The 124,309-nt window shown below is 40.5% G+C and overlaps 3 protein-coding genes and 2 long non-coding RNA genes across 12 annotated transcripts; 4 read left to right on the top strand and 1 right to left on the bottom strand.

The window, feature by feature from the left end:
- The first annotated feature begins 5,693 nt into the window (after positions 1–5,693).
- LOC107313524 (transmembrane protease serine 11E-like) lies at positions 5,694–44,403 on the top strand. 2 transcript variants are annotated; one of them, XM_085545205.1, is made up of 11 exons: positions 5,694–6,001; positions 6,555–6,748; positions 13,624–13,745; positions 14,462–14,580; positions 24,635–24,702; positions 27,027–27,190; positions 35,302–35,340; positions 38,321–38,516; positions 39,188–39,447; positions 40,145–40,287; positions 41,630–44,403. In XM_085545205.1, the coding sequence occupies exons 1-11, from the start codon at positions 5,948–5,950 to the stop codon at positions 41,789–41,791; spliced, it is 1,521 nt and encodes a 506-aa protein (XP_085401331.1). In that variant the 5' UTR covers positions 5,694–5,947; the 3' UTR covers positions 41,792–44,403. The 2 variants fall into 2 exon arrangements, with proteins under 2 accessions (XP_085401331.1, XP_085401330.1); XM_085545204.1 differs by lacking the exons at positions 5,694–6,001; positions 6,555–6,748; positions 13,624–13,745; positions 14,462–14,580 and adding an exon at positions 21,911–21,982.
- A 3,627-nt stretch (positions 44,404–48,030) lies between these two features.
- Positions 48,031–75,748, top strand: UBA6 (ubiquitin like modifier activating enzyme 6). 6 transcript variants are annotated; one of them, XR_014945376.1, is made up of 34 exons: positions 48,031–48,115; positions 48,404–48,525; positions 49,896–49,963; positions 50,817–50,911; positions 51,825–51,853; positions 52,662–52,756; positions 53,054–53,165; positions 54,172–54,252; positions 54,835–54,957; positions 56,009–56,132; positions 57,350–57,453; positions 58,204–58,266; positions 59,240–59,316; positions 59,968–60,034; positions 60,347–60,490; positions 61,017–61,084; positions 61,346–61,424; positions 62,844–62,924; positions 63,294–63,371; positions 64,599–64,780; positions 65,427–65,532; positions 66,197–66,286; positions 66,392–66,472; positions 67,038–67,166; positions 68,013–68,064; positions 68,145–68,224; positions 68,735–68,804; positions 69,636–69,707; positions 70,676–70,793; positions 71,223–71,416; positions 72,361–72,488; positions 73,207–73,294; positions 73,640–73,734; positions 74,815–75,748. XR_014945376.1 is itself a non-coding variant. In XM_015861767.3 (34 exons), the coding sequence occupies exons 3-34, from the start codon at positions 49,923–49,925 to the stop codon at positions 74,948–74,950; spliced, it is 3,066 nt and encodes a 1,021-aa protein (XP_015717253.1). In that variant the 5' UTR covers positions 48,031–48,115; positions 48,404–48,525; positions 49,896–49,922; the 3' UTR covers positions 74,951–75,748. The 6 variants fall into 6 exon arrangements, 4 of the variants coding, with proteins under 4 accessions (XP_015717253.1, XP_085401327.1, XP_085401328.1 ...); XM_015861767.3 differs by having other exon boundaries at positions 68,161–68,224; XR_014945377.1 differs by lacking the exon at positions 67,038–67,166.
- Positions 75,033–84,613, bottom strand: STAP1 (signal transducing adaptor family member 1). 2 transcript variants are annotated; one of them, XM_015861768.3, is made up of 8 exons: positions 84,138–84,594; positions 82,034–82,105; positions 81,432–81,545; positions 80,694–80,750; positions 79,344–79,516; positions 78,603–78,731; positions 77,866–77,935; positions 75,033–76,954 (listed from the first exon to the last, which is right to left on the bottom strand). In XM_015861768.3, the coding sequence occupies exons 1-8, from the start codon at positions 84,258–84,260 to the stop codon at positions 76,820–76,822; spliced, it is 873 nt and encodes a 290-aa protein (XP_015717254.1). In that variant the 5' UTR covers positions 84,261–84,594; the 3' UTR covers positions 75,033–76,819. The 2 variants fall into 2 exon arrangements, with proteins under 2 accessions (XP_015717254.1, XP_032300155.1); XM_032444264.2 differs by lacking the exon at positions 82,034–82,105 and having other exon boundaries at positions 84,138–84,613.
- Positions 84,614–85,013: 400 nt separating this feature from the next.
- Positions 85,014–94,943, top strand: LOC146761079 (uncharacterized). Its single transcript, XR_014945378.1, has 5 exons — positions 85,014–85,613; positions 88,563–88,641; positions 90,243–90,592; positions 94,001–94,073; positions 94,775–94,943. It is a non-coding gene; the product is annotated as an uncharacterized LOC146761079 (long non-coding RNA).
- Positions 94,944–97,129: 2,186 nt separating this feature from the next.
- LOC146761078 (uncharacterized) lies at positions 97,130–105,088 on the top strand. The gene is made up of 2 exons (XR_014945375.1): positions 97,130–97,248; positions 104,843–105,088. It is a non-coding gene; the product is annotated as an uncharacterized LOC146761078 (long non-coding RNA).
- Positions 105,089–124,309: the final 19,221 nt, after the last annotated feature.

Here is a 124,309-nt window from a genome sequence, read left to right as displayed (position 1 = left end):
GTTAGAAAAGTTAGGCAAATATTGCAAATGGCTGCTAATCTGCTTTACTTTAAAATTTGCTTTTTAATTGAATGCATTCTTAAATGACGCTTCTTAGAAGAATGCTGTTTGCAAGCCTGTTTGTTGCTAGTGGTTTTTACTCAGATGCAAATTAGCAGTTTCCCTAAAGACAGAGAAGAGACTTTTGTGAAACTTTTAAATAAAAGTGATGAGTTTATTTTCTGTAAGGTTGGACAGGTCAAGAAATACATGGATTCTCTGATTTACTTGATTACTGGAAAAGGGAAGGAATTTAATAGGTGTATCTGAAAGATTGTGCTATGCTACTTCAAGGTTATTCTCTCAGCTCTTGTGATTTTAACCTTCTGGTTCTGGGCCGTTGAGTCCTTGAGGAAGGACGTGCCATCAGCTTGGCGTATCCAGAGCTCTTTTAATCACTAATGGTTCTTTGTAAGACAAAAGCAATCAGCTGTCTGCGATTGTCACACATCTCTGACCTTCCCTAGACTCTTAGGGAAGTCTGCAACCTTTGTGTGACCCAGACAGTCTGGCAGTCCATGCCAGATGACCTGCATACCAAAGGTACCTGGTACTGAGATCATCCTTGCCCAGTGGACAGACCATCGCCCATATGACTGGTACTAGGAAACCATCCGTCCTGCACTAGATGGATGATAGAGCATATGAAATATTTTTTTTCACCACTGTAACAGGAGACGTTATAGACGCTCCATCTTTGAAGATATTGATAACCCAGTTGGACATAATCCTGAGCAACAGGATCTGGCTTGATATGAGGGGGCTTGGGCTAGCCCGTCTATAGTACTGTCTCAGACAAGCTGACTGCACCTGATGGTTTCAGTGACAGGTAAGTGCTCTAGCAAACAACCTGTGGACAACTGACACCTGGCCACCTTCACACTGATGACCGGTACTTTCCTTGGATGCAGTACCCAGTGCTGTTGTCTGCAGCTTATCTGGTGCTATCACCACTAATACAGTAACCAATGAAAGTAGTAGAGCATGGAGAGGAAAACAAGCTATCCTGTACCAAGTAGGTAGAGAGAGGGTTACTCAGGTGTGAGCTCTCACTTAAAGGCACCAAACCTACAGTACTCAGAACTGGGATCCTAATTTTGCTACTAAGCAGTCCTGCTTGAAAGCATGCTGAGCTTTTCTTCATAGTTCAGCCTTTGAAGTCTGACTGGAAAGACAGCCATAGTTGAAAAAGGCATAAGATAGAGGTGTTGGGCTTGATGCTCATTATGTCTGGCATAGTACAAGAAGCCTCAAAGACCATTATAACATATGATACATCGAGTGGCTGTTCACAAGAACCATACTTCAATTCTTGCATGCAGAGGCAAAGTAAATTGGGACAGAAAATAACTGTGACAGAAGTTTCAAAAAGGCAAATTGCAGCTTGGCTTTCAGGAGGCAAGTTAACTGCTAAGAACTAATATGAAATCAAATCATCATATCACATCACAGAATGGCCTGGGTTGAATAGGACCACAATGATCATCTAGTTTCAACTCCCCTGCCTCTGGCAGGGTCACCAACCAACAGACCAGGCTGCCCAGAGCCACATCCAGCCTGGCCTTGAATGCCTCCAGGGATGGGGCATCCACAACCTCCTTGGGCAACCTGTTCCAGTACATTACCACTCTCTGTGCAAAAAATTTCCTCCTAATATCTAACCTAAATCTCCCCTGTCTTAGTTTAAACCCATTTCCCCTTGTCCTATCAGTATCAGCCTACGTAAACAGCCAATTCCCCCTCCTGGTTTATACACTTCCTTTAAGTACTAGAAGGCCACGATGAAGTCTCCCCAGACCTGGCCTTCAAATCCAAGCTAACCATTTTCTAGAAACATAGAGCCATAAGGAAGTCTTGCTTGGGGCATTTTGTCCCCTGCAGAGAAGACATAAAGTAGAATGATTCAGCTGGAAGGGACCTTCAAATATCTTCTAGTCCAACTGCCTGGTCACTTCAGGGTTAACCAAAAGTTAAAGAATGTTACTGAGGGCATCATCCAAATGCCTGTTCAGTACTGACAGGCTTGGGTTATCAGGCTGTGTCAGTGGTCCCAGTAAGTCTTTCTGCTGTGTGAAATGATACTGTTCATTTAATTTGTGCAGTACCTGTAAGGTAATAGTGAATTTATTTTCATCTTAATGTACTTCATTTCTTTTTAGGCCCTATCCAACCATATAAAGGCCTCATATTTCTTTGGAGATGCTCTGCATCTCAACTATGAGCAGAGGATTTGTGCAGTGACTAGACATTAGCCCGATTGCTAGGTAACCCTGGGAACAAAATGTGGGCTGGCCTGTTTCGCTGTACCAAGTAGCAGCTCTGGCTGAGCAGCTGCAGAAGACAGGTACGTATGTGTTACCATTTTGTCCTGAATGGGGTGACAGGCTATGAATTCTTTCTTAATGATACTGGAAGTGGGGGACTTCTGTTGTCTAAGGGCGTTGCCGGTATTCTGGGCTGGCCTTTCTGGCTGCAACGTAGACGGGTGTAGCAGTTTCTGTTATAAGGGCATGGAAAGAGGGACTGTTTGGAAACCAACCAGGGCAGGATCTAGCATACCTGAGAGCTTGAGGCCATTGCTATAACATCTTAGAGCTTCTGCACACTTAGTATCTCAAAGCTGTATGGGCACGTAATAAAATTTGGCCTCAAGTGACTTTTCATGGCTCAAGATAAAGCACCTGGCTTATCTCCCAGCCCTGACATTTGCTCTAGAGAATCATTTCATCCCTCTAATGGAAATTACATGTTTGTTTTTCTACTTATCAGTTATTAAAAGCCATAGCTGGGAATTTCAGATGCCAACAAAAGGATGGGACAGTAAGTTGTTTTTATTTGTCAAAACAGGAGAGGAATACAGCATGTCTCTAGCTAGTTAAGACATCAAGTTAAGACATAAGTTAAGAAGTAAGAAGAAATTTTGAAAGCCAAATGCAAGATGCCTTTATATATTCAGGAGGAGAGGGACCTGAAGCTACACCTGAGCTGTTAAGGTGAGCTGATGGAAGATGAGTCAACATCTCCTAGGGAAGAATTTTAGTGGAGCAGGTCTATTTGTTCTTACCAGGTACTTACAAAATAATGTAGTAATTTAGGTTGGAAGAGACATTCAAAGGTAATCGTCCAACCCTCTGCTCAAAGCAGATCTAATAAGTTCACGTTGATCAGTACCGTGTGCTTTAACAGTGTTTCTGTAGTTCTGTTAAATATTGCTGGCAGGAATATTCACTTCTCACTTTGAAAATAATGCCTGACACAGTCTGTGATGTAAAATTCATGGCCCGGGCTGAATAACTGGTAGACAATTATGTAAAATATCTTTGCTTATGAATTCCAAAGATGTTATTGCTTTGGGACTGGCCAATGGCCTTCTCTCAAGGCGTTTTCCATCTCAACAGTCATGCAGCCTATGTGAGTATGCAAACATAAACCAAGGCAGCTTATTATTAGCATTCTTAGGCAAGCAGACTGTCTGACTGGCTGGGCTGACTTTGCAGGGTTAAATGGAAGGTATTGTTATTACATCTTTTTGCACTTTCATTCACCAAATCCTGTGCGCCCACGTTGTCTCATTCCCACCCTATACTTTGATAGCTAGTTTCTCTACTACTTCCCTAATATCAACCAAAAAACTACTGCTTGTGTTTGCTGAATAACTCCCTAATACCAAGCACTTTGTAATTTGCTAATTTATTATGAAGAAATTTATTCCTTAATGATTGTATTTTCTTGGCCTGTGTAATGTTATTCTCTTGGGACAAGTATGTGTAAACAGCTTCTGTATCTTCTGACATAGGCAAGTGTACTTCTTTATTTTCCACTGTATTTAAAAGAAAAAAAAAAAAAAAGCCATCTATTTTAATTATTAGTCAGGTCACAAAAATATTCGTTGATCCTAAGGAAACCAAATCACATTTCTGGAATATCTCTGTCCATGCTCTGAAGTGAAAACAGGAAAGTCTGTCCTTTTGAGATGAACTCCAGAAATTAACAAAAATACATGTATTTGTTGTCCAAGTCCTTTTCTGTAGTACTACCTCCTGAAACCCTTGTCAACTTGGCGTTCTTCTAGTGAATACTCTCCTTCTCCAAGAAATCTCACTGCAAAACCCAAAACCTTGAGTAACTTTTGCCTTCAGCTCCAGCTGTTTGCTAAAATAAAACTCTCTGCTGGGATTTGTTTTTTACCTGACCCATATGGGTAGAGTTGGCCTTTGCTCTTCTGGGAACATCAGGGAAATTCTGTGCATCATACGCTGTCAATGCTTCAGGGCCGTGCTTGGCCTAAGGTGTGCAGGGCCCATTATTAGTGGGCTTGAAATACTAATTGTTCTGGTTTCAGCTAAAACAGAGGCAGTTTTCTTCATAGCATCTGGTATGATGCTTTGGTTTTGATTTAGGAGAAAAACAGTGTTGATAACACGCTGATATTTCAGTTCTTGTTGAGCAGTGCTGCACAGAGCCAAAGATGTTTTAGCTTCTTGTCCTTCCCTGCCAGCAGGGGATCTTGGGGGGTGGGAGGGGGGTTGCACAAATTGCTGGTAGGGAACAGAACTAGGAGAACTGACCCAGACTGGCCAAAGGTATGTGCCACACTGTATGACATCGTGTGTAAAAACTACAATATGGTGAGGAGTTGGCTAGCATAGCATTGGAGCAGCCACTGCTTGGGAACTGTCTGGGCACCAGCTGGTGGGTGGTATGCAAATGCATTGTGCATCAATTGTTTTGTAAATAAATGTATATATACAAACACATAAAATTATAATTACTACTATTTCTCTCTTCCTTTTTCCATTTTAGTAAATAGTTTTTATCTCAAACCATGAGTTCTGCTTTTTTTCTGGTTCTGCTCCCAATCCCAGTGGTTAAGGGGGGAGTAAGCAAAAGGCTGTGTGATGTTCAGCTGCCTGTGAGGTTAAACCACAACATTAATGAAGCTGTTAATGTTACTAACCCACTAACAGTGCTTCTTACTTTTATCTCTGTGCACAGACCATTGTGTACAACCTCCGCTTGACCATTCTGGGAAGGAATTGCTACATGCTTCTTTGGTTTATATCCCAAGCTTAATTAAGTCTTTTATATTCTACAAGGATGTGTTTTGTAAGAATGAAATAATCTGTGATCATAAGGTTAAAAAAAAAAAAATAAGCAAAAGGATTTGAACATATTTTGAATAACCTCTGGATTCAATTGGTTGGTAAGGATGGAATGCTGGAGTTCCTGTGGATGTGCATGTGTGTTCTGGGTGGAGCAAGAAGTTTCTTTAACCATGGTCATTTCTTCATAAACTTTCTTTGGGTTTTATTGCTCTTGAAGAAGAAACTTATGATACTGGGTGGGAAGTAGAAGGGAAGGTCAAGAGGAGACTATTAGCACTGGAGACAGCTAGCTGTGTATTTAGTCACTAAAGGTAAGGTAGTAACTGCAGCAGTGTTTTTTCTACAGGGAGCCAAGAAATAAAAAATCAAAAGTAAATTTTATCCAAGTAATGGAAGAGATCAGAGAAACAGGAGGTACTGTGCAGTGGTGTACAGCTTTTACCATTATCCTAGAAGTACACTGTCTTGACACTTGTTCCTCAAATTGTGTTGAAGTTCCTGTGAGTGGACAGTTTGGGGGAAAGGGGGCACTAGATAGAGGTAGGTGGAAATTCACTCCTACTGTTACTTAGTTTTTTGTAAGTTTTAATAAGCATTCCCACCAAAATGACTGAATTCTTGATACGTCATTGGAAAGCCGAAACTTCAAACTTCATAGCAAAAATCCAAGTGCATCAGAGGCTGGGAACAAGGAGTTTGGACTGTGATCATTTTCCTCTTTATTCTGTGTGTTTAGATGTAAGGACAGAATCCCTCACCAGGGAACATCTACTTTTTTCCCTTCCAGCTGGCTCTGAAGAGCCATGTTTGTGCTGGAAGAAGGGAATTCCAAGGAGATTGGTGGCCCTTTTCACAGAGTAAGCATTTTCCACAGGCGGGGTTATGCCAACCATTAAATGACTAATGTATAATTAGGCGGCTGGATACTTATAGTTGTCATGTCCCTGGTGCCAGGGGAGTCCAGGACGACTGTGAAGGAGTGAGCATCGAGGGAGGTTAGGCTTGGTTGACCAAGCCATTTATGTCTGTATTTGTTTTTGTGTTCAGCTTTTGTGTTGGCAATCTCAGCAGACAAGTGACTTAGCAGTGCAGACGGTGTGGTGGCTCTCCCTTATGGCTTTTACAGTGAGTTTATGGTAGAAGGTGCTGCCAGCCAGAAGGCCTGCTGTAAGGACACAAGTTGGACAGAAAGGGAGTGCTAGGAAAGGGAAATTTAACACACTTCCTGTTCTGCTGTGGTGAAGAACAAGTCTTCTTGCCTGGGCCGGTTTATCTGCTCTGTCCATCTCTGCCTGGGGAATTCTTTGATGCTGAGCTGATCAGAAGGTTAGAGTCTCCTTATCGACTCCATGCTTACCTCTGTTTGTTTTTATTCCGAAGTTTGCTCTCTTATTTTGCAATAACCCACAGGGTGCTGGGTGTTGCGCCAGCCGTGCCTCAATGAAGGATCTTCATTCAACACCTTTCCCTTCTCGTCACACCAGTCAATGCGACTCCTGCGTTTTCCAGCAGCATTCACTACGCAGTCCAGACTTTAGTCAAGCCCTGGTCGGAGGACAGAAAGGCTACCAGACCTACCGGGATCTACCATGGGATCTTCAAAAGTAGGTGGTGTGTTTTAACTCAGTTTAATTTAGAGGTGCAATGGTAGTAGAGGAATGTTGCTTATGGGGGAGCTAAGGAAGTGAAGGATGTAAACAGATCTAAAAAAGACGTTGTTTGCTCTCTTGTCTGCTTTTAAACCTCCTTGTATCTCTGCCCACCTTCATCCTTTTAGAAGTAGAGCACATTACATTGTCGATCTGTCCAAAATGTGCAGCCTGAAAGGGTGTGACAGGGGGAGGCTAAGCAGTAAATTGTGGGCTGAAGGGAAGAGTTTGGAGACTTCTTTTGCGTGAAAAGAATAACGTATGGTTGGGATGAGAAATGGAGAGGGAAATCCTTTCTTAGCATGGCCAGGAGCACAAAGGTTTGCTTTCTGTTTAGAAGGGTGATATGACAGCTTAGGTTGACACTTACCTTTCCCTCCCTGTAATTGTCTTTTCCTGCCCCCAGCAGGATTTTATTGAACTGATGAAGAATTCAGTAAGCTCTTTTGTGTCAAAATCAAATTTAAATAATATGATTTGGAATAAACGTGCCTTTTGGTCAGGTCTAGTTGCAGTATTATTTTCCCGACTGTACAAAGGGATCATGTTAAATCAGGAAAGGCAGCATAGCTACATGAGGAGAGGATACCTTGTAGGTGTTCATTGTTCCAGGTTGTTGTCAGAGTTTTTAAGGAAGAAGACATGATTTCTGGGTCTAGTGACCAGGTGTTTTGTATTTGTACAGATTTTAAGCAGACAGAGATGTTGGAAGTTCTTAGACTTGTTTCATTGTAACTCAAAGATGTTTCTGGAAAGTTTTGCTTACTTAAAAAAAAAAAAAAGAAAAAGAAAAAAAAAAAAGTCAACTGCAGTACTGTTTTCAGTCCCAGTGCACATCCAATCACATATGTTTAGTAGGCCACCTGGAATTTGTTCTTTGGGCTTAATGCTCTGGCTCCTGAATTCAAATGGCAATAGGAGATGCTCAGCCTCCCTTGAATTTTTGTGATTTTGCATCAGCAGTTGGTGAAGGTTACAAGTGTGGCCTCGGAAATATAATACCAAAGAGTCTAAAATGTGGGTTTTTTTTCAGCACCCTCATGATTTGGCTGGATGGCTGAATTTCTGGGTCTGATTGCTTAAGACCACAGTATTCTCTCTGCCGTTCCATTGAGCAGAAGGCTGTGGAAAATTGCAAAATACTCCTTATTTTTCCAACCTCAACATTAAAAAAACAAACACAAAACAAGACATAATTTCTGGACTTGAAATCACAGCATTATTTCTGGACTGACAAAAGATACTCATTCTGCCCATTTAAGTGTGTTTGTTTGTTTGTTTTTTCCTAAGGACAATGTTTTTGTTGATATAGTGTTGACTTTACCAGGAGGAGGCTGAGTTTAACTTTTGGTTCTGATCCTTAGTGGAACCCTGGTAGACACCCAAAAAGTTTGCATCTGGCTCAACATCCCTACCTTTAAAGCTGTGATGCCTGACAGTCAGTGAGAAAGGAATCCCCATCAGTTGTGAATACCTTTTTGTGCATGTTACAAAAAGAGGGAATACATGAGAGTCCTCTACCTAGCAGGAATGAAAAACTGTTCCTTTTTCTAGTGAGACAGAAAATAGTTAATCGTTGCTATTATCTTTTTTTGTATCAACAGTGGTGTAAATAATTTTAATAACAGTGTGTTAGAGGGGAGTTAAACAAGATTTAAGTCAATTTTGGTTGCCTCTTATAAGGAAAGGATTTAGTGGTTTAAATAGTTCTTTAGATTATTATAAAGTCTTGTGTATATGGGGGAAATCTGTGTTGGATAACTGTATATTTACATGTTTGGGAAAGGCTGGAGACTGCCTAGTCTTAATCAAAGACCCAGTGTAACCTGTTAAATGTCCAGATCTTTGCTGGCCAGAGATATAGATGTGAGCGTACAGCTGTGAAACTTGGTCTTTGAGTGCATCACACTGTACCCTAGTCTCTTAGATGAGACTAGCTTTATCCAGTTTCAGGATGTCTTTTTTTACAACAGTTTGAGCTAAGCTGAAACGTGCGCTCTGTAAGATCCTTCAGAAAGCAAAGGAAACAGGCTGGAGTGGACAGCCTTGTTGATCTTGTCCATCCTCTGCTGTGCTGTGCCCTGTGGTCTAAGGAGCAGTGACCTACCTCGACTTCCTTGTGAAGATCTTGTGGACTGGCAGGATGAGGTGCACAGTAGCTACTGTTGAATTTGTTAGTCTAAAAGTGAATATGTAGGTGGAAACGCAGTGCCACTTGCACCAATTTGTCATTTAGTAGGTGGGCAAAATAAGTGTAAATTACAGACTGCTGAGGTGTAGCAGGAAATGAATACCAGCCCTGGTGCAAGGACAGTCATGGTGCATTGACATTAATGGGAGTTAAGCTTGATTATTGCAGGAGGCAGATGTTCCTGCATGGTGTCAAACAGAAACTTTTTCATTTGTCTGCCCCAATCTGGTTCCTGGTTCCAGAAAACTGTAGTGAAATTCTGATACGCACCACACTTGATTTGATGCCAGTAGAATTATTACTGTTTGTTTTTCCTTGCCGCACACTCATTTTCTGAGCTTTTCAGATAGAAAAACAGAATTACAAAGTTATTCCCTAGTCTTAAAATTTCATCATTTTCATTAACTGAGCAAGCTCCAGCATAATATCACCTGCACTTCTGGTCTCTACTGTTCCTACTAGGGAGCATTGTAGAAGTGCATCACTACAGACCTTTTCATAGTTTATGATAGTGCATTTTGGGTCAGCTGAAACCTTTAAATTAAGGCATTCTACTTCCATCACGTACTCTGTCCATTTCTGTATTTCTGATTACAGAGATCCTTGTTCTGAATTAATTCTTGTTATCACAGAATCACAGAATGACCTGGGTTGGAAGGAACCTCAAGAATCATGAAGCTCCAACCCCCCTGCCTGGCAGGGCCACCAAACTTCCATGTTTACTAGATCAGGTTGCCCAGGGCCCCATCCAACCCAGCCTTGAGCACCTCCAGGGATGGGGCATCCTCAGTGTCCCTGGGCAGTCTGTTCCAGCACCTCACCACTCTCCTAGTAAAGAACTTATCACAAAGCTTGGGGTGGCTTAGTCTGACAACTGCATGTGGTCTGTGGACAGATTTAATGATAACAGGAAAAGATTTCATACATAAATGAACATAGGAGTTGCTGAATTCCTCTGCTGCTGGAGGACTGCCCTTTGCTCATCTGTGCCTCTTGGCTATGAAGCCTTCTCTGATTTCAGCAGCATTTGTTCTACGAAGAAACTTGTCCATACCTGTCCTGTGAAAAAAAAATAATGTTGCTAGATCATTGCATCTCACTGTTTATCTACTCAGCTCATCAATTGTTGATAAACTATAAAGAGGGCAAATTCATTATTCAGCAGGAAATTATTCAGCAAACCATAGGAAAATCTGAATGCTTTGGGCCAAACTCTCAGTGGATATAAGCTATCACACACACACAAACTGTCACAAAGGAGAAAAGCTGATCTGTTATATCAGACTTGCAGAACTCTTCAGGACATGATGTTCTTCTACTGTGGTATTCTGTATACCCAGTAAACAGATTAGGATCTTGTCACTGTTGTATTATGTGTATGTAATACCGTTGTTGCTAATGCTAATGAAATGCTTTTTATCAGTTTTTTTTAATAGCACCTTAAATAAGAATGAAATACTGCACATTTTAAAACGATGGATAAAACTGATGTGCTTAAGCAGTCATCTTTTATAGCATGAAAAACTAAGGACATTTGATAACCCACAAGAAAACATCTCTCCTAGGTAATAAGTTCTCCCAGAACTGCCTTGCCTCTATTAAGTGGCTATCTTAAGATGTATTTATCCAACAGCTGCTTATCTGAGGAAATTTAGCTTAGAGATTTCATGAATTAAGCAGAAGTCATATGGATGAGGAAGATTACGTATGTGTGTAACTGCTGCAGATGAGGGTTTCCGTTTGCTAAATGGAAAATGGAACTTTGAAAGGAATAAATTAAGAACAAGGGTTTTAAAAATCATACTATTTGCAAAAAAATTCTGAAAGTTTGTAATACATTACATGGTATTGTCTATATAACTGCATCCTAGACAAGTTGCGTCTGGTCTGATACCATTCTTTTACTGATACCATAGGCAGTTACTTCTTCGCACTCATCTGCGGTTTGAAGCCGACGTTCTGCCTTTTAAATGGGTTTCTCAAACCCAGCATTTTGGTTTGGGGTTGTGCCAGGATGATTATAGCTGAAAGACCTTCTGAGTGCTTTTTCTTCTGTTCAGCTTAAGGATGATAATTTCTTTTTTTAAATGAGACTGTCTAAGATAAGATGATGGATCTGTGTTGGTTGTGTCAAGTTAGTTGTGGGGTTTTCTTGGTTGGGGATAGGTTTGTTGTTGGGCTTTTTTCAACCTAGTCTTACTTCAGATATGGCAGAAACATTTGCAAAGCACAATGTTGTAAAGGCAGAAAAGAATGTTAGTTTTGACTGCTTGTTGAAGTAACAGGGGAAAAAATAAAGTGTGATAAACGAAAATTGAACTCACCATTGACTTAATGATTCAACCTAAGAGCTACTGCTAAGCCCACTAGAAGAGTGAGACTTTCTGATGATAAACTGAGTCCTGTTAGATACTGAATTAATTAGGTCACAGACCTATCCATAAACATTGCCTTGGTCAGTGAATGTGCCCCATGGAAATCAGACTCCAAGCACCATAGCTGTGATCAAGCATTAGAAGCTTGGTTAAGTAGCTTTGGCATTAAATTTTAAATGAACACAGGTAGTAAGAATAGTAGTACTAGACATAAGAAGTTATGGGTCTCTTAGATTTTTTTAAATCAGTTTTCTGACCAAAGTGCTTACAAACTCTGTTTTCAAATTATTTAAATTATCCCATTTCCTATGTATTTTCTAGTAACCAAGATCATTGTCTGCTAGAAAGGAAAACCAGTTCATGAAGAAGTTAGGGGCAGTTTCCTATAATTTCCTGTATCTGAGTCTGAATGCTTGTGCATTGATCTGTCTAGAAATGTGTGGCTTATTAAAAAAGGTAACATGAGACATGAGGAAAAAATGCCAAAGGAGATTGATCAGCCAAAGCCTCAACGATTATCAAAGAAAGTTAGCATATTGAAGTGTTTCTTAAATATTCTTATTAATGAGCTGAAGTCCTGACCATTCATACGTACTTGTTTCTCATTTCTGCAGTAGGTGTAAAGGCAGCTTCCTTATGGTAGGCTCAGAAATAAAGTTGGAGCTGTTCATCACCAAACACGTAATAGAAATGTTTACTTTTGATCTTCTGTTTGTTTGTTTTGGTTTGTTTTGTTTTTATGCTGTATATTCACAAATGCACTTTAAAGAAAGCCAGGTGAAATTAGAGTTTAATTAATAAGCTGTTCTAGAGGGTAGGAGGAGTGGACACTAGGAAAGCCAGGGAAAGTCAGAAATTATATGAATGACAAATGAGAACTTCCATTTTCACTTAAGCAAGTATCACATTTGGTCTGAATCAGATGTTTTCCAAGCAACATTAAAATAGTTAAAGTTTTAAAATGAAATTACAATGAAGTACCAGAACCTACTTCTGATGTACAGTGCACAACATGCCTGCTGACTTGGTCAGGATGCAGCCGCAGTGGATCCTTGCAGTGATTTTCAACTTCAGTGCATTTAAACGTAAGGTTCATGGATGTTCCAGAGGCAAGCTGTATTTACTTGGTTATGAACGTGGGAACTTACTGAAATACCCTCAGGAAGGACTGTGTCCCCACAGCCTTCTTTCCCAGATCTACTCTGACCTGAAAGTATGAACATTAGCACATGAGGTGTCTGGCTCTAGTAGCAATGACTCTTAGCCAAAAACCCTTCCTTCCTGTTCTGTATTTTGTAATGGCTGATAACATCATAGAAAATATGGCTTAAGATGTCTCTGGGTTCATAGCCATAGGCAAAATTTGCTCTGATAACATTTTGGGGGCAGTTAGTTTGTCTAAATATCATACTGACCTACTGACTATTGACTTACTTGCTGTTAATTTGGATAAACACCTGTGTAATTAAGAGCACAGCAGAGAAAAGTACCTGGCAAGGCTTCCTACATGCATTCCGTTGTCCACTTACCTGTCTCTGCCCTTCTCTGTCATTTCATCCCTTCGGGTGAATGTACTTAGAACTATGTTTATCTTTGCTTTGTGATTTAGCTTGAGTAAAATAGGAAGGACAAGCAGTCCCTCTAAAATTGATTTCTCTCTTATTTTTATTGTTACTGTTGTCCAGTCCTACTTCACAATAAATAAATAAATAGACCAGTTTGGATAATGCATCTATACATACTATATAAATAATGGGATGCTTTTTACTGACTTGGTTACACAAAGGACTTTTGGGAGCAAATGTGCTGTAATAACCAGCTTGTTTAAATTATTGAAAGCTGCTTACATTGCTCTACAAGCATTCACCTAGCTGAAAAATGAGCATAATAGTTTATCCTTGGGAATTTCCAGTCAGAGATCACATAAGGAAGTTCTTAGTGGGACTCATATTTAAGTGAGTCCTGAAAAAAGAAAAGAAAAAAAAGGTAAAAATCTGACTCTATTGCCAGTGTTTTGTGACTGGCAAATCCCAACATCTACTGCAAAATAGTCTTGAGTCATGTTTTCATTTTTAAAGATGTTGGATGAAAACTCAATATTTCTGGGAAGAATCAACTGATGTTAAGGGAAAAAACTTTAGCATCTTCATTTTCATCTTTTTTTTTTTTTTTTAATTAAAAAATACCTCTTAGAAATCGTCTATTTTTTTTCTTGTTTTTTCTTTTTCTTTTTCTTTTTTTTTTAACTTTTCTTTTTCCCCCAGAATACATCAACCAGCCATCAAAATAAGACATCTCGAGCCGTGGAAAATTGCTCTAATTGTTATTGGAACAGCATTGGCAGCAGCCATCACCATTGGTCTCCTAGTTTATTTTCTGGCATATGGTAAGTTTTACAGAACTTACCACTGTTCTGTAGTTTAGTGCATCTCCTTTGTGCTTGTGGCACATAATGCTGAGATTTTGTTTTTCATTATTCCACTGGATTCTCTGGATTGGTTTCCATACTCATTTAGCATCTTTGCAGATCTCTTCTCAGGATCATTTCCTGCTACTCAGGGTGCTGCTTAGGGCTGTGGTTTCTGTTGCCTTTCACTTGCTTTCACTCCTTTTACATCTTCCTCTTGATCTGCTTCTGGGGTGAGGTCAACACATGAGCCTTCTGGCCTTTGGTTAAGCAAGTGACAGCTGAACCACTCAAATCTATGTGTGGTGTTTCCCCATTCTCCTGCTCTGATCTCCAGCATCTGCTTCCCAGTGTTCAGTGTTGTGTGGATGTGCTGGCCAGGAAGGAAGGTAGCTGACCAGTAGGATGCTACTTGTGATCTTGTGTGCATTGAGCCCAGTGTGCTGCTCGATGGCCACAAAAGTAACTGCTGGAGAAAGTGTGGGGTTTTTTTTTTTGCCACTGCTTGGCATAGATCACCCAGCAGAACTGAGTTCTTGTTCCTGGGTTCCTAGCTTTTAGAGGTTTTATTTGAACGGGCTAAATACAAGTGAAGGATTATCCTCTCCCAGACATCTACTTAGTTGCCCCCAGACCTTCTAAGTTCACAGTTCTTCGTGCATTGCAAGTATTGCCTGTTCCTCTTCTCTCTACAGATCAGAAGCTCTTCTATTACAGTGGCAACATAAAAATCACCAACATCCAGTACAGTAACGAATTGTCCAGAGAGACCTCAGGAAGGTTTAGAGACCTGAGCGAGAGGGTTGAGAGACTGGTAAGTTGGTACTGTCAAGCTTTTCCTTTATTGAGGAATGTTTGGTGACAGAAGAGCCTTTAATGTGAACAGCCATCACCTAGACCACAAGTCTCTGGTATGCCCTAAAACCCTGGGTGGTCATAGGCATGAGCAGAGCATTAAATCTGTAGTCATACTAGGCAGACTAAGCAGTCCCTAAATAACTTGTTTTAGCACATCACCTCTCTTTGTCACTGCAGTGGTGAGGTATATATTGATAATATTCTCGGAATCTTTTTACATCAATGATAATTTTTCTCTTTCCCTGTCTTGAGCCTGACTGCTGTATGCCCTTACACATGTATGAACAGCACCAGGCACACAAGAGTCCAACCAGTAGTGACAGAGTTCACCAGACACCAAATCATTTCCCTCCTCCCTCCTCTTATAGCTAGCTACCTGGCACCGCTTTCTGGTTTTTATGCTGCCCCACTGTCTTGAAGGGATGCATGCTTTTACACCCTCTCCTTAAAGGGGGTGGGGAGCTCTGTCTGTCAGACTGCTACTGGTGTTGTGAAAACAATACGCAAGCCCTTTTCCTGCTTCTTTGGTATGTTTTGTTGGGAAACCTTCCTACAAATAACAGAGGGTGCTCATACAGTAGCTATGGAAATAAATAGATACATTGCAATTTCCTTTCTTGTTTTCTCTTTGAGACACTTCCCCATGGATAATTACAGAGTTTAGCTCTTTACAGCAATAAACATGTGATTGTGCTTGTATCTTTTTGTATTTCATTCATTAGAGTCTGATACATATCTCTTACCCCCTGTTTAGCAACCTTGCAGATACTCTATTAATAAGACTGTCAATGCTTTGCTCCCCACTATCATTTAACATAGGGACATGTCATTTGTTCACAACAAACTGTGAACGTTGTACTGGAGAAGTAGGATTTGGCATTCTTCTCTGGCATCTCTTCTCAGCTCTATTGCTGAGAGCCTTGAAGATCTTAGTCAAGTTATCCTCTTTTTTTGTACTTCTTTCCCTTCTGCTCCCTTTTACTACCAGTTACTGCACTGTATTTCACAAGATCTGCTTCTGTTGTGTGTCTGTATGTACTCTTACACAAGCTGCGTTTACTTAGGTGCTACCAATTGACAGCTATTACCTAATAATGGCAAGCTTTAAACCTTCTGATAGGACCTTGGAGAGGGAATGCAAGGAGGCATTGTGCATTGCTGAGTTAGGAGGAAGGAAGGGGCTGAGAAGTCCCTTTCTTCAGCTTCATTGTCACCCTTTCCCTCTCCCCTCCCCCCCCCCCCCCTTTTTTATGTAATTCCTTCAGGAAAGAATCGCCAATTTTAGCTAAGAAGTTCTTTCTGACAGTGTCCAGTGCAGCCAGAACATCTGCTGAACGTTGCTATTAATTCAGGTACTTGAAAGAAGGTCAGTGATTTAGAAGCTCTGTCTGCTCGGTGGGCACTGGGAACTTCTGACAGTAGCGAGGATAAATACCAGTGCTGGTTGATCAGTGAGAAACATGATTTCAGAGTACATTAATTCTACCAGATAAGCAATGTTGTAACTATCATACAGCAGCAGACAGTTGCCTTTCGTTAATTCCTGTGACTTTTTTTTTTACAAGTTGACTGTAATTCATGCTTTAAATTTTACCTTGCTCTCTCAAAGTTGGTGTGTTCTTTGCTGGATGAGACTGAGAATTGTCTGTCGGGTTTGTTAGTTTTTTTTTAGTGACTCCACACGCTAATCAATGGCATTACGGTCTCCATGAGTCTGTTTCTGTCAAAGCAAAGCAAAGTGGTGATAAAAATCAAAGCAATCTTCCTAGAGAAAGAAATATCTTCTTGATTTCTTAGCAGACAGCTGCCTCAGAGCACCTATGTTTTCATCATCATTGTTTTCACACCATCTTTCTAATAGAAGTGTAGATAGATGAGTTTTTTATCATGGTTCCTGATTTGTTTGGATTTACCAAAACCCTCTGTAGTCCTACCCCAGCTAGGTTCACAGTTTTAGATGCCCAAGCCTTCCAGTCATCATTAGTAGCAACGATACTTTAAGCTCATGTTGTGAAATAATGAGTCAATGCAGATAAATGCAGCATCTTTCACAATACTTTGTGCAGAGTGAACAGAAGTGAATCATCTCTGATAATCAAAAGCATTTAAATTACCTGAGTTAGTGCAACTCCCTGCTAGTGTTCCCTTCTCTGATCCCTCCCTTATGAAGCCTTCTTTGTTCCCTGAATAGCCCTGAAAGGAACTCTTATGAGTGTTGAAGTTTCTCTGTGAACAAGGCTTTTAATCGCATTGATAGGTCAACCCATGCCTTCCTTGGAACTAGCAGAAAGCATCCTAATGTTTGCTTTAATTTCCACAGCTGAATAGTAACACCCATTGTGTGACATTCCCAACTCTCTTATCTCATTGAAGGCGGGAGGGAGTGCAGGGAGATCATGCCAGAGAGCTGATGAAGCCAATGTACCAGTCAACATCTCAGGGCTGACTGGAAAGTCTGGAAAATGGATTGTGGGGTGGAGCTGGGGGGACTGAGGAACAGATGATGAAAGCTGTCTGCTTCTTGCTTAGCTTCATTTGAGCGGCTATAAGGGTTCCCTTTGTGCTCTCTTTCAAGAGCAAATCTGACTGAATGCTGCTGTGGAAAGCGATGTTCCAGTCTGCCAGTCTCCTTGTCTTTCTGGCTGGTCCAGTCATTCTTCCCTTCCTGGCCTAAAATGCACTGTGCCGGACCCTTTGCTCTTGAACTGAATACAAAGGGCACATTTGCATCCACTGTTTTGTAGTAGGTCCACTTATTGCTTGAATGATCTGTGCACATCTTAGATGCCATTGTTTTCCTGCACTGTTATACTCTTTGGTTTTCTCTAGTCCCTGTATCAGCTTATTTTTTTTCTTCCCCCACAAAATCTATTAATTCTTCTTTTAGATTTCCCAAGTGTTCCATGAAGGCCATAACCACCCTCTTAGTAACAGCATCCCAAGGGAGATATCCAAAGCCCTGCTCTAAGCTTTGCTTCTTTAATTAAAGAACCCCCCGGCACCACAAATTGCAGCCAGAACTGAGACAGCTAGCTCGATATGGATCCAAGTGATTCTGGACATCAGTGCCAACTGCCTTGTATTCAGGGAGAAAGATGGAGGTCCCTTGCCTTTGCCCAGTGCGGAAAGCAGTCTTTGACACTATGGGAAGGAGTTGTGTGTTGAAGAGAGCTTGAAATGAGCACTTCTTAAGAGAATTGCCTCAGACAAAGGCTGGCAAATGTTTAACTGTGAGAGACTAATGGATACTAAGCAACTATGGCTTGTGTCCCCTTCAGTTCATGTCTGGTTGCTCAAGAGAGTGAATACCAGCCTTTACTCTGCTCACCAATGACTTGCGTATGTACCTATCTGCCCTTCTTATCACAATAACTTTCTGATTCTTTTTCCAAGATACTGTAGGAGAAAGAGGGATGCCTATATGTCTTTCAGACAGACTTTCCCCTCTTTCAGTACAATCTAAACCACGCTTTTACTTTCCTGGGCACCCAGTATACCCCTGCTGCCTACTTTTCTGGCCAACCTTACTGTCGGGCTCCTTCTCCCTCCCCTAATCCATGTGAATGATTCCTTTTGAGGACTCTTGCTTTAGGCACTGTACTCTACCCTGCTTTTGGAGATCTGCCCTGACCACTGTCCCATATTCTCTCCTGCTCTTTTGTAAGCCAGGCTGTGGGCTGGGTGGATAGATGCTCCTCAGGTAGGAGTGTAGCATGGCTCCCTCCTTGGCTAATTGGGCTGCTGGGGTAGAGGCGTTTGTTTTCCCTCCGTGAGTACCACAAGCCACAGAATGGACTGACATGGGCTTCCCTGCCATCTCCATGAGGTACCTGGACTCTCCCAAGTAAAGGTCCCCAAGAGACAGAAAAGAATTTTTCAAGTGCTTAGAGATGATCAGGAAATGACCCACCTGGCCCCTTTCTCCCACTGAGGTTTCATGCATTACAATGTGTGAGTTTGCATGGCCTCCTCTCTCAGCCATCATCTCTGTGCTTTAATACCCAATAGCCTTGTTTGGCAATTAGATTAGTCTGCAGCAGGACAGTTCTCCTAACCAAAAGACGAGCTGTCTGCTTTATATTCAATTATAAACTTGCTATAGTCCTGATTTGTGTTGTGAATAGCTTACTTTCACATTTGTAGAGCCAAAGCTAAACTTACTGGCTATGCTTTCCATCTGAGAGAAATTCAGATAGAGCCTAACTTAGAAGTCTAGCGGGGGAGTGGGTAGATGAGACTCCTCTTTTACAAGACTTAGCTTAGGTGTTAAAGTACATATAGACATGAGATTCTATACAGACGTGCACCAGAAGCAAGTGGTTTGCTCGATCAGTGCCTTACGTTCCTTCCAACAAAGCATCCTTTTTTCCTCATGTGAAATATCTTTTAGGATTATTACGAGGAGAAATACTAAAATAAATAGAGAGTATTTCACAACTTCTGTTTGGAAAGCTCATTTTAAGGGTATGTTTCCTGCAAAATCAAAGTATTGCCCTTGGATTAGCAGGACATAATAAGGGTGCCCTCTATGGGTGGCCAAGGTTGGAAACAAAGCAGAAAGCAGCTTTCCTCATTAATTCTGCCAAGTGGGAAACATGGCAGCGTGCCAGTAGGCATGGTGACAGTTTGACAGCATGTTTGTTTAGCTCTGGAATTAGAGGTTGAGGCTGAGCACTGCAGGTGTGGTCTTAAAGACATAGGTGGAATGCTGCTATGCTGAGCGAGGAAACAAACCTTTTTTGGAAATTCCCATTGAAATCAAAAGGAGAAAAAGACTGGAGTATGGTAGTCATACTCCATGCTGCTTTTTAAACTGAGAAACTTTCTTTTTGTTGACTTCTTTCCAGTTCTTCTTGTTTTCACTGAAAAAGGAAAAAGAGGAAAATAGAGTGTATTTTGAGATGTTAGTGGGAATTGATGCAGTGTATTATGTGAAGCTGCAGTTGAATGGTTTTCATCACCAGTAAGATTTCTAAATGTCAGTTTGAAATCTGACTACCTCAGTAGCATGAATTTGTTATCAACCAATTGCCTAATATTTCTTTAAGTTTAATGCAGAGATACTTTAACTTCTTCATGCAATGTGACTTTCTTAAGTAATACACATATAAACTAATTTTTAATTGTTTTGCCCTCCTCCCTCTCCCCCCTGCTCCCCCTGCCTTGGTTAATCAAGGCCAAAGATCTAATAAGCATGTACTGGGTTGCAAAATCACAACACTCTCCACTTCCCCCCAATAACTGAAATTCAGATCCAGTATGCATCAAGAAAAAAGGTATAAAATGAGCACAAGGAAAATGAATGTGAACATGAGCTGGAAAAAGGAATTCAAAATGAAATAAAGGGCAGTTATTGATAGTGTGTGTGACTAAGGGTAGAATCTTATCTTAATTATAGACCTGCGATCCAGAATTACTGCATTGTTTGCTGCTAATTAAATCAATGAAGTGATTAAAGATGTGAGCTGGTGTCACTGAGATCAAAATCTGACTGGTCAAGAGAGAGGTTGTTTAAAACACGGTGTTGTCAAGAGAGAGAATCCAAATTCAGTACTGTACTTGTGTGATCAGCATCATTTAGGCACTTATAACTTGACTGCATGACTATTGAGATGTCCTAGATTTTCTGAAAGTAATCTTATCCTAAGATCTATTTGCTCTTATATTTCTACTTCTTACATATTAGTGTGGCTTAAAAAAAAAGGGAACAGAGTAGTTTTAGTGGGAAAAGCCTGCCTTTCAAGGGGCTGAAAAAAAGCCCTTCTCTGTATTTATGCCTAGGTGGGTTTCTCTCCAAATCTGGATTTTCTGGAAAATCTCCTCTCCAAGTGGACACAATTTCTGTTGCAGTGTGAAAGTTTTAGGAAGATAATTATGGACAATTGAAAGCTGTGAGTACAGATGGGGATACTTACATGACCTTAATTCCAGCTGTCGCTATTACATGGCTGTAATGAAACTACTGCCATGGCATTCCTTTTAAATTGGTTACACTGGAGATGAGTATGATCCTTTAAATCCTGATGTTATACCAGGTATTAGCTCTCTTAATTTCTTCCATCCCAGTTATTTATCTGGCATCTGTTTCATTTAAGAACTGTTCAGCTGAGCTCATTTTAGTGCAAAGTCAGTGCTTACTTCTTTGCTTTATTAGTTAGCTAATTTAAACTTTGTGAAGAGTTCATGGTGATGTGTGCAGGTGCATGGGATCGCGCCGTTCTTGCCCGCCATGCTGGGTATGACACACACTGTCTTTGTATGTGTGGTTTCTGATGGGAAAGTTTCAGATCTTCTGGTTTGCCAGAGGCCTGTAGATTAGCACACTCACTCTCCTTCAGGTCTGTTTTCTTCACCTCAGGCAAGCAATGTGGCTGTAGGGTTGCCACTGCTGTGAGTAATAGGTATCTCTGTTTCTAAAGCGATTGTAATGTCCACATCTTGGTTCAGGATAGTGCCAGTTTCAATTTCTCTTGCTGTCCCTGTTCGTTTATCTTTTTCCTGTACCCTCTTCCTCTCATCTCTGGTTGGGCTTTCCCCTAACCTCTCAGCTGAAACCTGTGTAGGAGATAGTCAGGCTCCCAAGCTTACTGCGGCTGCTGCTTGATTGTCAAATGGCTGCCTGGACTCTCATAAGGCTGGGCTGTACGTTGGATGCAAACTGGCCAGTGATTTAGATGCTAGGTGCAGAATTAACACAGCTGATAACTGTAATTTATATTGCTTCATTACTGTCAAATACTGAAGAGAGTCACCGAACCAGGCAGCACATTCTAGTTTGAAAAACTCTTAAAAACCCTGGTCATAATCTTTACATCCTAAAGAGCTAGCAAGACAAAGGGAAAAATGTAGTCCGGAGATAGCTGTAGAAGGACTAAACAGGCAGCAGACAGAAGAATGGTAATATTGAGCAGCAAGAAGATTCCCTCTCAAACCAAATGAATGCCTTTGAACATCCCAATAGCACAATTCAGTGGGTCCAGCAAATATATCAGAGAAAAGTTCTGTCAAACTGATTTTAAGTTAACATTTTTGATGAGTCCTTTTGTCCTGTGTGAGGTGGCAGAGCATTGTGTGGTAGAAGGAAGCAAGGCTGCCACACCAACCTTGCTGGGTCAATTCTAGACCCAGCCACACATCTAGACAATCACAGCTCAAGTCAGCCTCATCTCATAGTGAACAATCTGATTGCTGTCACACATGACCTAATTCCAGAGCTTGCTTTTCGTTTGGGTCCCGGGGAGGCAGGGCGTATCTGCCAACTCTGACATCACAAAAAGCTCTTTGGGTTCAGAGGGTTGGCCCTGCTGACATGGTGCGACATGGGAAGAAGAAGATGATGAGATCCAGAGTTACTCAAGGTAGAACAGAAAAACAAGTCTTGTTCATCAAGGTGCATGACAACTTGTGGCTGTACGGAACAAGGAAGAGACTCCTCTGTGGCTGGATTTGTAGAAGAGTGGGAGAGTTTTGCCCTTTTATTTTGTTTTTGGTACTAGCTACTGTAGTACCATGGAAAGGGTTCAAGAGTGAAGTCCAGGTTATCTTAGAAAATCTTACTGCATAGAGGAAAGTTTTGATTTCAAAATAAAAAAGAGAATTTGAAACTGTTATAGCAAAATACTAGGCTACGTTACATTGAACTAAAACGTCTTGTTTGAACAAATGCTAAAATAAGGTCTGTCACAAAAATGCTGTTCACTTGAAAGTACTTGGCACTTTGTTAAGAATGATTATAGACTTTGTCTACAACAGTGACTGTCACCATTCGCCAGCTGCTAGATGAGGGCTGGGAAAACAGGCAAGATGCACTTAATCAGTGGTGAAATTAAGGGATCTGAATATAACAGCGTCTCCTTTGAATTGCTGCAATCAAAACAAAATGCTTAAAATGACAGTAGATGCTTCACCCAGTCAGGCCTGGGTCCCACCTAGTTGCTGAACAAAGTTCTACTTGCTTTTGCTTCCAGAGTTATTACTCAGACTGAAAAGAAAGCTATAAGCACGCCAGAGAAAAATGTTTATTGTTGGATATGGGTGTGAAAGGTTTTACCGAGAGATTTATGGTAAAAATAGGCATTAGGCAATTATTCTCTGTGAGTTATTATTGGCACATATCTTCCTAATTTTTTTCCCTCCCATATAAGACCTACATGAATATAAAGATAACTGCTAGTGATTCAGGTTTCCAAAATCATTGTTGAAGGAAGGAGTATGTTTGGGATAGATTCGTATTTGTCAGAAATCAGTTCATCAGCGGAGTGGGGGTTGGGGGCCGCGCACAGAGATTTGGCAAGCACGTCTGTCCTGGTAAGAGATAGCAGGTTACAAAAGTGGAAAAAAATACCATATTAGATTTGAAGATGTTAAAGACCCTGTGAGGACCACTAGAAAAGAAAAAAGAAATTTAAAAAGATGGTATATTTATTCTATTGGTTATGTAGCACTAAGGCAAATCCAAAGATGGGGAAAATTAATGATGGTTTTCTGCTAAAACAATGATCAGGGAAGCATTTAGATTTGTGACATGAAATGTAAGTAGAAATAATCAATATTTTGTCTGAGGTCAAATACTTTCAATAACCAAAGGCCATGGATGGGGGAAGCAGGCTTTAGAATTGAAGGAAACAAAATACTTTATTTCTAAATACACATCTCATGAAAGGCAGTGGTAGCAGCTGGTGGTCTGCAAATTGGCAGTATAAATTCCATTTTACATATACAGTAGCTCATTGCAGTTGATATCTGTACACTGTATTTTTTCTATGTAACTGTCATTCCAAGTGCTTAAGTAATTTCAGATGACTGTCAGTAACAGCAAGATTTCAGCTCAGTGTGTGACCATGAAGTACTTCTATTTTTTTCTGTCTGCTGTATCCTTTTCACCTCACTATCACTCAAAAATAAGCAGCTTTAATCTTGAAATTATTCTGTATGTATGAATGTCTGGCTTTGTCTTAGAACAACCAAGGTTGGAAGGACGGGTTTGTGTTCTCTGGGAGGAATCATCCCCAGATTTCTGATTTATTTCCTTATTTTAGTATTGAGACTTCATCACAACTTTGAGAACTCTGAAGGCTTGGTTGTGAATCGAACTGCCTGAATGGGCTCAAACCTACAAAAAATTAAACTTGCATGATTTTATAAAGTGTTTTAAGTTGTTGGGTTTGGGGATTTTTTTTTGTAATTATTTTTATAGGGTTTTTTTGTGGTTTTTTTTTCCCTGTAACACATTTGACACTTCCAGGGTGTATACATTTGATTTACTGGGTCTTGCCGGTACAAGGAACTGCATAACTCAGTTGTGACTTTGTTGTTTCTCAATACTTCAGTGATCCTGAAGTATTCCTGGCAGAATTTCATGCTCTGTTATATCACACTGCATTGTCTCACACTGATCATGCAATTTTGAGACAACATTCAACCTTAAGCAGGATGTGGTTAAGCTGGTACCAGCAAAGATGTCATTCGGGGATTGATTCCTTATACTCAGAAGTTATAAAAATAAGTTCTAAACTTCTTCATCGGAAGATGGCAAATCACAATAGTGACTGGGAGAGTGTAGAATTTGACATCACTGGAATCCTTGGTCCTGTAGAAATCTATAGCAAAACTAAACTTTCTATCAAAAAAGATGCCTACAAGAGAGGTTTGGTGCAGTGTGCAGCACAGCATGCTGTATCCTTTCTGTTAGCAGCCTTTTGGATGCTACATTTGGAAAGATTGCTGTAGAGTGTTTCCAGAATGCTTATAAATATCCCATTGTGCCTAGGAATAAATGGAACAGTAATCTAGTGGCATCATAATGTACTGTGCCGTAGGTAAAATGGGGAACAGCAGAAGGAAGTCTGGCATTGTATTATTAAGAGTTTGGGTTAGACTGAGTTTCTGTGGCTCTGCAATCTGTGATTTTGTAACTGAATGTTTTTTTCTGAGCACTCCTTCCAGCAAAACATCCCCAGTTTTTTTTTTTTTTGTTATTTACTTGTATTATTTTTTTTTTTTTTCAACAGATGGACAAGACATTTCACAATTCCATTTTAAGAAAGAAGTACATCCGCTCACGCTTAGTCAGAGTGAGGTATGTAAGATTCTAAAAAACACATAGAAATGAGATGTAACAAATTGCTCACCAGGCACGGCTAGAGAACCGTTGATGTGATTAATTGTGGGGTCTTCTGTATGTCCAGAGTATTATCTCTGACTGAGCATCCTGGTGCAGAATATAAATCTGTCAGTCCAAACTCTGTATGAAGTTGTGCTTGAATCTTCAGTAAGCATTAGCTAATAAAACAAATATAACTTGAGCTATCTGAAGGTTAAAAAAATAAAAGGCATTTTCTAAACTTTCTTTCACAATAATGCAGATGTTGTGATGTCATTTTACTTTTACAATTGCTACTCTGCTAATATTGTCAAGGAAAACATAAGTATTGGTAGTTAGGAAGGACTCTTTTGTCTACTGTTGTATCTCTAAGAGCAGGCATAAGCACATACTTACAGAGCAGTAGCAGCACAGGATAACTACTGCAGAGGATAATTGCTCCTCCGTATGATACCTATCTCCAGCTATTTACCACTTGGGATTTCCTGAAGTGGTTGTGGTTTATCTGCTTGGCCCTCAGTAGAGGTCTTTTCTGAGGACTTGTCTAATCCTGAACTCCTTGCACCTCCATCCTTTAATAAGGAATTTCCTGTGAAAGCACCACCTCCTTTGTATCATTTGATGGCCTGTAATTCTTATGCTGAAGGAAGTGGTGAAAGTCAGTTTCCATCCCTCCTCTCTGATCATCTAGTGGTACCAGACACTTCCTCTTTTGTTTCTGAACCCCATGAGCTCTGCTCTTTGTTTTTTGAAAGCTCCAGTATGTTCAGCTGTTCCCTGCAGATGCTGTTTCTTCTTGCCTTGCTCTGAATCTCTGCTCTGCCACTTTTTGCAGTGAAGAGATCAGGGATTATGGTGGTGAAATGATGTTCTTGTTTTGCTTTATTCTCTTTTCATTTGTCACTAATACCTAGTGTTTGATCTCTCTTTGTAGTTCTTTTGTTTGTGAAATTCTAGCTTCATCTTAGCTTAACTCGCAGTTAGGCATATCACACAAGTCATTATTTGAATATTTCAGTGCAGCTTAGGGAATGTTTGCAGATACTGGCTATGGTGTTGTAAGTGTAGACAAGATGGTTTAAGGATCTGAGAGGCCAATATGTAATGCTTGGAAAGCATTTTTTTTTTTTTTTTTTTTGCTTCAGAATAAGCAATGCGTTAATAAGAATACCCACCATTTACCAATAAAGACAGAAAATGTCTTGATAAGTGTCTTAGGCTCTGGATCTTTGCTATATAGAGAGTGATTCAAAGCAGTCTGTACTTACCTGAGGGTTGCAAGAGGTGTGGTGTACTTGCAAGAGTTGATACGGTAATTCCAGTGTGGCACAGCACAGGAAGAGGAGTGGGGGGGAGAGGTTAAGGAACACCTTAGAAATGCAGAGCAACACCCACATTTGGATCAGATAATAGCTGAAGAATAAACAGAGCAGCAGTCATGCTGAAATTGGCACTAAGGGAAAAAAACGCCTGTTGGAAAGTTCATGTATAACTAGCTATTAGGTCTCAGTTACGAGATCCTTCAGGCAAGGAGTGTGCTGTCTGCTCAGTTATGAAGCACTCAGCATACCACGGTGGGCTAATAGTAACTTGCCTTTTCATTATCCTTCACTGGCAGTAGCAGAACTATCTGTTTTGTTCTGGTGCATGTTCTTTTCTACTATCGCTGATTACATGAATTGTGCATAAACTACTCACTTTCTGCTAATTTCCTTTTTCCTTTATATAATTACAACTGCTCCAAGTAGTGAGATATAACTGAAAGACCTTCTCTTTCACTTCCCTGTCTTTACCCAGGAATGTCCAAGCGGATACTCTGACTTTGCGTCAGGCTGCAGCGGTGAAAATTTGGTTGACTACTGTATCTTCTTTTCTTAACTACCTTTTTGCTGGCAGATTTTTTTTCTGTGTATATACATAGAGCTGGAAAGGTCTCTCTAAATACCAATAATTATCTGTCTGATGTTTTGGATGTACTGTGTATCTAGCTTTTTGTTGCAAGCAAATCAGGTCCCTCCTATTCTTGCATCGCAAACGTGTGGTCAGTGATTGCTTTTTAGACCCCAGGACTGTAACATTGGTCTGGCCGTTTATTCACAGAAAACATCGTGCCTTGCATTAGCCTAAGATACATTGGGCAATTCAGCACTTCTTGGATTTCTTTTAACAGTCAGTTTTCTCAAAAATGTAGAGAACATTCAAGCATGTATTTAATCCTCTGTGACACTGTTGCTAAGCTAAGAACTAAGAAATGTAGAAATGAGCTGAAGGTAACCAGACTGTGTTTTGTTGGTTTGCAGCCCAGATGCTGATGGCGTGGTGGCAGAAGCTTTGCTCACGTTCTGGTTCTCTGCCACGGATTGCAAAGAAGCGCTGCGCAAAAGAGTTGAAAGGATCTTATGGAGGGGTCTGAAAAAATACACTGGGCCCCTGCGGATAGATGTCAGATCTTCTACTGTCTCAAGTAAGGATATTACTTGTTTCTTAAATCTACTCATTGCTCTCTTCTGATTGCTTTAACTTGGTTTTGCCTTCTGATGATGTTTACCCATCAGGGTAAAGAGTGGGAGCCTCACCACAGTGTTTTGGTACATAGCAGTGCAAGCAAACATGCTTCTTAGGCTTTTACAGCCTCAGGGAGCCTGAAAGTGCAAAAACTATGCCTGGATGACAGTCTTTGTGAGGAAACAGCACACACACTGGAAAAATTCTTTTTTATTGTGGAGATCGAAAATTCCTTTCAGATTTCTAGGTTAAAGGAAAAGAAAGGGGAAGTGTTCCTATCAGTGTGATCTCTCAGGTGAGGAACTGGCCCTTTCTTTACTAAGAAAATTGGCATCTGACAGATGCGGAGAGTTACAGCACTGTTTTTCATTTAGTGATTTACTGAACAGATAGTGAAGGGTGAGTTTTCTCCTGTGTGCTTCTACAATTCTCATTTGTTAGAGAGTTTTTCTGAGGCTTAGACTGCTGTATGCATAAGGCTAAGCATTGTTTATTAGTTAGCATTTTTTTCTGTGAGTCAGACTTTTCAAGAATGAGTTGCTGGGCAAAAGGAAGGGGCAGATACTCGCTTCACTTGTTTTTGCAGTTCTTCTGCTTGCTCCTAGCACAACAGTGACAGTACAGTACATGAATACGTTTACTTCCTGGTTGCTTGTTCATGCTAGACTACTTAAGCCAGCAGAAGTGCAAGGAGGCCAGACAGCTTTGTTGGATGAACAAGAATCATGGGCCAAATCCCATGCTGGATGGATCCTGGCTTCCTCCCACTCAAAAATGATTGAGAGCAACTATTTGTTCTGCCTCTTGGTACTTGAGGTGGGAAGACGCATTGCAACAATGTAGGGAAATTCAAATATGAGCTGTCAATATGCTCATTGTTTCTTGATGGGCCAATCAGTCATCATCATTGGAATAGCTCATGATGGTAAATGTCATTCCTGTGGACAAAGAAGCACCACTTATCTTATTCCTTTCAGATAGAAACAGCATGTTGCCATAAATCAAAGAAACTTGAAAGAGTGCTGTGGTTGTTTTTTGCTTTTTCTAATCATGACTTACTGAAACTTAAAACTTGAGTTTAGTTTGACTTGCTTAAGGGATAAAATTGGAAGGAATGCAGAGGTGATTGTTAGAAAATAAATGTGATCTTCTCATTAAGTTACCAGCTGTTTATATTTAATCTGGTAAATAAGAGAAGTGGTTCAAAACTGTTTTTGTTGACCTTGAACTGCACCAGCACTATTACAGTAATACATTAATTGCTAGTTAAAAAAAATTAGCTGGTATAATTGAATCATAGTGTTTTCATTAAATACTTGGTTTCAGATAAAGATGGCATCTCAGTGTTGCTTTGATAAAGTTGTATGATAAACCTCCTATTGCTTTAATTGGCTCTCCCATCTTAACCATGAAACACTGACTACATAGGGCTGCTACTCAGGATAGGACTAGCATTGTGCAACTGTTACACATTATACAAGGGTACATAAACAATACCTTGCTGTTTCTAGAAGACAAGAATAAAATTCAGATATTTCTTTGCAAATAGTATTTCAACCGTGTTATGAGTCTTAAGCAAGCTACATTTGGCAGTGCCATATAAGAGAATGTTGTTGACTCAAGTGGAGAGTACAGGAATTCTGTACTTTCTGAGGAAATGAATGTCTCAAATACAAACTTCATCCCCACTCCTGAGAGAAGTGACACTTTTCAACATATCCTGGAAGTCCAGAGAGGTTTTGCACTTTCAATTTCTCTCTCCCTCCTAAATACCGTGTCCAACTCTAGTAGTTAAATCAAGGACAGCTGAGAAGCCCTATATTGTTCCATGCTCTGCATTACTTTCCTAACTTCACTGTAGATTTGATGGTTTTGCAAGCTGGAATCCTTGCTTACCTTGAGGCAGTTCTTGATTTTTTTCATAATAGTTTCCAAAAAAAATCATTAGACCTATTAGTGTAATCACCTTATGAAAATATTCTAATTTGGGGGTCATGATATAGCATAGCTTAGGTAAGCATAGCTAACTAGTTGAAGAAATCCAGGTCAGGCGCTTATTTAAATGGCATGCTAGGAGGGTCTGATAAGGAGAATGAGTAAGTCTTCTTCCCCGCATCTGATCTAATCTTGTTGTTCAACAGTGTCTCAACTTGCACTTCACTCAAAAGTGTTTGCTTTTTGGGGATCGGATCCAGCAAACTGCCTGCAGATTGGTTGGAGGCTTGGAATCTTAAGCTGCGGTCCAGGGCAAAAGCACAGAATTAGTCTGCCAGCCAAGGGTCTTACTTTCTCTCTTCATTCCAGAAGATGGGGAATAAAGAGCTTTGAAGAGATAAAATCTAAAGTGATGTTTAGAGGTTTTTTGGTGGTTCTGTTTTGCTTTTAAAAAGCATAGAAGATGGATAGCATAGATAGAAGATGATGTGAAAATACAAGTGTGTAAACAAAGAAAAAAAAAAAAGGCAAAATAATACTGTCTCTATTTTCTATCATCACTAAACAGTTAATGATCTTTACATAGGGCTGAGAAAAAAACATTCTTGGGATATTTTCAGATGTGTTACTACTGAAGTTCCTGTTCCTTTTTTTTGTTGTTGTTGTTCATATTATAGACCCCTAGACAACTTCGGTGGTATTTCCAGATATCAGCTATAGGTCTGAGAGGAAATGGGAGGTGATAGAGATTTATGCACTTACATCCAATGGAGTTTGTCTGCCTAAATATTTTTCAGTGGAGAATCAAATAAAGTCCTAACTTCTCTGAAGAGCCATGGAAAGACAGCAGAATGAGATGTTACATCACGACTGATTTAGAAAAACCCAAGTTAGGACTCACTATTCCATTGGCACTGAAAGAAGGTGTTACAGTTTGTCCTCTATATAGTTCTGGCACCAAAGAGATAAGGCTGTTCTGTTTTTTTTTCCCCAGGATTTCCTGGTTAGAAGTAGAGTCACCTCACAGCCTGCATCCCTGTTAGGCAAAGTATAGAGCAGCTTGCCAGCCTATTTCCCCTTGCCAGGTAGGTTGGAAGTCTCTCAAAAAGTGTTTTTGGGAATGTACTCTTGACGTCAGAAAGAAACTGGTTGCAAGATCACTGGCACTATTCAAAGTGAGTAGGAAGTATTCCCGTCTATCACTCAGCCAAGGGTTTTGACCAGGAACAATGAGTCATGAATTGGTTTTGATCAACAAGTCAACTGTTATTATTTCTATTTATCTGGCATCAGGCTCCTTCAAAGTACAGAGCCTAGGAAATAGATTCTTTCTTCTTTATTAAGTTTTTTTGGGGGAGACATGCAGATGAGTGTCTGACCTGAATTACTGAATAACATTTAATCAAGATGTAGCTCAAAGAATATATCTGGCAATCTGTGCTTTTTTAATACTTGCTATCTCTACAACCCACAACAGCATCCTGGGGTAGTGGAACAGGATGTGCATCAACACATTGAGAAATACAACAGAGATCCAACATTTCTCCACTTTGATGATGTTACCTTGGCACAAGGTAGTATATTACAATGTTTGCAGCAGATTACAGAGCCTGACTGAAATGGGAGACACTAAAATGTATTTTAAAATGAGTATTTTTGCAGAAGCTGAGCCATGTATTCAAAAGACTTAGGAAATAAAACAGTTCTTAACTCCCTTACACCTAAGGGAAGGAGACAGTACTTGAGATAGAGCAGGTAAGTCAGCAGCAGCAGCTGCTAGCCCTTACTAGATAGTGGCAGTGTAGCTCAGTCTTGCTCCAGTAATGTGACTTTGCATCCTCTGTTCATGGCAGGCTTACATCTCACCCTTCACAGTGACAGACAGGGCTACAAAGCCATTGCCGACACCAGAATTTGAATTCAAAGTAAAATTTCAGACACTGTGTACTCCTTTTAACTGGAACTATAGTTCCTATGGCTTCATGGCTCAATGTAGCTAACTGAAAAACATACCAAAAAAAAAAAAATGTATTTTCCTTGATAGGGATGAAGTGTTACTTTAGTTTGGATGGGATGAAAGGAAAGTGAATATATGCTGTACAGGAGATGCCATAGGGCATGCATGACTTGTAAATGAGGATTCCAGCATATGTTATTGGCTAATGAATCCTCTGGTCCAAAAGCACATACGTATTGCCATGCACGTGGCTTCAGTGAATGTCTGACAAACACATGGCATGTTATTTTCACAGAGGGGAGGGATGTTTATGAAGTAAAGAATCATTCATCCTCTGTAAGGAGAAGATTATCATCAATTTTGGACCTATAAATTTTGGTGAAAGATGGGCTATTCTCTTAATCAGAAAATGGAGAATAATTAAGATGGAGTTGAAGGCAGCGATGAGGGGAAGGCACCAACATTATGGCAGGTCTTGTGGACAGGAGCAGAGAAGGAAGGGCAGGGTGACAGGGACAATTAGAGGTACAGAGCTTTTGTCTTGTCCCTACCAGGTTAACTCTCCCCTGCTGAAGGAATGATAATTGCGTCACTTGTCTCTAAGTTATGCATGCTACTTCCGCAAGGCTGCTTAACTCTAAGGAGATTACTCCCTGGTATCTCAACAGGAATTTATAGCAATTCTAGTAGGAGTATGTTTTAGGTTGTCTGCAATATGTATCCAGAGAAGAGCAAGTCATTACTGATGAGCCCAGAGCACTCACGTTTTCCTTTCATTTATGGTTTTTGGAACATGGTTGAGTCTGTCACTCTGAAGGACTGATCTAATTCCTATCTCATTCCAGTACCTGGGGCCTTCATGGTCTTTAAAATAATTGAAGAGCATTAGGGTAGAGATATTAGAATCATAGAATCACCAAGGTTGGAAAAGACCTCTGAGATCATCCAGTCCAACCATCCACCTGTCACCAGTTTTTCCCACTAAATCATGACACTTAGTACAATATCTGAACATCTCTTGAACACCTCCAGTGGCTCCCCCACTTCCCTGGGCAGCCTTTTTCCTAACAAACATCCAATGTGAATTCCCCCTAGTGAAACTAATGTTTTCAAAATCAAGCTGCTTACCTACTTTTGCTTACTCCCCTTTTCCTTCCATGCTGTGTATTCAAGAGTAAAAATAGGATATTTACTGATAATAATCTTATAAATAATAACTGTACCAGGTCACTTTTCTCATTCATGTGAAACTGAGACCAATAACTTCTGTGTGTCCAAAGGCTGAGTTAACTATATAGACAAAATAACTATTTTAACTGATCATCCAGTTAGAGAACAGGGCCCTCCTTTGAAAGGTAGTTTCTCTAAGCTGTGTTTCAGTAGATTGCTGTGATTTTAATTCAAACATGAGTTTTCTCTTATAAGTTGAGCAAGCTTTAATTTAATAGCAAGTTCCACTTGGCAGGTAGGCAATGCATATTCAAGTTGAACTTGTTCTTGTTTACAGTGGAAGCCTGAACACTGTTTTCCTAAACGCAGTACAAATAACTATTTTTCCAGCTGTATGTAGCTGGGATGAGATATGAGGTTTTATTTGTTACTAATTGATGCTTTTTCTTGGTAGTACAAACAACTGGGGACAACTAGTAAATGAGCAGGGCAGAGAAATCATCTCGTGCCTTGCAAGGCACGGCTTGCAACAGGCTGGCTGGCACAGTCTGAACTGATGTGCTGTTGGCTAGGCCAAAAATGTCAAGTAACAAATACAGGCAAGCCCCCCATGAGGTGAGACAGCAAGCAACCTGTTTTTTTTCAGAAGTATCATGCAACTCTATTTCTGCTTTTGATGGTGGTGAACCTACTGTGGGTTCATGTTATCTGAAAGTTATGTCACATCAGGTTACGTATTCTCTGAGTTTGGGATCATGGTTTCAAGTCCCGAGTCTTTCAGTCCTTAGTTTAATCTTTGTGATGTGTTCCCAGATTTCGCTGCTACCTGCTTTTGCCTCTTAAGAACTTCCTTTATTTTGTGGAGGTTTTTTGGCTTGTTTTTGCTTGTTTGCTTTGTTTTTGTTTTCTGTGGCGTTTTCTTTGGTACCTCTGTTCCAGCCATCAGAGTGAGAAAGGCAGTCAGGACACTGTAACAGACAGATCTCTAAAGCAAAGCAGTGACCCTACCTTGATGAATACAGCATTAAATTTATGGGCAGATGTCAGTGCACTTTAGCAGTGAGTGGAAAAGAGAGTATGTAAAGTGCATAGTCTTGATACAATATGCTAAAATTCAGATCTGTACAGGCATCCTGTTCTAAGATTCACAGTGTGTATCTGGAAATGTATTTGGAGAAACAACATCTGTGACAGCCTGTCTGGAAGCATTGGATAGGTCTCAGAGCAGGATTTTGCGCACGTGAGGTCTGTAGGTTTTTTCAGGTGCCTCATAAAAAAAGCAAATAGAGATGTAGACAGATGCCTTGCCAAACAGCTGCGTGACTCATAGCAAAACTCAGTGTAGTGAGAACATGCCAACTGAATTGCTTTTGGCATTGATCTTGAACAAGCTCATTGCTTCTTTTGTCTTCTTGATTAGCTTTGCAACATAATATAAGTATTAATAATTGACTTCAGGCTTGATAATTAGGCATTATGAGTTAAATGTCTCTCCACCCAGAGAGGAGTTAGAAAAAAAAAATAATAATAATTTTAAAAAGTCAATATTGCACTTGAAGGCAAAAGATGTGCTTTTGTTGTTCATTATGCTTGTTGGTTTATTTCCATTTTCCAGCTTTACAATATTAGAATGACCCAAATGCTGAATAGTACTGAAAATAGAATGAATTTCCAGGAAAACACTGGATGCTTATCAGAGTTGAAATAAATTAATAGGGCCAGATTTTTTTGAAGAACTTCTTGCCAGTATCACTACATAGATGAATCAGACAGATCTTTAGAGTGGCTCTCCACCCATTCCTTCCTCACTTTTTAGCTTATTAAACTTTGCAACACTGCCAAACCTCTCTGTTGGTCTGACTTTTACCACCTGGTACTATTACAGATCTAAGGAATCGTGGCAACAAACAGCGATGTTATCCAAGGAAATTAATGCAATATAGTGAGCATTTCCAAAGCCCAGAAGTAGCTGTACTTGAGTGTTTTCTCCTTTCTCTGTCACAGCAGTTAGGTGCAAGTAAGCACCTGTACTGACAGGAGTCCTCACAAGTTGTTGCTTGCCCACCAGTAAACCTTATCTGGCTTTATTACATGAATGGTGAATAAAACTGTGTCACTGTATAAACATTCAATTGTAACTCACCCCTCATTTTTATAAAATAAAGCAGTGGTTACATGCACATATGTCTGTCCTGCCACTGGCTTTATTCTGTGATGTTCCCTGCAATCAAGCTGTATGCTCACTTGCAGTCCTTTGGTTTCCTTTTTATATCATAAGCTGCTTAATGTCATTTAAAGATTGGGTATCTATCTAGTGATAGCGGATTGCAAACATGCTTACCAGGAAGACTGTCAAGTGCACAAGCAAAATGTGGTGAGAGCACAGTAGTCAACAGGCAGAGCCCTCTGCATTCAAAAGAAATTCTTTGTCCTGGTCAGCATGGTTTGGGATCCAAGCCAGGATATTATTCTGTGTAGCTGCAAAGTGAAAATAAAAATGAAGGAAGTGGATAAGGTAGGAGATCAGCTGAGAAAGGCAGCAGACTTATCTGCAGACTGTGAACTTATGGGTTCCGTACAAGAACATCTGGATAATTTAACAATGCTTTGAAAAGTGTGATTATCCTCTAGATTGCTGGTGCCTGGAATGGTAGCTCTCCTGAAAAAGAGAGTGCTGTTTAAGCAGGTGCAGAGATGGGTATCTTGAGCCAGTGCTCATCAGTGACAGCCAAGGTGTACTGTATTTTCACATACCCAGAGCAGCCCTTTGGCCTGGACCTCCAAGGATACTGACTGGCTGGAGTACATCAAACTGCACCACAGAGCAGGGCTGTGACAACCAGGGCAAGGACATAACCACATATGAGCTGTACTGGCTCCTATTGCAGCCTACCTCTGCCTCTTGGGCAGCACTCAAGTAGACACAGGAACTGGATGATCATGGAGAAAATAAGCCTTGTCTATGCTTTCTTGGCCTTACTCTTGACTTTTTTCTTTTTTTTTTTCAGCTGTGGAGAGGAGGAGAGCAGAAGCAATCTTCAATGACAGTAAGTGAGGGCTTTTTAAGCTTAAGAAACTTCTGATTATTTTAATTAGCATTAAGATTCTCTAAGCACTTTTCTTGGCTCTTAAAAGACTTTCCTCTCCCCTCTTATCAAATGAATGTGTCCTTGTGCATTACACATATGATAAAATCCTGCTTAGATGAGAAGTCTTAGTCATAGGGAAGCCTTTTGTTAGTGCCTTTGGGTACTTAGGAAAACACTCACTACTGACCAAAGCAATCAGGATGAATGGAGTGAAACCCCTTTCTAGGAAAAATCCCCACCCACCTCTGAGTTCATTCCGTTTTTCTGTAGGGAGATGGTCCTCCTGTTAATATAACAGCAGTTTAGAGAGAGCTCTTTAGAAATCCCCAGGTTTGTGCAGAGAGAAGATGCGCAGGTCCTGCTGCATCACTCTACAGATGACAGATGGCCAAGGCACAATCCTGTCTTCATCAGCAGCAGTGTGGAAGGTGGAGGGTCCATCTTAAATGTAAAAACCTGCTATCTAGGAAATGGATGACTTAACAAACAAGGGCTGAGCACTGTGGTATTCAGGACACTTGCTTATTTTGTGTCATTGGACACACATGCACTAAGCCATGTTTTTATGTGCAGGCTAAAAAGTGTGGATAATCCTAGCTTAACAAATGTACATAGCTCCTAGGTGTAGGTAGTAAAAATAGCGAGTGAACGGTGACAACTTCCAATAAAGAAAAGCATAATTGCTTGGTCTAACTGACTGCTTTAACATCAAGCACAGCAGCTAGCTGAGAGCTTTATGAGAATGCGATGAAGGTAACAGAGTCCTTATCAGGGATTTCAGCAGGTTACACTTAAAAGCAATCTCTATTAAGAATGGATTAAAGCATGTACTTAGTCACATCTAATTCTGTGTGCATAGGGCTGACACCCAGTCTTCTCTGCATCTTGGAGAGACTGCAGACTCTATTTCATATATATTGCTTGTCTTTGATGCCTTAGCATAACAATTCACCTCCTATTGTTAACCATACATGCACTAAGTGATGAGGTTTATACCTGACACTTTAAGGATGGCAACCAGGCAGATGCCTGTAATACACCCTGTGAATGCAAGGTGGCACAATAGCTGGTAGGAATGGGCATGTGCAGAGGAGTATGAAATTGTGGCTTTCAGTGTGCTCTTAGAAACTGGGAGATTGGAATTTCCTTTTGTGTGTATTGGAAGTAAGGAAGGACAATGAGAAAATGTACAAAAGTCATGTCTGTTTCTGATTATAATGAAAATATTATGTGTCTTTGGGATGGCTGGTAGCATAAAAATTGTTATAGAAACGTAAGACAGTGTGATCAGTCTTCTAAAGATGCATTTGTAGGGGTCATGTTGAGGTAGTCTGTTTTAAAGATGTTTAAGCTTTAGGGACAAAGCTTATTTAGTGCTAGAAAAACTGTAAAAGGCCATTTTCAAATGGGTTTCAAGTAATGGAAGATGAAGTAACATTGCTTTTTGGTTTCATTTTAAGTTCTGGTGTTCCTGGGTTCCTGAGGGAACTGTGAGTTTTCCTTTGCGTTCTGAACATTGACCACACAGGTAGCTGATAGCACTGTGCAGATCTAGGTCCAGTAATTGAAGATTATCAGTAGTTTTCAGGGGGAAAACATGCTACTATAAACAATCTCACCAGGTATGGTATACGCTACCATTTTCCTTTCGCATGGGAAGTTTTGTACAATTATAGCTGTGTCTTTACATGCCACTGATTTCCTTCGTAGTTTTAAATTCCATCACAGTGCAGACACTACACTGACCCCGTGGGCTTCTAGATATTGTGTGATATTTTCCTAATTTATGAACAGCTTTCAATCTGCTGGGTTATCACTGCTGCTTTTGACTGTGAGGTACTGTTAACATCACCTTGTGCAGATCCTAGCAGGAAGGGGCAGTGGTTACACTCTGCTTGGCTCCAGTGTTTGCCTTCTGAGGACTTCAAGGGTCTGGTGCTAGCATCTCTTCAGTGAGGTATTGCAGACTTCCATGTTGTCCCCCCTCTGGGTCGCTGTCTGAGGGAGACAGACAGTTCAATAGCTTGTTTTGTATTGTCACTATGCAAATAATTCTTAGCTCTGTCTCTTTTTCAATCAACCGGGATAGTCCTATATCTCTACATTCCTAATGTCTAGCTGAAATCAGGGCCTGGATGAAAGCTAGTGAGTCTTGGTCCAGGTAAGATGAATTTGACACTGTTTGAATGGGAGAGAAAAGCTGAAGCAGCTCCCTCAGTTGAGGAAGTTTCTAAAACTACTGGGGAGCTTCAGCTGTTCCTGAATGTCTATTTTGTGGCTGCAACCAGAGATACTTTCATTCATATTTGGGTATGGAGGATAATACTTCATGGATGCACACCGTGCTGGAGGTATCCATGTGTGTGGTTGTTTTTTTTTTAAGTCTCTGGCTTGGATTGGCATGTTGCTCTTTGCCTGAAGTAACACTCAAGGTTCATTTGCAAATTGCCATTTGTGCAATGTGCAGTGTATGATTGCTTGGTTCCAAGCAACAACTTACTTAGTACACACATGTAGGCTGCATGTGTGTTTGGGAAAAACCCGTGGCTTGGATGATTGCCATCATTCATGTTGTATTCTCGTGACAAATCATCTGAAACATTTGAGTTGGCAATCCCTAGATCTGGGAATTGTCCTGTTTGTGTGGTGAAGGGTTTTGATTCTTGAGCTTGATTTGATTCACCTCAGCCTGAATTGTTGACCATCATGGTTTACCATGATAGTCAGTTGTACATTCAGTCTTCTAACAGAATGGGTTGTGCATGAGGATCTCTGTTTTGGGGACTGGTGGAAGGTATGTTTTCATATTGATGGTATACTCTTGGAGAACCTAGTGGTGTGTGATTGTTTACATCTGTTTTCCACAGTACCTACTTGGCAGGCATGTTTACTAAACAGAGGAGTAACTAATACATATATTTGTTTTCCTTTTTAACAGTCTGCGGGTTACGGCAGAATAGATCAGTCAAGTCAATAGCAAAAGCAACATCCTTGCGAATAGTTGGAGGATTGTCTTCTGCAGAGACTGGAGACTGGCCTTGGCAAGCTAGTTTGCAGTACAATAATGTCCATCGCTGTGGTGCAACGCTCATCAGCAACACATGGCTTGTATCTGCCGCTCACTGCTTCAGAGAGTAAGTTCCCAGCTGAGAACCTGCAGCTGAATGTGCACCACTTGGGTCAAGCTGTGGGGCTTTCCAGATGGACAGCACACCCCTAAGTCTTTCCTGGAGAACAGTTTTCTGCCTTGGAGGAGAAAAAAGATTAGGTTTGGGGCAGACCCATCACTTGTTTCTAAAGATGCTCTTTCACATTGCAATTAAGTTGCTGCTGCTGCAGGCTTCTACTAGAAGTTCTAAGCCCAAATTTCTACCTTTCCATTCAGGCATCCACTCTCAGAACTTTTTTTTTCAAGTGCAGTCATTGTGAAGCTGCAGGACGTGTAAGATGAAACAGCTGTTTGAGTGAATTATTAATATCCAGAAAGAGTAAAGAAGGCGGTTTTTCTAGCAGAAGAGCTTTTCGAACTGATTACATACGCCCTGTGGCTAAACAGTGGCTAGATCAAGAATGAGAAGTTGAAGGGAGTAGAAGACCATGGTTGAGAAGGGAGTACAAGATTGCCCTCTTCTAGCAGTAGCCCACAATTACATGGGGCACAGTGTTATGGGAAGTGATGGATGCCTTAAGGAATCTATTAGGGAACTGGCTTGAAGGGTTTGTAACATAAAGGTTCTTGACAAGTTTAATCTCCTGAGTACTTGCATTTACAGCCAAATATTTACTGCACTCTCACCTTTTTCAGAATGAGTCACCCTCACAAGTGGACTGCTACTTTTGGAGCTCTTCTGAAGCCACCAACCTTGAAACGATCAGTCAAGACTATTATTATTCACGAACTGTATCGCTACCCAGAACACGATTATGACATTGCACTTGTGAAGCTCTCTAAACAAGTTGAGTTTACGAGTAACATACACCGTGTTTGCCTGCCTGAGCCATCTCAGACTTTTCCATATAATATTTATGCTGTCATCACAGGCTGGGGAGCACTTACCAATGACGGTGAGTCCAAACTCTGCCAAGCAACCCATGTATTATAGTGCTGATTTACTACTGAACAGGTAGCTCTATGTTGAATGGGAGCAAGCCTAATTTTTTGTCAATACGCAATAGATTTGTCCAACAGTGAGCAGCAGTTTCTTGCTCTAAAATTAAACTTGACAAAGAGAGAGTCACTATTCACTTAAGCAGAAAACAGCATAAATGCTCTCTTCTTTCCCAGCCTTTCCATTTTATACTATAGATGTTTGAGACAGGTAGTCAAGCCATGCATGTATTATTGGAGGGCCTAAGAAAATATTCTCTCAGCTCAAGCCAGAAGCTACAGAGACCTGTGCGGGCTTTCAAGAAAATTTCCACAGTATGCTGCATGTGGTCATTTCTCCAGACTCACACATACCAGGCCAAGCTGTGAATGCATTTAGCAATAGAACCAAGATGCTTTGATCCCATATCATTGCCCAAATGGACAGGTAATTTGTACAATACAGCGTTACACTTGGGGCACTGTGTACCATGCAATCATTAGTTTTGTCTTAATATTACAGCTTCTAAGTGGCACTGTATGTACATTTTCCTTAAGGGCCCAACCTAGAGAGAGTAAGAAGTAACACCTCTGTATTACACCAGATTAAGCTGGTGCTTCATAAGAGAACATTAAATGCAATTGTGTTAATGCCCGAACTACTCTTTCCCTCAGGTCCAACTCCTAACGCTCTTCAGGAAGCAACAGTGAAACTTATAGACTCAGATACTTGCAACAGAAAAGAAGTGTATGATGGGGACATAACACCCAGGATGCTGTGTGCTGGGTACTTGGAAGGAGGAGTAGATGCTTGTCAGGTAACCACAGCTGAAAACTAGAAAGGAAAACTATTTTAATGCTGATTCCAGTATTTGGCTGACCAAATCTTCATTAACAGCATATTAGTCCTTTTAAATATTCTCTGTTTAAACAGGAATTAAGATGTAGAGAGAGGTAGCATTTCTTAACATTATATAGCACATAAAATCCATATTGAAGGAGCTAAATTAGTGTAAAACTCAGAACATAAACCTTTCATGGCATGGGATGAAATTCATTTTGTAACTCAAAATAGCTGCTGTAAGACCAATTGCTTCTCATAATATCTCCTGTGAAATATAACCATTTTTCAAAAATAGCACCTGCTTCCTGTATATTAATACTTTATTCCTCCTTTGCTGTTGCCATTCTACACCAGACCCTTGTTTACTGGACAGCAGCAAGTAGCAGGTGGTTATATTTTTGCAGGTGTTTGAACAAAAATGTTACCACCTGCAAAAATACTTCCATAGGGATAACTTTTCAAATGGCAACTGCTATTAATGTTACTCATAAAAATACACTTGTAAGTGCTGGTTCAAAACAGACCCCTTCCAGAATCTCAGTCCTATGGATTTAAACTAAACTGCTTGCAGGTAAGTCGTGGAGACCTAATTCCTCTGTTCCAGTCCCACTCAGCACTGAAGAGACCTGAACAGAAGGGTGCAGCTGCTGTGTATTTCAGTAATGCATTTTTCTGGATGACGGGGAATTTATTCTGCTGTGTGAAAATTACAGAATCACAAAGTTGTAGGGGTTGGAAGGGACCTCCAGAGATCATTGAGTCCACCCCCCGCCTTTAACCCTGCAAGATTTCCACTGAACTATTATTACTGTGTCATGCTATTAACAGTATCTGAATTCAGCCTATGAGAGTGACTAATATCTTAAGGAGATATTATCTAATTAGAAGACCAATTTTCTGATGAAATCCTTTTTGAAATGTTATTGCTGCAAGTGACTAAAAGAGTTTGCTGAAAGGCTAGTGGTTACTGAAAGAACAAACAAAAAACCCCCCGACTTTGTATGAGGAGAAGGCAAAGCAGTTTGAGGAATGCTTCACAAAACCAGAAGGGGATTTTTTAATGAAAGGTTATTGTACAATCACAGACAGGTCAAGAGACTTCATGGCAAACAGGAAATAGCCACTGACTGCAGACTCAAATTTCATAAGCAGCCTGAATTCTGCACAAATGGCAGCTCTTGAAATACTGCTTTGCTTTTCTGTCTTACTGGATGTACCAGACCTTCTTGTCTATGAAGAGACTTATATTTTTCCTTCAGAACAATTAAATCTTATTAAATCTTTCTTTCTTTTTTTTTTCCCTCCTCTTTCTCCAGGGAGACTCTGGGGGACCACTGGTTACTCCAGATTCTAGACTGATGTGGTACCTCGTGGGAATAGTGAGCTGGGGAGATGAATGTGCCAAGCCAAACAAACCTGGAGTTTACACACGAGTGACTTATTTCCGTGACTGGATTACCTCAAAAACTGGCATCTAATTCCAAAATCAAAAATGGATATAATTACATAGGTTACATGTTAACTCATAATTGTCTGTATGTCTTGTGAAATGTTATTTTTTTTAAAGTATATGTATTCCTATTAGTTTTGGTCAAAGCAAGTTTTGCCTGCATCTTTGCTGTCAGAGATCCTAAGCTCTTGTGAATTTATGCTAAACGTGTGAGATTGCTGTCCTCATCTTCGAGCTTTGAAGCGTTCTCATTTTTATCAGAAATTATAAACAGGTGTTATTAAACTAACATTTAAAAGCTAGCAATTTACCTCCTTAATAAACACAAACATTTTTTCAGGAAATAAGAATTTTTCTTCAGATATGCCTTAAGTCTGGAGATGTCTACACTCTAAGCATAAAGGAAGCTGAACCTTCTTCCTCCAGTGAAGCAAATATTGTCACAGCTGTGTTTCTAGGAAAGTGAACCCTTGATTATTATTCTTGTTGGAGATCATCATTTGCACAGACTGCATCTGAGACCCTGGATACTCACCCTGCTCAGTGGTCTTCATAGCTAACAGTGGATCCGCCAGGACTGAGGGTAGGTCCTAACGAAGGAAGAGGAGGATTTCTGTGCTTGCGGTTAGTTCAGTGGGACAAGACAGAAGTTTGATGTTCTTGTTATAAAGCACATTCTTTAATAGAAAAAATTTGGTAGATATTATGAAGTTCAAGTTACACGAAAATGCTACTGTAAAAGTGCTGTATCGCAACACTGTGCTGCTACTTCTGAATCCCCTTCTCTACAGACTGTTCAACTCGCAACATGCGAATGATACAGAAGCACTAGCTCTACCAAACTTTATTTGTAACGTGTGACCCCACCAACAAGCTCACTGGAATGCAACCCAGCATATAAATTTATGCTCAAGGAAAATAAGTGCTCGCCACACATAGTCTGGGATCTACCTTTTTACTTCAAGTCAAGAAATAGTGTGCTTTCCAAGGGCATACCAGCCAGCAACAGTAATCTCACTGCGAAGAAAATAAATAGCGATAAACCATCTTGCTTCACTGATGGATTAATTTCTGCCACGGATAAATATGATCCTGTCTTATGAGTCTGAAGAGCAGTTTCATATTGAAGAACAGTCCAGATGAAAACTTCAGAGTTAATGCTACCCTTATGTGCAGATTAAGCACTTTTCCTACCTCTTTGCACATCTACTAGACTGCTGGTGGAAGGGAGTCCAGTGACATGACTGTTCCCTACAGCCCAGGCCTTCAATATATGGTGCCAAAATGTCAATCCAGTACTGTCTCCTTCTGCTGTCTTTGAATGGCCACAGGACTGCTTTTAGGCTGTGAATACAGGACTCACGGGAGTCTGTACGAGACATGAAAGAAGCTGCAATCCCCACAGCTAAACTTAAAACAACTGAAAATCTCTCCAGAGCATCTCACCTCCTCTTCTGCTCAGGACTGGGTCTCTCCTCAGCCTTTCTACTGTGCAAGCTCTGTAATAATCAGAATCCATGGGAATAGGATGCTTAGCATTTCCTGAAAACTCAAACCCTGAACGAAAATGTACACATCCTATGCAGAATCCTTAAATCCTGTGTTGAAGCCTTAAAGGGGTGGGAGAGAGATCGTCTTATTTTTCAGCTCCTTCCAGTCTTTTTTTCTGTATATTTGAATTTTAGTTAAAAAAAAAACACCACAAGACAACAAAACAAACAACCGTCAAAAATGAAGATGCCTTGTCTCAGAAAGAATTCAGCTTTGCTTTGGAAATAATAGTATCTTTCTTCTGATTTTCCATGTTCATTTAAAAATGAAAAGGATCTTGGGACAGTTAGGAGGATAGTCAGATGCAGCAAATCTGTTTCCTTAATTTATTGATGAAGTTTGTAATTTATGCACTTTTGAGTTGCTGCTATTTTTAAACTAAGAATTTACTCTGGGCTAAATACAAACTGTAGAGTTTAGGATTAGGTCACTTGGGAACACTGTTTACTTGTAGTGTTCAGGTCCCACTTCTGTAACAGAATGGGAAAAAGAAATTACACCTAGTTTTTTTGTGCCTCTTATTGTTTTGAAGCTGAAAGCCCTTCCTTATAATCAGCAGATGAACTGCAATTGAAAGTAAACTGTAGTTCACTTTCACAGAGATGTAAGGCTTTGTTTTCCACTTAAATCTACCATTTTGCCTACAAATGGAGGGGCAGCAATAAGGGGTCAAGGCCCGGGTTATCTATAATCCATTTAAACTGGTTCCTACCTCACACTGAAAGTAACATGTATTTAATACCTTTAAAATGAGAAAGGCAGCCTTTATTTCAGGTTTTATTGTGAGAGGCCAAACAGCCAAGAGGCGTGTGGGAGAATGTCTACCTTACTCAGGGAGTCCTGAGCCAGCCAGATGCACTTTTCTTCACAAACTTTTAACTGTCTGGCCTGGGTTTGTCTTATACTCCATGTCAGTGTTTTATTTATGAAGACTCTGTTTTCTGCTGTAGAATTAAACAAAGAGAGAGAGACTATTGTGTGATTAAGGAAAAAGATTTTTAAAAACATTTTATTGTTGTTAAGATTTAGTCAGGATTTGAATGATATAAAGGTAATATATTTCATAACATTAAATGTATTTAAAGACAATTGCTCCTTTTTTGTCCTTTCTTCTTTAATAATAACTATGGTGAAATGTGTGATTGATTCAGAACAGACCGTTCTCTAGTTTGCTGTAAGACTATTATGAAACAGCGGTTCTTTCTGTTCATTCCTGTTCCTAGGAGATTTGGTTCTGACAGTGGCTGGAGCTTCACAGACATTTCTGTAGCAACAGAAGCGTGATGTTGATTTTTCTAAAATACCAAAATACTCTAATGGGAATTTCAACACAGTTAGTGCTGTGTAAATTTGGGACTAAATCTGAACCTTCGTCCAAGAAACAACCACCTTGCTTCTTGCATTGCGAAATCCTGTCCTTGTAACGTGATGTTCCTGGCAGTAGGGATTTCTATGCAGCTGACTTACCAATTCTCTTGAGATTACCCAGGCAGGTTTACAGCTTCCAGAAGTATGTTCCAAACTCCTGGTTATCCAAATCAAGTTGGTTGAGGCTTGCCCAATGCTAACTTGCAACCCGGAGCACACATAGGAAGGAAATAAGAGCCTGATTGCACAAGGCCTAATTGCCTGAGGAGGTCTGGTTGAGTGACAACAAGCAGTCATTGGGATACCTTATGTAAGTAAAGCTTGTAGAAACTCCAATTCCACATCTACTGTTCCTGTTAACAAATTAGAAGAGCTGAGAGCCAAAAGGTATTATGTACCCCAATTAATACTTATCTGGCAACTTGCAGCTTGTGTTGGTGATACACGTGCATGGAAAAGCTGGCTTTTGCTTTTGGAAATGCTTCCAAGCACGTTAGCTTGGAATCACCTTGGGTAATTGGTACCTTTGTTTATCTGCATCAAGATTTTAAGAACATTGTTCATGTGGTTTCTAGGAAGGTGTCACTATCTGGAGCAGCTTTAAGTCAGAAGACTCTTTAGCCCATCACACTGTGAAGGTGGGGGCCTTTTATATGTGCCAGTGAAGCACTTCCACACTGCACGTCCTCCCAAAGAAACAGATTATAAAGCCTCACCTTCATTGCTTTAAGAGCCCATTGCCAGCCATAGCCTATGGCAACATGTTTGGAAATCTACTGAAGAAACTCTCCTGATATGGATTTATGGATATTTTTGCACAGGCCTGTGTGCTAAAGGGAATAATGTAACATATCTTTAGTGAGAAAATGATATGGAGATTTGCAGCTAGTATATTAACTAATTAAGTCAGAAAAGCAAATACATCCTCCCAAATCTCCATTAGGGAGTTCTTATCAAGAATTAAAAATTGCGCTTGAAATTCAGAAAATTTAAGACTTAGTAAGTGTTAGTGGCTGGGATTTTCAAAGCAGATGGAAGGGAGCTTTACAGATATCTGCTGTAGCTCCTCTTGTGAACATTGGCTTTAAAGTATTCAATACCTGCCCACAGAATGAATCTACAATACGACAGCAGGGTACCAATGATTGGCCTCAGAAAGTCAGAACGCTGACTTTTGCCAGTCTCAAAAACTATAGCTTACTTTAATCTGGTACAACTACAAAGGATCGTTTTGTTTTCTATTTATTGTTTTCTTTATATATATATATAACTGAGGTCTTGGGTTTGTAATTGTTTTTTATGTGTCTGGGAACCAGTTTCTTTGACTTCTATGGTAAGCAGAAACTGCTGGTTTTATTTGGCAGTTGGGCTTAGAATTTATGGGGTTAATTTCATTGACCGTTAGGCTCTGCTTTATTCCTGATGAACTGATGGACAAGATTAACTGGTTGTTAATGTTTCTCCATTTAGGCAAAGGGCTTTTCAGTGTTCAGTGTTCCTACACAAAATCTGCTTTATTTGGAATGACTGCATGTTGAGGTGATGTGATTCTCAAGAGTACATTAACCAGGACAGAAACAGGGTATGTAACAGAATCTTTTTACTTTTTTTTTTTTTTTTTTTTTTTTTATTTTTCATAACACATTTGATTGATACATCCTTAAAAGTAATAAGTGTTAGTTTAACCTTAGATATATGTACAGAGAGAGAAACGTGCTCGCTTTTAAGGAATGAAACCACAAATTAAAATCACTGAGAAAAAATATCAAAGGGGCAAAACTAAAGCTTTTTTTTTTTTTTTTTTGCCATCTTCAAACTTTTCTTCACTCCTTTCTCAGTCGTTATCCATTTAATTCCTTTCACAAAGTATGTGCATTGCTCCTGAAATCATCGAAGTAATGTAATTGATTTTATATTTATTTGTATACTCTGACTTCGGGTCTTTTGCAAAGAAGCTGAAAAGCAAATTCCAGCCTTAAATATCAATTGCCTTACTAGTATGAATTACATTCTTCTTCGTGCATTGCTTTCTTGGTTTATCCTGTCTTGCAGTCCACCATTTTAGGCTTGTAGTGGCCTCTAGTGGTCCTAGGAAGTTTGTCTATGTCTTCTCTCTGTGTTGTAAGAAACCCACATCTAGTGGGCATCTACCTTCAGCATAATCCTGCCAAAGCAAGGCCTGTGTTTGAATGATGAGTGTTGTCCAGCCACTCTTATTCTTATTTAATGACTTAGCACAAAAGCTGCACCCATTATTTGGTTGAGGTGATCAAGTCAGTCATATACCAGTCAGTCATGTACCAGTCATGTGAGATAGAAACGCCAATGTAATTGAAAATAACGTAGCAGATGTGCATGCACAAAAAGGATAAAAACTTGGGATTTGAAGGAAGGGGGACTTGAAGGGAGATGTCACCAGCCTGGTAGGAGGGTTCTTAGTATCAGGGTCTAAACCAGAACCCAGAAACTGGGAAGAGATGGCAAAAAAAAAAAAAAAAAAAAAAAAAAAAAAAAAAAAAAAGCCACATACAAATAGAAATACAAACAGAAGGCGATGTGGAGTTAGTGGTGCCAGAGCTCTGTGGAGGCTGCAGTAGACACAGCTTGCTTTAGTTTACCTGCACTGGCCAAATGCCACTATCGTCTCCCTGTACTCAGCCCTAGTGAGGCCAGACCTTGAGTACTGTGTTCAGTTTTGGGCCCCTCACTACAAGAAAGACATTGAGGCTCTGGAGTGTGTCCAGAGAAGGGCAACAGAGCTAAGATGAGTTTGCAGCACAAATCTTATGGGGAGCAGCTGAGGGAGCTGGGGTGGTTCAGTTTGGAGGAGGCTCAGGGGAGACCTTATGGCTCTGTACAACCGCCTGACAGGGGGTTGTGGCAACATGAGGTCAACCTTTGTACAGCCAGATTTGTACCTTTAGATGCCATACAGCATACACTGAGGATGCCAACATTTCTCTCACCAACCCCCCACTTAAATAAATTTGGTCTACATTTGATAGGCCAATTTTTGCTGGCTTTGGTCCTGCACCGTGTGGAGACAGCACCTGAAGGGCAGGGCTCAGAAATAACCCGTCATGTAAACTGTGTACAGCGTGTCTGTTTGTTTTAAATTACGATTTATTTATTAGCAGCACGGTGCTTGAAGAACAGGAGTAAAAACAGAACAAAAAGGACAAAAACACCCCCGAAAGCTTTCAGTTGCAAAGCTTTCAGTTGCAAATCACCACGTGAGAGCAGAAGCCTGAGCCCCACAGCGAACAGCACGCTGACCTCGCGGCCGCCATGTCGCGGCGGGGCGGAGCAGGAGGCGGGCCGCCCGGCGCGGCCTTAGCCCGGCCCCTCATGTCGGCGCAGGCGGAGCGGTACCGGCTTCCTGCCTCTGTTCCCCGGCAGCACGCAGGCCTGCTCGCAGTGCCAGGCCGCCGCGGTGAGGGCGGGCTGTGGGTCGAGGCGTATGATGGGGGGCCCGGGGTGGGCAGGCGGGTGTGCGGCCTGAGCCGAGGGAATGCCCCGGGGGTTCTGGCAGCGATCTCTCAAGGCGAGGGGTGGCCGTGGGGATGCCCGAAGATCGGAGGGCCGCGGGGAGGGTCGGGTTTGTTTAAACCCCTTTTGGATTTGTGTCGATACCTTTGAGAGGTGCCGTTCTAGCTCGGTGTTGACCCATAGGGTTGGTAAGAGCGGGTGTGAGTGTCCTCTCTCTCCGCTGACCAAACAGGGAGTCTGCATCTACCGGGATCTGCCTCCGGAAACCCTGGGTAGGTGGGATGCGGCCAGGCCTCCCTGCTGCCCCGGCCTGCTGAGCAGCAAGTAGTTAGCTGAGCCTTTGGCAACTTCCAGGTAAGAAGCACCGTGAAACTAAACCGAAAGCCCCGACTCCTGAGCTTTTGTCCTTCTTCAGTGCATCTCAGCCTTCCTTTCTTAGACATAGCTTCTTAGTTTGTCTCTGGTGAACTATGTTCTTGTAAGCAGCTGAGGCTGAGAAGGAATAGAAGCATAAGGTATTAAGCAGTGAGCCCTTGGTAAGGACCCATAACACAGTCCTTCTTTGAAAGAGGTTCAAATGGGCTCAGTTAAGATGAAAAGCATGACTTGGGTGCTGAAATACGTAAGCAAAGTTTTGTCCTAGAGTCGTTTGACTAAAGTACTACAAAGTTTAATTTTGGAGTAACTAAACTTGTTTTGCTGAACAAGGTTGGCATGCAGGTAGCAGCTCTGTGCTGTAACAGAGAATGCAGGAAGTACAACTGGTGGTAGATAAATACGTATTGGAAAAGCTGTTCTCAAATGTGTTTTTGTAGTTTGTATGGCAAACCTTGTATGTTCCTTGCACATTCTCATTGTTTACAAATGGCTATTGGGTTGAGCACAGGCAATGGCTGTCAATGAGCATTCCTAGGATCATCTGCTGATGTTGATATTGCTTATATTCAGTGCTTGCTGTAAGAGCATAGGAGCAGTGCTGAAGTGGCTAATGATGGAAAGCGCTACATGCTAAATGCCTTCTGTGTTGGCTAACGTGTGAAATCTAGTATCCACACTGCTGAGCAGCTTTCAAATCTGTGGCCTGTACTCCAATGTATCCCTGCCTCAACTCTTATTAGGAGCAAGGATTGTAAGCTGCACCTAAGAATCTATTGGTTTCCATGTCTGTTTGTGGGGATCTTGTATGTGTTCTTTCTTAGCTGTGATGGATACTGTTGCTCTGGGTCAAACATGGGGGTTGTTTTGCTTCTCCTGTATTTGGTGGCAGTTCCTCTGGGATCCAGAAGAGTCAAATTCCAATCCTGCATAACAAAAGACTGAAAATAGAATGACTTGGTTTGGAAGGGACCTCAAAGAACCCATGGGCAGGGTTGTCAGCCTCTGAAAGATACACTTGATCAGGTTGCCCAGGGCCCCATCCAACCTCATCATATTAAAAAGAAAAAGTTTGCATGAATTTGCATGTCAACCTTTCCAGTGGCAGAGCTTCTTCATAGTCCTGGTGCTTGCTGGTAACTTGAAAAATGAGAAGATCTTAACAGTGCGCGTACTCTGTACTTAGAACTCTTTTGAACTGTTTAATTTGATTTCTTAGTTAAGTATCTTCTTAATGTCTTAATGTGACTTTTTTTTTTTAACTCAGATTTTCAACGGAATAACTGGAAGTGGTAGGGAAGATGGCAAGCTGAAATCTATTTTAACTATATTCTTTATTTTCTAACCAGTTTAGTGCAAATCAATCACGTTGCATCATGGCAGCAGACTCTATGGAAATCGACGATGCTTTGTATAGGTAAGGGTATCTGATTTGTAAGTATTGTTCATGATGTTTCAGCAGCTCTTAGATCTACACACGTTAACGTGAAAGATGGGGCTACTGCCTGTTAGGTCAAGGTATGCCTACTTATGCTGGTTTACAGTATTTGTATTGGAACAAACAGTACCTCTAGAAAAATGTGCTGGGAAGAGAAGTTTCTTTATTAAAAAGAAGCTGACCACGTAAGCAAACAAAACCAGAAGTCTTATCTTTTGTGTGCTGAATAAATAAGGCACCAACTGAGCTGCTCACTTTTGACCCAAGTTTCACAAAAATCATTTTCCATCAGGTGATGGTGCTTAAAATAGTTCTAATTGAGTTCTGTGGTTGGAAACAATCTTTGTTTCAGAGCTCTGGGTCTGATTGCAAAAGCTGCTGTACTTCCTGATGTGAATATTTCTGATACGGAAGGAATTCTTGTGTCTTCAGGAGTTATTCAAGTGTCTTTATACTGTCCTGAAAAAAAAATTGCACTGATTTAAAACAAAAAGCATTTTTTCCCTCTAAAACACGGAATTGAAAATCACTCTACTAAATACATTTTACTATTTGTATTGTGGGTTCATTTGATACACATTTATTTCCTAAACCAGCGTGGAGTTCAGACTATGCATGTTGCATTCTTAGTTGTTTGTTGAGTGGAAAACTGGTAAATATAGCTGTGCACCTGTCACTGCTGGTGCACGTTCCTCTGCAGAAGGTAGTACTGCAGAGTAAAAGCTGAATGGGACACCAGAAGGACGGGAATGGCTGTGGAAACTGAAATGATTTTACCTTGCTCTTGATTTTGTTTGTGTCTTGTTTTAATTTGAATTTATCTTTGGTTTAGTCGGCAGAGGTATGTTCTTGGAGACACAGCAATGCAGAAGATGGCTCAGTCCCATGTGTTCCTAAGTGGTGTAGGTGGTCTTGGCGTGGAGATTGGTAAGTTTGGGTATCATTTATGTAAGCAGACATAAGCAACCTAAGCGTACTGTCCCAGCTTGCTTCTAAAGCTTATTTAAGATGTAATAAGAATGTTTGAGATATCTGAGTGAATATATGTTCAAGATCTGTATGTAGCATACAACCACAGAATCACAGAATTGTAGGGGTTGGAAGGGACCTCTAGAGATCATCGAGTCCAATGCCCTGCCAAAGCAGGTTCCCTACACCACGATAGTTTCCTACACCACCATAGATGACAGAAAGACTGAGAGCTTCTGTCTAAAAATCTTTCTAGTAGAACAAAGTTCTAAATTCTACTTGAAAATGTGCTTCCAGTGCAGGTGGCTTTACCCAAAATGCCATGTTTTGGGTGAAAATTGAGAGTATTTAACCTAATAATAATAAACCTAATATAGGAATATCTATAGACTAAACTATTTCTTTACAAGAAATGGGGACATGAGGGGAGAGGGAACAGATGCAATTTGGTTTAAAACTGTATAATTACACCAGTGCAGGAGGCCCCATAACCATTTCATTTACTCTTTAAAAAACAGTTAAGAGAAGTCTTGCCCACACCTGGGCTGTTACCCTTTCAGTTGCCTTTAGTGGAGCTCTGCACTGAATGCCAGGTTGTGTATGTGAGGTTTTGCTGTTTGTTGTCATTAGCATCTCTGTAATCACATTTGTGGGATGAGCTACTGATGAATGACAAATGTAATGTTGTTTTTTTTAACCTTGCTCTTATTGTTCTGCTCTTAGTGGTGGTGTAGAGTGCTTAAACTAAACATAAAAGTAAACAAACCCTTAAGCTGTGAAGTTCTTAGGAATGACACACTGTTACTGTCCACCCACATGACTTAGAGCTTTGAGAGATCTCTAACAGCCTCTTTTTTTAAATCTTTTTTAGCCAAAAATATAATTCTGGCTGGCGTAAAGGTATGTAAAGCAGTCCTGTTCTTGGGTGAGCGGGAGGGAAAAGGGCAGCACCACTGAGCAAGCTAATCCTCAGTTTCTGAAACTGCCTTTCTGTGGGCAGACTGCAAAAGATATGAGGATGTGGCTACAAAAACTTCTGTAGTCAGAATGTCATAGTGGTACAGTGTGTGTCTCAAATTGCTGTGAACGTCTGAGAGTCTTCATACCTTCGTAGATCCTCAGTAGAAGCATTCTGAAATAGTTTATGTGAAATATTTCAGAGAAATGCTGATAAGGTGTTGAATGCTTTTGTCTCTCATAACACTGACTGGTGTAAACACAAAAGCTGATCTCTTAAAAATGTTCTCCTATTCAGTCACCTGTCAGAATCCATTTATATAGAATCTAAAATGGTTGTGTGTTTTAACCTTACAACTGCTTTTGCATTGCTGGGGTTCATTTTGTTAGAGAAGCCTTTTTACGTTATTTCTTCCAGTCATTAAAAAAGCCATAATAATTTTGGGAGCTTGTTCAATTACAGATTGCAGTTTTGCTTTTTAATTGTGGTATGGCAGAAACAATCCTTAGTATTTCAATGTTCTCATCTCTGCAAGCTGGGAGGAAAATGTTTAATGACATTTGTCTTCCAGATCCATTCCTTTGTCTCAAACAGGAAGAGCTCTCTTGGCAAAGAGGTTGGAGGAGCTCATTCCTATATGTATTACAACCAGACCTTCTGTGATGCTAGTCTTAACAGCAGTTTGTATGGGGCTTAATCCATCTTTCTGTATGCTAACACAATAAGTGTGGTTTTTAAATTCCTTTTTAGGCTCTTACAGTTCATGACACCAAACAATGCACAAAATGGGATTTAGGGATCAACTTCTTCATCCACGAAGACGACATAGTCAGTCAAAGGAACAGGTTGGTCAAGTCTCTGGGGTGAATGTAAGTGGAATATCTCACTTTTAAGGCAAACTTAGTAGTGAGGGCCAGGGTGCATTTGCAAGCTTAGGGAAAATGGCTGTGATGTGCCATCAGAATGCCAGCATGTACTACTGTCTATTGGATACAGCTCTTTTCCTCAGACCTGCTGGGAATTTTAATGTGAAGAAATAAGTTTCTGATTGTTGCTAGGAACTCTTGTAGGGTGTGTGTAGCATGAAGTTCAGTTTAGAAAATTCAGTTTGTAAATGCATAAAAATTCTGTTTCTCTTTTAGAGCTGAGGCCACTCTTCATCACATTGCAGAACTTAATCCATATGTGCATGTAGCAGCATCGACCATGCCACTAGATGAAAGCACAGATCTGTCTTTCCTAAAGCAATATCAGGTATGTCACTGTTCAACAGAACAAACAACTGGTTCTTTTTTTATATAAGTAAATGAAATTGAAACAAATTCTCAAGTACATTCTGAGATGATTGAAGGAAAGATGTGTTTGGACTATTTAAATGATCCTGCTTGTGATTTCAAGACTGAAACTGTTTCTGTTCCTACCATTTCATGTCAACTACAGAATTTTCTGCAACAATAAGTAGTTACTTGAGATAGAATGTTTTTCTTATCTACAAGACAAAACTGACTTTTTTCCAGTTATATTGTAGTATGTTCTATGTGTATTTTGTGCATTGTATTCTGTGCAGCTTTCTCTTTAATTAGCTTATGTACATACACATGGACCTAACTAGCAAAATGTAAACTACTCTGTAGTGGAATGAGGATTTTTTTCAGTCTCCTGCCTGTGTGCTTGGCTTAGGATGGATGAGTTGGGATCTCATACTTTGTGGTTATTGGTTATACCCAAGCTAAGCAAATAATCTGAGTGTCTCACCTATAATAAGGTGTATACAGCTGAATGGGACATGGTGCATATACTTTATAACCTGATGTTTTCCCAAACTTCAGAAGAGTGTCAATCTTACGCAGACTTCCTGCTATGCACTGGTTAGTTGGTTAGTGCTAGGATGTATCAGTGTTATCATTTGCTGATATTAAAAATCAAGAGTTATGGGTTTTTTGTTTTTTTCAGAAATGATGTATAATTTTCTAGACTAGTGTAATTAGGTTTTGTTTCACAGCTGCAGTAAATAAGTGAGAATTTGCTGTTCCTGGTCCTGCTCATCTTACTTCCCCAACTAGTGGAATGGTAACCCACCTGTTATAACACACATGAGAAAACTTGACATGAGGCCCCTTTCTCTGTTAAGTTAGGGGAGGAGGAAAGGAGTCTTAGAGGTTCAGGACTCCAGAGTAACTTACTGTTGCTACTACTTCTTCCATCCTTAAAGCATTGATTGTTTTTGGTGTTTTAGCTCTGTTTGTATTCTTGCTTGCAGTGTGTCATATTGACTGAAGTAAGCCTGTCGCTGCAGAAGAAGATTAATGACTTCTGTCATGCTCAGCAGCCACCCATTAAGGTAATAGAAAAATTAAATGGGTGATTAAACCATATGGTGATGGTTCTGCAACACGCTCTTTCCAGAAATGGAGAAAGTATGTTGTGGGATATGTAGTTATCTATAGATACAACTCTGGTGGCGCAGTGTGATTTTGGGGAGTTTGCTGTTACTGTTCTTTGTGCTTGTTTGATGTTATCTGGGTAACCATAGGTTTGTTCTTTAGACAGAAATTAAAAAAAAAATAAATAAAAAGGAAAAAACAACTTAGGGTAAAGAAATAGTTGTCACTGTTAGCTCATAACTCTTGTTGAGAGAGAACAGGGTGAGACTAAATGTGATTGTGGTAGAAATGGTGGTACTTCGCTGCTTTTCGCCATGACTCCTGTTTTTTGTGCAGAGCTTCTGAAATGTTAGTGAGTGTTCCAAGTCTGTTTTTAATGCTGTGCTGTGTAGTCAATGGCCTGGGTGTTTGTGACAGGTTTTCACTAGGTTTTAAGAGAATTTCCCTCTGTTAGCTTAGGACAAGGTTGGTTGTGAGAATTCATTCCTTTGGCATGAGCTGTTTCTGAGATGCTCACAATTTTTTGCTTTATTTTGTAGTTCATCAGTGCAGATGTGTATGGAATATGTTCACGTCTGTTTTGTGACTTCGGTGATGAATTTGAAGTGTTGGATACAACGGGAGAAGAGCCGAAGGAAATCTTCATTTCAAATATAACACAAGTAAGGGATAGATGTAATTGTGTTAGCATAACCTCACTTCATTATAAGTCATTACTGGCTTCATGGCCAACAGTGTGTTCCAATTTGTTAGCCTGAAATTGAAATGGAAAATGAAATGAATTGAAATGAAAACCAAGTTTCATGTTTGTAATATCTCTGTCAATAACAGTCAGTAATAAGTGCTAATAGCACGGAACATGCTGATGCCTCCTGGATGTTACTTAAGATGCAGCATCATAACATTCAGGCTTTTTAAGAGAAAGGAGGAGATAAAATACAGAGAGGATGTAGCCTTGGTGTGGGAATAGGTTAAGTCTTCACCAAATGCCCTGAAATACCACTGAAATTAGCCACTTTTTAATGAGAAAGTGCAGCACACATGGAGGAAGACTACTGGGATGATAAGGGGAATTGAGAGCCCACCTTGAGAAGACATGTATTTGATCATTGCAGCCTGCAGAAGCAAAGGCGATGAAGAGATGTTACTGCTAACACTTCCATTGGAAAGTATTAGAGAGGTTATCCAATTGATCTTGTATTCTATAATGTAAACGTTTTCAGCTCCTCTCAGTTCTGTTTGGAAGTCCAGACTAGAACATTGTGCATCCATTAGCAAGTCTTCTGTCATATTTCCACTCCAGATGTAACAGTATCAAACTAGAAGGGACTGTGTAACAAATTGTATTTGATCTGAAGTTTATGACATAATGATCTGGTAGTTGTTTTTTTTGATCGACTTGATTGCTCTCATTAACTACATAAGCCATAGAGAGTTGCATATTGTGGATTTTCCTGGTTGCATGCCACAGCAAGTACTATTTTCATTTATTTTTCTTACAATTAATAATCTGTTATTTGAGCTTAGTTGCACCCTATTTCTACTCTCTGGAGTGGAAAAATAGTCATGGATGACTCCCCTAGTATGGCTGAACTGAGGTGCTGGAAGTATTAGTAACTGCAGTTGCAGTAGTCAGAAAAACTTTTAGATAACATGTGGCATCTTTAAATGAAACTCTTTTCTCTTTACTAACTCTGCTGCTTTTGCTTTCAGTCAAATCCTGGTATTGTCACTTGCCTTGAAAATCATCCACACAGGCTTGAAACAGGACAGTTCTTAACCTTTCGGGAGGTCAATGGAATGTCATGCTTAAATGGCTCCACACACCAGATAACAGGTAAAGTGTTGCTGACTGGTTTGCAGTATGCCTCTTGGTCTTCTTGTGAGCTCACTGTACTGTTGGTTGTTATAGCCAGAAGAGTGCTGCGTTGTTCAGTATCTACAGTAAGCTCACAAGAAAAATTAACTTCTGATATGGAGGTCTTCCTTTTGTTGTCTTAATTTCTTTTCTGTTTAGTAAAGCTTATCTAAACTCACCTTGCTGTTTAAGGAGCAGTAGAAACCCCCAGATAGTGGAAGGTAATTGGCAGCTTTTGAGGTTACTGTCACCAGTTTGATGACACAACTGGTTTTGTTTGTTTTGGGAATTGTGTAAAGCCTGTGCTTTTGTCACTATTCTGGACTACATTAATGCTGCTGTGTATCTTACTGTTTACCTTGTAGTTGCTTGTGTTACAATTTAAGCGTAGAGGAATACATCACTATCGCTCAGTTTCTGAGCATACTTCTGAAGCAATTCTTATGAATTGCACTTTACCCTGCTTTTGTTTTCATCATGGAGGTCTCCAGGCCTACTACTCAGTTCCCTTTGGATGCTTAGGAATCATCTAATTGAGGGGGAGTGGGGAGAAGAAGGGAGAACAGACATAGGAGTCTTTCAGTTGTTTTTAATTACTTTGTGGTCTGAGATGAAAGCTGTCCCTTGAGGGGTGGTTGAATCTGCTTTCTCTGGACTTATTTGTTTAGCGAATTCTGGTGCTATATTAAGTTCTTTCCTATCAGCTACAACCTAGTGTTTGGTTTCAGTCTTCATGTCCCATGAATAACCAGAATGTTTTGGTCAGCTTCCTTTAATCTGGATAATGCTCCAGGTTGTTTGAGAGGAAAGATTTCATTTGCTTTGCTTGGCAGTTGGAACTTGTCTCTTTGTTATTTGTTGTTATAGTCTTCTCTAAAATCTGATTCTGAGTAGAGAAAACTGGATGCTGCTGTGCACAGTCCAAAAAAAGAGTGTGGTCATCAGAATTCTTATTAGAAAGACTGCTACTCTAAAAGGCTTATGTTACAATAGATCATGTGAGACTAATACTTTGGCAGAGAGGGACAATCCTATTAGTTAAGGAGGGTCAGCTGTGTTAATGATTTCAAAGCAAGGCTGCATGCTAAAAAATTAGAACATAAAAAGCTGTGGCAGTGTAAAAAGCCTGCTTTGTCATGTGCAGAATTGTAGCGTGTGTTGTCTGTCACTGCCACAGTGTTCTTTCGTCTTTTCAGTGGTGTCTCCGTACTCCTTCAGCATTGGAAATACGTCAGACATGGAGCCTTACTTGCATGGTGGCATAGCTGTCCAAGTGAAGACACCCAAGATGTTTTGCTTTGTAAGTGTGTTTGGCAAAACCAGGTTCTTCAGTGTTAATAATGTAAGCATTGAAAGCAAGAGTTAAGGAGGTCATTTGGTTACACGATTCATGGTTGCATTTAACTTGGTGGGGATGGTGATAATAAATCACTGAAAATAAGAAATACTTTAAAGTTAATTGCTAGTATAGGAAAATAATACATGGGCATCCCACTCCTGTATGGCAGGGAGCCCAAAAAAGCCTATAAATATATGGTTTCTTGTCTGCCTTCTGAGAACAAGTGATGAGCTTGTGTAAAAGGGTTTGCAAGCTATATGGTGTTGTGTGCCATTTTGGGCCCGCAGAAAGTTGAACCTGGTGGCACTTAAATGTCTTGCAAGGGAGCTGGAAGTGAGGACCAGCTGCAGCTGATATGAGAACGACCAGCTCAGGGCTGTATCCTGTCTCTGCAAAGCAGTGGCTTTCTGTTTGTGGTGAGTTGTGAAGATATAAATGCCCACAACCAGTTGCTTGTAAAATATCCAATAGGTGACCACAGAGCAGTTGGAGAAATGGGTCTTGCCACTGTGATGTGAAACATCCATTGCACTTTTGACTGACAAAGCTTTCAGTTTTATTTTGTGCATCTTTTCTCATCATAGTTATGAAGAGAGTAGTATAAATGCTAAGAAGAATGTCAGTCTGTTCAGGAAGCATATTGGTTTTCTCAAGAAGGGGCAATTGTTGTATTAAGTGCCTGTGTTACTTTAATGAATTCTGTTTTTCCAGGAACGGTTGGAGAAGCAGCTAACAAATCCAACGTGCCTAGTTGCAGATTTTATCAAGCCTGAGGTAATAAAGTGTGGAGATCTGAGTGTCAGTGTTGTAAGCTTGAAACTACACGGAATATAATCTGCACCTTTAAGTGTGTAGCAATAAACCTTTCCAATTTCTGCAGTTGTTAAATGTGAGTTTAGAGGATGAAATGGGAGTAGGGCAGATTGTGTGCTCACACCAAACATGCACTATGAGTTAGGTTTCTGGAGAAATTTATTTGTTAATTGTGCAAATTATATTGTAAACTCATAGCCATCTCTCTGTAAATCTGTTTAAAATATCAGTTTTCGATGAATGGATGGCAGTATAAATGCTTAAAAGAAACAGTGTCTTTTCTTTGATGAGCTTTGATTAAAAATAAATACAAAGGATTCAGAGCCAAGGCAGTATAGAAAAAATAACAGCAGTTGAGTGTGGGAACAATTTCTCTTTCCTTTGTAAAAAGATTTACTGGTATTTATAATCCAAGAGGAAGCTGCCTGTATCTGCCTCCAACACAATTTTATTGAAGTATTGGTAATATTTAAAAGAATGGCAGCCATGTACTCATTAAGCTGAGTAACTAAAAAAATGTTCATCTCTGGATTTGTTTGTTTGAGGATGTGAAATCTAACTTGTCTGCTCAGATTTTCTGATGTTGGCCATTAATACTGGGCTCTGGTACTCAGACTTGGCATAATGCAGTGTGTTCTAATGTCTAATTAAAAGAAAATTGTGTGGTTTTTTTTTATGATTTCAGCACTAAATTCTTTTTGGGGACTCTAGTTGGACTTGGGTGAAGTGGGTACTCAACAAGGTGTATTACATTACTCCTGAGCAGTGTTTCATAAGCTGAAATCCATTTTCTAAAACCGCTAGCAGAAGATGTTTCAAGTTGGCATTTAATGCTACTTAACATTTTTAGAGCTGAACAGTTTGTATTAACGGTTGCTTTTATCTCCTTCAGTTTGAGTATGTTCACATCAACAGCTGTTGTTGTCTTTAACAGGCACCTTTGCAAACCCATATTGCCATGCTCGCATTGAACCACTTTGAGGAGAAATTTGGTCGCATGCCGAACATTGGGTAATGCAGCAATCTTATGTTTGCTAAGCCTTGAACCAGGCACATCTCTACTGTGGCTTGATGTGCAGCGGGGTTTCTTGCCTATCTGGTGCTTAGGTGACATAGAAATTAAAAGTTGAAATCTAGGTGCAGAATGTTACCTAATACCTGCCTAATTTTGTAGCTGGGCTTTCTCAGTGTAGCAGTGGCAAGTTCTAGGCCTAGGTTTACAGAAAGTGTAAATGCTTCCTTCTGAAGGCGGTTCTTTGTTCCAGTTTCTTCACATGGAGGGGTTTAATGGGAGAAGTTGTTTGATGATTCCTGAATTATCTGTCAGTTTGTGGATTTAAAAAGACAAAAAAATCAAAGCTTGGGAAGGCTCTGTTTTTTTTCATTAGTAGTAATTTGTTTCAGCTGTCGTTTATGTGGATACCTCTGAGTCCAATGAGATGAAACTACTGTGTAAATCACCTGACTTACACATGCGCTTCTCCACTGAGGCTCTTACTCTTGAGCTGTTCTTAACGTTTAAAGAGTTTCTTTAATACTAAAGCCAGTACAGATTTCCAGAATCTTCCTTCTCTATCCAGCAATTCTTTCTCAATTGGTTTTGTTTTTAGAAGGACTCAAGAATGCTTAAGTGGCCATTATTGTTTTTACCCTTGTGTCTAGATGCCATCAAGATGCTGAGGAAATGCTGAAAATAGCCATGTCTCTAAGTGAAACCCTGGAAAACAAAGTGAGTAGCAAATAGGGATCATGAGTAATTTCTAATATAATTGGTTGCCTGAAGGCCGTGCTTTAGGTTTTGGCTCTTGTTCTGATCTTTGTATGCATCTTTAGATGAATTTGGTGATTTTTCTGAAGGCCACGCAAGAAATGTGACTTGATCAGTTGGAGATATATATATATGTGTGTGTATGTATATGTATGTGTATATATATATACACACATACATGTGTGTATATACATGTGTATATATATATGTATATGTATGTATGTGTGTATATATATATATATACACACATTATTGCTTTGTTCTATTTTTAAGCCTCAGGTAAATGGAGATATAGTGAAGTGGCTGTCCAGAACTGCTCAGGGATTTCTAGCTCCTCTGGCAGCAGCAGTGGGTGGTGTTGCCAGCCAGGAAGTCCTGAAAGCAGTTACAGGAAAATTTTCTCCACTGCAGCAATGGGTAAGGCCTTTTTTCTTCTGTACCTTTATTTTAACAGTGATGTGGTGAAGTGTGGTTGTGTTGTGAGTGCTGAACAACTTGTGTAACGGGGGAAAGAAAAAGGACTTGAGACTGAACTTAGAAACATGTGGTGGTCTTGCGCATAATGTAAAAGAGCAGGCAGTTTTAGCTTAAGCTTTTCTATTTGGGATTGGGACATCATACTCAGTGTGATCTTGCCAAATACCATCTTAAGCACAAGAGCAGTGCTTTCAGGACTCGCAGGGCAAATGTCAGAATAAAGTTAAAAGTGTCACAGTCCCTTTCAGAGGATCACACAATCATCTGATTACAAACGTCACAATCCAAGTGATAAGGCTGTGGCTCAGATTTCAGTGGCTTCCAGGCATTCCTGTCTGTGAAAATTGTGTGGTGAACTATAATGAGCTATAACAAGATTTCTAGACTTGACTGTATGCTTAAATGTTTACGTTTTTTTAAACAAAACATGACTGTTTTTCACAGTTCTTTATTTTTTGTCTTACAGTTATATATAGATATGTTAGACATGGTTACACCTCTAGAAAAGATGGGCTCTGAAGAATTTCTTCCACGGTAATTATCAATACAGTCTGCTTTTTTATGTACTGTTTCTCAAGTAAGCGTAGATGTCTTTTAAAGTTAGTTTAGTAATGCTTTTTGGAGGGAGAGAAGTTTGGGCTTAAAAGTGCACATCCTGTTTGAGAATGGGAGGAATAGGGACTGCAGGGGACTTGGTCGTTTTATTTGCATCAAAGTAGAATTCCATAACGATGATGCCCCCATGGAAAAAAATAACTTGCTACTCTTCTGTTTTTGTTTCCTGCCTCTCTTAAGGGGAGATAGGTATGATGCCTTGAGGGCTTGTATTGGAGAATCTCTGTGCCAGAAGCTGCATGATTTGAATGTTTTCTTGGTGAGTACAACTGATACTTAAGGTTTTTGCAAATACTTTGCAAACACAACTGACATCACCTGTCTTGAAGATAAGAAGTTGGACTTGATGCTGATTGGGTATATTGTTGTCTCATGTTTAGTTTTCTGTCCATCAGGAGCCCATCTCAACAGCAATACTACCTCCACAGGCAGTGCTGTTCCTAAATGTACTCCAATTGAGGAGCCTGTACTTACCTGTGTTGAATTTCATGGAGTTCTAGTAGCCTGTTCAGGACCTTTGGATGATTGTTTGTATCAGTTGGTCTCCTCCAATGCCACTGTAATGTCTATTAGGTTTTAACCTGCCCAAATGCATTTGCCCTCCAACGTCAACCATGATATCCTAGTTAGGATGTAAGAATACTTGTGGGAGTCCATGTCAAACACCTTGCAAAAGTGCATGTTGACGTAGCACTTTACCTCATCCATCCATCTAGTCACTATCACAAAATGCAGGCAACTTGTCACTTAACATTTTACTACTAGTAATCCATGCTGGCTATTCCTCGTCACCATTTTCTCTGCTGTACATTGAGAAGGAACTCTAAAGAGTTGCTCAGTGATTGCCTGTGGTACCAAAATAAGACTGATAAGGCTACAGTTCCCCACACGTATTCTTAAATATGGATTTAATATCTGCTTTTCTCCAGTCATTGGGCACAGTTTCTGACCTCCACGGTCTTTCAAAGATTATAGAGAACAGCTTGCAGCTACATCAGCCTGCTCTCTCAAGTATCTGTGGATGCATTCTGTCTGGTCCTGTTTTTATGTTGTGGTGGTCATTTTTTCAGGTTGTCCCTTACTTGATTCCTTGTGCCTACAGATGGTTCCTTTCCTTTACTGAACCTGCTTCTAGGGACAAAAGCCTGGCAAACTTTGTCAGTGAAAACCAATGCAAAGAAATCACCTCAGCTCAGCATCTGCTTTCTCCATGCCTTCAGTGCTCAACAGCATGCTCACATTTTCCTTGTTCTCTTTCTTATACTGCTGATATAGTAATAGAAACTATTCATTTTACCTGTGATATCCTTTGCTGGCTTGAAATGTGGTTCACATCGCTCTTGAGTGCCTAAGGAATGGTTTTGTGATGGTGCTTTGTTGTATATCCATGCTTCCAGGGGTCAATACTTTGCTTGATTTTATTTTTTTTTTTTTCCATTCCCTTCTTCATCTTGATCTCTGTTATTTAATTGTTGCTACAGCAAAGCTACCATTCATTTTATGTTTCTAACCAGTTCTTCCATATTTTTAGGTCACAGATTCAGAATTGTTTTCCCTGGTTGTTTTATCTAGTACCCATATTTAAGTCATTCATAAAGTTCTCCAGAAGATTCCTGATTTGTCTGTGTTACTTTTATTTACCAGTTTCTCTAACAAAGGCTCCTCTCATTCTCTTCAGGTTGGCTGTGGAGCAATAGGCTGTGAAATGCTAAAAAACTTTGCACTTCTTGGTGTTGGTACTGGGCAAGATAAAGGAATGGTAAGTCACGTGCATCTGTTAATTTCACTTTCATTATATATAAGTAATGTAACAAGGAAGAATTGAATACTTAGGCTACTTAAAAAGTGTTAAGTCAAAGCCTTGTTTCAGGCCAGTCTTGGGGCATAGAGACAAATGCCCTCAGCATGGACTGAAATTATGCAATTAGAGGCAGAACACACTTGGAGTGGCCTTGCTGTGTTTTGATTTTGAAAGAAAATGTATGAGTATGGGCAGAGCTACGGGCAATAGTGAATGACAGGAAGAGTATTTCATTTTGATTTATTTTTGTGCAGTTTGCTTCAAAAGCATCTCTTAGTGCTTCACTTAAATAAACTTCAGTTATTGCTTTTGCCCCTTCTGACTTAGGTTACAATTACAGATCCAGACTTGATAGAGAAATCCAACCTGAACAGACAGTTTCTTTTTCGACCTCATCACATCCAGGTAGACTTTTTTGTTCAATAAAGTTCTTGGACTGTTGTTTTGTTTCACTGTTCTGTGTCACCACTGAGAACTCAACTTCTGAATGTATGGATCCATATCCAGAGAATAGCTGTAATGTAGTCCAGTATATTTTTAAATGATAGCTATGCTATGTTGGTGTTATCACTGGTATCAGCTGAGTAAACTTAACTGGTCTGACCTTTATTTGTATTGGTGTCTTTCACTGATGAAATCTCTCAAATGTTCAGAGAGAGAATTGGATTACAAATGCTGTGGTGCATCAGAAAGTATCACGAATTAACATGCCAGAAATGCCTATTATACCACTGAAATTTGGGGAGAATAAACTCAATTGTTTAGTAGCAGTGGTAGAAGTTTTCTTAAGCTACTAATAATAATGTAATTTGACTTAAGTGTTAGCTAGATGCTATGGTTTGTCTTAATTGAGTCTTTATTAAACAAGTAAATAGCCTGGGTTAAAAAAACAACAACATATAGTTATATAACATATGGCACAAATGTTTTTTACACCTTAGAAGCTGAGAGAGTATCCCTTTACTTACAAACATGGCACAAAATAAGAAAAAGATGGTCAAGCTTTGACAGCAGTGGAGGAAAAGGATTCCTTTGCCCAAACCCCAAAGGATAGATTTTTTTGCCTCCTGTCTGTTAGGCAAATCTGGGAATTATGTTTTGGGTGCGTAGCTAAATGTGAACTATTCAAGCATTCAGAAGTCACGCTGTCCTGAGATCTGGTTATCTGTAGATAATTGAATATAATATTCTGAAATCCTAGAAGTGTCAGGTAGGTTGGTTAAGAACTCTATTCCAGTTTGGCTTTTGAAACTGGTTTTGTGTGGAACACACAGCTGTGATGAGATTGTTCATATACATTTGATATCTGTGCTGCATAGTCAAAGTAGCAGTAATGATTTTACCCTCTGGCAGTCGTGAATTGCACCTTTCTTGCAACACTTTGAGATCAAGAGAGGCGGTATGCAGCATCTGTTTCAGTTACTGAGTACATTTATGCTGTACTATTTATGCACAAGTTAGCCTAAGCAAAGGAGATACGTAAGTTAATAATTTACTTTATTGTATATTTTGCATACTAGAATTTTTATTCAAGCAAATTGTTGTCTCATCAGCAAATGAAAGCAATGTGTTTGTGACCAGGTGTTCTGTATCAGAATATTAATAACATATATGCATGTATATGTATTTCAGAAACCTAAAAGCTATACTGCAGCAGAAGCAACTCTGAACATCAATCCTTGCTTAAAAATTGACTCATACATTAATAAAGTTTGTCCAGCCACTGAAAACACTTACAGTGATGAATTCTACACCAGGCAAGATGTGATTGTGACTGCTTTGGACAATGTGGAAGCAAGGAGATACATTGATAGGTAGGTGAACCTCTGCTTCTCTATTTTTAACCTTGCTGAATTGCAACTACTTAAAAGATTTGGTAGCATTTCACTCGGATTTATTCTGCTCCTTTGACAAAGTTGGTGGCTGGGAGGAGGAAGGGATTTATATTCAGGTTGAAATCAACAGGCTCTGAGCAACCTGATCTAGCCATACATGTCCCTGTTCATTGCAAGGAGGCTGGACTAGCTGATTTTTAATGGTCCCTTCCAACTCAAATGATTCCATTTAAAATAAATAAATAAATAAATTTCAAAAACCTCTCTGCCTCTTCATGTGACAGAGGTCTTCTGACTGACTTGGAAATAAATAGCTGTCAAGGGCTGTTGGAGATGGAGAATGCTGTCGCAGTCTTCAGATTGAATTACTTATGCATGGGAATGTGTACTTAAATTTCAATGTGAAAATCCCTATTTATAAAATGAATTATTGATTGGCTTTGGTTTATGGTGCCCTGATCTAACTTGAAGTGACTCTTCTTATTTAACCTGTTCTTTTCTTGAGTTTAAGCTTTCCACTGTTCTGAAAGGTCCTTGTGTCCATTTGGGTTGTGCTCTGGTGATGTCTGCAAAGCAGATGTAGAGATAACTCTGTATTCTCATTATCTGTGTCTTTCCATATCAGTCGTTGTGTAGCAAACTTGCGTCCTCTGTTAGACTCTGGAACCATGGGAACAAAAGGACATACAGAAGTTGTTGTGCCTCATCTCACAGAGTCGTATAATAGTCACGTAAGTAGTTCATGGCTATCAACTTCTGCAGCTAGTCCCCTAAAGCTCCCTTCAAAGTAAGAATGCAAGCTGATTTTGTGTTTGTGGTTTTCTTTCTTTGAGCTATTTTCTGCCTGTTTGTTCTGTTTTTGGTGATTACCATCTCCAAAGGCAGGCAGGAGAAACGCGAGTCTCAGTAGCAGGCATTAGTCTGCATGTTTGTACAAAGATACGTATCAGCTCTTTGTAAATGGAGGAAGTTAACCTCAAACTCTTGCAGTTTTCCACGACTTGGGTTCCTATGAAGGTTGTGCCATTTGCCATGTAGTGCTGATGTTGACAATCGTTACAGCTTTACTATAGTTGATGGAAAAATGTTTCTGGCTTTGCGAGATAGGGTGGTTTTTACCTTGCAAGTGTGCATAAGTGTGAGCTGCACACCCTGGATAAACTGGCTGGCAATTACTTCTGCTGCTTGTACATTAGGGTTGAGTTTTACTTTCTGTGTTCAGATTCTTCTTTGTAAAACAAAATTTGTTTTATGCTTCTTTGTTTAGGCTTAAAAAAAGCTTCCTTGTATTTTGTAATAGTGGTGTGGGAAAGTTGCGTAGTCTTTAAGTTCTTGGTCCTGTGATTGATAACCAACTTTAAGTCTGCCCTTACATACAATTCCCCTTAAATATAGCGGGATCCACCAGAAGAGGAAATACCTTTTTGCACCTTGAAGTCTTTCCCAGCTGCCATTGAACATACAATACAGTGGGCAAGAGATAAGGTAAGGAAATAAGTTTACATGCTTTTGAAATGACTGTTTATTTGAAAAGGTGAGGTATTTGAGGTACTTAGTGTTCAATGCCCTATTGTTCTTTGTATTTTCTAGTTTGAAAGTTTGTTTTCTCACAAGCCTTCATTGTTCAACAAGTTTTGGCAGACCTATCCATCTGCAGAAGAAGTTTTACAGGTAGGAGAATGTTGCCTGGATATAACAGAGTTTGAACTAATGCTTTAAGGATTTTGTTTCCATTTATGTTAAGTACGGTTTGGTTTGTTTGCTGACATTGTTCAGATTTTCTGAAGGCTTATTTAGCCAAGGCATTTGTTGATGTTTCATGGGATCTTACTGCTGTTAGTAAGAGCTTGTCTTGTGTGTGGCCTGTTTCTCTAGCTCAGGGATTCTGTCTGTGATACAGGAATTAAAACCTGAGGGATTGTTAGCAAGAACAGTCAGTGTCATACAGATGTGCAGACAGCTGGGAAAAAATGAAGATGTACTTCTGAGTGAACTTGACTACCTAATAGATTAAACACTTATCTGCCTTTCTCTATGATGGCTATTGGTCATTCAGGCAAGGTGGAAGTAGAACAAGTAGACAACAGCTCTGTGGAAAACTCGGAGGGAAGGGATCACACGAAGGTTAATGTTCACAAAGCAACCTGCCATGTCCTTTTACCTGCAACTCAATAAGATCTGTTAGACTTTTACGTCTAACCTTTTTAAATATTCATTTATTTCCTTCTGTTTCTAGAGGATAAAATCAGGGGAGAGTTTAGAAGGCTGCTTTCATGTTATTAAAACACTCAGCAGAAGACCCCGAAATTGGACTCAGTGTGTGGAACTAGCAAGAGTAAAGTTTGAGAAGTATTTTAGCCACAAGGTAGGTAGCCAGGCTGTGGAAGTGGGGCACCTGTGGACTGACAGGGATGTGGTATCCCTGAATAAATAGTTTTCCAAGTCTTTGCACTTGTTTCCTTCTCCATTAATAACAAGCTTTGCTTCAAATCTAAATCTGCTGCAAAACTCTTCTTACTGTAGAGTTTTTTTGGAGGAGTTTTTTTCTTTTTAGACTGCTCTGTTAACATCCTAATAGCTCTATAATACCTCTCTTTATCTCCCACTAAACTTTGTGTTACTCAGCTCTTCGTATTTGTATCCTTGATTTTTCTTAAAGCTATCACAGAAAGATTGACTGAAATATGGGCCAGGCATTATTCAAGTGTGATCCACAGTGTTGCTTCAAATGTGTTTGGGGGAGGATGGGAGGAATTCTGTGATAAAGAAGTGTATATTAGTAAACATACCACATCTGTGTTGTGATGACAGTTATTAGGTTTTGAAAATGTTGCTTTCCCAGTTATGAATTTGTATTCCAGAATCCTGTAGGTGTAATAAGGTTGGGGAAACACTCTGCTTATTGTATTTAGTATTCTGCTTGGAGCTGGGACTGGTGAAATCCCATCTACCATCTCACACGTGGTGACAGTGTCATCTTCATCCCATGGATGATTAAATCATTCTGTCTACATGTACTTGTGTCTTTAAGCTCTCTGTCCTGATTCAGGTACCTTAGGTTTTCTTAACTCTTTAAATGACTTGTGGTTAACACTGGAGAGCCTTGAAAGATGTATAAAGATTTCATGTTATTACTAAAAAGGGGTTTTTTGATTCTGTGATGTTGTGTCGGTCTGACAAACTGCTAAAGCCACTCTGTCTTTCTTTCTAGGCTCTTCAACTTCTTCATTCATTTCCTCTTGATACACGATTAAAAGATGGAAGTAAGTACAAATACCTCTGTGTGCCTCCTGTGAATTCACGGCACGTATCATGTGTTGCTGTTCTAGGACTTCATCTTAAGTCTGTCTTCTAACCAGGTTTGTTCTGGCAGTCACCAAAGAGGCCGCCTTTCCCAGTGAAGTTTGATTTTAATGATCCTTTGTAAGTATTACTCTGCATTTTAAAATACCCTGTGAAGCTACCCCATTGTAGAGCCAGTAGCATTATAGCACTGCAAGTTGGACTGATATTTGATGGGTATTAATGTAATGGGTACTTATACAGTGTCAGACTGTGTGAACCATCTTAAACTTTCACTGCCGGTAATTTAACCCTAACTAACATGAAATCAGAGGGGGTGCTATGGGAAGTTCTGACAATATCTGTCTAGCATGAGAAAGGTTAGAACAACACTTTCTGTTTACTGTGTCTTGACTGCAGGGGTTAAGAAAACAGTTAATCCTAGCATTAAGTAACTTCACACTCGTAAAATGTCACTTAATTTTGGGGAAGACTTCTGAGGACCCTCTCAATTTTTATTTAAGACAACGTGCTCTGAAGAGTAGAAATTCTGTTTCTCGATTTATATTTGCAAGATCTCTTTGAATACGGTTGCAAATGTGCATATGGGTAATTAAAACTTACAAACAAGTTAATTATCTTCCTCTGTAGGCACTATGATTTCATTGTGAGTGCAGCAAAACTCTTCGCTACAGTGTACTGTGTTCCTTTCACAGAACAGGTAATCAGTACTGCAATAGTGTTCTTATTTCATAACCTGATTATATAGACATACAAGTCTGATCCAGCGCCCACTGGCCTGTCCTTACCAAGAATTAAAGTGATTCTTCATCTGTCCTTCAGCATGGATTATTCAGCAGCTGTTTATACATATTCATCTTGATTTGGATTACAAACCAGAAAAATGCATGAGTAGTGGATTAGGTATTTTCAGTGAGCTCTGAAGTTGTAAATCCTTGTTTTGATGGACTATTTCCTATGTAATATAATAACTGCACTGAAAGATCTTTTTCAGGCGTTTTCTAAGTATATTAGGAATCTTGTTGAGGAGTTAGTATTTTACTTGTTGTTTTTACTACTTGCAGCCTCTTTGTTGCTTGCTTATCCTTTGTTTTCCATGTTAGCCTTTATCTTTTCTAACTGGATCTTCTTGCAAGTCACATGTTTACATTCTGAATCTTATCTCCTGAACTACTTCAAGAACTCTGCACGAATACTACTCCCTTAGGTGCATTTCATACATATCTTACATTTGGTTCAAAGAAGTTTTTTCTCTTCATGTCAGTACGGCTATAGGAGTAATCTTATTTCCCAGAGGTATAAATTCAGCCCAGTTTGCTAAGTGCCAGGCACTTCATTCCCCTGCAAGTCTTATGCATTGTGAACCTCGTCCAAAGTTTCATTGATGATGTTTCAGGGAAACACCACTGCCTGCTTCTGGGATATTTTTTGCTTTGGCGTTCTTTTAAATGTTCCTGCATACAGAGTCTCTTTGCAGAGGGCCTTTTCAGTTGATATAAATTGAAATTGTTTTTCTTCAAAACAATAATAGGACTTGTCAGAAGAAACTATTCTGAAAATAACCTCATCTGTGAAGGTACCAGAGTTCAGACCTTCAAACAAAGTAAGTATGATTTTAAGTTTCTAGAAATGTAATCCACACAATGTAAACATTGCTTATCTCCCGCTATTCTATGCATTAATGCTGGTCTGAAAGAAACACGAATGAAAATGATATTTGGAGAAACAAGTAGGGACGTATAGAACTGCACCAACTGATAGAGCCAGGATGTCTGTGCACCAGATGCTAAATACAGTGTGGATTTTTTGGGGGGCTTGTGCGAATGCCTTAGCCTTTACAGTGCACATGTGATGATAAGTCAGTAAGGTTTTTAAGTTAATAGAAGTAGTAAAATGTGATTCATGAGCAGCTTTAAAGCAATCCTTGGTTGGAGAAAACTTGTGATTTCTTTCTAGGAGTCTTATGGAAATATCTTTTCAGTTTGTTTTTTAAGCATTAACTTCAAAATAGCTGAAGTTTTATTGTGCAGTGGCTAGCATTTATCGCTCAAAAGTCACAGGTAACATTTCTCAGGACAGTCTCATGTTTTCTTGCCCATTGTTCATACTTATCTGGTGAATTCCTGCCTCAGGAAACAAAAACCTGTTTTGACATATTGCCACAAAATGGCTCATGTATGGAAAGATCTCTGGCAGTTTTCTAACCCAATGCAAATGTTGTTTCTTGCGGAATTTTGTGTGCTTCATTTGTTCCTTTATTCCCGTTTCCTGTCACTGGGAACCAATTAAGAGAGTCTGGCTCTGTACTTCCTTGCTACCAGATATTTATATTCTTTGATCCTGCTGAGCCTTCTCTTCTCTAGGCTGAACAGCACCAGTTCTCTCAACCTTTCCTAATATGAGAGATGCTCCACTGCCCTAATGATATTTATGCTCTTGGCTGGACTTGCTCTAGTAAGTCTATGTCTCTCATACCTGGGAGGGAAGGCTGCAGGGAACAAAGAAAATTTAGTACACTTGTTTTGCACAGAGTGCGTCTATTTTATTCCTTTAAACACTACACACTTGCAGGTTGTACAAACTGATGAAACTGCAAGAAAACCAGATCACATCCCAGTCAGCAGTGAGGATGAAAGAAACGCTATTTTCCAGCTGGAGAAGTCTATATTGTCCAATGAAGCTCTGCAAAGTGAGTAGCGCATACTAACTTTCTAGCTTAGTAACATCTTGCAATTGCAGTGCGTTCAGATTTTTTGGGTGAAGCAGTTGTTTAATTCTGTAAGAGGTAGGCAGCTGATTGCTAAAGCTTTCCAAAGTATTGTGCAGGTAATTGTCCTAATTGCTCAACCTGAAAACTTGCAGGCATCTCAGCATTCAGTGGTTCTCTTGTTATGTTACCATGTAAGGACAGCCTTGCTAACTGGGAGCAGGTAGTGGCACATTAAACTTGAAGAAAGTTTCCCCTTTTAGCATGGAAATGCAAGTATGATTGTAAGTTGAACACCAAGCTTCAGAACATGAAAAATATCTGTTCAAGTTCTAATTGCCAGTAACTTAAGCTTAGGCCACCTTTTGATTTCTAGTAATCCTTTTGGCTTTTCTTTTTGTCCACGTACAGATGACTTGCAAATGAAGCCCATTTCCTTTGAAAAAGATGACGATAGTAACGGGCACATAGATTTCATAACAGCAGCATCAAACTTGCGAGCCAAGATGTACAACATTGAACCAGCAGATAGATTCAAGACAAAGCGCATTGCTGGCAAGATTATCCCTGCGATTGCAACGGCTACGGCTGCAGTTTCAGGGCTGGTGAGTGTGCTCCTAAAAAATAGTGAAGCACCACACACCCATTTACACGTTCCTGTGCAGTGGGGTGGCTGACTGATTTAGTTAGGGGAGGAAAAGTAAAACTCTGAGGTAAGGTTTGAATAAGGAAGGTTGTATATTACTTCCCCTTTTCTCCCCACGCTCCTAATTACCACCTTTCAACCAAAGCTCAGCCAGTCTCTGATCAGCTCTCCCCAGTATTATTGTTCAGCATGACACCGTTTGGGTTAACTGTCCTGGTTCTGTTCCCACCCATCTCCTTGTGCCCTCCCAGCTCTTCACTGGTACAATGGTACAAGAGGCTGAAATGTCCTTGACACTTAGTGTAAGCACTGCTCAGCAGCAGCTCAAACTTTGGTGTTGGATCTGCACTATTTTCCTCCTAAATTCAAATCACAGCACCACATCAACTACTACTGCAGTCAAAACTGGGACATATTATTCAATTTTTCTTGTGTAGCAATATGAAGGGTCAGTCTGGTTTTACCTGTAGTCGTCCCTCAGTGCTTTCCTTTCTGATCCTCTGTCCAGAAACAGGAGTTGAATATCAGCGTTTTGATTTGTTTTCTGCAATTAATACCAACTTCCATCAGAGTGCCAGTGTCAAGAGTATTAAGGATCTGTTCTGTTGTAGTTCAGATCTGTGCACCTCAGCACAACTGCGCTGTTGGGAGTGTCTAGAACTGGGATAATTTGGAGGAGTTCCTGCGTAAGGAATGTTTCTGAACAGTTAAAATAATTGCTGTGTAATTGGTTTCTGTGGCATGTTTGGGTTGCATCTTCAAATGTGATTGAATCTGTGGGTTGTACAAAGGCTCATCTGAGCAACACACACTGCTATTGTGTGGTCTGTTGACTAAATTAGTGTTGACGATACAACACCTGTGTTTGGTCTTATGGGTACACACTATTTGTATTTACTACAGGTTGCACTGGAACTCATCAAAGTTGTGGGCGGCTACCCAGCTGATGCGTACAAGAACTGTTTTCTGAACCTAGCCATTCCCATAATGGTCTTCACAGAAACTGCTAAAGTAAGAAGAACTGAAATCAGGTAGGAAGGATGATGGTAGAAAGGTAATGTTCTGGAAACATGCTATTTCTCACTTAAAACAAGTGCAAGATACATACAGTTAGTGATCTGATTGTGAATTTAATACTGTATGTGCACATGTAGCAGAAATATGGTAGAATCAAAGTTCACGTTCAAATTTTGGTCAAACGTTACAGATATGTGAGGTGAAGATTGGTCGCTTAGTGCTTGATGTTGAGCTCCATTAGCCATTTACTGCTAATGGTGTAACTGAAGCTCAGTACTGCAAAGGTCATTTCATAATGCATCTCTCAAGAACTCCTTGTTTGGAAATGCAGCTGATACACCCTTCTGTCCTAATTTTAAACTAGTGGTTTTAAGGGCTTAGTTTTGTTTTCAGTGGAAGCTGCTGGTAGCTCAAAAAATCTAGATGAGATAAATGTGTCGCCTGCTTATTAATAAACATCCTGTGTGCTCAGGCTGGAACGTGTGGTCAGTACAAAACCTGTTTTTCAACAGGTGTAAAAACAGTAGATTCATTGCCCAGTATAGTGTTTACTTGGAGTTAGGTTTGGTCTTGCACTTAGGCAGATGAATGAACTGGAGAAATCAGGGATGGAAGAGATTAAGATAAAACGGCAAATCATGGGAAGAGGTAGCAATTCCTTGATATATATTTAAAGGAAATGCCCAAGTTCACGTTCTGAAGTAACAAAGAATCATTCTTTCTTTAAAACAGAAATGGGATCTCGTTTACCATCTGGGACAGGTGGACAATTTATGGAAAGGAGGATTTTACACTGTTGGACTTCATAAATGCTGTCAGAGTAAGATATCATCTATTGCGCTGGGGTAATCCCAAGATGAGAAGGAACAGTTTTCTTGTTTGGGGTTATTGGCTCTTTTGCATTTGTCAAATCATTCTTTAAACCAGAATCATTCTAGAAAAAAAAGATAATGGGAGGTTGAGCCTAAGTAAAATGCATCCCAACCTATTTTCAGATTCTTTGTTAATCCACTTCTTCAATTGCATATTAACTAAACTTACATCAGTGTCCATGCGTTAGTGTATTTTCTGACTGAGATCTATGGCTTTCAGTTATCAGATGGACAGCAGTTGTATCTGGTCTGTGCAGTCATCTCAGTCCTTTAACGTGTTTTCTAAATTCCAGGAGAAATATGGAATTGAACCAACAATGGTTGTGCAGGGAGTCAAAATGCTGTATGTTCCTGTGATGCCAGGTCACATTAAAAGATTAAAGCTGACGTAAGTATAACTGGAAAATGGATCTGGATATGTGAGTGCACCTACAAATTACATTGATTGGTATAACACAAAGTTGCGGGTCTGACAGCAGTGTTTCCTCCCCAAGTGCTTGCTAGTCATTTATATTTGGGAACTGGAAGAGAGTAATTACTTGGGGGGGGGCAGAGGGAGAAGGTAAATTAACTTCTGTGTTGAGGACAGGAGACTTGCAGGATGCTGCTCTAACTGATGGATGCCAGCATGAGAAACCAAAGTCGTCTGACAATTTTGGGAAGAAATGATACATTTTGGTTTTAACAGAACAAGTCAAACTGATCCTTTTTAATCAGGCTTTAAAACTCATGGCGATATTTATCAATTTAATTCAGAAAGCAGAAGACATTTGGGAAGGAATGAATGTATTGGTTGCAGATTGAGATTTATGGTAGTCTGTTCAAGTTTGTGGTAATTCCTTCAGGTTGTAGCTCACTTCAGCCCTTTTAGAACCAAAGAAGTTTGCAGGGCTTTGCAGTGATGTGTCCTGATAGGAAATCAGGACACATCAAACTGGAAGATGTGAGGGCAGAATATTATTTATACCCTTTGCAAACGGGTAGCAAGATCTGACCCAGCATGCCTTATATGTTGATTGAACTGTGCTAGCTCAGAATTCATCCATCATGCTCTTCTGGAGCATATGCTGGTCAGTGTTCACAGACATTGGAATCAAAAGTTTGATCCAACATCCCTGACCAGAATTCTGCACAGAAAGCTACTTTTGTCTCCTGTCTGTGTAGGATGTCAAAGAGAAATCGTGTGGGTGAGGAATCTCATCTGAAACTGCTCATCTTCTGTTGTTGTTTGTACTGAGCACTTGTTAGTGAGCAGTGTAGTAGCTCGCTAGCAAGCTGAAAAGCTTGTCAGAAGTATTAGAATGCCATTTGCTATAGCTGAAAGGGAGGAATAACTTTTGTATCGACATTAAAAGAAGGCTCATGCTCTGTTATCGTGGTTTCTGGTAATGAAATTAGTCCTTTTTTGGCTCTGAATTCACTCTGCAATTCCTTCTTTTATTTTAAACTGTTCTTCATTTCCTTGTAGGATGCAAAAGCTTGTGAAGCCGTCAGCTGACAAAAAGTACGTGGACTTGACAGTATCATTTGCTCCAGAGACTGATGGAGATGAAGACTTGCCAGGGCCACCAGTGAGATACTACTTTGTTCAGGAAGACAATTGATGGTAGAGATACAGAAATCACTCCAGGACCATTTGTTTTGAAAGGAGTGTGCTAATTTTCAGCTATGAAAGATGGTACTATATATTCTTTTTTTTTCTTTGTGAAGCCTTAATTAAAACAAATGATGAAAGTCAGTGGCTTTGTGCTGAAGACAAACTGGATTCGTCTCATCTGTTCCCATTATCTTTGAACTAGTTTGCTCAAAGGAGGATTGGTCACTCCACGAGATGGAATGTCTAGTACAGTCCTTCCCTTAGAGACAAGATCGATGTTCATTTGTGGGGAGCTGAAGAAATCAAGAAGAATGGTGAATTTAATGAATTGTCCCTGCGTGTAAATTGAGGGCTGCACAGAGGAGTGCAAAAACTGGGGAAATGGCTGTCTTACGACACTTGTGGTGTTCTAAGAACGTGTCAAATCCATTTCACACGTTACTTTATTCCCAAATGAGAATTTCAGTCTTGGCATCCACATGAGATAATCCACACAAAATGTTTAAACATCCACTTAAAAGCAAATGTATTTTTCTGTTTCCTTGGTGGTGCTCTCTTCTGAACTATAAGTGATGCTGCGTGTCAGAGCGGCTACCTTAGGTCAGTCTCCACATGGAAACACAGGAAGGCAGATCTTGGATAGGTGTAAATTGCCATAGCTTCCCTGAAGTCAAGACAGTTGGAATTGTTCACTATCTGCACTAAGACTGTTCCCTGGGGAAAACTGCAATATGGGGAAAGTGGATCCCTATTGGAGAGCTGAGTTAACACTTCCGACAATAAAATTGGTCTTCAAGAAAGAGAAGGTAGTCGGTGTGGTTGAGCCTTTCTGCGCTTACCAAATTAAGAGTGCTGTATCAAGAAATGATGTTGAATGGAAGTAAAGGCAGACAGCCCTGGATGATTGTCACAGCAGATGCTGTTTCCTCAGCTGTTCCTTCTGGTACCATTTCTTTATAGTGAATGGTTAAGCCGTACATCTGTCCGCAATCTGAGTTGCAGAGTGCACTGAATTAGCATTAGCTCAGTCTGTTACTGGAATATCTCAGTATAAAGAATATGCTTAAAGAGTTAGAAACTTGCTTTATGTTGCAGTGAAGCAGAGGGGCATTACAGAAGCATCTGTAACAACACATTATCTTTTAAACACAGGAAGATGTAGCTGATTCTCCCTTTTCCAAATATATGTGGTGAATTTGTGGACATGCAGAAGTTCTAGTGAATGCAGGAGGCAGCTGGGACAGTGTCACAATCACACATCCTGAAAATATACAGAGGTTGTATATAAATCTAAGCTGTATCAAGTAGAAGTGAGGGCCTTGGGTAAATTCACGTTCATAGTCTTCTGTCTTTATAAATGCTTTGTCTGTATAGTAGTTACTTGAAGAAAGGAACTGTATTTCAGTCAAATGCAACAGGCATCTACCCCTGTTGAAAGGTCTGTCCATCCCTGTTAATTATCACATCTTCTATAATTACAGAAAATAGGCTTTGCTGCAGCACAGGATAGCAATCTCAACTTCCATCTAAAGGGTGATTTGTTTGGGATGGATGACTTTTGGAGGTTTATTTTACTAACTGTGTGTACTGATGAAATAGCTAAAGCAAGCATCCCACACAGTGGATGAACACTTATTTAGGTTCAGTGTTAAACATGTCATGAGTTACAGCAGTGATAACACACCAGCAAAACTGTCTAAGTGAATCATCTTGTGTGGCAAAAGCCAGATACAGTGTGTGGCGTGCTTTAGAGTTTAGAGTAGAATTTGGGTTCTACTGCTGCCCACTTTGGGTACTTGTTTTGAAGGCTGGATCTGCAGTTTCCCAGAGGATGGACACTGGCTCCTTTTTGTGCCTCTGTCTTTCATCAGGACTTCTATTGTGTTTTGCTTTCATAACTCTGGTCCGTTTGCAGAGCCTCGTTGCATGTCTGCATGATGAAAGGCTTCAGGCTCCCATGGGTTTGGATCACAAAGTAACTGATGACATCCTGAAGGCTCGTAACTGTCACCTGTTTCACAGACAGTAACAACAAAATGAGCACCACCAAACAAAACATTCCTTTTGGAAAACATGCATTTCTGAAAACATGCTGGCAGGCTGAGATGCCATTCAAACAATGAGATTCAAATGACTAACACTGGGTTTACATCTAGAACTTAGATGCAGTGAGGTCTAGGACAGCTCTCCACAACCAAAGGTAACAACTGTAGCCTTGGATGCGCAACTCTTTACATCAAGTGAGTAAACAAACTGAAAGAGGTTTAGATCTGTGTGCCCTTGAGGTCTTTACTGGTTGGTGACAGTATTTCAGCAGGTAGTTTAATTGCAGATGCTTTATCAAAACTTTAAGATGTTTCTGAGGACATTGGTAAAACAAAAAGTCTCAAGGAAAGTGATAGGGGCAAAAAAACAGTTTCATAAACCACACAATGGGTTCTATGCAGCCTTGGCTGCACCTCAGCTAAATTACTTTCATCTTTCAAGAAGTCAGCCATTACAGGAGAGCAGTTCTTTGCTCTCCTCGGAGAGAAAGTGTCGCTTTGACTCGTGCGATGCTTTCTGGATCCTTGCATTGTGAACTTCCCCCAGCTGCCGCAACTTTTTAGGCTTAATACTGAAGGCTGAGTTAAGGAAACATGAAGCAGTCTTGTTTTGTGGGTGGTGGTGGTTGGATTTTATTTTTGGTAGAAGGGAGAAGAGGCGTAATGTGGGTGTTTTATTTTTGTTTCCTACTATCCTAGTACTTAAACCTGTTCTCGATGATTAGGTTAGTTAGAGTAACGAGAGGCAAAATATCTGCATACTTCAGTATTTTGCAAATGATAGTTAGGAATTGACTGTAGCTTTTTCTTAATGTTTTGTGAAGTAGCAATTTTTACACCTGCTTAAGAATCTCCAGCAAGGAAATGGCTCATTTACCTGTCTTTCCAATTCGATAATGTAACTTGTTCCTCTGGATGTCACTCTGTAGTGCTTAATGCATGGAGCACTGAAAGGAAATGAAGTGTAAGTCAACAGGCTGCTAGAAATGAAATACCTTATGATGTACCATTGCTGTCATTATGAATTCCTCTGCAGGGCAATGGATGTGTGCTTTGCGATACCCCCAGAGCCTATTAAAGTGTGTGTGGCAGGGTGAGGCTTTTGCTATCCTAGGAGAGGAAACTTGGAACACCGGGATTTGCAGATGTCATTTGTAGTGTTTCAGAAGACTTGTTCTGAAGCTCTACAAGTCTAGAATGTGGTAATCCAGTTAAAATAAGGTGATTTTAGATCGAGTTACTGTTAGAAGATATTTGTCTCTTCATTTGTCTTTGCTCGTTTTAGAAAGAGATATGGCTCGTTCATTTTTATTCTCCATGAAGACTTCTTAAATTGAGCAGCATTTCAAGGGTAGGCAGTGGGTGGGAAGACTGTTCTAAGGAAATAGACTTGTTGGCTGATTTTTCAGTGCTGCTTTGTCTAATCAAATTGACTTTGGAGGAGGAGAGGATTAATAGATTGGTCTCAGGCCCATCCCTGCTCACCCACTTTTCTCTAAGTAGTCTGAATGTGAGGCACATGCTTCACACATATTTAGCAGGTACTCTAAGTTCAGCTTTCAATACAGTGCATGCTACTTAAGAACGGGGTAAGGAATGATGGAAACAACCTACTCCAGCATATGTCGGACAGTGATTGCGTAGTTCTTGCTGTCACTGCCAGGACGCAGGATCAAATTCCCACACGAAGGGTTATTTTCTAACATCTCTATTGCTTCTTTCCGAGATACTGTGTAGAAGCACCTGTGTAGAAGGGAGAGGAGAAACGGCATGGATGCAAGTTACACCAGCAAGGTTATGTTATTCTCAGCTGTGCAAAGAAATGTGGTCATCCAGGTTAACGCAGTGTCAGGCTTATCTAAGGTAATTAGCCGTGGCTGCCAAGGGACGTGACATATGGAGGATTCTTGCTGATTAATGCTATTACAGGAGAGCAGTGCTTTGCCCTTCTCAAAGAGAAAGTGGCACTTTGGTTCAGTGTGATGCTTTCTGGACACCTGCAAAGACTCTGAACACCAACCTGGATCTACCTTGAATTTTTCAATGGTAATCAGCGTGTTCTCAGAAGAGCAGATACACTGGTCCAGCAAGTGGCTTTCTAAGGGGTTTATCAAGCATAGCAATATGCTATATGCAGCCTTTTCGAAACAACATGCATTGCAGAAAAGCTGCAGAAGTAAATTTTTTGTTGTGAAATCTCTGTTAAGGCCTTAAGGTACATTTTGTTCATTGAATATTTTAAACCTTTTGTACAACAGTTGGATTTTGAATCTCTTTATGAAAACAATACTTGGAAAGAAGAAAGGAAGGCTCTTGTAGTTGGGCTGAGGTTTGCATACTTCAGTTAGAACTTACGCTGGCATAGTGGTCGCTGTACTGCTGTAGTCCTTGCTGGAAGGGCTTTCTTTATTCTGGGATGTGCTGGAACAGCCATTAAGCAGAATCCTTCTCTTCTTTTCTTTGTCTAGCACTTCCTGTATTCTTGTAAGTTGTCCAGGTGATAACGACTCGTCCTGTGGAACTGACAACTGAAAATGAACAGCATAGTTGAAAATTAAAGACTGGACAAATGCGAGCAACTGTTTTCTGAGCACAAAACAGCAGTGCAGCTGCCATGTGGTGGGCTTCTTACCTGCATGGTTAAAGCTGATATGGTCATTTGGGAGATTCGTGTCTACTTGTTTTGAGTGAGATGCTGCACATCTGTTTTTTGATATAATAGCGGAATACGTGCACATCTGTACTCTCATTTACCAGAGATACACGCTAACTAAAGTAGGCACGATTATATTTTGCTGTTGCTACACTGCAGAACTTAACCTGTTTCAGCTAACCTCAGCTTTTTAAGTGATTCAGCTACACCAGTGTAAACTCAGCTGTGAACAAACTTCTTTTTTTCTCCTGAATGTTAGAGAAAGTCTTGCTATTTTTGAAGTGTATTTAACATTTTAGGATGGGTTTACTTGAAATGATTATATACAGTTATTTCACAGTAATTTCTGATGATCATTTTAAAAGCATGTAGATGACACCCTGGACTCTCAAGCACTGAGAAAGGGGAGAAAAGTAGTTCAGCATTTTAAAGAGACTGAGGGGAAATCAATAAAGCCAGAGCTAGAATGACCTAAGTTCGTTCTTTCTTTCCATTTTCAAACTATTTCAGCTGACAAAACTGCTGCAAGTTTTGACTGCTAGATGAGTAAAATGTGCCCCAAAGGAAGGACAATGCCAGCTGATCAGAATAGGGAAACACTGGTTCTCTCTCTTACTATGTGCCAGCTGGATGCTGATGGGAAATAATGACTCTTGTTATTTATTCCTGGTAAAGTATAAGGTAGGGCTCAATGGGTTCTCTCAGGTGTGCAGTTTAGTCATTTATCCCTTGTTAAGTATTTATAGACGTTGTTTCCCTCAGAGCAGGCTCCTTTTTTCACAGGTGCAAGGAGGTGGACTTGTGGAGATGTCTCTCCTTGGACAGCCAATGGTGGACTGGAAACTGTTTGAATGGGTACCATGGCAATGAGCTGGGCTGAAACCAGCCCGAATTTTGCAGTCTTTGAAGGGGGAAGAGGGTAGAGGGGAGCATGGTAGTGTGTGCAAGCACATTAGAAACAAGGCTTTAAGCCATCTTGTTGCATATATGAAGACAAGAAAAGCCCTCATACGTGCTTTCAGGATTGAGTGAGATAAAAAACTGTTCCCTACCTTTGTTACAGCGAGAATAAAACCCTTCCATTCTTTCCCATATTCGCAGTTATCAGCCTAATAGAACAGGAAGTGAATGTAAGAATGACTACAGCAAAAAAGAAAAACAAATACAGTGTTTTCATGTAAAAGCTCAGGTAACTTTCACACATTTAGAAGTACCTTGCTTGCAAATAAGCCCTCTGCCAAACTAAATTGCAGCCTCTGCACTTCCACTACTCCAGATTCAATTACTGAAAGAGGATGGAGGTGGGAAAATGAAAACAGGGGTTTTGTTGGAGTAAGTGGAGTGGGTTGTGTTGATCCAATAGAAAGGCCAAGCTAAGGAGGTAGGTGAGTGTCAGCTGTAAAACCTTGCAGTGTCTGAGATCTATAGTCTCTACAGCTTTAGAATGGGCATGAGGCACTGGTCAGATGTATTATTGCCCTCTTGATATTACAGGTGACCTGAGTCTGTCAGTGGGGGTACTTTCTGCTTTTTTTTTTTCTTGCATATTTTCTTGTTCAATTCTTTGCTCACTTTAGGTTTCCACATGCTCCAGGAAAAACAAAACTGTCTAATGCCTGAAGGAGGATTTTCCCTGGTGTTAGGTTTCTTAGTGCTGCTTCCTTCCTTGACTGCCCTTCTTTGCTTGGCTGCAGGCTGCTAAAGAAGAAAGCTCTACTCCCACATGGAGCTCTGATGGGTGACAGGGTAGAACATGAAGGGGTTACAAACCACTGATTTTCTCTTGTTACCTTCACTTCCAGTTTTTCATTCAGGAACATCAGGATGAACTGTGCAGAGTCGTTTTCATTTGGTTTCGTATTGGTCACCGAAGTCAAAGCTGATATATCTAGTTTGTGTGAGTACTAAGGAAAAACAAAGAAAAGGAGTAGAACTGTCTGGATTTTTCCTTTTTTTCTTAATTACATGTTAAAGACAATAGACCTCCCCAAATACTTGCTTCCTCGCTTCAGCTAAACCCATAGCCATAATACTCTGGTGATTATACCATGAGCATTTTTCTCTGCTCTACAGAGGAAGATGGAATTACACATCGAGATACAGTTTTTACTGTGTGCAATAATGTTATGGAGCAACATGGATACATTTTTAGGTCAGGTAACAAAAAAAAATCTTCCTTTTTGCTTTGATGAAACAGATTAACACCACTGTTTGTTTCACTCTGGCTTGTTTGTTTTAATACCAGCCTTCCTGTTGCTATATTGAGTACCAAACTCTGTGGGTGAGAGAGGAAGGGGTGCAGGGAGACATCTATGGTGCGTGAGGACTGATTAGTGAACATAACCAAAGCAGGTCATCCAATCTGCAGTTACAAAGCCAGCACGCTACTCACTGTTGGTGCCTTCTTATCATCATAAAAGAAGAGCGTAGTTCCTCTCAGTTCTGTCCAGAACAGTCTAAATTCCTGTTACGGAGGAGGAAGTGTCACTTTGTCAAGATAACCTTTTTCATTTCCATAAAGTGCTGAAAGAACTGCTATGAAAAAATGTCACTGTGTGCTTTTAAATCAGTGTTTAAAGGATTATTAAAGAATGAGTAGTTATTTGTCTTCTATGAAGCTTATGCAAAAAGGAAAAATGTTTACTAGTTTTTTTGCAAGGTAGAAAGATGAATAATGCTCTCTGCTGTGTTATCTACTATCCTAGTCTGGCACTGAACTGCTAAACTTCAACTGTAATGAATTTAAGTGTTTTTAATATTAATCAGTTTAAAGGGAGTAAGAAAAATATATTCAGTTAAAGAGTTTGTTTGCACATAATTTGGATCTCACTGCTTTACTTGCTGGACAAGTGAAGAAAAGATCACAGAGCCTGTGAGTAGTCTGACCTACAAACTATGCTTCCTGTACGTGAAGTGATATTTGATATGCTTTGAATTATGTGCAGTAGCATTCATACATCAACATCATGACAAGGTAACTATAACTGTCTCACTCTTCTTACGGGTTCCGTAATATGTTCATATGCAAGAAAAGGTTTCTTCATTTTTTTCCTCCATTTTCTCGTGACTGATACCCCAAGAAAAGTAGCTCTTGTAGGATTGGAAATACAAAAATGTAACACAGTTCTGAACACAGTTCTAGCGTTCAGTTTCCTTCTTGCATGTTTGTTTATTTGGGGGATGTTGTGTGGGGATTTTCTTTGGCACAATGTTGGAGATATTCACAAAACCTGAGAAGGAAACAACTTGCGAAATCTGCCATGTCATATGAATTACAGTGAACAAATTTTCCCTGGAGTATCCTGTAGGAGATCCTTGCTCCCTATTCTGCAACCCCTAACTACTCTTCCTGGTGGATTCTGTCAAAGTAATAGCATAAGGTTCTCTATAGCACTCAGCCTCTGGACCCCAACCCCTGAGAACTGCACTGTGCTATGAAGGTGCAAATGTCCTCATTAAATCATCTGTCCCTAGCAAGTTAATGAAGTCAGTGAATGCCATGTGCTGGGGCTGCAAGCTCTTGGACTGTGCTTTGTAGACTTAGTGCTTTATAGAGACAGAATAGCAGCTGCTCAGGAACATTTCCAATTGTTTCACACATTCAAAAATAGCTTCATGCTTCTTTTTTTTCCTTGGATGTCTGGTTTCTCATAAATGATAATGCACCCCGAGTCTCCTCAGGCTGGTCTGTATTATTGCTATGCCCTGTTACTTTTTGCTATTCCTTTATGGTAGTTAACTGTATTTCAGAAGGAGGGCTTTTTCATGGAACAAAGAGCTTTTACATAGAGGGGTGTAAATGAAGGACTGTAACAAGGAGCTTTATTTAAACGTGAGGGTATTCCCATGGTACACTAAGGCAAGGCATTGAATAAGTTTTAGTGCTGCAGGAAATAAAATAAAATAAATAAATAAATAATAATAAAAAAAGGAGCATTAATCAATGATCTCATTTTTGTTTCTTGGAGTTTCAGTTTGCTACTAGCTTGTTCCTGTATTTGTGAGCCACACTGTTATTTCGGTTTCTTGATTATATCTCCTTTTCGCAACGCATAACTTATTTTCTCTACTCTGTGCATCCGCTTCCATGGAGGTATGAGTGTAGCTATGGTCCCTAAATGTTGGGATTGTCATTATCAAGTGCTAAAAAAGAGCAATCAGCTTGATTAAGAACGTGCTCTGTACGTGGTAGCACTGATTAAAAGCATGTGGGCATTTACCAATTTGTGCTGTAAATAATTATCCTGGCTCAACAGATCACCGTTACGTTTTGGAGCCAGTCCACCTATGTGGAATCATCAGCTCCAAGTAATTTGAACAGAAATGAGATGAAAGCGTGAATTAAGCTAGATATCATTATTTCAGCACAGCTATTTGCATCAGCCAGCACCAAGAAGCATTTCCCACCACTATAAGCAGAGGATTTGCACGCAGCAGTAGTTTGCTGAGGAAACGAACGCCCAAACATGTCAGCTTTGTGGGCTGGTGCAGCTTACCTGGCACTGCGAGCGCCGGACTGACAGGTAACCTTGGAAGTACAAGGGCAGACCTGTGAGCCTCTGTCTCTCCTGGGAGATTCGCCGGGGTGCTGCCTGAGGGGCTTCTGTAGGCTGCTCCATGCTGCTCCTCAGCAGCCTTTAGGTATCAGTTCTGCTGTTTGCTTGTTGATTTCTTCTGCCTGTAGTTTGCTTTTAGTTATTTTCAATACACCTGCCCCCCCCGCCATCCACTCCTGCTGTTTGTTCTGCGTCAGCCTCTGCCAGAGAGCTCATCCTGGGGAGGTGAGGGGGGGGGAAAGCAGCACCTCAAAGAGGAAGTCTCAGTGCTTTGCTTTTAGGTCAGCAGACGCTCAGTGTGTAATCCACAGGGGAACCAGACTGAGTGCATTGAAAGGGTCTTTTCTTGGCAGTGTGTTTCTTGGTTTGCTGTAAGGTAAGCATTCAGACGGTACCTCACAACAGCACAAGACTGCAATGTTTATGTGAGCGGTGCCAGCTGGAGGTGGCTGCAGACCAGCCCTGCAGGCAGGGAGACGAGCTCTCTAAGTGGCTTTTCCTCTGTGAATATGTCGTAACGTTGAAGCTATCAGAGTTAGGATTTCTATAGGATACGGGATGCCAAAAGTAATAATGGGAATAAGCTTACAGTTGTGTATGGACACCCAGCATAAATCAACTTCCTAGTGTGCATGTGAGACAAATATCCTTTTTTCTTTCTGTAAGAGGTGATAAATCAAAGCCTTAAGATAAATAATAATAAGAAATCAAAGGTGTTTAGGAGTGAAATGTTGGTCTCGCTGAACTGAGGGGCGATATTTCCATCAGTGTCCCAGAAGCCTTTATGTTTCCATTTGCTTCTGTCCTTCCCTATAGCATTTAGGAAGAACAGGGATGGCTGCACTTGGCATTTCCTGCTTGAATTCTCATAGACCGAGACGAAACCTATTCCCTGCCCTCACAGAAGGCACTGTGGATGTGAGGGAAGCTGCCCTATCACTTCCGTGCATGCACACCAACATCCCTCTGGTGGTGGGAGCTGCGCACGCTCGAAGCAACCGCCCTGGGAATTCATCTCCTTGTGTTGTTTGTATTCCCAGGAAAATCTATAAAATATGCACTTAGGGGCTCTTCCAAGCATAGAAAGATGATGTCCTGTGAATCAGAAGCTGAACAACCGATGCTGTCTGGATTGGACTCAGGAGCAACTGATGAAGAACAAAAGATGAGTGATGCCAAGGGAGGGTTTTCCAGTGCCCTCAGCTGAGCGTCAGCAAAAGCAGATGCTGTCACCAAAAAACAATCTCACTCCTTGCAAGTACCAGCAGTCTGCTTCAAAAGGATTCATCACGGAGCCCATAAAAGAGCTTGCTCAATCACAGGGGACACTGAGCCTCAAAATACAACAGATTCTGACAGCTCTTATGCACAGGATGGTGGCAAGAAAAAAATGCAAGCAATCAGCTGTGAAAACAAGTAAGGAAAGAAAAAGTAACAGGCACCAGAGACTGCAGTAAGCTATTCATTCCATTCCTTAGAAAATGTAGTGTGACTTGGTATATTCAGTTAAGTTTCGAGCATTAATTACATTGTTGAAATAAGTGACTGTTTCAGGTGGTTAAATAGCTAATAGAGAAACTGGCATTTAGTCTTACTCCTTCTGTATTGAGAAAGCACAGCTCTTTGGTGCAGTTACTGTGCTCTGTGGTGTTCTAATATAGAAGCCAGTAGAGATGGATCATTACTCACACCTGAGGCGTGTAGCTAACATAGAAAGCTAATCTAAAACTTGGGTTGAGGCAATCCCAGATATGTGTAGAAACTGAGAGCAGCCCTGCAGAGAAAGACCTGGGGGTCTTGGTGGATGGAAAGCATGACAAGAAGTGTCCTCTTGCAGCCTGGGAGGTATCCTGGGCTGCACCAAAAGAGGGGATGCCAGCAGGGCAATGGAGGTGATTGTTCCCCTCTACTTTAGCCATGTGAGGCCTTATCTGGAGTACTGTGTTTGGGCTTGGGGCCACTAACTAGTAAAGGAGGGATGTAGAGTTGTTGGACTGGGTCCAGAGGAGGGGCATGGAGATGATCAGAGGCTGCAGCACCTCTCCTACAAAGAGAGGCTGGGAGATCTGGGCGTGTTTAGCTTGGAGAAGAGAAGGCTGCAGGGAGAACTCACTGCTACCTCCCAGTATCTGAAGAGAGCTTTACAAGCGGAAGGGGAGCCAACTTTTTACGTGGTCTGGTGGTGACAGGGGAGAATGGCTTTAAAGCTGAAAGAGTGGAGGTCTTTTTTATTCAGAGGGTGGTGAGGCACTGGGGGAAGTTGTGCAGAGAGGTTGTGGATGCTCCATCTCTGGAGGTACTCAGGGCTATGTTGTGTGGGATCATTGTGGGCAGCCTGAAGTAGTGGCTGGCAACCCTGTCCATGGCAGTGGGGATCAGGACTGGGCAGTCTTTAATGTCATCTCCATCTTAAGCCATTCTATGATTCTAAATTGTACTTTCTGTCATAAATAAGGAGCCACCAGTAACGTCACACCTGCTGAGCAAGTTATCCAGCCTTATCTTCACTCCAAGCCCTTGTTTGTGCTTGTAAATACGCAGATATCTTCTTTATGTAATGGACTCTTTAATGAAATAGAAGAGGCAAATTGTGAACATAACAATTTTGCTGTTTCTGTTATTGCTGTAACATCTCTTTGATATGGAACATGTTGAAACATGTGTCTTTTTATTCTTTTCTTTTGAAGCGGGTTCGTTCTAGAACATTCTGAGAAATATACTTTGCCAAATAAGCATTGTGAAGAGAATAATGAATCTTCAGGTACTATTTGAAGTTGGTACATGCATTGTATGTATGAGCTGCTTAGGCTGTGACTGCACAGTAATTTCTATTGTATCCTCAGCGCTTGTTCTTCAGAATAAGAAATGCAGGTTGAATTGGCTGTAGTTGCAGTTCTGCCCAAGTATATGGTACAATACACACCAGCTTCATGTTTTGTTAGCTGCGTAAGGTCTGGCATCAAGTCTTTCAAGATATAGCTGTCCTTGAGTGATACTCAGAATGGATTTTATAGATTCAGGTTTGTAGGGGAACTATTAGGTCACAGTTTGAACTGGTGATTGAGCACCTGGTGAAGGGATGTGGCTGGCATAGGGGGCATAGGGACATTGTTTGCACCTGTGCTCCCCAGGTGACCCAGGCTAGAGCTACAGTGGGCTCACTTAGGGACCTGCCACTGAAAGGAGAGCATCTTTTGTATTGAGGCTGCTGCTTCAGAAGGAGGGTTGCCTAATCAGAGAGTCCCTTCCACTCCTCTTTCTGTACATGATTGCTGGCCTACCTGTGAATGCTTTCCCTGGTATTGCCAAGATCCCCTCAGATGCAGTTTTGCTTCTTCATGAGCAAAACAAGTCTGTACCAATTCAATGCATTGCTATGCAGAGGTACTGTGTTTAATCACTTCAGGCCACTGTAGAGCTAAGTTTCTCACCCTATGGTCTGTTCACCTAAAAATATCTTGGTTTTCTATGTTAAATTGTTCTGTGCAAGTTAAATGAACTGTTGGTAATGCATGTGAAGCCTGGAGGCAGAAAGTCTTTTCTTTCCCTTTAAAGCCATTTGCAAGTGTTGCTTAGTTCATGTAATGGTTTTTTTGGACCTAGTTAGTGGCTGTTTCTAGTAATAAGTTTATTTTGAAGTTATGCTGGGGGGTGTAAAGCTGAATGATCTCACGCTTGAGTCAGTACAATTGTACGTGTAGTTACAATACTTGATTTTTTAGAGATGTCTGAGGAATATTTACTTGAATGTGTATTTTTCCTGTGCCTTTCAAGCTTATGCTTTTTTAATGCATACATAAATTCCACATTGATTTTATCTACATTGGGTTTCACGAACCTTTAAAGAAAAAATGTTAGAGGGAACACTAACGCTGGGAGTTGTGGATCTTGGAGATGAATTGACTAAAAGTCTTGAGTAGTAAATAAATGCCTCTTGTGATGGCTTTTGGAATGGATTTTCAGATAACTCTGAAAACCTGCATTGTCAGATGAAAAATACTGTCCAACAAGATAGGCAGGCAAAAAATAGATAATTTTAAAATACCTTAATGTGAGTACATAAATACAAAGACATTTCCAACTTGATGTAGATTTTTGCTGAAGGAAACACCATGAAATCTGCGATTCACTCATCACAGATGAGTGAATTTGTTAATTCAATAAGCATCTTCAGCGCTTCCTGCAAATGTGGAGTACTCAAAACCTTAATTTTAAGTTGAATAAGATTTGGAAAGAAATCTGGGAAGTACATGGAATATGTTTATAGACAAGCCTTCCTAACTTAACTCCTCTTTTTAGTACTACATAGCCCTGCTCTTTATTTTTTGTTTAACTTTTGAAAACTTCTTTTTGTATATTCAACAGGTACCATTTGAATTGCCACTTTTTCTTACAACTCAGTGAGAGGGTTTGAATTAATCTTGCACAACATAACAGGGTGCAGGTAAGCTGCTTTCTGTGCTATCTGAGTTGGTCCTATGGGACAGGATGGCACAGTGGGCATGTGGTGGGTTGTAATCCCACAGTAATCTGTTTTTATTATTTCTTTTGTTATAGTTTTTGAAGGCACACAACTATATTGTTGTGCACAAATAGAGGCAAAGCTTGTTGTTGTTTTTAATTTACCATTCTTATTTTTAGCATTTAAATAATCTTGACTATTATGTTCTCAACTCTTAAGGGAGCTTTTATTTTTTTCTTACAAAATGTAAAATTCTTACCATATTCATACATTGCAGCTTAAAAAAAAATGGAGTTGTGGTTGTAATAAGTCAGAAGATAAATATCTGGGAAGTCCTGGAAATGCATAGGATTTTCTGTTGGCAAGAGTACTGTTCTTTTTCCAGTCCTTGGAGATGGAACATAACCCTCAGTTACTCTTCTCTTGCCCCATAAGCAAGGTGAAACCTTTTCAGTTTTGCTGATGAAATCCTTCAAATCTGGGGAAGATCCTTAGTTACTGTTGAGGGATTTGTCTTCATAATTCAAGTATATTTACTCCATATTCCCGAGCCCCTAATGTTTATATATCAGAGGTTGACTAAGGTATATAGAAAGAAATACAATGTCAAGCTAGGATGGTGACTGCTTAACAAGCCCAGTGAAATAATAATGTATGCAAAAGGAGGCTACTGGCAATACCTCATTTCCTTTATTTTTATATGAAGACACAGTGGTGTAAGTATCAGCTGGGAAATGCTGACCCCTTGAGATGGAACAACAGCAGATTGTTTAATGTTTTCCATTTCTATATACTTAATTTTCATACTTCCTGTGAACTAATTCCATCCTTTAAATTAGTGCTGCCTTCCAACACACCTAATGTTCGTCAGACAAAAAAGATATGACTTAAAGCTCTGGAATATTAGCAAGAAGAGCAAGTAACCAATACATTGAAGCCTTCATGTACAAGTTTCCAAAATACCCATCTCTCTGACACTGACAGGGCAGTAAAGATAAATCTGTGGTTTGATCCCATGCTATCAAAACCTTGAGATGCTTCGTATTTGGGAACTTTAAAAAGTCACTTATTTACAGTCTTCAGCTGATTAGTCTTTCTCCCAATACTCCTGTTGAAGTTAGGATTAATTTCAGCAGAGCACGTTAAATAAACTTTCATTAACAATTTAGATAATTTAAAAAAATGATTTATTTGCACTAGTGTGTTTATTATGTCAGACATTTTGTGATAGCAGGAGCTGCTTATTGGATCATACGTGGGAGCATTTTTCATTGTGTGGGCACTGCTTTCTAGAGCAGATACTATAACGTTTTATCTAATCTCAGTGTTAAATGATCTTGGTGATGGAATACATCTTGTACTCAGACGAATTTGGTCTTTTCCTGATTAATCAGTCTGCTTGGAAACGGTATTTCCTTTTGTCCCTGAAGTCAATACTTTGTCTTAAAACTTAACTCTCATGCTTTGGCTTACTGGAATGTTCCTTGAATGTATTACCATTGTATCCTTTTCTTTAAAATAATTATTATCTTTAAAATAATTATATGTGTCAGTGTGTTGCTCTCAACTTTCTTTTCTTTCAGGAAGGCATTTAATAAGTGGAATAGAAGGTGCAGAAGCTGAACCTCACGTGAAGAATAAGATGAAGAGTCGTCATAAGCAGAAAAGAGCTAAAACAAGTATAAATACGAACTTTATTCCTCTTCTTCTGACACTTCAGAAAGACCCTTCTGTAATGAATGTTCTTCTGCTCTAAAGTTTTATTCCTGTGACAGCTCCAGATTCTCTACCTGAAAATCCTTTTGTAATGGAACGTGCTAATGACCTGATGCAAAAATCCGCATTCCTGTTACTATAGTGCACCAATGCTGTATCAGCCTGTCAGGAAGGGAAATGACTGATCCTGAGCTGTTGTGGTGCCCTTAAAGCTGAGGTGAAAGAAAATAAGCCATACTTCTGCCCTTAATCAGTTCACTGGTTAATGATGCTCACATGTTCGGTTTTAAATTGCGTAGTTAAGGTATAAAAACTTCTGGTTATTTTGCTGCTACCGAGTGTAATATTGCATATGAATGTGAGTTAAATTCAAACACATTGTGATCTAGATGAATAGAGATTTACAAACAACACACAAAATGGATAAAAGTAGGCAATAAATCTATGTTTAAACACCTTGGAATGGGAAGCTTTGCTAGATCCTTTGCAGACAACAGATGGTCAGTAAACAGGTAGTGCTCAGAAGGGAGGCAGGGTTAGAGACCAGGTACTTAATTTTTTCTGTGCTTTCTCTCTCTGGAAGAGATTTTGATGCGAAAAAGCCTTTTTATATGGAGATTTGCTGGAGCTTTTGTTTGTTGCTGCTGTGTTTCTATGTGAAGTTATAGAGGAAATAATGCTAATAAAGAAGGAGAGAACACTGTGGTCCTGACAAAGTTCTAAAACAAAACATGGATGAACAGATCACTGGAGAAAGAATAAAGGAGATAACAGAGAATATTGGTGTGAATTTCTGCTGCACTTGTCTCTTTACCACATAAAGAAAGTTGTAGGACTAGAGGTTGAGAAAAAGTATTCTGAAGAAATGGAAGGATTTATGTACCAGAAGTAGCTATGTAAGTGACAGCTCCTTGATCCTGAATAGACTGTAGAGGTGTGAGAAAGATCTATAAAATCACAAGTGGCATGGAGAAGGGAAATAGACATTTTTTCTTTTATCACAAGAGCCAGAAAGTGTAAAAGGAAGAAAGTGTTAGCTGAGTTTTTCTCAGAAAATAAGCTCTTTTCACTGCATGTTTTGTACTCTTTGACACAGAATATTATGTAGAGAAATATTTTTGTACATTCAATGTGAAAACAGCAGAAATTCACAGGAGAATTTATTAGAATTAACTGTTTTTTTATTATTAGAATTAACTGTTTTAGTATTATTAAGTATTATTAGAATTAACTGTTAATAGCTCTTAAATAAAATGAACTACACACTAGAGGTGGAGGATATTCTGTAGAAGCTATTGATCCATTACAGCATTCTGGGAGGCAAAAGCTGTGCGCCTGCTTTTGGCCACTGAAAGAGACAAGATTCTAAGTTATCTGAACCTTTGATCTGAGTACAGCTTTTAAGTTTACTTGCAAGTTTGAGGAAGCTTGAGCTGGTAGTGAGTGTCCAGGTTGCATGTTACAAAAAATATTGGCTGCTTTGTGTTCCTTTGAACTGCCTCTAGAAGTAGTGCATTATCTGTTTACCAGACATTATTCCTGAGAAACTTAAAATTCAAAGATGTTAACAAAAGAGTAATGTGTACAAGACCTATTAGCTGAGTTGAATTTCTTAAACAAGATCCTGAATATTAATGATACAACAAAAATACTGTGGTTAGGGCTATATAGCAACACCTATTGCTGTCTCTTTCAATAGAGGTGTTTCTTTTAACAAAACTGTTTCGGTCTCAGCTCTGACTGTCTCTGTGTAGTGTTTAAGCAGCCTTGAGCCTCTATCAAGTGCTACAGCTTGCCTTTGACATTCTTTTTCTGGCTACATTTAGAGGGATTTCCTGTGCTCTGTGGAATTAAACTTACCTACTTACAAGAGCTCTGCAAGAGACCTTTGGGATATTTGTCTCATCTTAAAAATTCTCCAGAGTCTCTTTTTCCTTTGAAAAGCATATGGTTGTCATAAACTCTTAGGCTATTGTCTTCTCTGGAAAAATGCATTGTTATTACAGATATCATTCCCTGATTTACAACTTAGGATGAGATTCCTATAAACAGCGTCTCTTGGGACAAGGAACAGCGAACATGTACTTGTTCTTTTTGAGCTCTTTCTCTCTTTAAGTCTTTTGATGCCCATCAGCAGCTGTAAAAGGAAAAAAACTTGCTTTTCTAAGTTAGCACGTATTTTATATACTTTCTTAATATTTTCTGTTTCTAGAAGAGTTCTTCCCCTATAATGCAGCTACTTTTGAATAAATGCTACTGTTGATGGCATAAGCAATATCATTGGCATTACGCTGGGAATTTCTTTATGATTTAGAGACCCTTTACTGATCACAGATGGAAATAATTCTGATGGGCAGATTGTGAACCACTAAATCCTGCCCTCCCCTTCCAGTCCACTGGGCTGTGGGGTGCCCAGAATCCCATCCAACCTGGCCTTGAGAACCTCCAGGGGTGGAGCATTCACAGCCTCTCTGGGCATCCTGTGCCAGGGCTTCACCACTCTGACATCTGCTCTAAATCCTCCCCTCTTTTAGTTAAAAACCATTCTCCTTTGTCCTATCGCTATCAACTGCTGCAAAAAGTTCATTTCCTCCCTGCTTATAAGCTCCGTTTTAAATATTGGAAGGCCACTCTTGAGTCTCCCTGAAGTCTTCTCTGAGCTGAACAAGCCTAGTTCCCATCAGCCTGTCTTTGTAGGAGATGTGCTTCAGCCCTCTGTTAATCTTTGAGACCAGAGTCTTAGAATAGTTAGAAGTAGCATGTGTGGTTAAAGTTTTTCCAAAATTTTTTCACTGAAATGTATGTGTACATATATATATATACACCCCCCCCCCCCCCACACACACACACACCTATATATATATGAAACATAAACTAATTGTATCAGTTGTGAAATTAAACAGTTACAACTAAAGGAAATTACTGGAAGTAATTTGCATGCACATTACTCTCCTTTCTTTCTCATAAATCATGCGTGTCCATGTGTGCTTACTGAATGGATTGCAAGCAAGATAGAAGTATTAAATAAAAATTGTCCCCCTGCTACCTTTCAAGTTGTGCATCTTAATGGAGGGGGAAAGGAGTTGCAGCTCAGCTTATTATTCTAGTTCATTACAAATTATGAACAAAACAGTATTTTTTCTTTCTTAAATTTTGCAAAGGAAATGTTGCTGATCTTAGAATCTCTGGGCTTTCTGTAAGGCTTTCTATGTTATCCGTGGCAAGATTATTATCACCTTGCTAAGACATTGTATTACCTGACTTCAGGGGATTATTTCTGTTCTAGCAAGTAAGTGCATGCCTTTAAAATTCAATCTATTGGAAACAGATTAGACGAAATTACTATGCTAGGAAAGAATACTGAGGTGAGTGGCTGGGAGAGTTAAGTTTGGGTAGAGAATGGGGAAGTACCCTATTAGGAAGAAGGGAATGTGACCCAACAATGGCCATGGTTGATGAACTCATCTAGATGTAGTGATTACCTGAGTTGGCTTCAGGGCTCATTGAACAGACAGTGTAAAGCTGGTAAAATATACAAAATAAAAATATAATTGTTGAAGTCAGCAAAGGACATCAAAAATTACTGGTGGGTTCTAAAGAAAACCTTTTCTGTTTCTGTTTATAGGAAATGGATATAACGTGAGTAATCTTCTGGATGAAGGAAGTGTTCTTCAGTTCATACAACTTGAAAATGGCAGGTGAAGAACTTTCTCCCATGAAGTTGCTTGAAATACTTTTTAAGTTCTTGTGTTTTTTGATTTCTTTTATTTTTTTTGGCATACAAAGTGTGTTTAAGTGCACCCAGTTTAACTATACAAACGAAGGCAGAGCTGATGAAATCAGCATAGAGCTACAAAACCTCACTTTGTGATGGGCACTTTTCTCGCATAAAGGCAGTAAGATATACTTGAAAACTAGTGGGAAAAAGATATTTTTCCAAAGTGTGCTTTTATACCTAATCTCCCAAAAATGCTTAGCACTTAGGTGAATTTTGACATCATCAGCTAACATCTGTTAGACTTATTGTATGTCTGATATAAATCTCAGAATAATCCCTGTTTGCAAGTAGAACCATTCTGCTTGTATTTCAGTAATTGTTGTCTAGGATGTGCCCTGCTGAAATGCTTGCATGGTAGGGTCCAGCATTCTTCTAATAAGTTCATGGCAGCAGTTTCTTCCTTGTCTAACAAGGGCATGATTATCTAAAATTTGTATTAGTTCTATTTTTTGTATTGAAGCTCTGGGTGTTGTGGATGGCTTTATTTTGTGTAACAGTGGTAGGTCATTGCCAAATATTAACAAATAATAATGATGACCTTTGGGAAAACTGTAATTATACAGTATATTCCAGAAGCCAGGTCTAGACAGCAGATGGTATACATAACATTTGTCTCCTCAGCTCTTCAAGGTTCCTTCTGGCTGAACATAAGGATAAGCTGCAGCTATTCCGGTAGAGTGTTTTCTAAGTGAGGTCAATGCAATACTAGAAGAAGAAGAAGAAGAAGAGAGAGGAAATTGAATTGGAAACAGTTCATAGGCTGAATACTTGAGGATTGAGGACTGACCTGGTAAGCAGCCATGACCACGATCTTGGTGTTAAATCTAGAGTACCATTTAAAGTAGGAAGGATGAATTGGCTTTAGTGCTCACCATAAAAAACAAAAATCTTACAGGTGAGAACTAAACTGTGTGTCTGAAAAGGCATAGACACTGAGGCTACAATTTCTGTGTGAGAGGTGTTTTAGATGCATGAATTTTAATGTGTACACTTTTTTCATTCTCTTTAAGGCTATATGATAGCGTATAGAAAGGCTGACTTTGTACATACTTGGAAGTTAAATGGCATCTTTGCATTCAGTGACTAGGCTTCGCTGAGTTCCTCAGTAGATGAAACAGGAATATGGTAATTACCATTTAGTTCATCCTCTTGCTAAAAACTATTTGCAGTTGGAAGATAAGTTTGCAGGGAAGCAACTTTTTTTCTACTCAACCTCACATTTTATAAGTGGCTTGCAATGAGGAGTTTTTTGTTTTTCCTTTTGAAGTCAGTTGTGTCTGATAACAACTTGATTTTGGCAGCTCTTTTAAGTTTTGGGCGTGGCTGGCCTCTTCAAGGTTAGTGAGATTAAAATGTCCCTTCTGTTTTGGTGTCATTGGCTACCAAATGGGCACACAAACTCTCTCTTGAGGGAAATCCCACCCATAAAGCTCTCTGTCTGCAAGGCTTTAAACTCTTTAGGCAGGCCCACAGAGATCTGGAAGTTTGCCTCTTGGAAAACAGTAGAAAGTTAGCATTAAACCTAAAGAACCTCTACTCCTGTCCTAAGCATGTCTCTCAGTAGTCAGGGAACAGATGTGGATTTCCAAGATTAACTGCTCATCAGCTCTGGCTGAAAGTAGAAAAATGGAAAGTAGAAACTTTGTTGTATTGAAGACCATCAGGGAGTTCAGAAAGAACAAGATTTCCAGTGCATCTGCCTGCTAAAATTGGGTAGCATGATGTCTTCCAAAGGTGGTGAATGTGTATGGACTGTAGAGCTGATGGCCTTAAACGAAAATGTGGGTGTGTGTTGTCGTAAAACTCAAGTCAGCTTGCCACTTTGAAGGAGTACGTTTTTAGTAGGTTCAGATGAAGGTGAAGCATTGCCTTGCTGTTGTCTTCTCTCAACTTGGCAGCAAGATTTTGAGTGTATTTTCTTTATTTCCTTCATAAGTGATGAGAAATCTATCCTGAATGTTCTAAGCAGAAGTTAAGTGCGCAGATGGGTTCTTGCCAGAGACTGAAAAGTGGCAGATGTGCAGTGGCAGTGCAAGTTCAGCATCAGAATGCCACAAATGCCTATTTGTTGTTCCTAACTATGACTGAGAGCGTCAACAGAGTACTATAGGTTTTAAAAAGTAAGTCACTTTTCAAACTTGATGGTTTGGTTGTTTCCTAGATAGTTGATTTCTTGTGTGAAATGGTCAATGTAATTTGTAGAAAACAGTTCCACTGTTGAGCAGCATCTCAAAATGCTTTTTATTTGAGAAGTAAAATCAGTTATGGCAAGGATGTTGCTTACAGTTTTGAAAAACTACTTGTCCTAATCAGTAATTAATTTAATCATTCCTTTCCCTTCACAGTGTTAATTTAAATTCCGTTCTAAGAAATAGTGACATAACGTGTTTTGTTGCAGCAGCTGGTTAAGAAGTGCGTCTGGGTCTGCAGTGAAGGCAGATTGTGATTTCTTACAGTAGTTTAAGTGGCTCCAATGTTCTATAATTGTGGGAAAAAGTATCTTAGTTTGGAAAGGAATTTACTTTTTTACATAGTGTAACCAAGTTCTTAATCTTGCCTTTTCTATCTATAGAAACAATTCCACTCTTTGCCATTAGATGGTGCTTCAAGCACAGTTGTTTGTCCTTGTCTGGCATCTATACTCAGTAGGGTTTGGCTTTTGTGAATAGGGGAGGAAGAAGAGTTTGCTAAAGAGGCAGATAAATTCACCTGAATTCTGTTGTCAGTTTCCATTTAACATTAGAATTTGGCACTGCACCTTGCAAAGTTCATTCTGTTAGCATGCGAGTTGAACTAGTTGCAGGCACATTATTGCTTTTAAAATGAGTAATGCACAGCAGGGGCTGAGTTGAGCCAGCTTTTTTACCCTTTGTCTGGACTGCATTATTTGTTTTAACTTGACACTTGCAGTCTTGTCGTGCATGGAAATGCAGGAGAATCAACAACTTGAGTTACAAAGTTCTGTTTGCATTCCAGGGCTCCTGTGGGTGCTGAGTTGTGCAGTTGTGACAAATGAGAACTGGTCATTGGAAGGAAAAAGTTGATGCTTCACCTCTGCTTGGACTTGCTGTGGCTCCTGCTTCCTACACTGCTGTGTATGTCAGACTACTGGTAACCTTTGGCAGTTCGTGTTTTTCCTTTAGCAAAAGAGATACTGCAAAAAAATTAACACAGAAAAAAAAAACCTCTGAAATCTAAGAAGTTGACATTTTTCTTCCCGCCGAAGAGGGATTCTTTTAATTGGTGTATTTTCTACTTTGTTTAGTAATTCAGTTTCCACAAGCTGCTGTGATGGTTTCAAACAGATGTGTGGTGAAGTCCAGACTGAGTAAAATGCTAAGGAAATAGCCTATGAAGAATACGTGGTCTGTAGCTTAAATAGATATTTTAGGGTCTTTCTAATGTTATTTCCACATTGCAGCTTTTAAAACAGTGTTTAGATTATTCCCTGTACTTCAGTGGCTTATATGTTTTGTTCAGATAGCTCAGCTTTTTATTTATAGTAGAGTACAGAAAATACCTCTAACAGTAGAGTAGGGATCTGAGCCGGGTTTGTACTTGCTTGTATGTGTTCAAATTGTTGGTTGATGTTATGTGCTGTAAACTCAAGTTGAGATGGTCACTGTTTCTCTGCTGCTACTTGGGTACGTACGCTGTTCTTTGAGGAAATCTGGTTTGTTCCATTAACTCATTACTTTCAGTCAGCAGTAGTTGAGAGAGCTGAAACTTAATGTTAGATGGTAAATGTGTCTTGTGGTGAGTGTTTTGATAGCAACTAGAAACACATGTTAAGGAGCTTAACTGGCAGTGACACCCCGCAAGGGAAAAGTTAGACTTTTCAAGACTTTGGCTTCCTTTGAGAAAAAAATCTTAGTGGTTATTAGGTTCTTTTGAAAAATCTAATGTTTTTTGGGGTTTCATTTCATTATAAAACTGTTTGTCTTAATGAACAAAGCTTTTCTTTGTAATTTAAAGGAGGATGCAGGAGAATGGTTGCAAAACTGTCAGATGTGTGTGCATGCATATTTATATTTGTAAACACAAAATAGGAGAGTCTGAGCTGAGTAATTACAGAGAAATAAACAGCACCGATAAAACAAACTTTTGAAGCACATACACAGTTCCTTCTATTTTTCATTTACGCACCTGAATTAGTTATCTGTAATTAAATGAACATCTGAGGAATACAGTATAAACTTAAGAGCGATTTCCTCATTTTTGTAATAGCTAAAAAGACATTTCAGCATAAAGGAATGTTTCTTGCGTTCCTCCCGATACCCTGTGCTATATGATGTGTGTTGTAATACAGCATTTAAGCAGTGACTCTAGAGAATATATCCATCTGCTGGGTGCGGCACGTGGCTCTTTCATAGCATCGATGGCTGCAAGTGAACACCTTAATATCCTATTGCTTTATGTGGGTGCTCACAGGCTGAGTCAGAAGAGCATTTTTCTGTGATGCATTTCTCCAGCCATATAGGAAAACTTCCTTTTGGATTCACAAACTAATTTCTATGGTCCAATCTGAAGATGAAAACAAATAGTTGACACTAGTCAAAACAGTTGGCTGCTGAGCATTGGGGAATGAACATATTATAGGAGTTGCTCAGTGTTCTTGAGCCTGCCAACAAAGCCTGGGTTATTTTTTCTTTTTATCCTTCATTTAAGCTTCTGTGCCCAAGAAAAGACACACAAAAGACTGTAAAACTCCATTGCTTTGCATTTCTGTAGTCTTTTTTTGTTTAGAGCACAAGACAAGCAATACGTGGAATGAGCTGAAGGAAGCCAAGTGTTTATTTTCTCAGTCTGTTGAATTGAGACGCAAATCTAAGTGATCACAGAAAAAAGATAAGTAAGATTCTCTTTACAGCTTGATAGGTAAGGACTTCTAAATTTGGAAACTGAAGAATTGCAGTGCTCTTGATAGCTGTGTGGGAAGTTTATAAAAATGAGTAGGTGCAGTGGGTTGACCTTGGCCAGTAGCCAGCCACACTCTTTCACTCCTCTCCCTCAGCAGGGCAGGAGGAGAAAGAAAGATGAAAAATTGCCTGGCTTGAGGTAAGGACAGGGATTACTCACCAATTACTGTCATAGCCCAGATAGACTTAACTTGGGAAGGTTAATTCACTGCAAGTCAAAAATAAGAGTAGGACGGTGAAAATTAAAACTGAAAACACATTTTCCCTTCTCCCCAGAAAGGTGATCTTTGCTTCCAACTCCTTCTTCACTATTCTTTGAGTAACACAGTAGGGTCCAGAATACTTTGTCTCTCCTGCTCCATCCTCCTTGCCCCTTCCTGCCCTTGCTGAATCAGGGAACCATACAACAGGCTGCAGTTCTTAAGGAATGGACAGCGCCAGCAAGGGTCCCCAATGACCAAAGGATCACCTGCTCAGTCTTGGGCTCCTTTTCCTGACTGCGGCTCCAGCCCAAGGCCTGCACCTGCAGGCACTCTCCATGGGCTGTGGCCACCTTCAGGATTTGCCTGCTGCTCCTGTGCTGTGCAGAGCTGTTTGTCTCACCGATTTCTTGTTCCTCACTCAGAGTCTGCTCCTGCAGCACCCTTCCTTTTGTTCCCCCGAACAATTTCAATTGCCAAAACTTCAAATGAATAATAAACTCATTACAGTAGGATAGCTGATGATGCACATCACTTATCTCAACATTTTTACATGCTTGTGGTGTGGAAATTGCCTTTTCCTGAGCTTCCAGCATCACTAGCTAAAGTGAGAATGGATCAAGATATTAGAGATATCACTATGTGGGTGTCTTCTGGAATCAACATGCTCTAAAGAGGGAGAGGAATGGTATGAGGTGTGAACATAATGATGAGCTGTGCTGCTTCTCAAGTAAGCGTTCTAGTGGCCAAAGCTGTTGCAGACTGGCTTGCCTAGGGCTGCATGAAGGGTTTTCTTGAAGTTCTGTGACAGGAAGTTCAGTAGCAGAACATGGCTTTTCTGAAGGGGAAGGAAACCTTTCTGGTGTTGGTGCCATCAGAATGCAGTTGTCTGTGCTGGCAGCTTACTCTCTTGGTTTGGGATTCTGTCAGTGCCATGATTGCTTTCATTTAGCTTGATTAGAATTGGAAGATTCAACTAGAGAACATGAAATAGAATCCTCTGGACAAGAGACATGAACTTATTAAATCTTAACCTTTCTTTATGTTATCATCACTTTTGTGTTGCATTACAGAGGGGGTAATTACAAGGAGGGAAAGCTAATTATGAAAAAGTTTTTCCACAATCTGAACTTGAAATTTTATTGCTGACAAAGCAGGGGCTCCCATAGGGTACAGTAGGCTATAAGCTGAAGAAACTAAGCACTTCTCCTATATTTCAGTAAGCGCCAAGTCAGCTCTGAGGCTAATTAATCAAAACAAATTTACAATTAAGTCCAGGAAGGAAGACTAATTAAGTAGCCAGTTAAGAACGAGTGCTGAAGGAGGGATCAACCTTAAGGGGAAAGTATGAGACTCCCAGTATTGGCCCATGAAGGACAATTAAGTGATAATTGCAGAGGCCTTTCTGCATCTGGCAAATGCTCTCTGACTTCATTATGGCTGATTTTCTTCATATTAGAAGCACACGTTTGCCTCCTAAGCAACTCAGCTTTACTGTGCACTCTTAAGGTAACTTAAAATAGCAGGAGTTGGTGCAGGAATTAGAACATGACTGCCTGACTTGAGCAGAATTCTTGCAAGCAAAAAAGCCCTCAGGGTTTTGAAGAGAAAACAGAACTAAATGCTTGCTTTTTTTTTTTTTTTTTTTTTTTTCCCTCTTTGTTCAGTAATGTACTGAGTCCCATCTTAGCTTCCTATTTAACCTTTCCAAACAAATTACTCTGAGTGGATTATCTCATCAGAATTTAGAACAGATTTGTTTTGTTTGGTTGCTAAGAGCACTGAAGTTCACAGAAGTCATTACCTTGTCAGGAAATGGCTTCTGTTGCTTACATCCAACACCCACGTTGTCACATTGCATGACATACTTGTGTTTCTCGATGGAGGGAAAAAAAAGAGGAAGAGGGGTTTACTGCTTATACTAATACTGTTTTTACTGCAAATAATGTAGCTATTCTTCTGAAGGGTTTTTTAAGCTTGCATTTGTTTTGCTGCGAAGCTCAGCTCTCTGGCAAGATGCTAAGGGTTGCAAATGAGGTGCATGCCCCAGTCTTCCACCTGTCCTTGCCCGTTTCCATACAACTATATGTGCAGATGAAGTACAAATACATTTTTTAATTTACTGAATGTACGCATGGTCTAAGAACTTGCTTAAGTGCCCAGGTTTTCTCTCATCTTTTCTCAAACTCAAATTATTCCTGACACTGTAATACTGAGAAGTATTACATATATTACAAAAGTGTTGATCACAACTTCCTTTTCTCTGTGGAAATCTGTACACACGTGCTACCAGTGTGATGCACTGTATCCTGCTATGCAAGCTGGCAGTTGTTACCTTGCTCTGTCTGTCCAAGGTATGTCTGTGTCTCCTTTTGGTCCTTGTGGCTGTGTAAGGATGCATTCATTTGCTACCATTTCAATTCTCTCAGCTTCTGTATCAAGTTAGAATATTCTCTTCCTGCAGTTTTTGTTTTGCAGCCCGAAGTAATTTGCGGGAGGGGGAGTGCCCTCTTCAAAGGCCTCCTATTTTTGTTGTTGTTAATGCTTTTTTGCAGTGGCTATTACTTTTCTAATTCAGTTTCAGGTATTTGAATTATTTTAGAGGTGTTCCTCTGCCTTCTCTCCTTCAAGCTTTGTACAAGGCCTGGCAACGCTCCCAGTTCTCATGCTGAGAGAAGTGATGCAATGCTTCCTTTGGTCTCTGTCTTCCTAAAGGCTGACTTCGTAGTTTTAATCTCAGGAAGGTTGGCTTAGGACATCACTGGCAAGGTGTTTATCATTATCATCTGCCTTTTTTCAGACTGCAGAAGCGGAACTGACACCTCTCCAGGCAGACGTGGTTGTCCTTGAGCCACATCCCTCAAGCATGAGGCTGGCTCTGCATTGCTAACAGAATCCTTTTCAATGCCATTTCACCTGGCCGAACTTAACACAGAACGTCAATGAGTGCTTTCTGCACCTCTTGTAGCACTAATTCAGCATGCTGGTGATATCTTTTGCCCTGGCACAATTTTTCTCTGGCTCTGCCATCATTAGGCACCACGCCATGTCCTGATTTTGTATTGGCAGCCTAGACCAGGCACTCACCTGCTCTACATCTTCATTCATGTTGCCTGTGGGAATGCTGTTTGGCACAGTGGTCTAGCATGGGAGCCTGTGCCCACTGCTGTGGATTTGCATGTACACAGATATCATAGAATCATAAAATTGGTTGAGTTGGAAGGTGCCCTTAAAGGTCGTCTTCCCTCAGTGAACAGCTACATCCAGTGCTCAGAGCCCTGTCCAGCCTGACCTTGAATGTCTTAAGGAATGGGGCATCCACTGCCTCTGGGCGACCTGTTCCACTGCTTCACTACCCTTATTGTAAATAAAAAAAAAAACCCCATAAACTTATGTTCAGTCTAAGTATTCCCTCTTTTAGTTTGAAACAGTTTGTCCTTGTCCTGTCACAGCAGACTCCGCTAAAGAATCTGTCCCCTCCTGTTTTTATAGCCCCTTGGGTGAAGCCATGCTGGTTCTCCCATATCACTTCCATCCTTTTCATGTGCCTTAGCATAGCTTCTGGGATGATCTGCATCATGATCTTCCCCAGCACAGAGGTGAGGCTGACAGGTTGGTAGCTACCTGGATCATCCTTTCCACTGTTCTTAAAAGTGAGTGCTATATTATTCCAGTTACCATGGACTTAACCTGACTGCCATGACTTTTCAAATATCATTGAGAGTGGCTTGGCAGCTGTGTCAGTCAGTTCCCTTAGGACTCTGGGATGCATCTCATCAGGATCTATAGCATCTCATCAGGATCTATAGACTTACAGATGTTCAGGTTCAAGTGGTTGTGACCCTGATCATCACTTGCAGCAGGAAGGACACTGCTGCCTCAGTTTCTGCTTTCTGTACTATCTGTTTGAGGGCTGTGTGTAGATCAACCACTGGTGAAGACTGGGACAAAAATATTGAGGACCTTAGCCTTTTCCTTGTCTGTTGTTACTAGCCTAACTGTATTGTTCATTAAGGAGTGATATGCTGTCTTGGACTTTACTTTTCTGGTTGATGTGCCTATAGAAGCCTTATCCTTCTTTCTGCACCTTGCCAAGCCCAAGGCCTTGGCTTTCTTGACCACATTCCTACACAGCCTAGCAGCTTCGTTATACTCTTCCCATGGTACCTGTCGCTGCTTCTACTGTCTGCCAGCATAAAGGGAGGCAGCACACTTGACTAAGGGTGATATCTGGCTGACATGGGGTCATATGCCCTTTTGCACCATGTTGCTGCCTGACTTTTCTGATTCTTTTCTTGTGATTTCTCTGGTGTCTGAAGAGGAACCTGGACTGAGTAAGCTGAGAGCTGTGCATGGCCCCTCAGGATCACTGGCTGTACACCATTACTCACATTGCCAGTGTGTTTTTCTCAATCCCTTTGGCAGTGGAGTGCAAGCCACAGTTGGTTTTCGCTTGGAGAAGCATCCAGTACACCTGAAATCAACTACCCCAGGGGAGGAAACACAGCCCTGCCATTTACCATGGGCTGATCCAGGTTGCCTTGGAAAAGGGGGAAGCTCCTGAATGCCTGCAATACATTGATGATATCATCTGGGGTTGCATAGCAGAGGAAGTTTTTGAGAGAAGGAAGAAAGTTATCCACACCCTTCTGGAAGGCAGTTTTGCCCTAAAACAAAGGAAGGTCAAGGGACCTGCACTGGAGATCCAGTTCTTAGGAATACAAAGGCAGAATAGACATCATCAGTTCCTTATGAATGTGATGTGCTCACCAAAATAACTGCTCTATCCACTCCAACTAGCAAAAAGTTTCCATGAGCTTCCTTAAGTGCTGACTTTTGGAAAGGATTACAGTCTGATTGTAAACTCTCTATATCAAGCAGCCTTTGGCTTGGGAAACCAAGTTTTGTGGTGACGTAGCACCCCAGATAGAATTGAGTCAGATAATTGGACTCGTTTCTGAAACAACCTTGGGCCAAGGAGCTTGGTACTGAGTGGATATATCATTGTCTCTTACCATGCACCAGCCTCTGGAAAGTGATAGAACGGACTGTTAAAAATTACACTGAGAGCAATGGGTGCTGGGATGTTCAAACTTTGGGGCATGCAATTAGCAAAAGCCACCTGATTAGTCAACACTCAGAGGTCTGCCAACCGAGCTGATCCTGCCCAGTTAAAGCTATTTCATACTGTAGAAAGAGAGAATGATCCCGGAGTGCACGTGAAAAACATCCTGGTCATGGAAAAAGCATCAGTGTTCAAACCGCATGTATCTTTGACAGCTCCGAACTTCATACAGAGGAACACGTTTATTAGGGACTGTGTTTAATTGAATTAGACTAATGTGCTTTTTTAAAAGTCGTAATTGATTTGACACTAATATATTTTTTTTATTATTATTATTTGCCACTGGAGTATGTGGATGCTCTAAGATCTTTGCTGCTGTGAATAGAATAGGAAGTTGTTACTGACTGGTAACTAATGTTAAAGCACAGAGGTGATTCATTGTTGCTTTTTAACTGAAGGCTGTGTTAATTTGGATGAGCTTATTTTTATTCTTTTTGTTTTCTAGACCAACAGCAGGAAGCATGTTGTCTGAGCCCTCTTCCCCACAAGTTGACCTTCAGATTGCAGATTGTCTAATGGGAGAGAGTTCTAAAGAACACTGTTAACTACCATCCAGGTAGAAATATATGTCAGTGCTGGGAGCGTGTAGTTTCATTGGTCTTAAGACATTTTCCTTCTCTGTAAATTGTAAATGTATGGTTTGTTACAAATTAGTTTTTCTTTCTTGTTAATAAATGTTAAATAATACAAATCCATTTTGATTTCTTTGCCTTTCTAAAACATTTAAGAGTGAATTTTCTGGTTGTTGATGGAAGGTTGAATTTGCAAGTAATGGTGTGAAAATGAGGAGCTTGACTAGTTATGAGAATGTCACCAGTGGAATCTGTTAACTATTCCAGTGGAGTTGCTCAAACTTCTAAAAGTAGTTTGAAAGTTAAATATGCCAGTTCATATTGTCTTAGAAAAACAGCATTCCTGACTGAGTGGCTTTGGTTCCAGCATAGATCACCGCTGTTACTGCCATAGGCATACAGGAACTCCAGCTTATAATGTTGTAGGATTTTTTAGTTTCGAAGTAAATGATGAACAGAGCTGGACTGCTGCACTGTCATCTTTCAATGCTCTTGGGATCTGATGTTTGAGAACTTGTCCATTAGTTTCTCATTTGCCAGGAATGTCAGTTTTTAATATCTTTTTTTTTTAATCTCCTGGGAAAATCAGTCTGCATAGATCTATAATTAATTCCACGGCAACTCAGATGTTTTCTCAAAGATCTTAATGTCAGTAGCAAAAGTAGATCTCTCTAGGAATCATTTAAAATGCAGATTGTGCTCAAGTATACAGTGCATAGTGTGGGCAGTTAGTGTGGGTCTTTGTGTTTGTTTGTTTATAATGCACTTTTGCCACAGCGCAGCTCGCTGTTTTTATTATAAACTAAGTGTTATAGGGTTGTCTGACATTTAAAACTTTGAGTTTGGAACAGTATTAAAACCATTCTGGCACTGTAGAAAAACATTTTGAGGGTGGGAGAGTGAGAATAAATGTTTTCCTGAGTAAAGGTGACCTATGCTACAAATGATATTGTACTGAGCTATTTAAATGCTACAGGGAACGAAAGGAGCAAGAGGGATTTTCCACTCTTGGAACACTCTGTTAACTCCCATCAGCTGTGCCCTCACAACACTGGTTGCCATTTTGCCAGGATGGGCCTCCTTGAAGGCCAAACTTTGTACCTGCAGTTTCAGTAGTTCTTGATGCCCTGTCTTAGTTTCAGGCAGTATTTGCAATTAAAGAGATGGAGAATCGGGCTTTAGATTAAGACCCCCAGTCTTTATAAAGCTCCTTCTTCATACTGCCTCTTTTTGCCTGCGTGGCAAGTGTGTGCATGTAGCCACTAGTGCAGGATGCTATATTTGCACAGAGAGCCTAAAACTGATGCATGTGCTGCTCTGTTCTTTCGAGCTGCTGATTACGTTGCTTTGTTGAATCCCTTGAGCAGGAAATGAATCTCAGGACTCTCTTCCCTTCCCTTGGATGTTCAGTCAGGGTCGTGCTCTCTTGTGCTTGTGGTCTAACACAAGGAATCATTACTGCTTTTCTTTTCCACACTGTTGTAAGTAGGAGCGGAGATGCCTTCATCTGGAACAATCCATAACATTGGGTTTTTTTAATTGGATCAAATCAATGCAGTGGGAAGAAACAAAGCAGCAACCGTGCATATAACGTACTGTGTTTTGCTAAGCAGGAAATAATGCACCTTATTATTTGACTTGCTTTAAACTTGATGAATCAATCAGAACATGTCCTTCCTATACCTGTTAGACTATATAGAAGTTCCAGTGAAATCTGTATGTTGACTCAGTTTTAATTTTTAGGTAGCAGTGAGTCTTCATCTTGTATCTTTGTGCTGATTATCTTTTTTGGGGAGGGAGGGATTGTGGGGTGTCTTTTCAGTTTTTCCAGTGACCATAAATGAGATTCATGTCAGTGGAAGGTCTAAAATGTTTCACAAGTTTTAAGGTGAGATAAACAGGTAAAGTGCACGATTTGTAGGGTGACAGGGTGCATTTCTTCTGCATGTAGTAAAATTCCACTTTTTATCTTAGTGAATGGAAGCTGAAGTACAAGCTACTTGGAATGCATTTATGGACATAAAGGGAAATCATTCTTCAAGCTGTAACACATCTTCTTGAGCAACAGTGCACAGGTACTAAGGTAACAGTGTAGCTGCTGCTAAATATCAAAACCAGTTTGTGCCTCAGATGGAGACTTGACCAACTGTCTTGATTGTTTACGCGAAACGCTTTTCATCTCCAAGGCTGCAGCACAGGCGGCAGGTGAATACTAGATGTGAGAATATCAAGAATTTAGGAATACTTGGAACTGAGAGCTTCCATATCGCAACAGAAGTGACCTGAGACTGCAGAAGAGCTCAGGGTCACAGTGGTGGCACCAGTGTCCAAAATTACCCTGATCTGCTGGTTTTGTGCTGCCACACAGAGGAAGGAGACAGGTTATCCAGTGGTCTAGAGTGGTGATGCTGTAGCTCAGTTACAGGTACGGTATATAACTTACTGGCACCAAACGTGCCACAAGCTATAGAACTACTGCTCTGTTATTACTTAATTCTGAATATTTATGCCTTGAGATGTGGTGGGTATAAAAGCAAACGCTTATATCCAGAGCTTGAGAACAGCCTCAGAACTTCTGCATTGTCTGGTGGTGATAGAAGAGGTTATTAAAAGTCACGCTCATTGCATCTTTTTCACAGCTCAGGACTGGTTTTGCCATGTTAGTCTTTTAATATTTTCAGAACCTTGAGGTACAAGGAACCCTCTCTCCTGTGGAAAGCAAATTGGTTATGCTGGTATGTGTTCTGCTGGTGTAGAACTGACTGCTTTCTCATGTTATTCATCTGTTACTAAAATAAGACTCTCTCCTCTGCAGATAAGCAGTTTAAACTCATCTGTTAAGGCTTGTGCAATTCTTTTATTTTTACTTTTTGCCTTTTCTGTTCCAAGCTAGATACTATCCACATACGTGTATGCTTCTGGATATGCATCGGAGCTGTGCCAAATGCTTTGCAGCCTAACTGTAGATTGGGTTGCTTACATTGTACAAAGAAAGCCAAAGGACAAGGTATGGAAAGCTGTCTATCTGCTTCTCTGGACACCAGGGAAAACGTTCCAATGCTGTACTAACTTTGCTTTGTTTCTGGTGCTGCCTCATCCTGATGAAGCTCCATCACCCCCTGGTTTTGCTGCCAGCATACCTGTTTGCTGGTGCTCTGAGATCCCACTCAGTGTAGCAAGTGGAGAGCAACTCTTTTTTTCTTAGCTTACGTTAAATGCATTTCTTCTGACTTTTTTTTTTTTTTTTTTTTTTTTTTTCCCTCATAAAGGAAATGAGAATAGTTTACAGAGAGTTCATCCAGCTCTGAGGATTCATAGGCTTGAACTCCTATGCTTGAATATTTTAAATTTGCAGCATAAAAATCAGGCTGCTTTGGGTTACTGTCTACTAAATGTGGGGAGAAAAGGCACTTGGATCCTCAGCGCAGAGCCCAGGGAACTTGAGCAAGATGCAGCCTGGTGCTGCTTTGAGTTTCCCTGCTGCTGATTACATTTCAGCCTCTTCCTCACATTCATACAAGGTGAGTGGTGGAACTGGCAAAAATATCAACAGGATAGTGGTTGGTGTTTGTTCCCTTCTCTCCTTGAAGGTGAACGGGGAACACAAATGATTTAACCAGAATAAACAAGTCAAATGTTTCTTTGGGTTTATTCAGCAGCCGGTGACAGATCCTGTTCTGGGAGCATACCTCGCTGCACTGCCCTGGGCTCCAGAAGACAAGCACTGGGGAGGAACACCACACCAAGCTGTTGGCGGCATGCACACAGGTTTGTACTCAACCAAAGGAAGCCAGCACATACCAGAAACCTGCCTTCCTTTCCCATGCAGGAGTTATCTGTTCATTTTTTGTTTGTGCAGTTCTGCTGGGGGCAGTGTTGGCTTTTTAGCTGATTCTGGTTTTGAAAGCTCAATGCAACATTTTGTTTGCTCTTTTACATTATTCAGATCTTTGTACTGAGCCTTCTGCTCTCCACTGACTTGCTTTTTCAGAGGTTTGTTCCTGTGATCATACGTAGTGCTTTCTTTTGGTTATTATTCCATTTTGAATGGATTGAAAAGACTTGTCTTCTTGTTTATATCCACAGAAACTGGAACAAAGGGATTTTAGTCACTAAATTTACACCTAGGCAGTGCTGCTATCACAGTTGCTGTTTGATTCATACAGACATATATGGTGAACCTGTGTTTACCAATGATAGCGACTAAACTACTTTAGACTACATTATAGCCAAGCTGCTGCTCTCAGAGTGTTTAAAAGGTTGTGGAGCACATTCAGTGTATCCAGAAGAAGCATTGCTAAAGGTAGAACCTCTGCAAGTGAGGTTGTATTTGAATGTATTATGGCAGACAGTTAAAAGGTATACCTAAATGGTGTTCTATGTAGAAAAGAGCTAACATTTAACTCAGCATCCTTCCTGAATGTTTGCAATGTCAGACATGTGTAAGTAGCTAAGTCATCCTTTCTTGTTGCCTGCATTGCTTTCTTAATCAAGTATAACTACAAAGTCTGTGTGAGAAGTGGTATTTTTTTTCCCTTGTGCCCTGTATATGAGGTTCTGTGATCTCAGGACATAGCTTCTGTTTTCCACTAGAGGCCAATAAAGTGTAAGACAAGACAGCTGCAAGGCTTTAAGCAGAAAACCCCATCATTTTTTTCCCTCCCAGACCTGTTGCTCAGCTGTTGTATTTATCTCAATAATTTCTTCTTTCAAAAATGGTTTGCCCTCTAATAAAGTGGAATTCAATTGCCAATTCAGTGTTTTGTTCCCAAAACCTTCAAGGAGTTAAGGGCTGTCCTCTTGACTGGTGTTTTCCTCCCATGTTTTCAGTTCTTAGTTAACCCTGGAACAGCCTCCGCAGAATAAGTGGGTCATGAAAAAGGCTCTGGGAACAGAATGGCAGTGTCACTGCTTTGGTCTTTTAAGAGTTTCAGGAAATGCTATGGCTTTAGCTACTTTTTCTGGGGATCATTCCAAACAAGCTGCATCCAAGCCAGCAGCATCCCATTGCAGCCAAAGGGCAAGGGCCCATCCACGCTTTGTCATCAGTCTGTTTGGGTCCTGCAGCCTCCTGGCTTCTCTCAGTCCCAGGTAATAGATTCACTCTGTTGTAGTTAGAAGGTTCAGGACAGCCAGAAGTTCTCAAATGCAAAGAAAATTGTGCTAGCTCTGATGCAGACAAGAAGCAGTTTGGGACAGGTCTTGGGACAGCAGTTTGAGATAGCTCATGAGCTATCTCATGTTTCCTAAATTAGCACGGAATAACTCTGCCTGACATCAGAAACATTTACAGCATGACAAAAGCACTTATTTGCCCAAAGAAGCCAGGTTCAAAGGCCTCAGGTAGACTGATTTAGTGGGTGAAAACCTTGGTGCAGCAGGAGTTTGGAACTAGGTAATCCTTCATTGTTCCTTCCAACCTAAGATGCTGAAATGGGCTGCCTAAGGAGGTGCTGGAATCACTGTCCCTGGAGGTGTTCAAGAAACATTTAGATGTTGTACTGTGGGTTTTTTTTTAGTGGGGAAATATTTAGTGGTAGGTGGATGGTTGAACTGGGTGCTCCTGGAGAACTAACCTTGGTGATTCTGTGGTTCTTGGTATTTGCGGTGTTTGCCACGTAAAATGCCTCTAGAAACCTACCCTGTGCTTCCAGCGGCTGCAGTGAATGTTGTATGCCTTACTGTAAGCTGAAAAAAGTGGATATGTTATTATTGTTTACTCTTCACTAAGGCTGGTGTAACATAGCAGGGAGTCTCAAGCAGCAGCAGCAGCTTCCTGGCCATTATCCGCTGCTGCCGGTGGCTGTGTGTGCAGTGTGATGGTGTTACACTTGTGAAGGACCTGCTATCAGAGGGTGGTACCAACTGGTAAAAATAGTGAGAAAAATGAAGCAGAGGAAATCGGGCTCGGCTTTATCTATCTCCTCTCGTGAGCAGTGTTACAAACACTCCCGTGGTAAATAGCAGAAAATGAAAAAGAAGTGTGACTGGCATCAGCTTCTAATTGAGGAGTATACAGCTATTTTTACAAAATGAGCAATTTTGTCAATTGCTGGTCACATATGCTGTTTAATTTCTCTCCCTTTCCTGCTGAGCATCTTCTTTTTCTCTTGTACGTGGAAATCAAATGAAGTGTTATCAGGAGCTGGTTTTTAACATTAAGTGTTCCCCTGTATGTGTGTGTGTTCAGATTTGCCTGAAAGATTGGGGCCTTTTGGTGCAAGGTGCTGTAGAAACAAAATTAAGTAATATCTGCTCTACCATGTTCTAATTGACAAAGGGAAAGTGCCTGTGTGTAATTTCTCTGGTGTTTCTATGATGCTTGAAACAGTGGGGCCAGGGCTTGAAGTGCGGTTATAACTCAAGTCAGTGTTTATAATTCTCTGTTTTCTGTAAGGCGGGTGTTACAGAGTGACTTTATTGCTGTAATTTGAGCAGACTGAAGCAGGCTTGTGGGCTGAAACCTGAGCTCCAAGTTCCTTGGCATTGTTTCAAGATGAGCACATCTCTCTCTGCTGAGAAAGGCTCAAATGAGAGAAGGGACTTGGGGTCTTCTCCTCACTTTAACCCCGAGGGGCTGTTTCACTTGGCAAGTGACAGTCCCTCCCTGCACAGCTGCTTTGCCCACCTGTTTTCTCAGGGCAGGTGTTAATTCTGGAAGTTGATTAGGTCTGGAGAGAATGTTGCCGGTCCTGGTGGTGAGATGTGGAGCAGAGCTGGCAGCCCTGTGGTTGTGCTCAGGTTTTGGCTCTGCATTGTGCCCTCAGCTGCCACTCTTCTGCAAACAACTGCATCAGGGCTCATTACGAGCTGCTCTGCCCAGGGGAAACCTGCTCAGCTGGTACCTGTACTGTTCTGTGCCGAGCCTTTCATGCCATCCCAGGCAAGTCAGTGGGATGCTCACAAATGAGCAGGAATGTTTGATCTGGTCCTGTAATTTTGTTAACTGTTTCTCCTTATATTAATTTACATTTGGATGATTCAGTAAGAAATTACAGCAGAATTTAATAACACTAATATTAAAAAATCAATATCAGGTCTGCATAGTTCCAACTGATTAGCAGTTTTTCCTCTTGATTAAATTATGCATTTTTAATACAAGCCCTTCGTTTGTCTGTGATAATATGGCACTGTAGCCCTCTGTGCAAAGCAAGCATATTTCAGTGCCCCTTTGCCGCCTCTGGATGCAAATTTCCTTGTTTCTCAGGCTTTTTTTTTTTCTGTACCCATCACATTGCTTGCCTTTGCTTGCCTAGAATAAAAGGTCACTGTAAATCTTGATTATTCTTGGAAATAACTCACGCTTATTTCCTAGGCTTGATATGTTTCGTCCTTGAGTGCATCAGAAATGGATTTAATCAAAAATAGATTTAATCAAAAATGAAAATTTGTCTGGAAGAAACTGTTGGTAGTTCTTTCAAGTACTTTTTTCCATATAAAGTGTGGGGGGTTTTTTGGCTTTTTTTTTTTTTTTTTTTTTTTTTTGAGAAACGCACAAATGCACGATCTGGATTTAAACTGTTTTTCATTTTGAGTTGGAGAGCAGAAGGTGGAATAAAGTTATTTTAGGACATTTTGTGTTAATTTTTACTGGGGTGAGAAATGAGAATTCATTCACCCAACTGTAATCTAAGTAAGTCATTCTTCAAGGCTGCTAGCAGCAAAGTGTGGTCAAAATGATGGTAGCGAGATTAAGGATCTCACTGAAGTGCAAGGCAAGTTCAGGTTGGACATTACGAAACAGTTCTTTACAGAAAGGGTAGTTAAGCAGTGGAATAGGCTCCCCAGGGAGGTGGTTGAGTCACCATCCCTGGTTGTGTTTAAGAGCCATTTGGATGTGGTGCTCAGAGATATGATTTAGCAGAGGGTTGTTAGAGTTAGGGGTACCATGGTTAGGCTGTGGTCGGACCTGATGATCTTTGAGGTCTTTTCCAACCTGAGTGATTCTATGATTCTGTGGTAGGATGTGTTGAGTTCAGTGATACCCCATCCCTGGAGGTGCCCAATGCCAGGCTGAATTGGACCCTGGACAGCCTGATCTGGTGGGGCAACCAGACAATGGCAGCAACCCATGGGGCTCGGTGGGCTTTAAGATACCTTCCAACCCAAGCCATTCTGTGATTCCATGATTGCATGCCAGGACATCATGTAGATAGGGTAAATGACTTGGCAGGTATTCCTCTTTCTGAACCCCCCAAATTTTAATTTGAAGTACATTTTGTGTGAGGTTGATTACAGATCCATCATTTTCTGTGTGAATGGCCAAGACACATTCGCCCAGTTCACCTCTTTGCACTTTCTCTCCAAAGCATTACACTGGGCTGGAGAGCTGTGAAAAATGGTGAGACCTCTGTTGGAGCATCTCTGACAGCAAGTATGCACAGCTGGGCCTTACCTCAGGTTCAGAGTGTGACCTGGCCCAGTTAAATGGGGCCTGTTCTGAAGCCATAAGTGGGTAGATACTACGTTTGTGTGATTTTAGATAAAGAGTTTGTTTTGAACATTTTTAATGAAGGAATAAGTTGAAGATGGTAATAATACTCTGGCCATGATTCTGAGCACATGCAAACATTTCTATTGCCTTTTATTGAAGTCTCTTACAATATTGGTACTATACTAAGGCAAACTGAAATGATAATGGAGGTAGGCTGACGCTGCTGCCTTAGTGCTACTCCCCTTTTAGGGAGTGACATGTGATGTGAATACTGGGCACTGTTTTCCTATGGGTTTGGATGTTTTTGGAACATGATTCAAAAGCAGATTTGCTGGCTACTTAGCACTAGAGCTGTCTTTAGAACTATCAGAATTCCTGCTATTTAGAACAAGAGTGCTGAGTGCCTTATGAATGTTCCCCATAAATGATGCCATGCATTGAGCACGTTGCCATTCCCATCTCCCCTTCAGTGCTATGCACACAGAAGCAAGCATTGCACAATTGCTTGCTGGGATTCTGCAAAAACACACACAGGACATGGTGTCCCAAAGCTGGAAAAGAATCCTCATGTAGAAAAATTTCCCGAGAGTTCTGGTTTGGGCATTTGTCCCCTAAAAGCCATTTTAGTTCCATACTTGATGCTGATCCCTCCCATGATCAGAGTCAGAGGTATGAGGACACACCAGCTAAACACGGACATAACTGAGGTGATGTGCTCTTGGCATATGTTCAGGGCCTGGAAGAGCACAACAGGACAGATGCAGCTCCAAACTGCTGCTGGAAAAGGAAATTCCATCTTGCTGCATCTGCCTCTGTCCTCAAGTAGCATCACATGGGAAATGCTGGTGTTTTTCACGAAAGCATCAGCCTTTTTCATCTCAGAACCGTGTGTAGCTCTGAAGCTACGCAGCACTTGCTGTGTTTCTTTGGTACTCAGCCCTGGTAGAATGATGGAGAAAAGATAGGAAAGCACAACATCATGGGGAGTTTAGATTACACAGTTTAGCTCTCAGTTGCCAAATTCTCATCGCTTCTCTCAGCGTGTGCTGTGCCTATGGAATATAAGCTTGCAAAATTCTTTAATTAAAAAAAATATATATCCTTATATGGCAAAATTGAAAAGAAGGTATGAAAGCAATGTGCTGGGGCAGAAATAAACAAGATATCTGTGAAACAAATCTTAAGTGATCTCCAATGTTAAATCTGATCCTGCCCAAAGAGATAGTGCTGGAGGACTCACCTGGGACTTGTACAAAAGTCCTCAGATCACCAGCACCCTTTGTGACAGCAAGTATGAATTGGAGCCATACAGTAATCAAGAGCTTAGAGAAAGAGTGTGTTTCTCCACTAGGGAATCTGTGTTGTATAAATCTGTACTTTAACGGGTTCAGGTCTCAGGGGCTGGCACATTCCCATTGAAATGCTTTTCCTAGGGGTAGATAAAAGCCTCTCATAAATAAAGCTTAGAAATCTTCCAGGAGAGGTTAGCAATACAAATATGGGTGCACAAAACTCAGTGCAAGCAATCATTCCACAGATTTTTATTAGAAAGTAGATATATGGGAGCAGCTATGCATAATAAATCAACTTATCTGCCTCTTTGCTGGGTTTTATGATAGGCATTAGCAGTAGTGACTGTCACAAAGATCATAACTGCTTTATTTCAACTGTCTTTATAAGGCATAGTCAAATACGAGCAGTTGTTGTTTTTCTTAAGTATAAACTCCTTTTCCCTATGTTGAATGGATTACATAGTGTTCCTGGTAAACTTCACACTTGCAGGGCCAAGGGAGGGAAGGAAAAACTCTCATTCTTATATTTTAGTGGTTTCCTTGGAGGTGGCTCCAAGCAACATCTCTCTGCCAGTGGGACAGTTTGGGGATTCTATGGGAAGCATGGGGGTGATCCAGTCTCTCCTTCGGGGTGCTGAAGTGGGTTTCACTGTTGCAGTGGTGATGCCAATGGCAAAATGCAATGTTTAATCATTCTCAGATGTCTCCTTGAATAAATCAGCTTATACATAATCTGATTATGCATATAATATAGACATATAAATTAAGTAGATAATCTGTAAATAATAGCATTGCCAACAAAATTGTTTTAATAAAGGGCTAGTGAGGCAGTTCTGTGTTTCTGTCGTTCTAGAGTAGGGCTTTCAAAGACATTTAAAGGAGTTTTGTGCCACTGCATCACCACTTTTTCTGAGAAGAATATTTTCCTAATCCCAACCTGAAACTCCTCTGATGAAATGTGAGGTCGTTCCCTCTTGTCCTATGTGGGAGAAGAGGCCAACTCCATCTCACCACAGCCTCCTCTCAGTTGCAGAGAGCCACAAGGTCTCCCCTGAGCCTCCTTCTCTTCAGACTGAACAATCCTGGAATAAGACTTGTGCTCCGGACCCTTGATAACTTTGTTGCCCTTCACTGGACACACTCAAGGGCTTCAGTATCCTTCCTGTAGTGAGGGGCCCAAAATGCAGTATGCAAGATGTGGCCTTACAAGCAGAGAGGAATGACCACCTCCCTTTGCCTGCTGACTGCGCTATTTCTGGTACAAGCCAGGATGCCATTGGCCTTCTTGGCCACTTGCGCACACTGCTGGCTCATGTTCAGCCAGATGCTGACTAACATTCCTGAGTCCTTTTTCTCTGTGCAGCTTTCCTGCCTCCCTGTTTCCAGCCTGCAGCATTGCTGTAGATGTGAGGTAGCCTTCTCCAGCTGTTTTGTCTTTGGTTGGTCATCCTTCTTGGCCACATTTGAGGTAAATCCACTCCTTTCAGACTATCCTGTCCTCAGTAAAATGACTCATAGCTTCCCTGGAGAATAATCAGAGACGTAATTGCAACCTTCCTCCTCTATGGTTAGTCCTGCAAAATAGTGCTTAGTCCATATGGTGCTGCTGACACTATAGAAATGATGCTATGGATTAATTACAGCTGGGGACATTATGAAGGGGGAGCTTTGTGTGCGTTGCTCTCCCATGAGCTGCGCAGTTGCGAAGCAACCTGACACGTCTGCCAGGGCTGTCTAAGAAACTATTAGCCAGTTGCTACCTCCTGTGCTCAAGAGCTGCAGGCAATTTCACAGTAATAGTTTCTCGGTTTCTTTCACGCAGGCAACCGTGGTGCTGAGATACTGACTTAAATATGTATCACAGAATGGCATCCTTAATAGAGGCTTTACAGGAACAAAATGTATAGGGGTAATCCACAAAGGATGGTTGCAGCTGACAGCTTCGTTATTGCTCTGAAGATGCGTGTCGGGCACTGCAGACCCAGAGCAGGGCAAAGCCGTAGGAACAGACAGCTTTGATTCAGGCCCCAGGGATGACTCTTCATCCCACCTGCATGGACTCAGGGAGAAAATCAGAAGCCACGACCAAGGGAATCCCAAAAAAACATAGTATTATTGGCAATGTAGAGAAGAGCAGATGAGTCACTGGGAAGCTGTAATGCTCCGCAGCTTGCAGGTAGGCCCACAAGCTGACTTCCTTGTCACAGAATCATTTCAGTTGGAAAGGACATTTAGAGGCTATTTGGTCCATCTCCACTGCAAGGAGCAGGGACACCTACAGCTACCTCAGGTGTTCAGAGCCCTGTCAAGCCTGACCTCCAGTGCCTTCAGGGATGGTGCATCCACCACCTCTCTGGGCAACCCATTCCAGTGATTCACACGCTTGTTGTAAAAAGCCTTTTTCTTATATCCAACCTAAGAAAAAAAAAAATAAATCTGCCAATCCAAAGAGAAGGAAGGCTTTTATGCAACTGGCCTGAGAGCAGAAGTCACCTAGTATGGTCTGATATCTAAAGGAGTAATTTGCCTTTCCGTTTTCTTAGTAAGAGCGAAGCTGAATTTAAAAGCAAAGGCACTTTGGGTATGTGTATAGAAGTAGGCTTAAAACTCATGGTGGGCAAATAAGGTAGGAGATCGCTTTGGTAACTGGATTGATAGCATCATTTAACTCCTTTAGAAAAATACTCGAATTTTCAGAGCTAGGGCAAGGTCTCAGTTTTGTCAGCGCCATCAGGTCGAGCATGTAGTGCACAGAGAGATCTGCTGCTGCACCACTTCCCCTTAGCAGTATGCCCTGTGCAAATGGAGAAAAAAATCCACTAAAGGGCTCAGCCCTGGAGGGACACATTAGCTGGCGTCATTTTCTCGGTCGTCAAGTTTCAGCAACTCAGAACAAGTAGCGATGTCTCTCCGTATGGCTTTAATGACATTTGCTGTCGGAGACACGAGCCACTGGAAAGGATGGGGCCGTAACTTTATTTTAAGCTGGGTAGGCTGTAGCTAAATCTCCTGAATCCCTTTCAGCTTTGGAAATGGCTTTCTCCTATCTCTGCCTTCTACCTGGTGCTTTCACGTTGTGCTGAAAGGGGAATGGTAGTTTTAATCTCAAAAATGCCTTTAGGGCTTTGGAGTGGATCATTTTAAAGTCAACAGCGTTTAAAGCACATTAATGAGAGTATTCACCATAAAACAGTTTTATTTCTGTGCGTAACTGATAAACATGAATGTGAGAGAACGTAAGGGAAAATAGGTGGGGAAACAGTCGTGCTTGGAAAAGCAAACAAATTGTGAATCTGCAGTGGAAAAAAAAAGGGAGATCCTATTTATTTAAACACTAAAACCAGCTGTGAATTTTGCAGTTAAACTTCTGGGAAAACACTTGTTTGTCTTGAGTGAAAGCACGTGTCTCCATTTTAATTACGTGCTGCTGGAAAACAGGTGAGCGTTTTGCTGGAGCGCCCCACTGGCCCAGGACTGAGGGAAAACAAGTTTCTATACCAGCAGCTTTGTAGTAACCATTTAGTGGTGTACAGCATGTGCTTTCCCCCACCCCAGTGTATTTGCCTACCTGTAAATTTTAGGTGTCAGTTTCTAACTCAGCGTGTTGCCTGGTGTTTGGAAAATGATGAACAGCCAAATTGCATGAGGAGAATAGCACTAGCTTGCTGGATAAGCTCTTAGAACTAAAATGGGAGCTAATGCTCATTATTCTGACTTACGCTTGTGTGGACACAAGGTAATGCCAAATGGGTGAAGGCAGAAGCAAATGGAACTCGTGCCTGCTATCAGGTAGGAAAAAAATATATAAATACAAAATGAAACTATTTAAAAACTAAGAAAAAAGGAGATGAGGTGGATTCTCAGGCACTGTCACCTTTGCTTTGCCATCTGCCTCTACCAGAGTTGAAGACTGAAAGCCCAGACGTGGACTGCATGTGTGTTAATGGTGATAGCACTTGTTAAAATTAGCTGGGGAAAAAAAATCAAGCCAATCATTCAAATCAGGCACTTGTTCAGCTCTTGAGAACGTACAATGTGATGATAAAACAAATCAATAAGCTCTCAGACTCTCTGAATATTGTCACATGTAATTAGGTTGTATGGACAGAGCTAAGCTCACCCCCCTGCCCCAACAAGCCCTGTGTATCCTATCTGGAGCCAACTGGGTGAATCTAGCTCAGAAATTTAGATTGTTGTTACACTGCTGTCCCCCAAAGGATGCCTATTAAGTGAAAAAGGGGCTAGAGTTCTAATAGCAATGCAACTATGGTGATGCTCTTCTTTTAACATGAGTGGAAATCAGCTTGTAAAAGCTGTTAGGACCCAAAGGAAAATATTAGCTTTCCTAGATACCTCAGTGGCTCTGGGGCTCGTGTAAATGGCATTTCCTAACAGGCTTGCCACAAGAGAGGGGCCATGCTGACTTTTTGCAGGTGCTCATCATCCTCACACAGATACTGAGGTTTTGAAGGCAGTGACTTGCGTGACCTGCTGAAAGTCAGTCTTCTTGCACATCTGGCATTTCTCATCCAAGTTCCCATTGCTCAGGTTTCCTGTCACTATTCAGACTTGTGCAAGGCCAAACAGGACAGGTTTTAGGGAGGAGAAATCCCTCTCGCCCTGTCCAACTGTGCTGCAGTGCTGAGGGGCTTAAACAGATTGAAATGCAAAGCAGAAAATAATAATAAAAAAGTCATGTAATAATGCATTTACATTACCACTGTGCTCTGGGCTCCACAACAATTTTAACTTAGTCCCCAAGAGGCCATGGAGTAGTTTTGACTGTGGACGCGTTTACTTTAATATTGTAACAGCTGTGCGTAAAGTAATTGATTTGTAGTCACCATGGCAACTATAACCTTGTATTTTCTAATGCCAGGGCTCAAAATGTTAACCTGTGTTTATTGTTTTTGTTTGTTTTTCATTTTTGCTACAGAATTCACATTCCATTTCCTTCATTTCTGGTGGGTGCTGTTTGATTTCTTTAGCAATGTTTTTAAGATAAGAAGTTTTAAAACAACCAGTGCTTCCTGCTATAATGTTGTGTTCCCCACTACTGGTGGCAGGTTAAATGCATTTCTAATCACAGTAAACCATAAGAAACATTAAATTACAAATAGAGCTGGTATCATTTTTGCCCGATTCTTTAGCCCAATCTGCTACAGCTTCAGTGTTGGAAAATACTACCCAAAACAGAAGTAAGCTGGCTTAAGAACTCCACCCAGTTTATGTCAGCTGTATTTTGTTAGGACTAATTTCAGAGTGGCTGAAGACAGCCTCTAAATCCAGCAGCTTTGGTTTTGGAAGGGTTTGCTGTCTAGCAGCCTTGCTACTGATATTAATGGCAGGAGCTGGCTTTTGCTGTCGATTAACTTGCTCTGTGGGTAGTCCTGCCAGGTAAGCCCTTAAGAGGTGTGTAATTGTACCTTTTGAGTATGGGGATCCTTGTTCTCTTATCCTCTTTGTGATGTTAATCCTCCCTTTCTGCTCTCACTGGACAATAGAATTATTATTTGTTCTTTGCATTTCTTTTGGGGGCTTTCTGAAACGGCCTCTTTGTTCTTTGCCCTGTGTTCTCTTTAGCTTTTTCCTCTTTTGCAGACCAGGTATTGAACTGAGAGGTATAACCCACTTCAAAGCTTCATTAAATCATTGAAAAAAAATACATTGTTTACTAGGGAACTGTTGAAAATAGAAAACAGACCCCTGTCCTCCCCAACCCTTCCATAGGGTTATGACTTTGAACCAATTTGCACATTCTGAGTATGGAAGCTTTGCTCATTTTTCTTCTTGCTAAATAGTTTGTTATGAAATTTACTCCAACCCCAACAATGAGGATCTTTGAAACTAGTATGAGGTAGTGGAGAAAGATGTTTTACTTTTCTTTTGTTAATTCTTGTCCTTTGCATGATGGTGCTGCAGCCAAACTGCAGCTGAGCCGTTCTTCACATGATGGAGATGAGGAAGGCTTCTTCCATGGGTCTGATGGGGCCATGGGAAAGCCTTTAGGTGGCTTGGCTGAGATGGTATTTAAAGGAAAAGTCATTCTGATCAGAACGGATACATTCCTCCCTTTGGGCCAGGGTTCAGTGATGGTATCAGGTGCTGTTTAAGAGGTATGGGTGTAAAAGCCATCTGTAGTCCCAGATACATGACCCGGTGGTTAAGTAGTGGAATAACATGCCAACACAGCCGGCTGCTCCCTAAATGTGTAGCCAGTAAGTGTTTGATTCCATTTTCAAATTGCTTTGCGGGTGCTAAGTGGAGCTATTGCATTACTGGCAATTAAGGCACTTCTCTCCCAGAGGCTTCTCGGGTGCTGGTTGGCCCCAACACATCAAGTGATGTAGGCTCATGTAGCAGGTGGGCTGCCCTGTCACAGAGGATGAAGATAATGGGAAGGTATTCTTTTCCTGCTGAAAAACGAGCCTTTTCAGACCGTGTTGCCATAGAGTCTCTGCGCTCTGGGGGCTGGACGCTTTGCGGGAAGCTTTACACAAGAGGGTGAGGTGGCCACCTGCATCCATGCCTCAGTTTGCCACCCTGACTGGCTTGCCTGCTCAGCTTCAGCTACAGATAGACTTAATTCTGCCTGTTCATAGCAGCCGTAACTCTAATTTTAATGATGTTTATCATTCTCTTTTTATGGCGCTGCCTTTTCTCTGGGTGGAGATGGAGATAGGAGAAGTAACTTGGGACTCCTGGACCTATGTGTAATGAATGTGATATTTCATATGTGCTCCGGAGAGATGGGGGGGGGAGGGGAAGCAGAAGGCTGAGTTGAGAAACCTGGGTGTAAGCAGCTTCTAATAAGGCGTATTCACGTGCCCAAGTGAATCATTCTGGTTCATTGGGTAAATATGTATTAAAGTAATTTTCAAAAGACTTCCATGCAGCCAATGAGCTGGAAAGGGTCAGTCCAACCATGCATTATTTTTTAATGCATGCACTTATTTATTGAAGAGAAGGAGGAACACAAGATCTTTCCGGTTATTTGCCCAGCCAAAGGCATCTTTAATTTTTTGTCTCTGCATCTGTTTGGAAGGAGAGTTAGAACTGCCCATGCCTGGCCCTGGGGAGTGCTCAGTGAAGGGGATCCAGATCCACCACAAGAGGACATGGACTAGAAACACATCTTGCCCTCTTACAAGATACAACTCCCTTTGTAGGAAAAGAGCATTTTAAAGCAAGCAGGAATTTGCATGTGCCATGTTCCATCACCAATACACAGATGATTCATGTTCCTGATTAGAGTTTGCTATTTGGTGGTTTGCATTTTTAAATAAAACTTCAAGAGCTAAATAAAATGTCAGAACTCTTTAACTATGGAAAAAAGGTCTCACTCAAAGGCACAGCTGTAGGACATCATGGGAGTGTAATAGAACAGGAGGCCTTTAAACCACTGTTTTTGCCTTAATAAAGAAAAGTCTCTGTGCCCGATGACGAGGGGGGCTGGGAGCTGTGGAATTCATCAGTTCAGCTTCCTCTACTGCGTGCTGGTGGATACAATGCAACAGCAGACAGAAGCTCATAGAGGGTTGGGACCATGCTGCTGTGGTTTGCAGAGCAGAAATGCTCTATTCTGAGGAATCTGCTGATGGTTATTATATACAGGGATGTGTGTGCACATTTACTTGTATATAGGAACAATATACTCATCTCCCACAGATGATAATGGATGTTGTTAATGGTTATATAACAATTATGGATTATAGTTTTATCTGCATTTTTTTTGCTATTTATTGCAATGGAATGAACATCAAACTATACCAGCCTGTTACTCATTTTATACCCACAGCTATGAGGGGTTCCTCTGTTTTACTGGTCTCTGAAGCAAAATATTAGTGAATTAGACATTTAAAATTATGTATTAAAAACAGAGCTGAAACAAAGCAGTACTTCCAAGTGAATGGAACTTTGAATGTTAATATTATTAATCTTGGTCTCTTCATAGTGCTGCTATCCATTTGCCCACACATACAGCAGAGAGAGAATAACATGGGTGCTCTAAGCATGCCAGCAAGTCCCTGCTTGCTCTATCACCAAAAGACACTCCAGTGGCCTTTAACAATTCTTGTTTTCCTCAACACCAGCAAAAACAGTGCAAACTAATCCTTGACTGTGGAAAATATCAGCAAGCAAGCATCTGAGGACATTTATTTTTTAGTGTTGATGTGCTAGCTTTATGTTTTTCCCCCCACTGATATAATAGTCCTTTTTTTTTTTTTTTTTTTTTGGTCTTCAATGTTTTTTCTCTTTTACACATACTAGAAAAGATACGGTGATAACCATTCAAGTTTTTTTTGGTCTCTGTTAATCTCTTTCTTGTGACTGTGTGAGTTGCCTTGAATTTGCAGGATGCAAGATGCAGAGCTGGGGCATAACTGGCATTTTGTGGAGATGGGCGAATGCCTACCTTCTTGCTTGTAGTGAGATTATTCATCAAGAAGAATACACTGCTTTGTAAATAGGACAGCCTTTCTAAAGAGGGAGGGCCAGGAGGATAAGGTCTGTATAGAGCCCTATGAAGCTGCCCCTGGAATAACGTCTTGCATTTTCTGTTATTGCCCTTCAAAATGAAAGATGAGGAAGCTGCCCAGAAGCTGTGCCCATTTAGCTTGATAAAGAGCAAACTGAAAAGTGATTTGATCAAAGACTGAACATAGCCATGTTTTCTTTAGCTAAAGAGCTCTTCAGCTGAGCACACAAGGATGCAACAAGATTTGAAGGCTGAAAGCTACAAAACAAAGGGCAGATTTTAACAAGGGAATTAACTGTTGAAACAGTTCACCAGGAGTTGTGGCGCATCTCCTTATGTCTCTCAAGTCTTTACAGCAAAACCCTATGCTTCTCTCAAAAATGTGTTATGAGTCAGACTCAAAGCTTCTAGCCCAGCTGCAGCGTAGCTGGGTAGTAAATTCACCACTCACTGTTTATAGCCTTCTGACCCTTAAATATTTTCTAGCTGAGCTATAGTTTGGGATACATACGAGGAGAAAGTGCAAACTTTCCTTTTGAACAGGTACCACAAAATATTTTCAGAAGTTTTTTGTAATCTGCTGCTGTTTATTCTAGTGGTGTTTTTGGTGGCTTCTCAAAGATCTGAGGAGTCTGGTACCCCTATTTTTGGGGGGGGGGGGGGGGAGACACCAGAGCTGAAACTCAGTTATGCTAGAGTAAGCAGCTCCTATTCTGTCTCTGGATTTGCTCTGTTTTCATCTTAATGGTCAGTTGAAAGCAGATGCTCAGAATATTCATGTTTTATTCACTCACATAAATGAACCCTCCACTTTTTTTAACCATGCTCATCAAACATACTTAAAATCTAAGTTAAAAATTCCTTTTTTATGTTGATAATGCTGAGCAGTAATTTTGTGTTTTTGTGAAACTTGTGTTTCATGACTCAAATATATTTGCTGATGAATTTAAGTAAGCTTTTAAATTATTTGGAAGCTTGAGGATAGAAATGCCCTGGGACAGCAGAGACAGTCCAGCAAGGAATAACAGCTATGGTGTATGGAGCACTTGATGGGGAGAAGAGAGGACCAACTGAGTCATTGTGATGATGCTCAGGAAGAGAATGAACAACAAAAAAAATCTTCTCTGCCTCCACC

This window comes from Coturnix japonica, chromosome 4 (genome assembly GCF_054131305.1).
Source record: "Coturnix japonica strain WE chromosome 4, WE-NBRP24, whole genome shotgun sequence".
NCBI lineage: Eukaryota > Metazoa > Chordata > Aves > Galliformes > Phasianidae > Coturnix > Coturnix japonica.
The sequence above is the reverse complement of the archived record's forward strand: the minus strand, read 5'-3'. Positions and strand labels throughout refer to the sequence as shown.

Bases quoted from the DNA above. Each gene is read 5' to 3' on its own strand.
- STAP1 (XM_015861768.3), bottom strand. From the start codon at position 84,260: ATGGAGCAGCCTACAGAAGCCCCTCAGGCAGCACCCCGGCGAATCTCC. The intron at 80,751-81,431 runs GTAACAAGAGAA...CTGTTCTATTAG, and splicing joins ATGAAAAACTGGAAGTGAAG to GCTGATAACTGCGAATATGG. The intron at 79,517-80,693 runs GTAGGGAACAGT...GTTCATTTTCAG, and splicing joins TTATTCTCGCTGTAACAAAG to TTGTCAGTTCCACAGGACGA.
- UBA6 (XM_015861767.3), top strand. From the start codon at position 49,923: ATGGCAGCAGACTCTATGGAAATCGACGATGCTTTGTATAG. The intron at 51,854-52,661 runs GTATGTAAAGCA...ATTCCTTTTTAG, and splicing joins TAATTCTGGCTGGCGTAAAG to GCTCTTACAGTTCATGACAC. The intron at 56,133-57,349 runs GTAAAGTGTTGC...TCGTCTTTTCAG, and splicing joins CTCCACACACCAGATAACAG to TGGTGTCTCCGTACTCCTTC.
- LOC107313524 (XM_085545205.1), top strand. From the start codon at position 5,948: ATGTTTGTGCTGGAAGAAGGGAATTCCAAGGAGATTGGTGGCCCTTTT. The intron at 6,749-13,623 runs GTAGGTGGTGTG...TTTTTCCCCCAG, and splicing joins CTACCATGGGATCTTCAAAA to AATACATCAACCAGCCATCA. The intron at 14,581-24,634 runs GTAAGTTGGTAC...TTTTTTCAACAG, and splicing joins GCGAGAGGGTTGAGAGACTG to ATGGACAAGACATTTCACAA.